Genomic DNA, 103,908 nt, shown 5'->3' with positions numbered 1-103,908 from the left:
TTAATTCGTTTTCCTCTAGTCCTGATTTGAAGCCTATTGGAGAAGGGGGGGGGGGTAAGCTTACAACAAAAACCGAACACATAATACCCTCCCTGAGCATGCCATCATTATACTACGACAGATAGTATAATTTTTGATGCTCAAACAATGAAACTAAATGTCCGAGTAACTAAATACAATATGCAAATTTTATAAATTAAGATTACATTTTTTTATATAAGGATATAATTTATACAGCCGATTTGTGTATATTATAATATTTTACAAATATTATGGGGAAATGTATATTAAAACTACATTCATTGCAACCCTATATAATAAGTATAAAACAGTCTTGAAAAATGCGCCCACAAAGCTAGCGACACCACTGATATAGAATATACATTAAAAGTTCTTTTTAACAATTCCATCAATCTTTTGATTTATATTGCTAAAGCATTCCCTTTATTTAGTTCTTTTGTCTCTAGACTTCTTAAATTAGTAGTGCATTATAAATGTCAAAAAAAGTAATGACTCATAATTCAAAATTTTTGGAGGGGCTTCCATAAACTACATATTTGGTTTTATAAATTTTTTATCGATATCTTGCTACTGTGTTTGAAATCATTTGTTCGGTTTTGTTTTTTCTATCTGGGATTTGTTTCTCTGATTTAATCTACATGCTATTGTCATTCACTGAAAGGGATACGAGTACGGTTAATACTTTCTCTTTTAAATATTAATTTTCTACCGATATTGAATGAACTGATATAGTTGCCAGCACCTGCCCTGAAGTTTGGGTATAACTTTATTCTAAACTAATTTTTCTTTTAAAATCAATTTTGCTGAAATATTTGCCATATGATGGTGTTCTGTTCAGTATGCTTGTAAGAACTACTTTAAGAAATTTATTAATTTTACTATATTTTTTTTGAAAGTAATTTTATTCTGTATACTATAATAGTTATTTTGGCTCTCGCCATTACGTTTAGCATATCAATTTCATTCATGTCTAGTCGATTTTATTATCGCCTGCTGCTGATATGAGCATTCAAACATTAAGTTTATCACCTTTGACATTTGTAATTTTAATATTTGTATATCCCATATTGAGAGACTTAATACAATATATCCTGGTATAACGTACTGCCTGGTGATTTTTTTCTCAATTTATATCAGTTTCCTTATATATCTTCCATTCCCGTTGCAAAAATATAGAATCCATTTTATCAACTGCGCATATCAACGCATCAAAATTTACCGCTGTTTTAATAAAATTAAAACGTTATATTACTGTATAGATATAGCCAGTCTATGATTGAATGTTTCGTTTATCCCATAAGATCTAATGATATTTTTAAGATAATTTTATGACCCCCGAATTTGTACATACAACTTGATATCAGCTCGCTTAAATTTTAGGGATTCCCCTCTGTTTTGCTTTTTTGAATTTGAGAAATATGCCATATAATTTAATGTTTTCTAATGTCAACCTTCGAATACTGGGGCTACCAAATACAATTAAGTAGGGATAAATGATGTGCTTAAGAATTAATAATATATAAGCAAGCATGTATAAATCAGAATAGCAATTTATCTCGAAAAGTTTGTACACATTTTTATATGATATCAGTATGGTGACTGGTAATGAAAATAAGAAAGTAATTGTACTTAATATGCTGGCGACCACTGCAAAATTATATAATTTCACCAGTTTATTTTCTTTTACTTGTTCACTATTCGATGAGTTAAATTTCAATCCGGTTTGAAGGGAATTCGATCTTATTTTAAATTTAATGGGCACCTTCTTTGAAGAATTCCGAGTAAATGGACAAAAAAACGGTATATTACACTTATCTTTTTTATACATCAGATACCATGTCTGCAAATTAAAGATCATTATGAATATGCAAGGTAAAGTAATGGCGATAATCAAAGTAAATCGGTAATACCCATTAAAAAAGGGTGTATAATTCTGGTTATCCCGAAAAATATACTTGTTTTTTAAAATGTCGTGCCTATTTTTAGAAAGATAAACTTTTTTATTTAGGAAAAACGGTAAAGACGTTATTAGAGATGTTAAAAATAATGACAAAATTATAAAGCGGTCATAATTTGATTTCTTATCTGAGAATTTGATCTTAAAATAAACTGGGTATTTAATGGCGATAAAACCTCTTATCGACATTACGCTCATGAAAGAGTGGGATAAAAATAATAGATTATATATGATAACTTGTCTGAATTTAGCTGTCAATATAGCTTCTAAAAGATTCATTTCATAAAAAAAGCAGTTGATGGGATATTTTATGATCCAATAAGCCCTGAAAGCTGCAATCATGCACAGGAATAAACTAATAACATGTATCCAGATTAGGTAATATCTGCTATGGGGGTAGTACAATACCTTTAAAGCTCTTCCAAAAGAATTTTTATTTCTAGGTAATAAACTGTAGATCAGCAGAACATTTCCAAAAATACCGAATGGTGTCAGCACACTTATGGTGATGGGAAAAAGATGGCGGAATGAGTGATTCAGAATTTTATAATTTAGGTTAAATCCTATCGAAAAATCGCTATCGTTAAATATGGGAAATATATTTTTCATCATAATTATTATGCAGAAATAATTAAATTGTATCGGGACTTAAGCATGCATATCAATATAATTAATTATTTATAAGAAAAGTTATCGGAATACAGGTTTTAATGAAATAAATATTATTTTGGGTTATTGAATTATAATAAAATTTGGATTAAATTGATATTTTTAAATTAACTAATTTCCTTTTTTTTAAATTAATATTATTTTTTTGTAAATTCGATTTCCTAATTTCTTAAAAATATGGGTCTACTATCACACTAAAATTTACAAAATCCTTGTTAATTAAATTTTCTTATCTTAAAAAATTGAAAATTATATTATATTCATCAAAAATTGGAATAGGCCTAGTTTCCTAGATCAGGTGCGTAATCAAGAACCTTCTTTGAGGAGTGGTGAGGGATAGTGAAACAATTTTTTTGAAGCAGTAAAAAAAATATTAACATATAATTCAAAATTATTATATTTAAAATAATGACAACTTCGAACACAAAAATTATAAAATAATACTAGAAAAAAATTTATAAAAGCGAATATATAATTATGTATAATATTGCTAAAAAAAATATTATATGCAAACTAAAGTATCATTTTAAACTTGTTTAAATATCATTTCAAACTTTTCTTAATGCTACTTTACGTGTTTAAAATGATACTTTACAAGGTATGCTATATATTAGTAGGGGAGACTGAGGTTAGGTAAACCCCGGGGCTTGGCAAACCACTTAATCTCATTTTAAAATTAAATACACCAGTAGGTTAAAATTTTATCCTAATATAGTTTTCACTAGTATACATCTATGGACAAAATATATTTTAAAATAATTAATTACTAAAAATTTTATTTAAAAAATAAAATTTTGATGAAATTTTCAAAAGATTTTTACATGACAGAATTTTAATTTTTATTAAAATATATGATTATTTATATGTAAATTAAATTTTATTACAAAATTTAAACATTCTTCTATAATTTGGGTAAGTTTTATGAGTATTTATCAAATCTAGATATTATTTTAATCATGATTTGTCAATTTAGAGCTAGCGGGGTTTGCTAAACCATACACGTCAATTATAGCAATTAATAATAAAAAAAATTTCAAAATCTTGAAAAGGCAATTTCATGACTGTTTATGATTGGTATTTAGGATTTATGCTAAGAAATCTTAATCTCTCCTTAAAATTCATATTTTTTTATGTCCAAAATGTTTATTAAATTAGCCAAAGTTAAGTTTCAATTTTTATATATAATTAGCTTCAATTCATAAGTATTATAATATTTTGAACAATAAAACAATAAAATTATTCTATACATATCATTATTAATATAAAAAAAATGCATTTCAATTTATAATGAAATGATGGTTTAGGAAGCCCCTTGAAGTGGTTTGCCTCACCCCGCTATTGGGGCTTGTTGAACAAAATTTCCACTTTTACAAAAAATAAAATTAAAAAAAAAATAATTATATTCTTTAAGGCACCTTCATAGAGTATAGTTTTAGGTATCCAATCATACATTATTTTTTATATTATCTATCAGAGACCTGTAGAGGTACCATTTGCACGGCCCGGCCCGGCCGGATATTTAAAAAAAAAAATTTTTACCACGGCCCGGCCCGGATTTAAAAATTTAAGGCCCGGCCCGGATATTTATTAAAAAAATTTTTTACTGCCCGGATTTAAAAATTTAAGGCCCGGCTCGGAATTTTTTAAAATTATATTCGACCTGGTATATACAAAAATTCACCTATGAGGTATTTTATCATATTTTTCAGCGAGTATTATCGCTTATTATTTAAAAAATGCATGTAAAAAGCTAATATTTTGAGAATATTATATTGAATTTATAAAAATTATAAAACTATTATTTATAAAAATGGATATTTTGAGCATTATACTATATTTTATATTGCATTTATAAAAATAAAACTAATATTCATAAAAATGGTAATAATATTTGTCATATACTATATTTTATATTACATTTTAAAAAAAATAAAACTAATATTTAATTTATAAAAATGGAAAATATTTTGAGAATATAATATATTGTATTTAATTTACTATTTAATTTATAAAATAAAAATAAATCGCTATTTAAAAAAATGCATGTATAATAAATAGTATTTTGAAAATATAATCTAATTGCACAATATTAATATAATTTATTTTATAATATAAATTTTTAACAAAAGAAGATAATTGTATTATATAATATTGTAAAAAAAAATAATGAAAAATGTTGGATTAAAAACTTTCATGACTCAAGGTAAATATAATAAATGCAATAAATATTTGACAGTTTGCAAAGTAAAAAACCAGCAAGATTGACGAAACCCTATACTCAAGAAAGATATTAAAAATTCACAAATTATCATGAAGAAAGAGAAGCATATCTACCTTTTCAGGTTGAAGATTACTTCTTCTTTCTTCAAGATTTCTCCCAGTAGTGGAAAAATTCCGCTCACAGCTTGCACTTAAAGTAGGAATTGCCAATTTTGCTAAAATTGAAAATTCGCTTTGATGAGCCGGCCACCATTCTAACAAATTATCCACCTTAAATGTTTTATCTATTATTTATGTAATTATAATATTCATCATCGGGTATTGACATATTACCAGAATTACCATCGCCCCATTTATCATAAAACGATTCAGTTTGTTTAACAACAGTCGTAAATTGACTGGTCGATGGTATTTCATTTACTTCCTGAGCCTCTTGTAATTTAATATAATCTTTTATATAGTTTTCCGTCATCTTGCGATCTGTCCCTGACTACATACGTAATTGCTTGAATTTGGGACAGAGAAAAAGAGAAATAAAATGATACTTGTGTTAAACAAATTTTTCAATTAAAAAATGCTTTATATGAAGTAAAATCAATTACAAACTTTAAGAAGTGATAATCCTTTATTTGATTGTTTTGGTAAAATATATTCTAAAAATTTAGATATGAATTATAAAAAAATATATTAATAATACTTGAATATTGGGGTTTATTTAAGATATTCCTTTATTTGATTGTTTTGGTAAAATATGTTGTAAAAATTTAGATATGAATTATAAAAAAATATATTAATACTTTGAATAAATTTGCAGGAAATTAATAATTAGATCGATCTGTGGGTTTTTAGGTAGTGTTAACCATCACCCAATATTATATTAATCATAACTATAATATAATATAATCTTATAACCATTAACTCATAATGTAAAAATTTTTATAAAAAATATTAAGGTCCGGCCCGGCCCGGGTTTAACAATCTTAAGCCCGGCCCGGATATATTTTAAAAAAATTTTTTAGGCCCGGCCCGGATATGTTTAAAAAAATTTTTTTAGGCCCGGCCCGGCCCGGGCCGGGTTTAGGGCCGGGCCTGCAGGTCTCTGTTTTCTATAAAACAACAAGAGCTATAACCAATTTTGTAAAAATTGGTTCGACTACCCCAGGTAATACTACTCCTCTACCAATGACGATATTACCTACTACCCTCTCTTACTCCCTATTCCTACCCCTTCTTACCAATTGGTGTATCTTAAAAATTTGGTAAGGGAAGGGGCTATAATCTTTGAATTAAAAATCCCAATTTTTATTTCTTCGTTTCCGTTGGGCTGTATTATTTTTTTGAAAAGATTTCATTCTCTCCGCAATGATTCCTTTTCCATATTTTGATATATGGCTCTGTAGTCAACTCGATATCAAAGGTCCATTAATATTTTATGAACATTTGACAATTTATTCGCTCGATTATCTACATGGTCAAATTCATAAGATGAAAGCCCTTTCACACTCGGCAGTACTGCATGATAAAGTATTTTCACAGCTAAGGAATTTTATAAACTTTTCATTAGGAATATTTTAATGATTTACAGTTTTGTACAGATTTGATGGAAAACATATCCAAAATTTTTAATTTATTTGCAAATTAAATTATTTAGCTTATAATAATTATTAAGAATATAAATGTTATTTTAAAATTTTTGCAAGTTAAATAATTTTATTTGCAAACAAATTAAAAAATATGGAAACATTTTCCATCAAATCTGCAAAACACTATAATCAGTCAATCAATAAAAAATGGTTCATTGGCAAAAAGACACCTAAGTACCAAAAAAATTACCCAATTTTAATTTCTTTCAAAGTAGATTGATTAATCATAACAACCGTCTACATGACAGAAAATTATTTGTAGGCAAACCCTCTCCAAAATCTACCCTTACTCCCCTAAATTCCCGCGACCTTTGGCGGCGATATTTGCTCATTCATTATGCTATAACAACCGCATAATATTCATTAAAAAAATCAAATCTTACAATGAGCCATCATTTATAATCTATAAACAAAATTATAATTAAGCTCTCCCAGGTTTCATGGATTTAGGCCAGAAATAATAAATAAACATTCGTTGGTGATAATCTACTAGTTGTTACTAACCATATTCTAAATATTAGGCACGAACGAGCGGGATTTAAAAGCTACCAAAATGTTATGTGTGAATGAATGAGAATTAAATATCTATTAATAAATTTAATTTTATCGGTTATTTTGATCAATCTACAAATAGTGTTTGTTTTTGTTTTACCATAATTTCCCTTTGGATGCATACTCTCTACCCATCTTCAAAAGAAATTGAAAGCAAATCACTCTTACCTCTCTCTCATATAGACGCTGCTAACAACTAACAGCCTACCTATTTAAAAATCTTAAATTCTTATTTAAATATTTAAAAGAGTTTGCTAAAATTGGACTATTTCTTGCCTATAGTGTTGTTATCGGCTCAATCCTAACAGTCGTAAAAATTCGCTAAGCCTTGAGGCATGAGTTTTTTTCTAAGATTAAGTTATCTTTTAAATAAAACCTCGATAGAGGCTAAGATGATAGTTTTCGCTTTTAAAAATTCGGTCTAGCCTTCTAGCCATTTATCTACACTATTTGCTGGTGGTGAACCAAGCAAAAAATTTCTAAGTTGTAAACTTTTTTAAAGATAATTTGATGTTTAAACTATTAGTGGGTCTATAATGCTTATTTTATAGAATATTTTATTGGGTCGTGAGCCCCACCGGCACGTAAAATAGGCGCCACTAAAATAATGTAAAAATTTTTAAAAACCTATCATCATTTTCAATTGTTATTTTAATTTTCTTCCCAATCAATACTGTTTTCATATGCCTTTATTTTAGCTTTATAATATTTTGAAAAAAAATATATTTTTACCTTTAATTTTCTAAAATCCATAAAAATTGTTAAAATGCGAAAATTATGTCCTGGGTACTTTTGCCCGGATCTTTATGTCCAGGGCACTTCTGACTAATTACCATTAAATAGTGAATTAGATTATGATATAATATATATGCTTTGTTTATTTCATCTAAGCTATATGTGGATGGCTAATGTGGGTTTTTTAAAAAAAAAATAGAGAAAAAAAAGTGATTAAATTAAATGAAACTTCATCTAAGATTTTGAATATGAAATTAACTATGACGCGGTTTTTTATAATCACTCTTCATTACCAATGTTAATAAAAATTTATGAATTTTAATTCATAAATGAGAAAGATAAACGATACATTTTTCATGATTTATTATAAATTTTTTACTGCAAATGCAATTGGTTGGCAACATATACCTTAATTTTCTATTTGTAAATTTAAATATGAAAGGAATATTAAATTATATAATTTAAGAGAAAGCTAAATAAATTTCACACAACTGAATTAATTATTCACCAATATTTTTTAATAAGTCAACTTGCTTCCATTTCCCCGCTTATACCAAATTTCTTTTCTCTTGCTACCAATCACCAACAATCTTACAATTCAACAAAGAAAAGATACTTTCTGTCGAGGGTATCCAACAAGGTGACCCTCTCGGATCCCTTCTCTTTAGTCTTGGAATCAATGACATGATAAAATCAATAAACTCTTCATGTACTCTATCGCTCCACGCTTGGTATATTGATGATGGAATCTTGAGTGGTCCCAGTAGTGAAATTGCCAAAGCAGTCACCATAATTAAAGAAATGGGCACAACCATTGGACTTTCGCTTAACCAGAGCAAATCTGAATTCTCACTTTTAAATTCTAATGCTCCCAACACTCACGATTTCAAATTCACATCAAGCGTTGAATTAACACATCTAGGATCGCCTGTTGGAGGACACGAGGCAATAAGCACCTTTCTTCATTCCACACTTGACATACTCCTTAAACTGGAGGATATCTTTACACTTCTTCCATCACACAAGTCCTTTTTTTTGCTAAAAAATTTCTTTTTTATACCAAGGATTCTTTACGCACTTCGGTCAACACCAATTTTTAAATATCCTATTCCTCTCCAAACTTACGAAAAAGGAATAAAGGACTTAACCGAAAAAATAGTAAATATCAGATTCAACGAAACCGCTTGGGCCCAAGCAACTCTTCCAACCAAATTTGGTGGTCTCGGCATCAGATCTCCACTTGACTTAGCAACAACTACTTTCATATCGAGTAGTCTCTTGACAAAGCCAATAACCACCGCCCATAATTCTAAAGAAGACCTTTCCTTAATCGTGGCTATGGATATTTGGAAAACAAGGATCAATGCTGATTCTCATCCCCCCACAACCCATAAACAGAAAGACTGGGATGCACCAGTGGTTGCTCGCTGCGTTGAAACTCTCTTATCTAGCATGCAATCTACCGACCGCACCCTATTCTCTTCCTTGCTCAATGGTACGGGACATGAGTTTCTTGAGGCCATCCCATCTACCAATCTTCAGCTTCAACTATCCAACAATGAATTTACCCATGCCATCGGCATTCGTCTAAATTGTTCCATCACTCACCCCCACATCTGCTCAGGGTGCAACTCGCCAGTTGACTCGAAGGGTAGACATAGTTTACATTGTCGCTCCTGCAATGGACGATTCATCAGACACAAGCAATGTAATACAATCATCCAACATGCTCTGAAATCCGCCCAAATTCCTTCCACGTTAGAACCACAGGGTCTTTTTAGATCTGACGGTAAACGTCCTGATGGGATCTCTCACATCCCATGGAGGAGAGGCCAACTTTTGGTATGGGACTATTCCTGTATTGACCCCTTGGCCCCATCCAACCACGCCATCAACATCCTTGACCAGAAGGAACAACTTAAAATTTCTAAATACACAGAAATAATAAACGATCATTGCTTCATCCCAATCATATCAACCACTCTTGGCATCTTCGGCAAACTCGCCTTAGCATTTTTCAAAAACTTAGGATCACAAATCAGCAAACTCTCAAAAGAACCTCGAGAGGGTTTTTTTCTTCGTCAACGATTATCCATAGCGATTCTCAAAGCTAATTATATCAGTTTCAATGGTAGCCTTCTAGCCAAAGAGCTATCATAGACAACGCTTACGTCCCTTTTTCATTTTTGTTTCCCTGCGTCACACCATCTCGGTTCTTTTTTTTAAATAGTATTATTATATATTTTTCAAACATTTTTAAATATTTTAAAATTTATTATAATGAAAATTTAAATATATTGATAATAAACTATATAATAAACATAAAAAAACCTAAATTCAACTCAATTATATTTTTTAAAATAATTTTAATTGCTTTTGATTCATTTTTATATAATGATAATTATATTTTTTTACAATAGAGTAATTTTTGTAGGCTGAAAGATAAATATTGGTCAAATTTTAAAAAAAGTTTTAAAAAAATATCAATGGGCATGACATGAATCTACATAATTAGCCATTTTCCCAATGTGAAATAGGTTCGATTAAATAGCCTACCGATATAGCCTTATAACATTTTGAATCACGTCATTGAGGGCTATGCAATATTTCCCTGGCAAAAATTATTTTGAGATTGTAATCATCTTCTTCCTCCTCCTCTTTATGGTTTATCCATATACCTGAGATATTCTAAGATAAATAAGAAATTGTCAATTGTAAAAATCAGATAATTCTTAAATTAAAATCTAAATAAGTTACTAAAAGAGACAAAAATTGTAAAAGCAAAGTTATTATCTCGGTAATCAGCAATAAGGTATAATTTAAAAAAAACATTACTAAGCCAAAGATTAATTAATTCATAACTATTTTTATATATTAAATGCATATGGATAAGATATTTATTTATACGTGTAGCAATAGTTATTAATATCTATTATGGGATTTATTATAGGTGGTAAAAATAAAGAAACAAAGGAAGTGTCAAAAAGGGCAGGAGAAGGTTGTAGCTAACAAGGAAATAAGAAAAGCAGTTATTATGTCAGGTTTATGGAGAGAGGGAGATGTTATGTGAGGGTAGAAGGACATAATGTCCGGGAATGTGAGAGGGATAGATATAGACTACATGCAAAAGAGAAAGCTTGGTCATAGATATTTATCAAATGGGAAGGGTGCGGGTTTGTAACAATTTATTTTGATAAAAAGAAAATAAACATAATATTGGATGTGGAGGCCATAATTTAATAGATGAGCTTAAAAAAAGCTAAGGAGGCATTACCTAGAAGGATCATCCCATGATAACATGCACAGCACATTAATAAATCTGGAATAAAAATGATAGAGAAATAGTGAAGAATAAGGGAAATTCTATCAGATTAACGTTAAGGGATTGTAAAACTAAGAACATAATAGGATGTTGGAGGCTATTGGATCTAGAGGGAGATAAGTGTAAAATATTCTTAAAAGATAATATAAATTAAGAAAGCACTTAAGTTACTTTATAAAGTGGAAATTCGGCCCAAAAAAAGAGTTGAAATAGAAGTAGATGAGACCTGCCTAAAATATGTTTGGGTTTAAAAATACGAGTTAGAGAGTAAAGAGGAAGAATAGAAGAATATATCGAGTGATGTCTGAATAGGGGATAGACAAGTTTTACTTCGCCTTCATGTTCACAAAAAGTTAGAGTTTTCTTTAACTTGAGAGGGATATTGATCCATTTTTATTCAAAGTAAATGACATAGATTCTCAAAAAATATTATAGAATTTAACCGTATTGACCTGCCAAATATTACTCAATTAAACAAATTGCCATTTAGAAGTCAATTGCCCAGTTATGATTATGAGATAATTTCCGTTCGGAGGTGATTAACAAAATTACAAATAAAGAAAGTCGGTTTCTTACATGAAACTTAGCGCAGATCCCTTCTTTGGTAAAATAAATCATTTTTCAGCTGATGAACTGATAAATTTGTTAAATATGCTAATATTTCCGGAGACTACATTTATTCTACAAGTTACCAACTGAATTCTTATCATATTTCGCGCTTTATCTTCGTCTTTATTAAATATTTAATGAATCTCTCCTGATCTGCATTCTCGTTATTGTGTCTAGTTGTTTTGTCGAGGACGATATACCCTCTTTATTAATTTTATGCCCTACTATCTATTCCTCAAAAAATTACATTTGACAAACTTTAATATAATTCTGTTGTCTTTTAATATTGTTATTGCAAATTGTTTTCATGCTCCTTTTATGATAATCCACTTACTATTATATCATTAAAATAAACTGCTGTTCCTAATAATAAACCTTGTAGGGATTTTCCTCCAGTGTTTTTCTCTCATGTAGATGCAATAAAAATATTTGATAGATGTTCTCGTATACTTATAACACATTAGAATTTTAATTAGCATCCTCTTCTACAGCACTCACACCTTTTTTTTAAATTCTCACAATTTTTTATTTAATATATCATTGCGTTATTCTGAGCTATTTTCATCTGGTTTGCTTTGACTTGGTATTATTATATTAAAAGATCAATTATCTCTTGATGTTTCATTCGCCCTGATATAATGTTGTTAATCGGTTAAGCTGAGTCGACTTTCTAAATTCTATTAAGGTTTTAATCTCAAAATTCACTTCAAATTGAGTTGCTCAATGAACTATATGAGTCGGCTTCAGGGTCGTCTCTATATTTTTTCAGTATTTTCTCCATGGAGTAATGATAATAGCCGATTGATTGAAAATAAATTTAAGCCTACTCTCAATACGACTTATCGAACCAACTTTGAAGCTTACTCATCAAGCAAACTCATGCTGCTCAATAAGCCGTTCAATATAAAGTTATGCTCTACGATCCTAACTAGGATTCAGAGTGGTAAAAACTAGTATCTTTAACAATACTGTTATTTATAGATGAGCTATGCCGATGATGACATTCATTGTACGCCTCTGCAACCAGTTTGTCAGTAGTGTTTATCGGTTTAATCTTTCCTCTGTTATATTATTACATATAGAAATTTATCAAATTTGATAAATATATGTCCAATCTAGTAATTAGTTAAAATTATTTCATAATATTCTATCTATATATAGTAAAACTATTAATATTATTAAAAAGATGACTAAAATTTATTATACAAGTCATGGGACTCTATAAAATTGAATTAATAGAAAACGGAGAACTAATTTTATTAAAATAAAATTAACGCGACACCAGTTGATTTCCATTTAAAGATGCTTCAAATAGCATTGTAATTTATAAATTGTCAGTTTTGGTAAGTAATATATTTTATTGGAAGTAAATTATAAAATAGTTCTTTATTAATAACTATAAATTTTCAAATGACAATCAAAATTTATTTAAAAAAGGTATATATAAAAAAATATATGCTATATCTATAAAATATTATAAAAAACCATAATAATGATAAATTAAATTGATTTTTGAGTTGATTATCAACAGTTAGTATGTTAAGGTTAGGGTTAGATGATAGTTCTATATCTATTATCATATAAGACTTTCATTGTCAATCATACTTTGCAAAAAATAATAAATTTTCAGATAAGTTTAAAAATTTCTTTTGAATTCAATTACCTGTCATCATAGTTATTAGTATAGTTAGGTAATTGTCAAAGCCTAGCTCAGCGTCTACATCACAGGATTTTCACTGGATGCAAACCCCACTTAAAAACTTATGTACATGTATACCCCCCTAAAAAAAATTTACCGTCTTCGGCGAAGATATTTTCCTAGTAATAATTACACCTTATTACTTATACTGGTACTCCTTTCATGAATTTTAAAAAGATTAACTTAAATTATTTTAGCTCCACTACTAACTATCAAAATATTGTGAATATAAATGAGTTATTTTTTAGATCATGAATTCAATTAAAAACCTCTTCAATTACAATGAATACTTTATTATAGTATATTGTTTGGCATGAATATGAGTTTGTTGAGAATGTCTAACCTATTTAATTTACATTTAAAAAGAAAGTTTTATTTGGAAAATAATATCTATGATTATTTACAATATATATATGGTCGATGATAAGCAATATCATTGTATTATAATAGTTCTATAATTTTTACCGCAATATAATTTGTCCTATTTCATCTAAAAATTTTATAGATAACCTCCAATAAATTTATCCTATCCCCTGAAAAATGCTAACCCCCCCCTTAGGTAAACGTTGGCCCTAGCCATTTTTTTGGCTAAGGCTAAGTCTTATCTAATTCTTTTTGGCTGACTAAGACTAAGTCTATATTTTTTTAAGACTAAGCATTAGTCGATATAGCTAAGTTAAGTCTGTGCCTATATTTTTGCTAAGGCTGAGCCAATGATACATCATTGAGCCATAGGCGTAGACAGAATTTTCCTTAAGGGGGAGGGGAATTAAAAAATTAGTGGGGGCCTCGCCCTCAGTCCCCATTTTGGGCGGGCCTTTGGCCGAGTTACCTATGTCTATATATAGTCATAAAATACTTTTACAAGATAGGAGGTTAATTTTAATAAAAAAATAAGCCTGGAACAAATATGAAATATAGTTTATATAAAATAAAATAAATTACTTGTATATACATTAATATAAAAGCATGGTAATAATTTATTCCAAATAAGTATAAGAAATTTATTTATAAAAAGTAGACATATAGTTGATATTCCTTATAACAACAAATTGCATTCAATTATTTAACGCCATCTATTTATTATAAAAAGATATTAATAATTAATCTTCATATTATTCATCCCAGTCCCACAATTTCTTTAAAAAATATTTTCTGATGTCCTTATCAATATTTTATAGTTTTTTGTAAAATATATAATTCGCTATATTGGTAAAAATTATTTGATTGTCATATGATAAAACAGATATACTGTAAATCTACGACATATAATATTCCACTGTTTGTATTATGCTTTGATTTTTTATTTAATTTATGGTTTAATTTTATCAATAGTTTTATAATTATATTTTACTTTTATTAAGATGAATAAATTAAAATCTCACTTTATAAAAAATTATATTTGATTTATTATATTATTTAGTAATTTTATGGTTAATAATTATAATACATTTCACTTTTGTCCTAAGACTTATTTTGGCTTATATTCCATTTCTTAAAAAGCATTTTGGTTCACTTATTTTTTATATAAAAGCTTTTTTCCAAAAATGTATAAATTATGATGAATTGTTTTATAAAAAAATATCAACTTTTACATTCTTTCTTTCAAATTATTGTTTAAGATATATGTATACATTTTTGGGGATCATGGAGTGGGGGGAGGACTAAGGGGGATATTTTTTATTAGCTTGAAATGATATTCACAAAAAGTTATGAATTTCTGAATGGGGGGGGGCAAATTACCCCTTGTTCCCCCCCCCTGGCTACACTTATGCATTGAGCTGAGCTTAAGCTAATTTTGATTAACTATGGTTAAGTTTAAACCGATTTTATTGCCTAACGTTCCATTACTGTAAATTTCATAATAATTTAAACCAGAATGCAATTATTATGGCCATTTTAAAACTTTCTTAGCCAAAATAAATCATCTCAGCCTTAGCCTCCGACAAAATAAATTGTCTGAGCCTCAGGATACGCAAAAATTAGGTTTAGTGAGACGAGTAACCAATGGGAGGGGAAACTCCTCACCCTCCCATCCTCCAAAAATTATACAATATATCATTATAAAGAAGAATTTGAAAAAATTTAGTATAAGATAATAACTTTTTTAAGGACTATAATTCAAATTTTTTTTGAAAAGGAGCATTTTAATTTTTAAAAAAGTAAAAACCCAAAATTATTTTTTTATGGGCAAAAAAATACACTTGATAGTGCTTCTCCCCCTTTAGCAAAATCCTGGATATGCCTATGGGACTAGCCTTATCTAAAAAAGATCGACTATTACCCAATTATAGATGTTCAAAGTTCAATATATGAAAAATTTTATCACCTTTAAGAATGCGGTAAATTGTTTTTTTAATTTTTTTTTATCAATTACAATTATTTTTAGTGAAATACATATTAAACATATAATTGTTTAAAGACTACTCTTATTTTATTATTCATAGTTATCGCTTGATATTAAATGGAAAAATATTTTATAATAATTAAATTCCAAATATGAATTGCCATCAAATTATATCGGGGTCTGCAAATGATGGAGATTTTACTTTTTGCAATGGCAATATTGATGGTTATCCGTTCTTAGTAATATAAAAATATATGCATATACCATGCATAATTTTGCGCAAGGAATTGAACTATTTGCCCCAAATATTTTTAACTCAATATTACTAAATATAGCTTTTTAGTTAGATAGTTCCCTTTTCAGACACAACTAACTTTTTTCGACATCATGGTGTCCTCATTAACATTGAAAAATGACATTAACTAAGGCTATATAAATCTTTTTTTAGAACTTCATACTAATTCGAATAATATAGTTGTCTGTAATGACCAAGTTTCTAATCCACTTATTTTGTTACTTTTTTTAACATATCTGCCCATTGTTTTAAATTTTTTTTTCCTGTCATACTTATTTATATAAAATATAAATTTTGCCTAGATTATTTGTTGAATATTTTGAAAATTATTTGATTTGTTGGTTTGCATACTTTTATATTTTTATTTTAGTACTTAAAATAATAAATTAATTTTTAATTATATATACCCACCTTATTCATTACACCCAAAAATATTTAATTCATTTGTACCTAAAATTTTAACCCACCCATTTTACTAATTGTTCCATGATTTTTAATATAAACTAAAGGTGAAATTTATAAATTTTGCTTAACTTTCTAAACAATCATAGTTATTAATATTTGTTAATTCTTTTTTTTAATGATTATCAATTATTTTTTAAAGAAGATTTTGAAATCCAAAATTAGATATTAAAGCAATTTGATTTTGTATAATAATGCCATATTATCTTCACTTTTATAGATTTATCTGTTTATAAAATTTGTTACAATAATATATCTTGTTAAATGATAATTATTTTGTTAGTGGGGTACAAAGGGTCTCATGCCTCCCTATTTTATATTTATACTTATTTCCTTTCTAATACTCATTTTAGATAGAATTACAGATCTTTTTTGCTAATTATTGTTAGAAAAAATCACCTCCTCCCCCAACTAACAATTTATAAAATACGCTATTATTTTTAATGTATAATAACCTATAGCAACAAGAAAAATGTATATTTACAGTTCTTTTATCTTAAATTCATGCTATATAGTTCCACTTGCTGCATTTCCTTTTAAAATAATTTTATCCTTACATTTTACCAAGTTTAATATTACACTAAAATTTCTAATTAAAACAAATTTGGAGGTTAAAATGATAGATAGCAAAAGATTAATTATCAATTCTATATTGATTATATAAAAATTAAGCTTTTTAAAAAAGTAAAAAATATCCCTAGGCTGTTATTGAATTTTTTTTTAATATGCCCATTTTTTATCAAATCATTTCAAGAAATTACAAAATTGAGCAATTTATTAATGCCACTTATTTGCCAATATGGAACTTAATATCCTCAGAAGTTTGTAGAATTTGATTGAGCATTAAAATATAGAGATCAAAAGTGGTAAAATTTGATGAAAAATAACTTCCCTCATTTTTTAAAATGGGCAAGTAGTGTTGTTAAAAGTCCCGATTTTGGTTGATTTCTAAAAACGGCTTGATTAAGATTATAAACAAAATAATATTGTGTAAGCTCGGAGATTTTGCTCATAGATTGCAGAAAGGTTTGAGCTTTTACTTGCCAAATCTTGAGTTTTATACAATATTATTTTGGATAAAATCATAATCTGGCCATTTTTAAAAATAGACCCAAATTGGGCTTTTTAACAACGCAACCAAATTTTTAAAAAAAAGTTTCACTAATAATTATAACAAAATATTTAGGTTATCCATCAATTTGATTATAAAATAAAACATCATTTATTAAATCGAAGAAAATCACAATAATTTTTTTAAATAAAAATATTATCAAATTAAGTTCCTATAGTTTACAAATTTTATCGTTTCCGTTTTTTATTTTATTTTAAATAAAGTATTTTAAATGTCAAGATGTAAATAGGTAAACTTTTTTTTTGCGTTAAAAAACACAATTTGTGTTTTTCACATTGAAAAAAAAATCCACCTTAATTCAAACAACGAGGTGTCACTTCTATTATAGACATCTATAACAAAGACCATAATTACAGGTGGCAATTAGGAGCCATCTTATTCTATGGTTGCACATCCAAAATTTTATTAAGCCTGAATGAGGCCCAAAATTTATATTTATCTGAAAGCTCAAACAAGGCATAGCTTAAATTTCTAATTAAAAAATATAAATTAAAAACTTTTTTATAAAGTTAGATAAACTAAAAATCACTTATTGATTTGTCCAAATCCCAAAGAAATTATTGAAAAGAAAATTTTTCTATTTCATTTTTTTTGTAATTTTAAGCGTAGCCAGGTCCAATTCAAAAATTATAGGGTCATACCTGGCATGTAGGGCTCTACCTCATCCTCCAACTGATTTTAATTTTATATAATCAATATTTGGAAAACGAAAAGTTTGTCAAAAAAACAGTTTTAAATTAAATACTTGAATTAATTATTATATTCATATTTGATTTGATATTATTATCATACGATACTTTTGTATTTAATAAAAATAAAACAAGAATTGAATTTTTTATTTATAATCATGGTCTAACCGGTTTTTTATAGGTCTGTGGTTCGATCCGGACTATGACTTTCACTACTCCAAAACCACATCTTACCTAGAGATCGACTCCAGCCCGAACCGGCAGTGAGTAAATTTTTTGCCCATCAGCCCAAGCCCCTATAATCTTATACAAATTGTCTTGCCAGACACCATAATTTTTTATAAAAGGAAATGGCACCTATCTGTAGGCTTTACAAAATTTTTCGGGAGATACAGAACTGCCCAAGTAATAATTTTCAAAAGTTGTTCAGTTCGACCACGCCTACTTCTATTTCGATTTTTTATACAAATTAGATATTTTTAAAAATTTTTGGAGCACCTCTAAGTTATTCTAATTTAGTGATATTTGGTATTATAGGGTTATGAACAATTTATTATACATCGGGATAAGGGCGAATTTTATAAATATATCATTTCGAACTAGGTGACCATTTTAGCTTATTTGTATTTTTTCGTTAATCAAAACTATACCATCCAAACAGTCCGAAATTTGTTTATTATAATAATTAGCAACACTGAGAAAGTGTTGTCGAAAATTTAGTCAGCCGAAATTTTATTGGGATAGGTTATTATTTTTAAAATATTTCCAACTAATTATTAATTAAGTGATGATGATTATGATTATCTGTTTAAAAAAATTTAATAATTTTCTTAAATTTCGTTATTTATACCTGAAAGCGTTATTTAACCTTAATTTTTTTCTTCTTTCTCTTTTTTGTTATCTCGATGCTTTTTTAAAATCTCATATATAATATAACTTCTGATCTACTTTATTATTAAATATAATATTATTATTTGAAATATATAATAAACGATATTTTTTTGATACATTAAAAATTTCATTATTTTATATAATGTCGTGTTTTTATGTATATTGTGAAAATTGAGAGATATAAAGAGAGAAATAATGTAATAATCGAAGACTACTTAACTTTTAAATTAAAAAAAAAGGAAAGATATATATTTTTTTAAAATTGATTAATATTATATTTTTTTAAAATATTTAATTCGCTAAATTTTTGTCATATTTTATAAATTTTTAAAATACATCTAATTATTAATATAAGTGAATAATAAATTGTTGTTTAAAAATTTATAATAATGTTTAATAAAAGGGAAAGATGAAAATCTGCGTTTTTTTATTCCATAATTCATACCTGAAAGCCTTATTTAACCTTATTTTTTCATTCTCATTTTTTGTGCTTTCTTCACTTTTTTATAAAAATGATGATATAATATAACTTTCCCGAATCTAACTTATCTTATAACAAATATCATTATTTAAAATTATTTTTTTTGACAGTAAATTTTTTATTATTAATGTAAATGTTATGTTTTTGATAATATATAAATTGTGGAAATTAATATATTTAAAGAAGAGAAAAACTATAATGAAGATTATATTTAATTTAAAAAGAAATAAAAGAAAAACTTGATAGGTTTCAAAATAATTAATGGATATTTAAAGTATATAAATATGTAGACCGTTATATTTGTCAAAGTACTTTATAAAGAATTTTATGAAAAATTTAAGTTAACTTAATTTTTTAAAAAAAATAAATTAAAATTCGAGTTTACAGGCTTACATAATATTATTTTGGTTAAAATCTTAATCAGGCCGTTTATAAACACTACTCAGAGGAGACGGAACGGACGGTAAAGAAGTTTGATTTTTAGCATTTCATAAATAAAATGGGCCCATTATTTAAAAAAAAATTAATACCATTTTATTACGTTTTATAATATTTTACCAGAATATAAATGAAACAAAATATATCATATCAATATCAAGGTTGAATTTTATACATAGGTTATTTGTAATATCATTTATAAAAACAATTATTTTAACTTTAAATATGATATTTGTAAATTGTAACTACAGACTAACAAATTTATTATATAATATAAAGATCAAATTTTTGGTTCGATCATATTATAATATACCAGAGTTTTATTAATTAAAGTCCTAAAGGGCTGGGCTCGTGGAAAACTTTTGGCAAACTATTCTATATTTTTCAAATTGATTGCATCAGTTTTTGTCAGAGTATAAAGATGAACACAAATGACCTCAATTATAAAAATGTTAACTTATTGGGTTTTTTAGAAACATAATACTTATATTGTATTTAAATTGATGTCAATTTACTATAAGTTGATATTTTTTATAAAATTTTTATTTTTATAATGTAAGTTTTCCATCTAATATGATTATGAAATATCATTATAATTTAATGAACAATTATTTAAGCTAAATTGGCAATTTCTTAAAATTATGAAGAAATTACCTTTACTTTACCATAATTTTTAATAATATATAAATTTATATAAGAATGCATAAATTCATACGTTATTAAAAGCTATTAGTGATTTTATAAAAAGGTTATTTTATTGTGGTTGGCAGTTAAGATATAAACCTTATTAAGGTTATATTATCATCTGCTTAATTAAGCATTAATTTAATCCTGTCATATTTTAAAGTTGTATATTTCTAAAATAGTTTCGAACCAAACGTCAGCTTAAAATTTGATATACACTTTATTCCATTAAATTATATTGTTCCTGGTTTTCTTAAAAACCCTTAGATTTTACAATCCTTAACTTTATTAATTAAGCCCCAATTTTATAAAGATATTTTAAAAGACACTAAAGATGAAATTGTCGTTAAGGTTAACAAACTTCGATTGCATCCCTTTTATTCGAAAATATTATATATTTTGTTAATTTTTATGCAATATTTATTTTCACACTTCGTCCCATTGTAATATAGTTGAATATTGATTTTTTTAAAAAAATCATGTTTTACAATATACATAATTATTTATAAATAAAAAAGTTTATTTTTCTTGTAAATGATTTTGAGAAGATTTTTTAACTAGACATCTTCTAGTGAAATTTTATTGAAATATTGTGGCTAGTGTTTGCAGTAGTTCAGTCCCATCCCACCCGGTTGGATCTTTTTTCTAAAATGGGACTTAACTGCTGGGGTTGGATGAGACTAGACCATGGGTCTGGTCCGTCCGGTCCCATTTAAAATATGTTTTTTTATTATACTATAAAAGTTTTATTTTGTATTAAATTTATTAAAAGGAAATGTGTTAAATTACCAATATTTTAATTATATCATCAAATAATTTTTTAATACCTAATTTATTGAATATAATATAAATCAATTAGCATATTTAATGAGTTTATAATATGTGATGATATTTGGTTATAAAATAAGATTGATTTGCAGGGTTTCCCATTCAAAAAAGGAAAAGTTTCAATCCAAAAAGGAATAGCTTCAATCATAAAAGGAAAAGGCCTGACCAAAAAAGGAAAAGGTCAATCAAATAAGAAAAAGGCCCAAAAAAGGAAAAGTCCCAAAGGTTTAGGAAAAAGTCTGATCAAAAAAGGGAGTGTCAAACAAAAAAGGAAAAGGTACAATTAAAAAAGGATAAGTGTCAATCAAAAAAAGAAATTTCCATTCAAAAAAGGAAAATCTTAATTTTTTTAAAAAAAAATTAAAAAAAAAATTTTCGTGTCAATTTTTTTAAAATTTTTGTTTATTTTTGTTATTCTCTCTTATTTTACTTTTAACTTTTTGCGATTTCATTACTTTATTTTTTATATCTTTTCTCAATTCATTTCTAACTTATTGCGATTTCTTTACTTTATTTTTCTTACTATATCTTTTCTCAATTTATTTTTCTTCTCATTTTTGATAATTCTTTTGTCTTTTTAAAAATAAGATAATTTTCCCTTATTTTTCTTTCTCAGCTCCATTATTTTAACAATTCTTTACTTTTTTTTCATCATACATACAATATTCTTTTTATGATTTTTTCTCCTTATATTGTAATCTTTTACATACATTTCTAACCTTTTCATTTGCTTTAAGTCATTTTTAATCTTTATTTTTTTGACCTTTTTTCAAATTTGTGAAAATTAAATATAACCCCTAAAAAGCAGGGATGCGAACCCGGCAAAATTTTAGCCCCGGATTCGGTTCGGGTTCGGTTTAAGTGAAAAAAATAAAAGGTGGGTTCGGTTCGGGTTCGGTTTATGGAAACATTTTTGAACCCGGGTTTGGTTCCAGGTTCAGCTCGGGCTTAAGAATTTTCGAATTGATATTAAAAAACTAGACATAAATTTGGTATAAAAATAAATTTTTTATTTTATTTATAGGCAAAATACATTTAAAAATACAAAACAGTCATAAACCTTGAAATAAAAGAGTTAAAGAGGATAAATTTTAAATAGCAATGATTTCATAGAATTAAAAAACAGATATATAAATTTAATTTCAATTATAATATACACTTCATTAATATATATTAAAAATTAATCTGAACAAAAAATAAATCAATACAATAATTTTTACTATGACTTGTTCATTCCTTTAATTAGTAATCTTTGAGACTAAGTTAAAAATTAAAAATAAATGGCGTGAATGTATTTAATTGCTTTAAATTTATTTAACACTCCAATAAGAATCTTTGAAAATAAATTTAAAAAAAAATTAAAAAATGGCGTAAATGAATTAAGTTTTTTAAAATTTATTATCACTTCACTTAAAAGGTATTATGATAATTTTTTAAAATCTCAATTAAATTATTAATATTTGTATTTACAATTATACAAATATCTTAATATATGATTTTAAACAATACACTGAACCCGCTTGAACCCGGGTTCATAAAAATTCCTGGGTTCGGTTCGGGTTGTAAAAATTTTATAAATAGGGTTCAGGTTCGGTTCGGGTTCAAATTTTTTTATCAAAAACCCGGGTTTACTCCTCCGGGTTCAGGTTCGGTTCAAATCCCTGCTATAAAGAATTATCAAAATTGAAAAGAAAAAAAATTAAGAAAAGATCAAAAAAATAAAATTAAAAATGACTTAAAAAGATTGAAACGGTTAGAAATGTATGTAAAAGATTACAATATAAGGAGAAAAAATCTTAAGAAGTATATTGTATGTATGATGAAAAAAAGTAAAGAATTGTTAAGAAAATGGATCTGAGAGATGCAAAAATAACGAAAAATTTTAAAATGATTTTTACATAGACAAAAGAATTATCAAAAATGAGAAGAAAAATCAATTGAGAAAAGATATAGTAAGAAAAATAAAGTAAAGAAATCGCAAAAAGTTAGAAATAAAATAAGAAGGAATAACAAAAATAAATAAAAATTGACAAGAAAAAATTAAAAATTACGATTTTCCTTTTTTGATTGTATTTTTTTCTTCTTTTCCTTTTTTGATCGAACTTTTCCTAAACCTGGGACTTTTCCTTTTTTGATTGACACTCCTTTTTTGTTTGGACCTTTTCCTTTTTTGATTGAACCTTTTCCTTTTATGTTTGAACCTTTTCCTTTTATGATTGAACCTTTTCCTTTTATGATTGACCATTTTCCTTTTTGGATCGGACCTTTTCCTTTTATGATTGAAACTTTTCCTTTTTTGATTGGGGCTTTTCCTTTTTTGAATTGAGAACCTGTATATATAAATATTTTAATAATCTTCTAAAAAAACAAATTAATTCCATTTTTTATCCATAATATCAAATTTCATTAGAGGTTGAACCATCCTTGGATTCATTTTATTCCATTTTTTTGATATTTTATCACTATCTTCAGAAAAGATTCTTTCACGTGCTACTGATGTTGCCTATTGTGGGAGATAGTCCATTACTATTTCTGGTCAGAATTGGGAATTGATATTGATTCCCTTACCACCAACTAATATGATGTATTTAATTGGATATTAAATATTGGTTAAACAGCTTTGGATCATTTATTTTTCTCAGATTCCTCTGATGTCCTAGTCACATCGATGCTATCCCTGGTTCTTCTCTCCTTCAAGGATATTTCTTTAGATAAATATATTGATTAATAAAATAAATAAATATTTATATATATTGTTGTTTCTTTATGCAAAAGAATAGAAAAGCAAACAATGAATGAGATATTATAAAATGTTAGGCATTAAATAAACATGTTTTGTGTTCATGTACATTAATTAAAAAGTAATTCATTGTAAACTTTTATCTTTTTTAATTGGTCTCACCGGACCACTGGACCGCTATAATAGTCTCAATTTTTCCCAAACTCATATCCAAAAATTTAATATATTGTATTCAATGAAAATAAACAATATTTCAGTATTTTTAGGCAATCATTTTGTTTGCAATACTGAAATTTATTATTAGAAAAATTTGCAATAATTTTTAAGTTAACTGTTTTAAGCGTAGGCCAAAGTCCATTTATAATTTTTTAAAAACCCAGGCCGGCTAGAAAATAGAATATTCAACCCATATCCGACCCAAAGACCGATCCAGGGTCTCTGGGCCATATCGCCAGGAGTTATGGCTATTAGAAAGGTTATTGCGAGGTAAATAGCAATGTTTATTAATTTTGCTTGAGTCTGTGTAGAAATTGGAGGAGAGATGTTAACATGAGAAAGCTCTCATGCAAAAAATACCACTCTCCCAACCTGTGAGCGTGGAGTCACCGAGCTTTATATGGCTGAGAAGTGAAAAGGGTGAGATAATTCAGGAACACAACTAAAACACGGAATTATGTCCGTTCTTGTATTGTTGCAGTGGCGTAGAGAAAGGGGGGTTAAGGTTAACCCCCCCCCCCATAATCTCCGAAAAAATAAATTTTTTTAAAAAATTTTTTTCTTATTGCAAATAATTTTATTTAAAAAATGGTTTCAATTTCTAAATAAAATTATATACGATATCAAAATGAAATATATTTTAAAAAAACAAAAAAGAATTTTTAATATTAAATGATAACATGGTTTAAAAATATGTATTAAATGTAAAATATTAAATAACAATAAAAATACATTGTAAATTTTTTCTCGCATAGTTAAATTAGATATTATATAAATTTGATAATAAAATTTATATTGTTAAACTAGTTAGATAGTTTTTAATTTTATAATTAATTTTTTATAATTTTTAAATAAAAGAAAAATCATTTAATTTGGGAAATATAATGAGTAAAGGTGATCGCTAATATGTTTGGGATTAAAAATTTTAAACCTAGAGTAGTTTCCAGATAATCCAATCGCTTAAATATTGATGCATCTACGATTGAGAATTTTTATAAAATTAATATTTCCCCTTATTTATACATTTTTATTTTAATTAAAGGAAATATTTATTAGTCACAATTTTATTTTAAACAGCTTTTATTTTCTTTTGCCGGTTGAGTCTAAATACACTTGAAACGCGAGAGGATATTAAGAAAATCTCAGAGTTTTATTCTGATGAATTATCAGAATCGTATGATAAATTACTTTGTTATGTCGAATTTTGATATAAAAATTTTGACAGAATAGAGTACTCTTTGAGACCAAAATATGCTTTACAGGCCCTTTCCATGTATAATTGCACTTTAGATTCCCTGCTTAATATCAAAACATTGCTTTTTATCTTAGCTATTTTACCGATTAGCACCTTCATTAATGAAGGTCTTTTTCAACTTTGAAAAGGTTAAAAACCTATTTAAGAAATAGCACCTATGAAAGCCGTTTAAATGGATTCGCAATATTAAATATTTATAAGAAGATTATTCTAGATAATTGATTCTAGATGAATTAGTCAAATCTCAGAGATAAGTAGACCTCTCTTTATAGATTCAAATTATAAAATTGCTATATTATTATAATATGATTTTAGTCATAAAATTTTTATATTCAAAACGTAATTGTAATGAATTTTTAGTTATAATATTTATATATTATACTATTTTTAATAAAAATATTGCATTTGCAAGTGATCTGCATCGGGCCTAATTTTTCAAGCCCGGCCCTGCCCTAAATTATTTTAACAAAGTTTTGCCGGCCCGAACCCGAAATTTTTTTAAAAAGTTTTGTCGGCCTGACACGAATTTATTTAAATATAGAAATTCATTTTTATAATTACTCAAAATAAAAGATATATGTTATATGGCGTCTAGTTTTTATAAATAAAATAAAATATTTTTATTTTACATAAAAAATTTAACATAAATTGATATATTGAGATATATTTAAAAAAATTTCCAAGGCCCGACCCAATTCGGCCTGAATTTTTTAAAAAAAATATTAGGCCCGACCGAGCCCGATCCCGATTTACCTACTTTTGCGGATCTCTAATAAGAATTATTTATGTTTTATTAATATACTCATTTGTATTATATATTATAATTGTTAAATTAGATTTTTTTGAATACCGCACAAGAATTAATCATATTTTTTTGTAATTCTATTTTTTTTAAATATAGTTATTTAGAATAAATTTTTAAATCTGTATAAAATTTATACATTTTGAAATTTATTTTATTGTATAAATAATAAATAAAATCTATAATGAAATTCTCTGCAAAATTTTATTATATGTAAAAATTTAATTAAAACAATTATTTGAAAGATATATTGAGTGATCATAAAAAATGGGAGGTTGGGGGGGGCGATTATATTCTTCTTTCTACACCGAATGGATTGAATTATTTTACAATTGATTAAACATTGATAAAATTTTCAGAATAATGCTTTCAGTCGCGTATTAATCAAAAATTTGGCCAAAATTTTGTAATATTTTTTTCACTTATGCTGGCTACTATAGTGGTTAGACACCAATAAAACACAAAATTGGCAAATTTTTAAAATGCGGTTTGGGGGTGAAGCCCCCCCCCCCCCTATGAATCAATCTTGGCTACGCCACTGTATTTTTGTGAGGCTATTAATGGTTTGAATGTGTGGATAATAACTCTATACTTAAACTTAAAAGTAAAGAACAAAATAAATTAGTAAAATTAAATTATTAATAAAAAAATTTATAACTTAATTACTTTGGAAACCAACATATGAAACCTCTTTTCGAGAGTTTCAAATTTCTTAAATCTATTTCCTAAAGATTGTAGAACGAATTAGTGTTGTTAAACGGCTCGATTTTTAAAAAATGACTAACCCAATATTTTAGCTCAAAAATATTATTCATGTCTACAGATTTTACTCATAGATAACAAAAAAGTTTGGACATCTATTAACGAAATCTCGAGGCTTACTTAAAATTTTTTGACTAAAATATTGTAGCCATTTTTAAAAATGTGGCCGATAATATACTATGATACTAAGTTAATTCCTTTTTTCATTAATCAATAGACGTCAGGGGTCTGCAAATGGTAAAAGTTTTAGGCCCGGTTGGTGGGAATTCAGCTAATGCCCGGCCCGGTCCAGTTTAAAATTTTTATTAAGGTTGCCTGCTCCTTAATTTTTAATTAAAAAGATTTTTATAGGAGTTTATTATACCAAATAAAATAATTTCTTGATTTACACAACATAAAATTATTTGTAAAAATTAAAATTTAGCGATTAATTGAACCTTGTATGCCAAAAGTAAAATTGGATGACCAAAACTAATAATTATTTAAAATGCGAGCAAAAAAAATTATATTTGATAATCGCCAACCCTATTAATAAAATTTAGCTGGGATAATAAATTTATATCTAAGCTTTAGGTTTATCTCGAACGTACGACGCATATTAAAAATAAATGAGATTGATATTAATAGGCCATGTTTAGGATTTTTTTTTGATATTTCAGTACAATCAGCCAGTCAACATCAAGTAAAAATTACTAAAACAAATTAAATATTTAAAATAAAAAAGAAATACTTCAATCATAATTATTTTATAAAAAAAATTTCCTCTAAATTGATTTATTTACACTAATTATAATAGTTGTAAGTAGCATTCGATGAATGTATACAGTCATCGCATTTATTACCAAATTTTTGATTTGAGGTAATTGACTTTAATTTGAAACTATTCATCTGAGAACTGGATACGAAATACTATTAACTCTAAAAATGGCTCTAAACTTTAATGATATAAAGCTAAAAAACTTATATATATCCTTAGGCTTAGATCAAAAAAATTATTTTTTATTTTTCGAAATAAAAACGAATATATAAACCAGGGATTCAAACCGAACCTCTAACCCTTTTGACTAAAAAGTGTCAGTAATTATTTTTCTATATTGCTATTTGACTGGTACCAGCTGCCCAAGTTCGCATATGGAAGTGTTCTCGGTCCTAAAATTTACTCTTCTTCCTTATAGATATAATTTGACAGAAGAAAAATCTTGAAAGTATTTTAATTATATACGGCTCAAATATTTTAGAGAATAATGATAAAATTTAAATAATTTCTAATACACTTATATGCGAAATGTTCCGAATAGGCTTTTAAAGGTTCAAATCGTACCGATACTATTATTCTTTACGAACCTAACCTGAACTATTATTTTTAACTGAACCGAACCAATATTCTTTACGGTTTGGATCCCTGATATAAACCAAAAAATAATACTGGAGCCAAAGCATATTTTAAAAAAGAAAATCTTTTTAGTAATGGTTCCAAATTTTTTTTACCCGACTTGGATCTCGACAAAATTTTAAATTATTTACTTTTCTTAATATTTTTCATGAATATTAAAGTCCTGCATCGAACCAGACCTATTTTTCCCATCCCCGATTTGAGAGAAAAATTTTATCTGACCAATTCGATCCAGAATTTTTTGGGCTCAATTTCATATGGCTCTATATTTTATTTTAAATATTCAAAAAACAAAATTAGCCAAATTTGTTTTTTTTACCAAACCCTATTTTTAAAAATAAATGCATTTTAAACATCCATACATATACTCATTACATTATTGAAGTTTTTCCATGAAAAATATATTTTATGTGACCCAAAATCCATAACCAATAATCGATAAAAGAACATCATTAAAAATAAATTCCATAACTTAGCAGAAAAAAATTAGCATTTTAGTTACAAAATGCCATTGTCAATTTGTAATTTGTAAGATATTATTTTCCATTTGACGAATTCTTTTCTTTTTTTCAATGTTCAGTTATATAAACAATAAATAATTCTCATAATTCGATAAATTATCTTTCACCATTGAATTAAATAATGATGATTTTATTTTTATCGCGCCAAGAAAATTAACTATAAAATATATTTTGATAAATAATTATAATATATATATATATATGTATATCTTAAATATATTCTTTATTAAATCGTTATCAAAATATCGATATATAGTATTTTTTTGGTCTTCATGCCAAATAGTCGTAAAAGAAAGATTTTATTTATAGTTTTTTATGAGTTAGGGAATGATATAACCAAGCATATGGGTTTCTATTTATTGATAACTATAAATTTAGAAGAAAAATTTTTTATTATGCAATTACAAATATTAAATACCGTAAATCCTTCATTCAGAGGTGACCCAATTACTATTACTGCATTTATATCATGTACCTGAATATAAGAATATTTATTAAAATTTGTTTTTGTTTAGCCAAGGCTATGAACCCTCGTTCTAAAAAATAAATCTCCCTGAACTGAGTTGATGCGGAGTATATAGCGAATTATCGTTTTTCGATTTGATTCGATTCGAATATGAATTAAAAATATATAGTATCTGTCTAATTTTCTTATTATTAGACAGAATTATTCAAAATTATACGTATAATTTAATATTATTCTATAATTCTTAAATATTTGTATATATTTAAAATTATTCATAAATATTTAACTTGTTCCTTGCATTACTTTTTTAAAATTTTATTTCCATATTGATAAATCACTCTTAAATTTCAGTTTTAAAGAATTTAATTTTCAAATCGTATCGTATCGAATATTCGACGAATCAAATAGAAAAAGGTTTTTATTATTCGCAAATACAAATAGAATAATACAATTTTTCTCTTCGACGAATCAAATACGAATTATACAAATATTCGAAAAAAGGGCTTATAAATAGTTGAAATTACAGAAACATCAGTTTTTTAAAATTTATTTCATTACATTTAGCATTCATCATAAAATTAGTTTATCATCATAACATAATTATAATTAGAATAATAAAATACGATTTAAAAAAAATAATATATTTGAATTTTAATATTTTATTTAAGCGAAAATAATCGTGATAAATACCAAAATATAATCATTGAGAGAATAAATTAAACATATATTCTTGAACAGTAAAATTTCGAGGGTTCGGGGTCTCAGCCCTGTACGATGTTTTAAAATACATGCATAATTAAAAACAGGGGTTCGAACCGAACCCAAACCCGGAGAAGAAAACCCGGGTTTTTGGGGAAAAATCTGAACCCGAACCGAACCTGAACTCCGTTTATAAAATTTTCAAAACTCCGAACCGAACCAGGAATTTTTATTTGAACCCTGGTTCAACCGGGTTCAGTGTATTGTTTAAATAAGATATTTGTATAATTGTAAATACAAATATTAATAATTTACTTGACATTTTATAATATTTTCAATTAAGTGAAGTGTTAATAAATTTTAAACAACTTAATTCATTTACTTTTTAAATTTTTGTAAATTTATTCTCAAAGATTCCTATTGGATTGTTAATAAATTTTAAACAATTAAATTCATTTACGCCATTTATTTCTAATTTTTAACTTATTCTCAAAGATTATTAATTAGAGGAAAATGAAAGTGAACAAGTAAAAGTAAAAATTATTATATTGGATATTGTTAATTTAAAGAAATACGTCTAAATAAAATTTTTTAAATCTATACATGACTATGCTTTGTATTTTTTAACTATATTATGCCTATAAAAAAAATAAAAAATTTATTTTTTATACCAAATTTATGTCTAGCTTTTTAATTATGATTTAAATATAGAATATTTTTTTTATCAATTCAAAAATTCTTAAACCTGAGCTGAACCCGGAACCAAACCCGGGTTCAAAAATATTTCCCTGAACCGAACCCGAACCGAACCTACCTATTTTTTTAACCTTAAACCAAACCCGAACCCGGGCAAAAATTTTGCCGGGTTCGCATCCCTGATTAAAAGTATAAAAGCTAATTCTTAACTTTACATATTAACCGTAGTTTTATTTTTAAATTACATTTATTTTCCGAAGACTTTTAGTCCTATATATTTTAAGCTTTTTTCGAAATTCATACTTAGGCTATAGGTTATAAAACTCTGATGTAAGCATATTTATTTATAGTGTATGAGATAACGTTGCATTAATTGTTGAATATCGTTTGTTTTTTAATTACCTTTTTATTTGTTTTTAAGTGATTTAATTGCATATAATTACTAACTCGGGTGCGTGTGTAATTTTTTTGGTGTGTGTGTGCGGGGGGGGGGGTATTTAAACGATTCTTTTAGTTTGCAATAGAGATGTAAAAAAAATTTTCGGGGTAAAAACAAATAAATTTTTTTTTAAAGTATTTAATAATACTTTACCTGGAAAATTTTTAAATTATTTTGTTTTCTAAATAAAAATTTCGCTAGGATCTTTGAAATTATTCAGATCAGATTGGACTAGGATTTTTGAAAATTCCCAGATTAGATTGGCAAAAAATTTTTTAAGATTTTTTTCTCGAATAGGGTCGGCGCTGAAAAAAACCCCAGCTCCTACTTAGTACTCTAGAAAATATAATCTATTAACATTTTTTAAACTTTTCATTTCATTATTTACTAACATTTAATTATAATGTATCAATGTTGTTAATTTTTTTATTTATCGCAATCATTTTTTAACTTGCTCATTTTATGTTACACCATTTTTTTTTGCTCTACCAAAGGTTTATGGATCGGGTAGTGAAATAATTGTACTGGATAAAACTTTCAATCAACTTCAAGTTATATCTCATGGCAGAACCGGGAACAAAAATCTCGTATGCTTAGACTGCTCTAAAGAAAACGGAAAAGTTTTATTTATTGTTTTTAAATATTGAAAAATATATAAATAAGTTTAGGAAAAACTATTGAAAAGATAATGCTAGGATATTTTTCGAATATTATGATATTTTTACATTCATGTTTGACCAATTAAAATACCTATTTTTTAGCCTATCCTAGTTCCAATAGCATCTGATTTATAAAACTAGATGTTTTCTGACTTGATTTTTATTATTTTTATCAAAAAATATTTAACGAGTATTACATCTGCAAAACTTTATTAATTAACAAATAATTTAATTTGCAATAAATTTCAAAGTCCTTTATGGAATCATAATATGGGATAAAGAAAAAAAATGATGTGTAAGACAAAATTGTTTAGTAAATTATTTTAGTAAAAGTAAGAAGTTCTAGAAATACTAAAATCAGGCTTGTGCCCACTCACAAATTCACCGATCCGATTTTCCGATATTACCACATACCGATCCGATACCGATTCTCTATTTTTTATTTTTATTTACCATCTATATCCAATTTCATAAATATTCAATATTTTCTATTTAAAAACGAACTAACTTTCATGAATTATTAAGTGTATTTTGTTTTTTATTCTTCAAAAATTAGTCATCTTTTTTTAAATATGGGCAATGCTTATGGCGGAATATATGTTAGTCGGCTCGATTTCGCTGATTTTTAAAGACTAAATCAAAATTTTAGCTAAATAATATCACTTAAACCTCGAAATTTCGCCAATAGATGCCCAGATCTTTCTCTCATCTGTGGGCAAAGTTTCTACACTTGGGTTATTTAATTTTGGCTAAAATCATAATTACAATTTTTTTTAAAATCGACTAAATCTAGCCGCCTAACCATACTAGCTAAATTTGGACTCGTTAGATATGTTAAAATCATTTTCATGTTGCAGATAATGTAACAAAAAATCAAATTTTAAGCTACTCTATTTATTGAAATAATTCGATTTTTTTTAAAACATTACATAAATTAAATTTTTATTCCTACAATTATTATTATGAAATAATGAATAAAATAAGAAATATTATATATATATATACAATCATAAAATAACCCAAAACAATAAATATCGAATCTGTTTTTTAAAAGTATCGGCCAGTCCGATATATTTTAAACGTTGAATATAGGCCCCGATCCAATATTTAATATCGGGCACAGCCCAAATTAAGTTAGAAAAGAAATTTTTTTTAAATAAAGCTTAAGCTTTTTTTTATTAATAGATTATAGCTTCCTATGGAACAGTATTATTAATCATAGATCCCGTTCATTTCAATACTCTTCTCCCTGATTCGCAAAAGGTTTGATAGTTATACATCCCATTATTAAATATATTCCTCCCCTAAATTTAATAAACCAATATTATACTTGTTTTTTCTATAGATTCGGCTTCTTCTTTTTTTAGCGAATATTTTGTGAAACCATTTATTTATTTCATGACACTCAGGGTTATCCATTCAAAAATTTATATAATAATAATCTTTCAAACTTTACCATGTTTCCAAAAATTTGTTACAATATTTTAAAATTGTATTTTATTTTTTAGACATTAGTCATAGTTCAAGTTGTCTGTTTAGATTTACCTAGTTTGCTTACATTAAATTATTTTGAGTTTTTTTACAATATTTTTAACCTGAAACTTATTAATTAATATAAACAGACGAGCACATGCATTCAGGGACTTCCACGCTCCTCACCTAACCCAAAATCGATTTACCCATACCCCTAACTCCTCCTAGCCCTTACCAAATGCGAATTAGCAAAAAAAAAAGAAATTTAAATCAAAACTATCCCCCTACTCCACTCAATTTTATCCAGATCATGATATCATCCAGATAACATTTCCCTTTCAATTTCAATAACGATCTTATTCTTGCATTGTTATTGTACACCCCCTTCCCACTATTGTGGTGAAAGTTTCTGAGTTGTATAAAAAAATCTTAACTTAGTTTAAAAAAATCTAAAGATGTTGATTAATTTTATAACAATATTACTCAGGAAACCAACTCACAAAACCAAGAAAATAATGAGCCCAACACAGATTCCAATGATCAAAAATTCATATACATCTGGCAAATTACCCAAGTCATAGAATCAGGGTTTTGGGTCAGTTCGTTGAGCCTGAGCCTTAGTAATTATTTTTTAGCAGGTGGATGCGGACTCTCCTTGTGGAGTTATACGAATTCTTCTCAGAGTATTCAGAATAATTCTAGCTCAGAGAAGGACACCAGCGGTAAATTTAAATATGTGATTATGATTATTTATTTTGGAAAAATAATAAATTATTTTTTTAAAGAAATTGGCAAATTGTAAATAAAAAAAATATTGAGATTATATAAACTTCCCAAACATAAATCCACATTTTAGTTTTTTTTTATAATCAATATAATTTTTTTTAATGAATTTAAAAATGAAATAATTTTAATAGCCATAAGTCGAATAATTAAACCACATTAAATATTAATTTTTATATGTAGTTGAAGGAATGAATGCGATTAATTCGAAATTTATATTGGGAGCTGACGCTTACGAATCTCACGATGAAGCAGAAGATAATATTAATAACATAAATAATAGTCATAATTATAATAATGAACTCAATGAAAGTGGATGTACGTGGGTTAAAATTTGGAAAACTTTGTGAGTGCTAATTAAATGCTTTGTTATTTGTAGTTTTAAATGGTAAAAAGAGGGGTGCGAGAGAAAATGAAAAGCAAATTTTTTACATTAAAGGCAAACATTTTTTTGTTTAACAACACGACAGATCACCGAATCCTATAAATCACGTCGAATTTTCGCCTGATGGCCAATATTTTGCTACCTCAAGCGCGGTATTTTTTTTCCTAATAAATTATATAAAAATAAAATGATTTTTGAAAATAAATGTATCATTTTGATGAACAAGAACTATTATTTGATTTATGAAAAATTAGTTGCAAATAAAAAATGTTCATACAAATACTATATTTTCTTTTGTTTGCGATAAAATGGTTTTTTTTTAGAAATACCTGATGTTAATATATACCAAATTCTATCATTTATAAAATATCTGTACGATTGGAAGGTGGGGGGTGAATAAGGGTACATCAATTTTTTCCTTATATTTTACAGAGATTTCATATGTCTTATCGAATAAATATTCGAATCTTCTAAGAAAATTTAAGTTGAAACAGCTTAGTTCACATCAATCATTAACTAATTCCACTATAATTATAAGAAGACTTGACAATATGACCCATTTTTGACGAACTTTTTGTATTTATAATCACTACTAATAAAATTTTCTACATATTGACCAGAATTACATAGTAATTGCCCCCCCCCCCTTCTCCCCTTATGAATGAAATACTCTAAAGCAAAAGACAAAATAAAAACAAATGAAAGATGACAAGGAGAGGTACCTCAATTTATAAAACAATTTGTGATATATTATGATTTTATAACATTTATTAATATTTCAATGAAACAGTGTGTTTTATATTTTCATTATATTACATCCTATATGAATTTTTTTTACCAAAAATAAATAAATTAAGAATAAATGATTCATTTAAATGCCACTACTTTATAATATCCAAGACTCATTTTTTCATAGCAACAAATTGTGTATAATTTTTTCCCTTTTTAATTAATATTAATTGAATGATGAAAATAAAACCAATAATTGTTTTTTAAAAATTGATTATATATTTATAGCTGTTCTTCAAATTATTATTTTTCTAATTCTAATTTTAAATTTTTTATTATTTAAAAAAATCCTAATTTTGGGCTACGCGCTTAAGTTGGATTGCTATTATAGTAGTTGATTCTGATATAATTTTATTTCATCTATATCGAAAGAAAAAAAAACAATGTATGATAATTGAAAAAAAAAGATAGAATTCCTTAAAATATTGATCGTTGCTGAAATATAAAACTTTAGATGCAAAATTATCTTTTAAATTTTTTTTCTTCGCTGTGAAATATTTTAAAAATTAAATAATGATATATTTAAAATGAAATTAATTTAAATTGTAAATTGCTAGCCATTTTTTTATATATTTCCGAATAAAACCCAATCTAAAAATAGTAACATAGAGAAACTTCGTTTTCGACTATGTCTCTATTTAGGGAGCGCGATATTTAATTTTTTCTTTCATAGATAGCTTTTAAACTTAATTATCGTTCTTTAAACATAACAAGTACCTCCCTTCCTAAAAAAACTTGAAATTATAATGGTTGTTATTGTGATAAAAGAAAATAAATTAACTTTTGGAAGCTTATTTAGGTTTAAAAATGCCATTAAAAAAATATAAAATAAGAAATGCAACAATTGACAAGGAATTAGTATAATAAATAATTTTAAATACCACTTATTTTTAAAAATAATAATATTTAATGATTAATTTTGTTTAGGAAGATCCCCTAATCAAGATATGGTTCGAAATGAAAACAAGTAATTAAAAAAATATACTTTGTTAAATATATACTATAAAATAAACATTCATAAAATGACCATTTATAGATAAATCTGGTCATTTCTCTGGAAAGCGAGTTATATAACATGATTACGATTCCGTTCCCCCTTTTATATTCTTATCACCACAAATTTACCAAACGATAAAATTTTTAACAAAGAAAATGATTGATTATTTGTAATCGTTTGATAAAAAAAACATTAAACTTGATTTATAATATTTGAAATTTAAAAATAGAGAAAAAAAAGAGATTCGAATCAAAATATAAGAGCTTTTCTAAAAAAAAGCTGTTAAATGGCTTGATTTGAGCCTATTTTTAAAAAAACGACTATCTCAATATTTTAGCCAAAAAAATATTGCCTAAGCCTTGAGATTTCATTAATAGATATCCAAACCGTTGTGCCATCTATGAACAAAATCTTCAGACTTACGTTATATTTTTCTGGATAAAATTAGTCATTTTTAAAATTAAGCTCAAATCGTGCCGTTTCAACACTATATCCAATATTGTGATATACTGTTTCCTTTCGTATTTTTAGTCAACTTAACCATACTTCAACTCATCGTTATTTTTAAGTCATTGAAATTCAAGGAAGGGGGGGGGGGCAAATATATAAATAGTCAGTATCCATTTTATAATTTAATTATTTTTATTCATCTAGGTAGAGGGGCTCGACTTGATTGGCTTAGGGGGGTCTAAGGAGCTTTGTCCGGACCATTCAAAAAAATTTATTATCATCTTTCTTTTTTTTCCCTAGTGAGTTTTTTTTGGAGATTTTTTTTAAATACATCTTAGCCTTAGAATCATAAAATTATAAACAATTTAAATTATTTTTTGTCTTGTTTTTGGTTTTCAAATTTTAAAAAATTTGGTTACTACTTCCACGAAATGAGACGGCTGATGTTGACTGTGACAAAAATATATTTCCACTAATATAATTACTTTGTTACTCACAACTTAATTTGATTGCCTTCTTTTACTTCTATCTTATATTAAATTCTTTTCAACAAAAATACACTTATAAATTGAAATATTGATCGAACCATGACTATCCATTATGAATTAACCATAGGGCACATCGGATCTTGGTTATTTATTTGTGAGTGATAATTCATTTGCCATAATGTTTTTGGATAAATACATTCGTTATCGTGCATTAGCGATAGTCATCGAGCCACACCACAACCACACGGTTGCTAGAATGCCTAACCAAATTATATTTTATAATTGATAATTTTTTTTAAAAATCTATGGTAAATATAATTTATTTAAACCCAACTATTGATGCAAAATTGCTCCATTTGAGTCAATTTTTAAAAAGGGGTAACTCAGTATTTTAGTCAGAAAATATTACGCAAGCCTGAAGAGGTTATATTGAGTTAGCCATATATAAATATAAGAATAATACAGGATATGTATATGGGCCATACAACAATGGTTTGTAGCACAACAGGTACTTCAGCAGGCTTCACAATAGCCGAAGGAGTTCATCAAGGGTCGGCTCTCAGCCCACTTCTCTTCATTACAGTAATAGATGTATTAGCACAGTCTATACCTCAAACAGTCCCGTGGAATATGATATTTGCAGATGATTTTGTGATACTTGCAGAATCTAAGGATGAAATGAAAGAAAGACTAGTGAGTTGGATAAATATCCTAGAAACGCACGGATTAAAAGTAAATAGAGAAAAGACGGAGTATATGGTGATAAGAGGAGATGAAACAGAGAGTATTGATATAAATGAATGGCAGATATCGGCAATTGAAAGCTGCAAATATTTGGGCTCCACTATACAAACAAACGGCACAATAGAAAAGAGTAAGATTAATCAAGGGTGGCTAAAGTGGAGATCTTTATCTGGAGTGCTATTTGATAAAAGAATCCCACACAAATTAAAGGGAAACATTTACAGTTCCATAATACAACCAACTATTCTATATAGTTCGGAAACATGGCCAACCAAAGAATCAGACGAGAGAAGTCTACAAACCATGGAGATGAGAATGCTGAGGATGATTGCTGGGGTAACAAGAAAGGATAAAGTGCGCAGTACAAGAATATTAAGTAGTTTAAAGGTAGTGCCCATTAAGACTAAGTTAATGGTAAACAGACTTAGGTGGTATGGGCACACAATGAGAAGGCCTATTAACTACATAGGAAATAAAGTTAAGAGTTTGGAAGTGATGGGAAAACGTAAAAGAGGAAGGCCAAAACTTCAATGGGGCCATAAAGTTAGAGCCAATATAAAGAAGTATAAATTAGATAAAAGAGATTGTATTAATAACATAAAGTGGAGAGAGATGTTGAAGGAGCTTACCACCAGAAAAGGTGAAAAAAAAAATGGCTCAATTGGAGCAATTTTGCATCGCTATTAATAATAATGGGCCTTTTTTCTAGTTTGCGTGGAATATCTCGATGTCTCTCAAGCCATGTGTATTGCAAAATATACATAATGCGATATTATACAGCTATACTATCTTTTAGCGATGATTGAACATCCCATGAACGACATCGCTATATTTCGCACTTACTATAAATGGGCCTTAGTTTTTTAATCTTCAATAACTGATTTCAAAAATATAATAGGTATTCAAAGTTTGAACAAACAGTGAACATAATTTAATTAATTTAGACAGTTTGAAGACCTACAAAAATAAATACTATATGTATAATTAATGGAATATCATAAAAATAAATTTAGATGAACGAAAAGCAAACCCATCCCAGGATGAAGTGTTAGAAACCGATCAAGGACACCAATCTAATAAATTGGACTTTTTTTACACGTATCTCTACCATCCCAAACCCGTCTTATCATTTCAATGGAGACAAACCAGTCACTACATGCCTAGGTAATAATTTTGTAAAATATTATTGATTTTAAAATAGTGTACCCTTTATAACATTTAAAAAAAGAGATTTAAAGCATAGCGTTCTTCCCATCTAGTGAAGGCTAGCTAGGACGCTCAAAAATCGAAAAAAAGTGGTCGTTTATTTGGCTTTTTAAACTCGATTTAAATGCAGTCGACTAATTTTTTTTGGAATTAATAAACGGTCTGAACCGGACCTGGCCTATTAAAAAATAAATTTAAATTATACTAATTAACACTCACGCGTTTACTTATTCATTTACTGTTCATATTTCCCCTTGAAAAAATTTGCAAAACAGCCAAAATTATTCAAAATAACAAAATTTTAGAAATTTCTAGCCGGCCCAAAAAATTTCCTAAAATCTCTAGACGGGCTTAAAACTGAAATTTTTTAAGAATCCTGCGCTGAGCCAGGTTTAAAAAAAATCTTTAATAATTTTGGGCTTGAAAATTAAATTTTTTAAAATTCGGGCTGAGTCATAAATTTTGGCCTCTTTAAGTCTCTGGAAATCAAGGATTACCACCCATTTTCTCTATTTTTTAAGTTATCTCGATAGTTTGCCTTTTTAAAATATATAATGTTACATACCTCTAAATAATATTAATTACAAAATAACTAGATATAAAAATAATCATTTTTTGAGTGGTTATTGTGGTGGTAGTCTCCCTATTGGCGAGTAGCTCAAATAAAGCTCAATTTTCTACCACGACTTTTTTAATGTTACATACCCCTAAATAATATTAATTACAAAATAACTAGATATAAAAATAATCATTTTTTGAGTGGTTATTGTGGTGGTAGTCTCCCTATTGGCGAGTAGCTCAAATAAAGCTCAATTTTCTACCACGACTTTTTTATAGATGGTTTGATGATAACGATGAATTATATGAGAAGCGAAAATTGTTATTTTGATTTATTAATGCGTTAAGGTTGTCAAAATATTTAATTACAAAATCCAAGTCCCAACCCAAGTTATGGTGTTGAACAAAACCAACTGGTAGCTTGTGAATCGGGTTCAGAGGGATTTTTCATGTGCCTAAACCCGAACCCGTTTTTGAACTCCTTGTGAACCCGAACCTAACACGTCTATTAATTATTTTTAATTTAAATTCTTTTTATATTAAAATTTATTTGTTAATAAATAATTTCTTAATTTAGATTTTTTAAAAAAATAAAGATATTTTAATATTCCCCTAAGCCTAACACCTAATTTCACAATTTTGATTTGGATACGAACCCGAAACTATCTAAAAATTTAGCGGATTGAAAATGCTAATCCAAACATCACGAATTCTCATAAATTTTATTTTTTATCATTAAAGGGGCACAGTACCCAACGTGCTTATCACATGCTGCACTGATAACATCGTCCGCATCTGGAGGGAAGAATGCACCATAAAATCCACTGGTGCGCTAATCACAAAAAATCCTTCCCTCCCACCTTTTAAAAATGACCAAAAGTACAAGACCTTTTCCAACTTTTCTCGCTATTCCATGCAGCAAGATACGCCTAATAATTTCGATATTAATAATCCTACCGCTAATGACGGGAGAAACACAACGCCAAATGATCTTGATCCTAATATTGCAAATGGAAATGAGGGTGGTGTGCAAGACCATCATCACCAAAATCAATACAAGTTCAGGTTACTCAAGCATCTGAGATATATCAGGTTTCATATGAATAATGTTAGATAAAGCTTAGAAACTGTTGCAATTATTTAATTGTTTTGTATTATATATGTAACGCCGTTTTTTAGTTTTAGTTTTATTTTAATTTCAATATAGCTCATAAATCGGGGTTTTTTAAAGAGTAGATTTATGATCAGATGAAAATAGGAAAAATCATATAAAATAAAATTATATTATTTTCTGTCATGCCCATGTTTTAATTTGATATTAAAAATAATCATAAATATATCGTATAATATTTGATAATTAATAATGAAATTCGTACGCATTTTTGAAATTTAAAGGGGCAAGTAATTCGAATTAGGTATTTGCTTCAGTTAACCAAAAAATGTTAGTAGCTTAAAATTATATAAGAGAAAAATAATGCTATTCATTGCCAAAATAATTTAAACCGATTTATATTCCCTATGATATACAAAATACAATTATAGGCTAATCTCTCTATAAGCAAATATTAAAAAAATATTCAGTTGATAACTTCCGGATATGACGATTTATTATAAAAATAATTCTGTAAATTAAACTTAAATTTTTTTATCAAATCATACTCGGCTATTCAGTTACTAGAGAAATTTGATAATTTCGAATAAATTTAATTTTTGTTAATTAATTGATTCGACGTTAACCTATTCACTTATCTTTGTTCGATGGTAATTGATAGTCTTACTAATATCCCCTGGTTTAGCTTAAAACATCTTTGGGATTTCTCTTATGTAGGCAGCTTTTCTCCAACCAAAAGTTTATATTTATATAATTTGAAAGGTTAAAAATTAGGAAATATGATCTTTTAAATTTTTAACATTCCTATATTAATCTCAACAAATGAGCTCATAAGTCCGATTTTCTGAAAAATATAACTAATGGATGGGAATCATGGTTCCTTTTTAAATTTTTTCAGCAATTCGAGCTAACTATTTGAGTTCCCAAGGAACTCTTTATCTTTTTAAAAAATATATTGTATATTTTTATTTTTTAAAATTTATATTATAACATTTTATAATATTTTCCTTTATCTGTGATGGATTTTAATTATTATAAAGGAGGGAAAAAAAGAAAAAGAATTAAATGATATATTTTTTAAAAAAGACAAAAGATTCATTCCATAGAACTGTGTCACTTGCCGAATGGGAATGTCCGTCTAAAGAAAAAAAGGCTTAAAGATGATCCTAACTTTAACAACTCTGCCAATAAAAGTATCAACAAAGGTAACACCTTTTCCCTTTCATCTTTCGGCCAATCATCTTTCTCAAATTTCCTAAACCTCACCCATTGGCCGTCCTTTTCGTCCAATCACCCTCACGAACAAACCGAAACGAAAAATCTCGGAAACGACAATACCGATAATAAGGGCGATAATTTCGACGGAGTGAAGTTTCAATTCAATCTGGTGGCAAAGTTGGATAATATCGATAAAGGTTTATTAAATATTATTTTTTTCTAAAAACTGCTAACTCGGCCAATTTTGTTGCTCGCTTTTAAAAGGTTTAGCTGATTTTCCTGTTAATTTGTCCAAGCATTACCGATTTGCAAGGATCGAAATTATATTGTGATCACATTTTTAATCTTTCAATGAGGGCAATTTTGAAATTTAAAAAATCGAATTTTGTTGGAAAGGTATTCCAGCATGTGTAGAAGACCCACACTATTTATTTCGGATATTTTTTTGCCGCGAACTATAAATTAATTATTATTATTTTATATTAATTTTTTTATAGATTTATTTTATAAATAAAAAAGAACAAAGGGTTTATTGCAAATATATCTGAAATACACCGTATGGGTACCCTGCACATGCTGGAATACATTTTCAATAACATTCGATTTTTTAATTAAAAATAACCTCTCAATAAATAATTTAAAATCAAGAGATACCGAATCACCACGAATCCTATATCCTAATACGAGATATATTATTAGTTTATTTTATTGGTAAACATTTCTAAACAACGCGTTCAACGTTCGTTCATGTTCATATTCAGAAAATATTAATAAATTTTTTTAAAAATATTTAATTTAATATAAAATATTTTTTAATGATTTTATTTAATAAACGCTTTCAATTTAAAAATAAGATACAATATAAACTATATCAAAATAAAATATATGGAAGAATTTTATATAAAAGACATTCAAAAATAAACTTAAAAAAGGAACATGCCATTCTAGAGAGGAGTGAATGTCGAAATCTTCTTGAAGATAGAATTCATTGTTGGATCACCTGTAATCTCTCTTTTTTTTGGCTATGGTTTTAAAAAATTGAGGGCCTCCTTCCCGAACATCCCTAAGGTAGTGACTATTAGTATAAAAACTGTTTGTGAAGCTAGCTTATTTTTTAAGGGTTTCTATCTTTTCTGTGGCAGAAAATGAGAGGTTACTTCGCTGCAAATTGAAAGTCCTACTGGTTCGAGCGTGGATGGATTAACTTTTTCAGGACAGGAAAATTTTGGTTAATAGATTTATGGCGGGGTTGATGTCTGCCGGAGAATTTATGGAGATAGTAAGCATTCGATTCGGTGGACTGCCACAATCAACCCAAAGAAGGGCACACTGCATTGTCAAGGCCAAGAGCTATGGATATGCATAGTTGGTCACCATTCCCGAGATTGGAACTGGGGATGGCTTCCAACCATTCATAGCCAGAGCTACATTTAATATAAATAAATGCCTTATATTTTTTTTTTCTAAATTAATATCATTTAAACACCGAGATCTTTCATTAAGAACATTTTTTCCTTCATAAGCAAGCGCTCTACAGGAAGCTATTGAAGGCAAATGTGTATCATATTCTATAAAGATTTTATTTTTTAATATTTACATAAGTAACAAGAATATTAACTTATTTTACATTTGAATAAAAAAATATTTTAAACGAATTAGAATTTGCGAAATATTTATCAAAAACAAAATTTCAATCTCATTCATATTATCACTGGAATTCCAGTCTTGATAGGGTTGATCAAGTTGGTTTTCTAAATGAGTTAATAAGTATGTCTTTTATAGCTTTCTGTGCCAGATTATTATAGGTTGGTTGAGTTAGACTTGATGGATCATTACTGCAAATACATTGCTGTTATCTCTCAATTTCATATAATTATTATATTGTCATTGGAATTTAACTCTTTATATGGTTGATCATGTTGGTTTTTCCAAATGAGTAATAAGCCAAAATCTTAACATAATTTTATTTGCCAGATTAATATAGGGTCAATTGAGTTTGAATCTAGTAGATGAATCATTGCTGCAATATTATCAAATTTTTCTTGTCTGCTACGTTATTAATTTAAATTCTTACCAGATCTGCGTCTTCAGCTTCATTAGTTATAGACAGTTTAAACCTAAAAATTAATTTTGTCTTTAATATTTAAATGTATATATAAATTGTGAATAAATTTTTTCTGTGAGAAAAATGTTGTCATGATTAAAATTTAAACTAAAAATGAGGGATAGTATAAATTTTTGTGGATACTAATGATAGATATTTTTTTTAAAATTTGATTTAATAAAATTATATTTTAATAATATATTTTATGTAAAAGTAAAAGATAATTTTTAATAGGGTCGAAGAATCGTTCATTAGCCAAAAGGATCTCTATCATGATCTTCATTTTAAGAAAAGGTCGTCGATCTTAGCAATTTACCTAAATTAGAATAGATAGATCGACGATTCTTTAGCAAATTGCTATGACATATCGGATTTTTTTTTTCATTATAAAAATGTAAGTATAAATTATAAAAAAAATTCCATAGTATATAGTATATATATAATATTATTAAAACAATATTTATGGGTTTATGGGAAATATTTTTAAATAATTTATCATACTCTGTTTTACATTTTCAAATTTGTTTTATTAGACTTTTCAGCCTTCTTAACGTTACATTGGCTCAATAACAAGGAATTCCATTTTACGCTAAGGAGTGAAAAGATTTTACTCATGTTGATGAAACATTCTAAAAGCGATCATAATATATCTCGTATTTTATCCTCATACGAAGGTATTAAATTTATACATATAAACAGGGGAAAAAATGAAGGAAAAAAGAAAGGTTAAGCATAAGAAAGAAAAGAATTAATAGTGAAATAATGAAAGTAAGATCTTATGGCTAATATAGTGTTATTTATTTTATTAATTTTTCGTATCACAGATAACATAAAGAATCTCTCTACTTCCTCTTCATTCGAATCGAAGGATACCCTAAGCCACACTATCAATAATCCACCAAATGGGCTCAAAAACGATTATCTGCATAACAATCCTACCTTGCACCACACTCAATCTTCCTCCCATGTGCCAGACATCCAATTGTCTCATTCTTCCCCCCATGTGCCAGACCTCCAATTTACTCATTCTTCCGATAAAACTTCCAGCACTGCTAACTCTCCAGCCGATAATGTAAATATGATATATTCATCGATCCTATATAGTGTATATATTTTTGACCTAATTGATGTCATTTTTATGTTAATTAGTGTCTTGTGACATTTAATTAAAAAGATATTAATTATTATAGGTTTTATATAAAAGTTTCAAAACATTTAAAGAATCAAAATAAGAAATATATTTTTAAAAAAACAAAATATTTAAAAATGTGTGAAAGACATATATTATAATTGAGTTTCCAACCCAAATAAGAATTCATATTTAAATTTAAAAATTTTGATTTTGATCTTTTGCCTGAGATATAAAAATTTCTTATCTTATTTTTGAACTTAAAGTTTTTGAAAATAAATTAGTTGTATATGTGAAAAAATTCCTAAAGTAGTTATATGACCTGTGTTATTAAAAACTATGATAGTCAATTTATATAAAATGGCTGAATGCCTTCTTATGGCGAAAACTAGGTTTAAGTGGTATTTGTTTGGAATCTTGAATCGAGATTTATAACAATGGAGTTATATAAATGATTTGTTAATTTTTCATTTTGTTTTTTTTCTCGATTCTGTTAAAGTGAGTGGATTAATATTAATATTTACTGGAAAGCATATAATAATCGAACATTCTTTCTTAAATATTATAGAAAATTTTCTAATTATTCTAAGCGTCTTTTTGACTATATTATTATGCGTGTGCATGTAAACTGTTCTAAATGGCTTTCTTTTTTTTAAATGCATAATAAATTATTTAACTAAAGAAAGGTTAATTTTTATTTTAAAAACTTTTTAAATCTCCCTATGCAATGACGCTTATAACAGGTAATTGATAAGGAAACAGATAGAACTGACGAAATATTTAGCATTTTAGAGAACCAGGTGATCAAAGAGATCGAAGCGTTGCTTAAAGACTGGCATCAGAATATCGATATTCTCTATTCAATTCATCCGTTCAATGGAGATTTGCTTTTATGGTAATTAGCGGAAATTCTAGTTTGAGAAGGGGGGGGGTGAAATAGTAGAATGAAAGAATCAGGTCAGGAATGCAAGGAAAAAAGGAATATAAAAGGAGGGAAATAAAAAATAAAACAAATATTAAAATATTCTTAGCTTAAAGGATCTCTGTCAACATTTCGGTATCATTGTATTATGAAGAGTGCATAAATTTGATAAACAGTTATTTTACAAGAAATAAAAGGAAAAGTTTAAGGAAAGGCAATAAATTATAGAAAAAGTATAGAATTATGGCAAAATAAAAAACAGACAAAAGGAATATATTTATCAATACTTTTTAATGTTCAAATTGATTTGGTTCAATATTTATTTTGATTTAAAAATATAACCAACATAAACCGAGTGTGATAAAATAAGAAAAATGGTGGTTATGAGTATCAAAAAAATCGTTAAGATCAATATAATTATTAAAAAATGGAAATAAAGCAAAGTTTTAAATAAAAAGTCAAGTTTTATCTAATTTTGAAATATTAAAATTTTCTTTTAGGAAAGTTGAATGGATAGACGAATATCTTCCGGGATACGTACAACACCCAAAATTATCCTTCATGTTCGATTTACCTAACACATTTGCTTTAAGTTTATACCAAACATATTTAAAAAAAGTTTACCACTAGGGTAGCAATTAATTTTTTTAATGAGTAAACTTCATTCTTCGCTTATAATATCATGAATTTGATAATCGATTCTGATTTATCCTGTTTCTACAATAAGTTTATTATAACTAGATAGAAAAAAATGTCCACTTTGTATAATTTTAGAGAAAAAACTCTAAAACCTTTCATCAATTCAGTATAATTTAAAAAATTCCAATATTTTAACGATATTCTTTTTAAATTCGTCACCTCAAAACATTATTTTTAATTTTGTTCAGGTTATGTGAATTTTAAAAAAATCGAGAATAGGCTCATATAAATTAGCAATTTTAGATTAGGATTAAATATTTGGAATTCTATATCTAGTTAGTCACTCATATTTTTCATATTTCTCGAAAGAGAAATTATGTAAAGTTCGTATTACTATTCTTTTTTCGATAAGCTATTTCTTATAAAAATATCTTGAGCTAAGGGATATTTTTAATAATACAATTGCAATTAGACATTTTAAAATTTTAATTAATGATTGTTTTTAAAAAATTTCTTTTTTGTTCCCAAAACCATTTCAAAAAAAATTCCAAAAGTTTGATAACTTTCGAAAATTTTGATGTTAAATTATGTTTTGGACATGTTTTTGTTTTTATATCTAAATTATTAATTTTTTTCATTAAAGTTTCGAAAGTTTGAGAATTTAATTTTTTGATGTTTTGGACAGAGCCTTATTTAAAATAAAATCTTTGCTTTCCTAACGCTAATTTTTTAACGTAAAATTGCACAATCATTTAAAATGATTTTCTTTTCATTCATTAAAAAATATAAGAATTTATATTTGGTTCCCTTATGTTTATTTTTTGAAAATTGTGTCCAAAACATCAAAATATTTTATTCGAAAACTTTCAACTTTATTTAAGAACACGAAATAAGTCCTTTTTAATAGAAAAATAAAAATATATTTGTGAAATTTTCAAAACTTATCAAACTGAAATTTTTAAACGTAGTATAAATATTTATTTTGCAAGTAAAAGTAACTAGTTTTATAAAAAATAACATACCTTTTTATTTTGGAATGTAAAGACGCAGTAACTAGTTACTTTTACTTTTCAAAAATAACGTTTAACAATACCATTTATTTTGCTCTTATTTTCTCTGGTGCGAAATCCTTAACACATTTATCCATAGTTTGAAAAAATCTTCACAAAGTTTTAAGCAAAGATTTTTTATTGAAAAAGTTTGTGATTTCATCTTGAAAAATTTTTTACAAGAATTATTTGTCATTAGGTAAAATTTGATCAGAAATTTTTCTTTGAAAAAAATCCTTTTTTCAAACTGCATTTATCACATAATTAAAAACAATAGGTAAACTAGATTTAGAGAAAGGTTTCAAACAGAGGCATTTATTATTCACTGACCATTCCTTACTACTTATGGACGTTCTTTCGCATCAATTCTCTAAAAAACTCGCTAACTCACCTTCCTTACCTCTTCCTAACATTCCTTTCAACGTCAACCACCAAGTTTCATCCATACATCATGACTATGGTGGCATCCATCTTGAAACGGAAAATTGGAGTCGGGACTATTTCGACACATTCCCATTATATTGTGTCACCAATAACAAGAGAGGAAATCTAAATTTATGGCTTGTAAGAATTTTTTTCCTTTATAGCATTTTCCTTTTTGCCCTAAAATAGTATCTCATTATATAACTTGAATTTACCACCCGAGGAAATGAGATCAATATTTAATTTTTTTAAATCAATTTTTTTTATTTCAGCAAAAAATTATAAAATTTAATTAATTACAAATCACTAGATATTTTACTTCAAATTTTTGAATATTTAAACTTATTTTAGCAGTTTTATAAATAAAAATTATTTAGTGACTGAGATGTTTAAAAGGTTAAATGAAAGGTTTCGATATTTAAAAAATATATATTTTATTTTAATAAATTAAGTTTTAAAGTTCAAAAGAACAACTCCGAAAATGATATGTATATATATTAATCGAAAATACATTAACAATGATAACATTTAATTAGCATATAATAATAAATAATCGATTGTATTAAATATTAATAGATTGAGTTTAATATAACAAATAATAATTTTTTATTAATTTATTCGATCATATATTTTTTTTACACTTACAAACAATATTCAAATATTTTAACTAGTATATTTATTTTTCATTAAAATAAACTTTCCAGCTTTTTATAGTTCAAACTTGTTTCCAAATTTGGATTGGATTAAGCCCAAAAGAGGAAAACATTCTTTCCTTAGAAGCTGAAGAAGCTGTCCCATCAAAGAATATTTAAAATGAGAATTATTTCTATATTATCACTAATAAAATTTCTATTTTACTCAAATATTTTATTGATATACTTTCACATCATCTTTAAGATGAATTACGTTAGCAAAGAGTACGAAATGCCTCGAATCCTAAACGTGGAACACATTTGCGAGGTATTGGGCCATACCCAAACCATCACCAACCTTTGTAGTCATCCGTCCCTTCCACTTATCCTCTCATCTTCCGACTGGTAACACGACAATTTTTTTTTCATTTAGCTCTTTGAAATTGAAAATTTTAGAAACATGTCAATATTTATTATTTGAAATATAGAATTTTTACTTAATTAATTATTCTTTGTTTTAAGATTAATTTATTATTCTGATATTTATCAATTACAGTTTAAAGGGGTATTTATTTTCTACCTCAATTCACCTAAATTGAGCCCACCAGTCAAGTTTTTAAATTAAAAATTAAGAAATTCAAAAAAATATTATTAAGTGATTAATTTTTCATTAGACATAATGAGTTGATTGGCCTCACAAAACTCTTATAAAATGCGACAGGTTTTAACTACATATTTACGTTCATTTTAAAATATAACGGTGGTACTCATTTTATATTTCACTTTCTGTTTGTCGATGACCCCTTAGTTCGATCTAAAATAAAATTCAATTTACCAGGGGAAAAAAGAAACCTGATACGAAATATTTTTTAGGCATAATACCTTAACAAACTATTGAAGAGCTGTGATTATATAACAATTTTTATATATTATTTGATTCGAATTAAGATATACAGAGTAGAGCTTGTCCGATTCGCAATTATTTTCATTGATCCGATATTGAAATTTTTTCCTAAAACTCGATCCTATTTTTTAATTATTTTATTTTTTGGATTTAATTAAAAAAATGTAACTAAAATTTTTCTTTCCTTTATTCTTAGAAAATAAGCATTCTAAAACATTTTTCTATTTTAATTCTATGTTTTTTTCTTAAATTCAGTAGGTCATAAAAATTAAGCGTCGGTGAAGAATTTGTTAAATTTTTATGTTGCTTTCCTCTTGTTTTAGGTCCTGGCATGTTTGTAATAGCTTTTATTTTATCTCCATTGGGATTTATACCATTTGCGTCGATGTCATATCCCAAAAAACGAATTTCATTTTTTAAAAATAAGCTTTTAGTGAAATTAGGTATTAAACCATATTTAGTAATTCTCTCGAAATTTTTTTTAATATTGTTTAAATATGCTTCATCATTATCTCCAGTAATTATTAAATCATCGATATAAAATATAACATCATTTTGTCCATAGTTTGTTGAAAAATAGTTGTTGCTCCAAAAGGAAGTCGCGAAAATCTGTAGTATCCTTTGTGTGTTGATATCCTGAATATATCTCTTACTCTTTATGCATAGGAACTTGAAGAAAGTCTTGAAATCAATCTTTGTAAATTTTTTGAATTAATGATTTAATTTCATGGTGTATTTGAATCTTACAAAGCAGGGTTTATAGTATTTTTGAAGTCGGCGCAGAGCCGAAGTGAGCCATCACTCTTAAAAATAGGAGTGAGAGGAATAGCCCAACGGAACAGGTTCGATAATTTTATCATCTATCCATTTTTTAGTTCTTTTATTATTAATTCATATCTAACCATTTGTTTGTCTTCCTACCTCTTTGCCTTTCTAAATGTTTCACAGTGTTTCACCTTCTGTATTTTCGTTTAAAGAAATGTTAATTTTTGCGATTATATCTTCTTTAAATTCTAACTCTTCAAAATCATCTCTTAAACTAAGAACTTCTCCTAATATGATGTTATTTTCTGCCTAATATATTTATTGATCGATGTTATTTGAATTTTTTCTAACACTCTACTATCATCAAGCGAACACTCGTTTTTTAAAATACATAAGCAGCTTACCCAATTAATATAATTCATTTTTCCCTTGCACAGCTACGTTAAATAATATTAAGTTCGAACTTGTAGACCTTCTTGGGTGTAATAACTTGAATTTTTCAATCAATATCTTTGGATTGATGAAGTCTGTGTGTGAGCATATAGATTTTAGCTTGATATATTCTTCATCTGGTAATCTTGTTAATGATCCAGCTTTTTCGATGTCTGATATCTGTCAGTCCTTAAATATATCTTCAAATCTACTTAAAAATAGATCACAATTACCTGAATATATCGGGACGATATTTTATTAATATTTATTTGCAATTTGTTTCATTTATTTAAATATTTTTATAATTCTGTTAACATTTTAAAGGGTTATGTAAAAAAATAAATAATAACTATATTCTCCTATATTTGCGAGGATTAACAATAAAAATTTTCCCATCGGCATTTCAACATTCTAAGCCTTGTCCAATAATATTGTCAAATGCATTCCTATTTCGATAATAGTCCGATATTTTATCAAAAGTAAGTAGCAGTATTCTGCCATCATAAATAATCTTTTGCTAATAATTTAGTTTTCCCAGCTCCTAAATGTACAATAAGAGATGCGAAACTAAAAAATAATAGGGAAATGTTAAAGAATCAAATTTTTTGTTTTATAAATATATTTTAATTTTTTTTATCTATCACTTATTCAAAAAATTATATATTTTTAGTTTCTTTCTAATTTTAAGTTTTCGTTTTAAGATATATAAAAACTGTTTTTTCTTTTTTTTTAAACTGTTAAAAAATGTTTTATTTTATATTCAAAACAACTATTATAAGTTTTTATATTTCATTTCACTTTAAGAAGTCATTCAAAATTAAAGCTTATTTATATATCATTTTACCTTCAAAAAACAATCTGAAGCAAAATATTTTATTTTTATTTTTATTATATTATTTTTATTATATAATTTTTATTTTGTATATAATAAACGTTTTTTTTGTACTAGATTATCATTTTTGATCATTGCGATATTTTACCAATAAACTTATTGTGTTCAGGAATATTTTTCATCGTAAATTTCAAAGTGCTTCTTCACCTAAACATCATTGTGCCTCAAGCTCGATAAACTTCATGGTGGCAGAATACCGCTACTTACATTTGATAAAATATCCGACTATTTACGAAATCAGGAATACATTTGACAACATTATTGGAGAGACAATACCAGAAATTTGGGATTCATTTTTATTACGATAATCTTGAAGATATGGATTATGCTATAGTCCGAGGCTTAGAATGTCAAAATGCTGGGAAAATTTTTATTGTTAATGCTCGCAAATATCGGAGAACATAGTTATTATTATTTTTTTTACACAACCCTTTAAAATGTTAACAGAATTATAAAAATATTTAAATAAAATGAAACAAATTGCAAATAATAATATTAATAAAATATCGTCCCGATATATTCAGGTAATGGTGATCTATTTTTAAGTTGATTTGAAGATATATGATCATTTTTGATCATTACGATTATATTTAATATATCAATAAACTTATTGTGTTCAAGAATATTCTTCCTTCTAAATTTCGGAGTGCTTCTTTGCCTTAAACATCATTATGCTTATTATCTAGCCCGATCAAACATCAGAATACATTTCAAATAATTAAAATCTCCATCTTACTACAAGCACTGAATACGCGAATTAAATTGAGATTAACCCATAATTATGTTCATGAATGGTTCATAAATTCTTTATTTGAAGCTAATTCTTATAAAAATAATAATTAAAATATACAAAAGAGTGTTCATTTTTTATATATAAAAATAGGTTTACCATGGAAATAGTATAGTTTATTTTTTGATCTTTTTATTATTTTAAAAATCGGATCTAGTTTTATTTTAGATTATATCTGGCCCGTTTTTTCGGAGATAATTAATATCGCCGCCGATTCCAAATCTATAACAGAACAGCCCTAATATAGAGGCCAAGCTGCTTAATTCTTATTTGTATATAAATTTATATAAAAAGGATCAGACATTCTAATACAGACTGCCTCAAAGTTTTTTCGGTTAAATGAAAGATTATTTTAAATACTATAACCTTGATATAAAAGCGAAATCATCGTCTGGAAGCTTAAACCTATCGGTCCTTTAGGTATATCCGGAGGACTGAGCGAATTCGCTTCGAAGAGGATTTCTTTCAACAATCAAACCAATAATCTCGATAAAGGAGGCCTAAAAGGGAATATTTATAACAATGAGACCACTTTTGACTATAAGAAGCGTAATGGTAATAAGAATCGTTGCTTTGCTTGGATACCCTCATTTTCATCTCCCTTTTCATCTTTTACCTCCACATGTAATGGAAAACAACAAATAATGGCCTCTAATAGGTATATATGTTTATTTTTATTTAATCTCATTTTTCTATTTGTTTTTAAACTTAAATAAGTTAAAAATTTGAATTTAACATTCGAATTTTTGGAAGGGCTTGAATTTTTTTTTACAAAATGTAGGTAATAAGATTTAGCGTTAGAACACTTTATCGAGAAAGCTTTCTTAAAAATTGTCACCTTGATATTAAAAACTATTAAACCCGATTTATTTAAACTATTATTTGATATTTATCTTGGAAAACAATAACACAAGCATAAAAATAGGATTTGTAGCCTTAAATCCTTTCGGCAATAGTATTCAAATGTTTCAACTCGCCTTTCCAACACTAACGAAAAATTCTTCTGGAGGTGCGAAGGAAGTAGATAAAAATTTTCAAGCTTTATATTATATTATATTATATTTATAATCCTATTTACCCGATGCATATAAATATATTCATACGAAAATTGTGTCCTTCTAATCACTCCTTATATTAAGATATTTGTACAGAAATTATGTCTTGCTAGTCACTCCTTACCTAATTATCTTCGAATCATCACACCTAGGTTTTCTCTATTACTACAATATTTATAATCTTCTGAAAATTGTAAGGGAAGATATATATAAGTAAAAGGAATATGCGTCACTAGTATAGGCCGATCCTAAATAATATTGTCATAATCTCGCCAAACCAATTTTTAAGCAAAATATGCCCAAATTTTGCTAGGATCTTTACCATTATAAATCTTTTCTTTTCTATCCTAAAAAAGACTTCATACATTCGTAGAAAATCATCTACAATCCATTCCGCAGTAATGACCAAAATGGCTCAAAGGTTTTCCCAATCTTCTCAAAATTACCTCTCCGACTCCATTAATTACGATAGCAAATGGTTAAACACTGCCAATATGATCTCAATTAGTGAGATAGATTTCGGGAGATATGTTAAAGTAAGTAGCTAATATAATCGAAATCTTATAATTTTATAATCATCATTCCCCTTTTATAAAATTTATTAAATATATCCTTTATTATAATAAATCTATCCTTCCTTTTAGTTTCCTATAATTTTATATCTTATTTATTTTTCCAGAACATGCAAGGGTACTCCGTCAAATTTCTACACGTCTTTGACGGAAAAATGTTATTTCAAACATCTTCCTTTGCTCTTCCTTCCTCTAAATGCAACAACATAATCTTCTATCTAGTTCTCATTCTAACTAACGATTTAAACTTACAACAAGAAGACTCCTACAATGAAAAGACTACTACAAGCGACAACAATCATTTTGTTAATGAGACAAGCGAACATCTCGAAAGAGACGAGGAAGTCGAAAACGATTCAGATAAAATAATCACCTGGTCTATTAATTTTCCTGTAAGCACGATGACATCTGTCAGTTCATCCGATGAAAATGGGAAAGGTAGTTTTTTTAGTGTTTTCTTATTCTTGATTTTAGGATATATCATGACTTGAATTATATTAGTGAACGAAGAAGCATCATTTTTTAAATTTACTATTATTCTTTTATAAAAGTATAGGTCATTTCATGTCAAGTCGACCAAAAAAACTTGATTTTCTGACCACCATCTCTAAAATGAACGAAACTTGATATGATTTAAAATTAAAAAAACCCAAATTTATACGTTTTCAAAGTCGAAAATCGTGTAAAGTGTGATTTTATTAAATCTTTTAAGAGAGAAATAATTATGATATTATACCCCTTAAAATTCTACATTGGAAAATATCAAAAAAAAATAAAAAACGGTGAAAATAAAAATAGCATTGTTTAGAAAGGATTTTTTAGAGAGGGGGGGGGGTTAATATTCTCTAGGAATATATGATACCTTTTTAATCAAAAAAATTGATAGCTTTTTTTCGTTTTTTAATATGGATGGCGCTAAGCTTGAAATAATTAGTAAAAAAAATTTGATATATATTATACGGGGATTTATTCTTGTTTAATTCAGCCAAATATTAATTAGCTGGACTACGTTGGAACCTGAGCCCTGCATTAACCCTATTTTTTCTGCTCCGATCCAAGATTTTAAAAATAATTTTGTTTGTCCAACCAATCTGATTTAAAATATTTAAAAAAAATTAAGGATTTAGTATCAGTTTATTTATTTTTATTCCTTTCTTTCTATGGTATTTTTAAATTGAATATGAAAATTAACTATTAATCAATGATTGAAAAGAGCATAATGTTTAAAAAAATATTTTATTTTATTAACAAAATTTTTATGATTTAGCGCTGCAAAAATTATAATATATTTAAAAATCTAATTTATTTTTTTCCAATGAAGTCCATGCAGTGATCCATTCTTTAGAAAAGGCCATAAGTCCATTTCAAAATATCTACAAAGGGTAAATTTATTTAGATTATTGGAACCTTTTTAATTTTAGGATCTCTATTTTTATTAAAATATCTGTTCCGAGACATATCAGTTGCGCAATATAAAAACATAATTTTTATAAATCTGTGTTACCATGAATTAGATTTTGGCGTAGCAGCTGTATTGCATTTTCCAGCTACATCCCATGGAAAAGGTCATGCGACGGCCTTGGAGGAATATTAAAAGGATACGTTCAATCGTTCAGCGCACCAGTTCTGGATTTTTAATTACAGTTGATTTATATCAGTTTGTAAAATGAAATAAAAATTTTACATTTATAGCCAATTAACAATACAATTTAGATGAGATTATACTACGATAAAGATTCAATTTCTCTCCCGTCATTCAAGGAAGTCGGGAAATGCGCTTTATATTTTTGAGTTTAAGTAAACTTAAATCAAAAATATATTCATATGCAGAGGACTTTAAAATTAACATGATCTCAAATGCCGATAATTTTCTTTTTTGTTGATATTAAAGGATTCGTATCATGTGTTTATGACGATTTTTGGTAGATAGTCACAGTACTAACAAATAATGAAATTATTGTGGAGATATGTATTTCTTTTTTACAGCCCCATGGACTATCACCATCTTTCTTTTAACCCACAATCGAGGAATATGGTTGCCCATTATTATATAATAGCAATAGTATATTCCATAACAGAGACAGGACATGTCTACAAATTATCGCTCAGAAATTTCTATTTAATCGCAAAATGGAATATGATAAAGACAGGAGGTTTATTTTATATATGAAATTTTAAAATATCTTTATTTTAAAATATAGCATCTTAGTTATAATCTCCGTATGGGCTGCTTGCTTACATATTGCCCCATGACATATTGGTTTTACTCAATGGATTTTTTAATTTTAATACAATACAATACATATTTTTATTTTTATATTATAAAAATCATTTTTAAATATAACGCCATCTATATTTTATTATATATTTATATAAATTTAAATAAAATTAAAAAACGAAAAAACCTATCGATTTTTTTGATTAAACAATTTAATGTAAAGTTAATACCTAGCGAATAAAAAATCCCTTTCAACTAAGTTAATTTTTTATTTTTACCAGAAATAAAAACATAGAATTTTTATGATATTTTCCTATGTATAATTTTTCAGTATTTTTTTAAAAATCTTAATAAAATCACCCATTACGCAATTTCGACTTTGAAAATATATATATAGCGCTCTAAAGTTTTGAATTTATTAAAATTTACAACATAAATAACTAACATGCCAAGTTTCATTCATTTTTGAGATGGTCCCTTTCTATATTGAAAATTTAAGTAATAAAATCTGAATTTAAAATTGGCCGAATCAAGCTGTTTAATAACACTAGCGCAGGCAGTTCTACACGCACCCCCTCCCCACCCCAATGTTGATATGCCTCCCTACTCCCTTCTAATTAAAATTAGCGCCACCCTACATTTATTTACCTCCCACCCCTACCACTCTCATTTTATTCTAATGATTATATCATTTTCAAAAATCAATAACTGCCCCCCCCCCACACTTCGTCGATTTTTATGATGACCTTCCGTCTTCCTTACCCCTCCCCTATGTTAGAAGTGCCTAGTGGAGTTAACAATATTTCTGTTTAAACCTTTTTACTGTTATTTGATAATTCATTAATTAAGATGAACCGTGAAATCAATATTCTTTATCCTGGCATGTTGGTAACTTAAATTTTATTATTCTTTAAAGTAAAAATTAGTTTCGCTAAAAAGAATTTAATAGAAGATTTCTATATTTTTGGCTTGATTGGCCATTTAGGTTTGATATCATAAGCCTGTCAAATACAAGTGAACCTAACATTTATTGTTTATCTCGTTTTAGCTTCTTCGCAACCTCAAATAAAATTGGTGAGCGTTCAAAACATATATACTGAAACGCAAATAGATCCCAAACTCGTTTTCAGCCTACCCAACTACATTAACATAGTGTCGGCCAGCCCTTACGTTAATTCTCTTGCCAGTAAAAATTTGACGAATCCTTCAGATTTTGCTGATTCTATGGAATCAAGCAAAAATAAAAAATCAAATGAAAGTAAAGAGAATGAAAAGAATGACAGAGCGTTTATGCTACCACCTTATCTCGTGTGTCTGGCTTGTTCGGATGCTACCATTAGATTTCTCAAATGTTTCAAAGGTAAAATATCAGATTAATGATTTTTGCATTCGCTCAACAGTTACATTATGGAAATATTTCAAATTTATTGGAGTTAGAGAATATTTAGCTTAAAAGTAACAGAGAACTATCGGGTTTAAAAGCAATTTTTTAACCCCACCCCCTCCCGCTGGGCCTAAAAACAAAAATATCACAATAAGAAGCGTTGTAATAATTTTATAACAAATAAGAATGCCGAACGCTCTATTTTCATAAATACTAAGACCCTTTGGGCTTAACATAGCTTATGAAAATATACCAGGCGGCATTACTAGTCCTCTATTTGATAAAACATTACTTATTATATTTATCAGAGACCTGCAGAGGTACCATTTTCACCACCCGACCCTGAGTTTAAAAAAAAGTAAGACCGGCCCGGTTTTTTTTTCAAAAAATATTTTGCCCGATCCAGCTTGAATTTTTTAAAAAATATATTATATTTATTTTTAATTTTTATAGTTAATAATGGCGATTTAAAATAGCCTGGCTATATTTTAAAAAATTTCCCATGCGGGGCTTAGGGCCGGGCCTCCAAGTCCCTTACATTTATAATCCGTTACGCAATTTTATTTTTTCCGAATTTCTTAATGTTTTCAAAACTAATATTATTTTTCATTTTTTTTTAATTGGAAGAACTACTTTCCTTCCTTTTTTTACAAAAATTTATAAATGCTACTGCTCGATCTTTCTGTAGAAAACCATATATTTCTTCAATATTTTTACTTTATTATATATTTGATTGTCAATAAACTTCCTTTATATTAAAGATAAAGATAGTTACCTATGGCGTGAATGGAGTATGCCCCACATGTATAGAATTATACCGGATACGAATAAAGAAAATATAAGAGGTCATGTAGCTGAAAGACGGGGAACCAGTGCTATTAAATTAGAACTGCCAGCTCTTCAAGTTTCTATTTCCTATAAAAAAACAATTTATCTACAAAAAAAGGAATAAAATTGAATAGAAGGAAACTGAAGAAAAAAGATAAAGAGATTTTTTAAATTATTATAAATAAAATTTTGTCGATAACTTATAAAAAAAATACGGAAAACCTTAAAATAGGTAACATGTTCATCCTTTCCCGGCGGAAGAATATGTGCCATAGTTCCGGAAGGGAACCAATTTTTGGGCATAGGAACGCACAGTTTCCTGAAGTTTAAAGCTCTCATTTTCGAATGCGAATCTTCCGGTGGCTCTGATTGGATTTTGGAAGATAAAATACCTCTTATACTGTACACTATCAATACCGAGACAAAGAACGATAACACACAGGATCAAGATAATGAAGAAAGCCAATTCGATCAGTTTTACGAAAAGTAATATTATCTATTATATAACCAATTTTACCCAATTTCGGTCATTTAATACCGTAGTTGTGTAAATATTTTTATTAATTCTAAATGTCATTTTTTAATATGAATCGATCGAATAATATTTTTACAATCCAATATATGTTGTATTCCATATTAAATCAACCAAAAAAGATTCTCAACCCAATCCCCTTCCATTTTTTTAAAAATTTGCATGTTGGTAGTATATACACTAACTAATAAAAATATAAAATTTTACTTTTCAAATCGCCTTACTTCATGAGATATAGCCATCTTTAGAAAGGCGAAAATTCCAAAATACACTATATTTAATTTTAAATATCTCAAAAAGTAATTAAGCTATAGACATGATTTAAATTTTATTAAATAGAATAGCTCTTTAATATGACATAAAATTTATTTTATTGAAAAAAAGTCTATTACCAAAAACCGGAAATAGAAAACCGGAAATGGCTATAAAATAAAAATGCTCTTTTTTTTCTTTTAATTTTTTTTATACAGATAGACATTATACTTCTTAATATTTGTACAAAATCCTAGATTGGGACGAGTACTGGGTCAATATTTATTACACTTTAAATATAAGTAGTATGGCTTAAATCCTATATTATACCAAATGTATAGTAATTTACGAAACAAATAAAAAGAAAATTCATTTGGGATCGGGCCGGATATATTTTTTTATAAATTTTTCTGGCCGTGTTAAAAAAATTAGGCCTTATGCAGATCACTAGTAGACATTAATCATTATAATGGTTGTAGAGGTTTACAAATTTTTTTTGTTTTTATTAAGGGTAACAACTCTCTCAGAAAAATAAAATATTATTGCAAAATCAAATCTTTCTTTCAAGAATAGAATTAATTTTATTTGATATAAATGAAAGGAACAAGTATTGTGTTTGAGACAATCTGATATAATCACGTAACTTAAATGATTGATGATATCGCCTTTGCGGTAATAAATCATAAATGGATGAAGTGTTGCCTGATTATTAGTCCAATGGAAACCTTGAGTGTGATCTTGAACTACAAAAGCGTAGTTCTCTGCAAAATCATATATTATTAGATATTACATATCCTTCAAATTCGATTTTAATGACTTAAAAAATGATTGTTTCGAAGAAATAAATGTATGATGAATTTAAATATTTAATTTTTCAATCAAATACTCCACAAATTCGTTGGCGGACTTTGTTAAAGTTTCGAGTGTAGTACGGTCAGCCGCCAACCAATGTTTAAATGTTATATAATATATGACATTATTATCAAACAATAAGTGTAGTCTTTCTTTAAGTTCCAAAGTGCCAGGACACATTGGGCATTTCCTTAAGTAACAGCAAGGCTGGGCTGGATTGCATAGACTTTCTGCAATGTAGTGTTTATAATCTTTTAAGGGAGGAAATGGAAAGTTTGCAGTTAACTTATCTAATTTACCACCAATTATAATTAAGTTAAAATTTTTATGAAATGTGCAGATGCACATTGTATGCGTTCCAGACCCGCCTGCTAAAATACAGTTTTTTAGTCTCATGATAGCAAGCTTGCTAAAACCTATCTTTATATTACTGTTTATTTCTTTAAAATTGGTAAATAATTTTTTTATATTACATGAAACTAATCTCTTTTGCACTTGGTTCTTTTTTCCATTAACTTTCATTGATATAAAATTATTCATACCTGGCATAAGTCTGCTGTTTTCATCAGAATTATAAAATTCTATTACTTTATTTGCACCGTCATTCGGAATTATTCTACTTGGTTTTATGCGTTATATTTAAAATAATACAATACAATTTGGTAAATGTTGATTTGAGTTTTTTAGCATTTTATAAATGCAAAATAATCAGATTTTTTAGGATTTTAGTTTTAATGCTTTTACTCACATATATTGCCCACTTTTTTTAAAAAAGAATTACTCTATATTTGGTATAATATAGGATTTAAGCCATGCTACTTATATTTAGATGTGTAATAACTTTTGGCCCAGTACTCGTCCCAATCTAGGATTTTGTACAAATATTAAGAAGTATAATGTCTATCTGTAAAAAAATTTAAAAGAAAAAAAGAGCAATTTTTATTTTATAGCCATTTCCGGTTTTCTATTTCCGGTTTTTGGTAAAATTTTTTTTAAATAAAATAAATTTTATGTCATATTAAAGAGCTATTCTAGAGCTATTTAATTAAATTTAAATCATGTTTTTAGTTTAATTACTTTTTGAGATATTTAAAATTAAATATATTGTATTTTGGAATTTCCGCATTTCTAAAGATGGCTATATCTCACGAAGTAAGCTATGTTGAGAATTCAAATTTTATATTTTTACTAGTTAGTGTATATACTACCATCATACAAATTTAAAAAAAATCAAAGGGGGTCGGGTTGAATCTTCAGTTGATTTGATATGGAATACAACATATCCAAAATGGATAAAAGAATATAATTTTTCTGTAAAGACTCTTCTCTAGTAGGAAATATTATAAGCCATTGCATATGTATTTATATACAAGTAAGACACAAATACAATGCAAATTATTTTGATTTGAGTTCTTGATTGTTATTTACTTTCTACTTTGGGTAGCTGTCTTATTATAAAATTGTCAATAAAAACAATTTTTTTGATTTCAACAACTTAGTCGGAGTAGAAACGATTTTCCTTTAAATATTTTATAGCGTTTTATTTTACTTATCTGAGCACAATTTTTTTTATCAAATTAAACAGACTCTATTTCTTCAAGTTTATTAACAAACGGTAATTTAAAGTTTATCCTAAAAATATTGTTTAAATGAAGTCCGTCTAGTCATGTGAGGGTAGAATGGGTTCCAACGGAGGATGGCTCTCATCTGCTTTTCATCTCAACTTCCTTACCTACCTATCGACCCTTGAATTCCGATTTAAGCATTAAGCAATCTACCCAACAACTTTCGAGGGAAAAACTTTCGGTATACGCCTATTTTTCGCAAGACAATAACGCCACATCTAGTTCTATCAGTTCGGGTGCTTTTACGAAAAGCCTTGAGAACCCCTCATTACTGGCAGATCGCAAATGGAGGCTAGTTTTTCAAGGTTTGAAATTAATTTAAAATACATTGCTAAAAATATATCAAATTAATACACTACTACAGAATGGTTAGAGTAATATTACATTAATCTAATATTCTAATAATAATCTAGTTATTTTAAAAATACCATGTCTTTTTAAGGTATCACCGAACCTGGAATTCAATATGGGAGTAGTGACGCGCATAATTACAAGATGATTCCTACCATAGATGATAATAGCAGTAGTTATGTAATACCACGATTATGTTCCGCTTGGGTCAGGGAGGGTGCTTTTGTAGTATCACGCGATCACGCCTTGCTCGTATTTTCTCATTGGGCTAATACCACAGGCAGTACCATGGCAGATTTCAATGAATTCAATCCCGCCTCCAAATTATCTAATGCAAAAGATGCTGAAAGATCGAAAAGCTTGAGTTTTCAGGCAATTCAGCATCAGGGAATAAAAGCACGATCTTCAGAACCCTCTTTAGATACTTTGGCGAGTCCGTCTATTGATAAAAAGACCGTATCAAAACGTAAAAAATCTTCCCTCTTGAATTTGGCTTCCCACAGGAATTCTTCGGCTGCTTCTGGGCTTTCAAAATTGGGCAGTAGATCTAATCTACCCATTTTGAATGTAAAAATTAAAGATGTTCAAAGTGAGAATCGATCGAATAATTCTGACAAAGATACGATCAATCTAAAAAACAGTTTCAAAATTCCTGGTCCTTTTACCCCACCTTCTCTTAATAATACCACCATATTAGCCAATCCTTTGAAAATTATGCAACATCATTACCATAAAAATAACCCTGAAACGTTCAAAATTTTGGAAGAAGATTTTACCTTTAGCAAATTACAAAATCAAAATAATGGATTAGAATCCCTTTTCGGAGGTAACGTACTGCCCCAATACCACCCTAAGCAATTAACAGAATTGTTGGGCTGCGGTCAAATAGAAACAGTGGTTCTCGTTTTGGGATATCTGACCAGATTCCTGGGGTTATCTGATAGGGCCTCAGCCCTTGCAGCCTCTAGAAGCAAGATGGAACACGTGTCCTTGCAAGGTTTAAACATTGGATTGGTTGAGAAAAATATATCAAAAATATGGTTATCTATTAATACTGCGAAAATTTTAGCGCGAAATGTATTATCGCGAATGTCGATTACCGCGAAATAATTTTATAGCGAATGCATTATCACGAATGCATTATAGCGAATATAATACGGCAAAAATATTATAGCGAATACATTAGAGCGAATGAATTATCGTGCGCTAAGGCATTATCGCTAAAATATTAAAGCGAATTTAATATAGCGAGTGCATTAACGCGAATTCATGTTAGCGAATACATTACAAATGCATTGACGCAAATGCATAATCGTGAATGCATTACCGCGATTGTATTATCTGAATTACATTAGTTGCAAAATTGGGAATTAAGTTTATGAAAATTACAATTTTATATTTATCGGTCTTTAGACAGACTTTGTTGAACCTGGAAATTAAGTTAAAGTTGGGCTTGGGTCTAAAAATATTTTATTTTTTTTAAAATAGGGCTAGGTTTTTTATTGTTTTGACTCAAAATATATAAAAAAGATTCTAAGCAACAAATGAGGTTTCTCTAGGATTAGGGTAAAGGAATTTAATTTTTATATTAATTGATTGTTGCGTTTAGTTATATTTTCTAATTAAATTTGGGACAGGACACACCCAGGCCTAAAATTTAAAATAATAGCTAGGCTAAAATAATTAAAGATTTTAGATGGAACTTTGGCTGAAATAAATTAAATTTGCAAGGTCCTATGAAAAGTCTTATTTTAAACATTGAACCAAACAGATAATTAGTCCACGGAAATCATTTATATTATTCTTTGACAAAATGCTTTAATTAGTGAGGGATTTAGTATTGACTTAATAAGCATTTTTTGATAATAAATTTGCATAAAGTTCTCTTATTGTTTAATCAAAAAGACAAGTCCAAGGCTTATAACAACAAACATGAAACAATATTCAGCATCATAGTTAGATTGTAAATTGAATGGCTACATATCTCAGAACTTAATTCATGTAATCTCAGATGATGAAATGCTATTATTGTGACTCAGGAATTGGGAGAAATAATATAAAAATGATTTACTTAATTGATTCTTGTTAGGTTCTTGATTCCTGACGAGTCTTTTTTTTAGTTATGTGATTAAATACAAAATTGTATAAAAATGGATATAGAAACATATCAAATAAAAGTTTAACTAAAATTGAATGAATTGAACATGCTTCCTATATTATTAAAATAACAGCTACTTTTAATAAAATTATAGTATATTTCCATTTCAGTTCAGTTGCTATATTTTATTAATCTGGCCAATGTCATAAATTCTATTAGAGTGGCGATAACAATGATTGTGCATTACTATCATCATCTTGTTCTGAAGATGAGAAAATTTCATGGAATAAAATATTTACTTTATGAGTGCAATCTTTGTTCTCGCAAAACAATGTTGTTTACTTCAAGGAGTAGATGTACAACCCTAAAATATCGAAAGGCGGAAAATATCTCTTTTTTACATTTTTATGCTTTCATATTTTTCTAAATGTGCATTCTTCCAGACTAAAAGAGGTTTTATAGAATGATTTAAAACAAAAGTTTTAAAAGCAAGCATAGGCGGATATTAAAAATAATTAAACAAGCTGAAACGAACTTATCATTTAGATTCCACTTTTTATAGTCGAAAGCAAGACCGTATAAAAAAATATATTTATAAACATACGATAATTTTGTAAACTAAGTATTTTATCAAGAGAAGAGGCATGAAAAGAAAAATTGCAATAAAGTAATTCCTGAATTCTCTAGGAAAAAGTTTAATATTCATCCAGTTCAACAAGCTTTTAAGAAGGTTCCATATACCGAAAAATTATCAAGTAATAGGCTACAACCTTTTGAATTTTATAGACTAAATTAATAAATTATTCCCCTTAATCTAGCAAGAAATTATCGAATTGACGTTTATTGTTAGGTATTATACAAGAAAAAAAAGGATAGATTAATTACATTAATTATATTTATTATTTTAATAATTTTATGGATCTCAGAGTATGCTTTGTGTTTTGCATTATAATTTATAATTACGAAAAAAATTTGAAAAAAGAGCAACATAATGGGAACACGTATAGCCAATTTCTAAATAAATAAGAATAAATGAGAGTCTTATTTTTTGTGAAATATTAGTATTTCAAATTTTCTGAAAAACGACTTAATGTAATTATTAAAAAAAATTGAGGAAAAAATATAGAAACGTAATTAGACTGGTTCTCTGGTTTTTTGAAAAAGGTCTAAACTTGCTAAATTAGTTACAATATAATTAGAGTCTCAAGAGTTTCCTCAGGAAATAGAGATCCGGTGGAAAAATTTATCGGCCAGAAAAAAACAAAATTATGATTTTCGATATATTTAAAAAATAGAAACATATTAATAATGAAATCCTTATTAGAAAGTAAGTGGATAAGTAGCAAAGAATTTTAATACTTTATATTAATTATATCAACCATTTGTCAAATATAAATCACTATTGTATACGTGATAATGCATTCGCGATATTGCATTTGCGATAATTCATTCGCTGTAATGCCTTTGTGATAATACATTCGCTGTAATGATTCGCGATAATGTTTTAGCGGTAATCAACATTCGCGGTAATGCATTTCACGGAAAAAGTTTCACGGAAAAAGTTTCACGGTATTGATATGATACGCGAAAATATAGATAATATAGAGAGAGGGGAAAGGAATGTTCATTCATTTATTGTTTCAATTTTTTTATTCGTTTAATTCAAAGGTACCAGAAACAGGGCTGCTTCTATGGCATTGTCTCGTAACGATTTTTCTAATTCTGAAATATCCTCATCCAAAATGGCAGGGCTCGTGAAACATGATATATTTTATCGTCTACCGGACATTTCCGGTGATATAGGTAATTTGGGAAAAATATGCCAATTTGAAAACATCCATTATAATATAATAATTAATTAAACAATAAAAAATAAGGTTATTTCGAGGTAGAATCGATTCCCCCTCTTCCCATGTTCGTATTCCTAACACTCGACTCCACTAAATTGTCTGGGACTTCCAGTTCATCTATGGCTTACATTCAAGAAATCAGACGACAATTGAGCGGCTCACCAGATACAGATGAGGAATCGAACGTTTTTTTTCTTATATAATATCAGATAAAGATATATATAATTTATTTGTCCCATTTATTAAAAATAAGATATGTATACAATTTCTCTAGGAGCGTAAATTATATAGATTATATTTGCATTGCGTGTTATTCAATTTAAGACATTTTTGGCTAAAACACCTTGCTAATATTTTGATCATGGACGCATTTTAATAATTAAAATGAATGCTAAATTTAAATGAAGTTGCAAAATAAGATTCAATTATCATTTTTTAAAACCTAGATTCTTATATTTTATATTACCTTATAAAACTTATGGCCTAAAAATATTAACCAATTCTTTTATTTAACTCTACATCCAATTTTGATCAAAAAGGTACAAATTTCTACTTCTACAAAGCCAAGGGAAAGGAGTGGTAGCATGTTATCCATTCGATCTAGGAGTAGGAGCAGAAGCAAAAGTATCACTCTCATGAACAAAAGAGTCGGGGTCGATAAAGTTGAGCCCGATGGAGGTGCAAAAATTGCTAGTAGATCTAGTCTCGGATCAGGTTAAACTTAAAATAATTAACTAAATCAATTATATTTGCAATTTTTTTAAAAAGGCGAGGACGATTTGCCCAAGCCAACTAAAACAGAATTAGACGACTCATCGCCCATTTCGTCCAAGGAAACAGACGATAACAGGTTGGGATGGAATTTATAACATTTTTTGGTTAATTCTAAATGATTATTTTATTTTAGAGAGAAAAATGTAATATTTATTTTTTTTTATTTTAAAGGGTTTCTTAAATTAAATTTGTATCATTTTAAAGTGAAATTTTACATATTATACCAACCTTTAAATCAACAACCAATATCACCAACCTTTTTTAATATTATCGAATAAATATTTATCATTTAAAAAAAAACATCTAAAATTTCAAATAAAAACAACAGCGATCATCGAATATCATTCGGTCGGAAAGAAGTTAATATCCTAACACGTTATTTGACTCGTATTTCGCTTCCAGAAATTAGCGCACTTGAACAAGCGCAGTTGCTCGCTTTGGCTGATACGGTAAATATAAAAGGGAAGAAATAGCAAAAAAATGGAAAGATAGAAAGAAAAAAATCATCTCCTTTAGTGAAGGTCATAGGTCGGATCGGGTTAGAGCCGATTTTAAAGACCGAATCAAACCACGGACTCGATTATAGAGACTGAAGGCCGGACCGATTATTTTTGGTTTTAAATGCCTATAAAAAGTCATTATCACGATTAAAAAGTATTAATATCACTAGTGCCAGAAAATATATAATATTTGAATAGAATTGTTTTAATTTATAAAATAATTAGTAATTATGAACTTCTGCAAATTTTCAAATTAACCAATAATTTAAATATTTAACCGATAAATCGTACGTAGTATTATTCATATTCAATTCGAATTTTTCAAATCAATTAATTTGTTATTTGAGCGTAAATTTCGAATCGAATATCTATAGATTAAGAGGGATCTGAATAGGAGAGAGCAGACCCTTCCTCAGCTTTCAAAGTCATTACACCACTGTTTTGTCCAAGTTTTTATAATTATTAATTAAAAAAATCTCTATAGGTAGCTTGGGTTATCCAAAAGGAATCCAACGAAATCCCTAAAACAATAAAAAATGCGGATAATGATAAATCACTCATGAACGATGATTCCTTCTTGACCAGTAATTATGAAGTGGAAGATCGTAAAAACCACACTCCAGTTGATGGAGGAAATATGGAAGAGGACATCGTGAAGAATCAAGAACAGGATGATAAATTAGATGGGCCTGGTTTAAGATATTGCATAGCCATGAGGCAATTCAATTACTTGAACCTCAATTCAGCCGCTAAAAAATTGTCCACTTCCCGAAACAGAACTGACATTTATAAAAACAAGATATCGACTCCGTTAATGAAATCTTCTGCATTTGCTTGGGCTCTCCACTCCGGCACTCAAGCAGCTTGTTTGAGGCTCATTCCGGCTTTTCAAGTTTGTTCTTAGATACAATGATTATATATATATAAATATTTAAGAAACACATTTTTTTTAAAAATCTTTAAAATGATATAAAAATTTTATTATTATTATAAACCTTTTAATTAAATAAATACTATTACTTCATTTACAACAATGTTAACTAGGTAAATATTATTTCAAATTTGAAAAGTATACTATTTATAAATGTATCATCATTTTTAAAGAATTATATATTATACTAATTTAACCTAGTGTTCTTTATAAATAAATAATTAATTAAGTAACCAATTATCTCCTTTAACTTAACTAGTTTCCTTTTAACAAAGTAAAAACTGTCACAAAAGTAGCACATTGATTAACTTTAATAGACATTAATAAAAGTAAAAAGGGATCTGATTTAATCGCATGTTAAAATAATGAGAATCCAAATTGCTTAAGTTTGTAAATAAAAATGTGCTAAATTTTATCCGCTAAAAAAGAATTTATTATATATTTTTACTCTTCCCTAAAATCTTATATTTTAAAAGTTTATAAAACTTAGTAAAAAATATAAAAAAATGAAAATCCTAGCAAAATACTAATAATAATGACTTATATATTATAAAAATTTACCAAAAAGAATTATTTTAGAATCTAAACTACTACCTTAGCGTACCAAACTACTTTTAAAAAAGTTATGACATGCATTATTCAATAAAATTTTATTTTATAAACAGAAAGGGAATTTTACTTGGGAGGAATTCAGAAAATATGGGTGCGGTTGGTGGTTGAGCGACAGGTCTACTCTCGTTAATTTAATAGAAAACATTGCTAAACATTCGTTTCAAATCAACAAGGATCCATTGGACGCCTGTCTTTACTTCATTTTACTCGGGAAAAAGACGGTTATTCAGGGACTTTTTAAGTGAGTGTAAATGAGATGCAAAATGGAGAAGATAGGGAAGAGATTTTGAAAAAAATTATATAATAGGAAAAGATTGGTGGAACAAAATAAGAAAGAGTAGATTTATTTATAGTTAAAGTTCCAATAAAACCATTTAAGTTGTACAAGGAATTTTGTTAATGTAAAAATCCGAAAAATAATTATATACAATAAAAATCAGTCGAACCAAACCCGGAGCTGTGAACCGGTTTCTATGGGATTTTTTTATACTGAACCCGAACCTATCTTCAAGTGAACCCGAATCAAACACGTTTTTGAAAATGGGTTTTAATATCATTTTTTATGTCTTTCCTTCTAACAATCATCTCGACAAATAAGATCTTCGCAAAACAGCAAAATGTACGAATTCTTTAGGCAAGACTTTACACAGCTCAAATGGAGACGAGCCGCTGATAAAAATGCATTCGCGTTATTAGGCAAACACAAATACCATTTGGCCGTGGCGTTTTTCTTGTTGGGCCATTCGCTTAACGATGCTATACAAGTTTGTTTTTTTTTTATAGAAAACGAATTGTTTATAAATATTATTGCTCTAAATTATAGAAGTTTCTATCTAATATATTTAAAATTTTGCCTATTGAAATAATAGGATGTTTAAGTTTAAAATTATTAAATTATATGACTGATGTTAATAAATGTAACAACCTGATTATTATTTAATATTCACATAAAAATTTGAGATATTAAAAATATCGTATGAAAATACCATATAGCATTGAACTTAATTTTGGTAGGTTTGTTTGAAATACCTGAAAGATATTCAACTGGCGTTGATTATATGCAAACTATATATAGAAGAATCTCAAAAAGACCCTAATATAGATCGTAAGTCATATATCTAATTTTCCCATAAATATACTGATCTTAAAAATATTGTAAGAATAAAGGACAAGAAGCTCCGAGTCATTTTTCAGATAGATATAGTAGTATTATGTTAATATTATATACTAAGAATTAATTCATTGTCTTTTTGTCCTTCAAGTAAATTCAATAAAATTTAGTTTACTTTATTATAGTTATTATTTGACTATTTCGTGATTCGCATTTTTCATATAACCCGTAAACATATCTATTTATGCATCAGAAACCTCGGAACCTTATTCACCTCGAGCTTCCCTTATACCTACATCAGATACCACCGATAACTTTGAGAATATTGCTAAAAAGCCTGGCTCTCTTATAGGTTTTGGTAGGAAAGTTGGAACCAGCTCTTCAAATGACGATAATAATCCCTTGATTGCAAATTTCGATATTGATGCTAAAAATGAAAATTCTCAAAATAAAAAGGCGCAACACATATACAAACCGAAGCCCGGTTCTCTCATTGGTTTTGGTAGAAAACCTAGGTCCGCTAATGTCGAAGATAATTTTGACGGCAATAACATTTTAAATTTTTCCAGCAAAAATCTTAATCCTAATATGAAAAATGAACAAAATATAATATTAAATTCCAATACCGAAAGGAATAAAAATTCTGATCAGATAAAAATCGACGTTAAACCCGATAATCAATACAGTGCCAATGCTTGTGAATTGAGATTCGTACAATTCTTCTTAGCTTCCGACCCTCTTTAGTAAGTATAAGTTATTCCGTTACCTTTTTTGTTACAAAAACTATAAATAAAAATATGTTTTTTATCTAAAATTGTCACAATGAACTGTATTATGATCTAGAGGTCCTATTAAAAATAAGATAAGATTATGATTTTTTGAACGTGACCATTATTTATTTATATTGTGCCTAAATTTTAATTTAACGATATACCTAAATGCACCCTTCGCCTTCCTATGCTTATTTTAAATTAGGGTTAGAGTCCACTAGGGCTACCCATCAGCGTGGGTCAGGCCGGTGGTAAATGTTGAGATTGTCACATGATGTTTATTCATATTAAAGTTATAATTTAAATAATAAGATTAAATTAAGATAAATTAAAAATTGATATTGTTATTTTATACCCTTTAAGTATTATATTATAAAAATAATGGATATAATTTTATGTTAATATAGATTTTGTGATATAGAACGTTTAATAAAGACGAGAATTATGTTTAAATTATTTTGATGTTAATTTTTCTTCTTTTGTTAAATAAAAAAGCTTGATAATCGAATTTTTGTTTTCATAACTAAATGCATATAGTATATTAAAATTAAAGTAAAAATTTGCAGCCATATAAAAGCAATATCATCAATAAAATATAGGCCCAGCTCGTGGCCCGAAAATTAATATTATTATTTTTTAGCCTAATTGAATATCACAATTATAAAATGAATAAACATTTCCATATAATATTTTGTAATAAATATAATTAAATAGATAAATCATGAAATTATTAAAAAGATTGGGCCATGGGGAGCTCGAATAGAAGTTTTTTTTTATTTTGCAGGTTTCGGATTATTAATTATTAAAAAATATTTTCAAATCCAGTTCTCAATTATACCCGGACTCTACATCGCATCTCAAACTTAACGACCAACAGGATTTACAAAAGACCATCTTAGATCTACCTCCTCATTCGTTCGAACTATGCGAAGCCCGGCAAGGTGACCCTTTTATCTTGAGCATATGCTTGTGGATATCTGGTCAATATCTGGCATCGCTCAAGATCTTTCTCGACACCCTAGCGCCTCCCAAGTACAATAAACGTTTCACCCTTAATAAATCTGATTCGAGGGAACGGAGAAACAGTGCCGAAGCCATTAAAGCTTACAATCAAAGGTTGATGGAAGTAGATCGAGAGGGAGAGAAAGAATCAAATGGTGAGAAACAGGAAAAACACCATGATGATTTGGAAACAAATGACGGGGAACAAGAAAGACGCCATGATGATTTGCCCTCTGCTAAAGATGAAAAAGTTGCTAAAAAGTACTTCTCTTTGACATTTATAACAAACATTTTTTTAAATAATTGAGTTACGAATATAATTATAAAAATCACAAAAATATAAATTTCCTAAACTATTACTGCCAATTTCACAATAATTCAATTACTAAATGTTTACCTTTTAGCGATATTTGACTTAACTATACCATAATCCTATAAAAATAATCGGCAGAATTATCATTTGCACGGCCCACTCGGATTTTAAAGAAGAATTTAGCCTGGCGATTTTTTAAAATTATATTTTTAATTTTTATAAATAATAATGGCGTTTTAAAATATTCGGCCTGACCCGGGTATTTTTTTAAAAAGGATTTTAAGCCCGGCCCCGGTATATTTAACAGAATTAAAATACGGCCTGTATGGCTGGGTTTAGGGCCTAGCCTGCAGTTCTGATTATTGTAAAGACTTTTATTATTTATATTTTTCTCCATTATTATCGTTTTTTATTGTTGGTAAAGTTATCAATATCTGTAAACTCATTTTATTGAGCCTAATTTTTTTAAAATTATCTTAAATGGCAGTCAAAATTTTTGTCATATTACTGAAATTATGTCTCAAAGTTTTTTTCCGTTACTTTTAACACGTCTTATCTCTCATTCATTCACGTACTTAAATAATCATGTCATTTTTATTATTTTATTAGGAAAGGAACCGTTAAATTCGCTCTATCACCGGAACACAGTGACCAGGAAACCGAGCAAGTAGTCAATAATATTGATATTAACGATGTTAATAACGACAAAGATTCTAAATCTCATAGCTACCCGAAAGATTTGTTTGCTACCTTTCCTCGTGATTCCATTCCTCCATTATTATCTGCTAAACTTACCGCTAATGGCACAAATAAAAACATTTTCTCTCGCCGACGCATGAGTTCTATAACAGAAACTCGCGAACCACCGTCTTCTTTTTTCTTGAGCATGGACCGAATGTTCGATATAACCAGCATTTTCAACTTTTACCAATACCTAAGGAAACGGATTTATTCAAATAAAGGTAGATGTCGTAAATGAGAAGAGGAAAATTTAGATTACACAAATATTTTATTGACAATTTTCAAAAGCTGGGTCACTATATAGACATATTTTATATTTAATTATTCCACCATAAGACTATTTAATCTAGGGAGCCATAGTTATTAGGATATTTTAATCCATATTAACTTAATTTCTTAATATTTATATACATAGTTACAAATATCGGTTATTATCTTCAAAAGGGTACTTAGGATCCTTAAAATAGAAAAGATTTCCACCTCCCTAAATAGAAAAGCGAGTTAAACCACTATAAACCCTAAAATAATTTTATAGTAATATATCTTATTTAAAGTCTTAATTTACCCTGAAAACACCACTCGAAAATGTTTATTCAATTTGAAATTATAAAAAAATTGAAATATAATCATTATAGGTCGGCGCGATCCATTCGGGCCGTGTTAAAAAATTTTCCAGCCCAATAAATTGCAGTATATTTTTACTGACCGGGCCAGTTTTTAAAATTTTTAAAAGCTGATAATTAGGCAAAATTTGTTACGGGCAAGGTGGGACAACTTGTACGAAATATATTTTAAGGGCTCAAGCGGAAAATATCGATCGATTACTATTTTAAATCGCACGCCCATGGAATAATTTTTACATATATATTTTATTTTAGAATCAGATAAGATAGAAAACATATTTTTTATAAAGGTTCTCATACCATAAATCCTCAAGAAAGGCATCTTTATTTCGCTTGCGCTTATACTTATATTAAGATTGGCTGCCCTATTTTGGCTCTGGAGATTCTGAACCGTCTCTCGTTCAAAAATATATGCGAACTAAATGAAGCTAATTCAAGTTTAAATCTTTTTATATTGTAGACACGTTTTCGATAGTCCGAAATTTTTTTCCCCTTTTAAGTTGGTTATTATTATATAAGGTAGTTCGTTTTTTGTAGACTTTTATCACCAATTGGGAAACTTTAAGTTCGGAATTAAAATATTATGATATTTATGTATAATTGGATTATTCATAAGAAGTGATAACTAAATAAAGGCACTCCTATTGAAGGTTTTACTTTTAATATCATCTATATTTTTTTAAAGCATTTCCTGACAACATTATTTCACAAATGAGAGTTCTCTTTAGTAATCATCAACCAAGTACAGTAAATTTTTAAAGCTTGCATTAAATATGAAATAAGAGCGTTTTTACGCTCTTATGCTAAGTAGGCCTATTGAAAAATTATTTGTTATTGGTATTCCATTCAAAAATTTCAAATCGAATATGAATTATAAAATGAGGCGAAGAGTAAATTAACATTATTCTTTCGAATTATTACAAATGTTCATAAAATATATAACATTCAAACTTGATAATCTAAATTTCTCTTAAAATACCTTAAAAATAAGATAATAATACTGCATTGCCCGCAAATGATAATTCCATGAGCTCGGATGATGTCATGATGTACCAACTGAAATGGACGGCATGCCTCAAAATCATGGGACACGAGATGCTAGCTACTTTTGGTAACACCACATTTTTTGAAGCAGACGATATTGATTATTCCACAAGTGATTCGAGTGGGGAAGATGACCAATCATCAACTTCCGAAACCAGTGGTGCAGACGATTTTTCTAAAATAGCTAATAGGAGAGATATACCTGCCAATAAAAGTAAATATATAAAATCGGAGTTTTGGTATTTTCACCGTTGCCATCAAAATATTAAAATAATCGTTTATGCCTGTTATTTCTTCTTAAACATGATTAGCTTTTGGGTTTAATGATTAAGATAGTCGGTTCTAGGATGTCGCTAATGGGGCACTGCCCTTGTTGGAGGCTGCGATTTTTTAAAATAATTATTCTTATACCGTAGGATATGAATATAATTTTATGATTAATATTCATGTTTGATAAGAAGGCATACACCTTTGAAAGTTTGGTTGATAATTTATTTAATTGATCAGAATTTCTCGTTATATCCATTCTAATTCCCACTAACTTGACAAAAACAAGGAAATTGTATATATATATATATATATAATATGTATCATATTTTAAGATTATGTAAATGTTTTATAATATTTGTATTGAATTATTAGAAATTATCACAACTTTTCTGATTTTCATTTTATCCCAATATTTATTTTTACCAATGGGTCCCTAGACTTCCTAGGCTATCATTTTTTTAAGGTTTTAGGTTTAAAAAAATCCCAAATTTATGGTTATGGATCTTCTTTTAGTTACAATCAACTCAAATCGCTATTAGTTTTCTCGGATTTCAATGAGAACCTTATTTTCTTTTTTAAATTGTTTACCTAATTTTTTTATTTTTAATGTCATTTTAATTTTTTATTTAATGTATCATGGGGGTGAAAGGTAATAGGGGCTCAAGCCCTGCAAATTAATATTGTTAATTCTGATATAAAAATATACTTTAGCTATTTCTAAAATATTTTGTGTACTTTCTTCGTAATTCATTCCTAGAAATTAATTTTGTCGGTAGATTTAATTGAAACTCGGCCTCATAAAATTATTTTTGACTTACAATTTAACTTTGTTTATAAATAAATGATTTTTAAAATTAAAAAAATAAGTATTAATTAAATTTCCTTATGATTTCCTCTTGCCCTTTTCCCCAGCAGATTATTTAGATTTCGAGTAGGCCTTTATATTTCCCAACACTATCAAGTAGAAAAACGAACATTCGATTTGTTTTTCTAAATATGAAAAATGATGCTAATTGAAATCTTGGAATTTTTTTTAAAATATATTTTTAATATTTCAGTCACTATCAACAAATTAAATTTGAATTAAAGATTTAATTCATTCATCATCCATCTTTTTTTAATATTTAATCATTATTTAGAAAGTGTATACGATTAGTTTATTATTATTTTTTTGAAATATTTATTTTTGTAATTTTATATTTTTCCTAATATGATATGATTTCCTTATCTGTATATTTTGTTTCCGTTAGCATGAAATAAATAAAGAGACATAAAATATTAAAAGATATATTTGTATAAATACAAAACATTTCAAAATCAAAATAACAAATATAATTTTATAACATAAACCATATAAAAAATGGTTAAATATAAAATTTTTACTGTTAAAAGATGATAGTTAAATTAAGACCTAACCTATACGATATTTTCGGTAGTAATGTTGTTAAACAGATCGATTTTTAAAACGGCTAACTCTAAATTTTAGCCAAGAAATATTACGCAAGCCTGGAGATTTTGCTCATAGATGGAAGAAAGATTGATCTATTCGCGAAATCTCGAGGCTTGCATAATATTAATTTGTTTAAAATATTAGTTAGATCGAGCCGTTTAACAATATTATTCAATAAATTAAATATTTATCCTTTATAAATTGATTTATTAGAATTCGAAATATACAACACAACTTCTATACAGATTACTTTTTTTACTCTTACAAAAGGTGCGCAAAGATTATGGAAAAAAATAGAAAAAAAACGTGAAAATTCGTGCCGGGTATGGCTGAGATTTTGCATATGGCTCGAAAAAGAAATAGACGCTCTCACTAAATATTGCCATATTTATAATCAAAGTATTATATATTGTATATATATATTAGCCTCAATGTGTTTTTCCCGGCAATGTGTTATTTTTACAACTTTAAATCATTAAATTTTAAAATCTACCAGAAATATATTTCATCATGCTTGGAATACCTAATTGTAGACAATTTTGATGTTGACCTTTGAGTCATTTATAATTTTTATAAAAAATATATGGAAAATTTAATATAAATTATATTAAGTTTAAAAAATTATCTGAGTAAGTATTCCAAACATGTCGGCATACATTTCCAAAAAATCAGATTTTGAAATTTAAAAAAAAGCGCTCAAAAAATGATTTAAATTTGAAAAAATAACACACTGCCGGGAAAAACACAGTAACGCCAAAATATATATAATTATTTAAATAATGGATGTGGCTGAAAGCACAAATGTTGAAATGCTAATTAATATTTTAAAATTTAGGAAATCTTAATTTTTCACGTTATATATCAATTTTTGAATTATATTCACTAATTAGTTCATTCATTCTTAGCGTTTAGAAATTATAAAAATGAATATTTTTTTAAAAACTATCATTTTTACATGTTATTATTAAACTATTATAAGAGAATCTTGAATCCGGTTTATATAATTTAGATCTTATTCCTATTGCAAATTATAAGAAGGAATATATATCATGGATGTGAACCCTTCGACAAAAAAAAGGGTCCGGGTTCGGGTCCAGTAATAAATTTAAAAAGGACCCGGGTCCGGGTTCAGGGAACATAAAAATAATGTCTCAAAATAAGACTTTTTTTTCCATTCATTTTTTATTATACTTCAATATTACACATTCATAATTCAAAATGAAATAATTTATATTTTAAATATTTTATTCAATCGCAGAATCATGATATCTTCTAAACTATCATCCTTCATATTTCCACGTAAATTTGACAATATATATTTCAACGATGAAAATCCACGTTCTACACTTACTCAAAATAGATTGTCATTTTTATAATACATAAATTATTGAACTTGTGTCGCCGGTACACACATGAAGATTCTAGATAAGGTATATTCTGGATATATTGAAGAATTTTCCTCCCAGAATTTTAAAATATTTGTATCTCTATTTATTCTCTTAACTTCTGAGAGCTTTTCTATTAAAGATACAATAGATATTTTATGCTCCTTTCTATCTGATGATAATTTAATTATTTTTTTCTCTATCTAATAGTAAAATTTCCAGATCATCAATATTGTTATCATTATCATTGTTATCGCTACAACCAGTAGATATTGTCGTAGCCTCCAATATATTGTAAATAATAGAGTTTTGGGTATACCATAAATCCTCAAGATGGATAATAGCCATTTGCTTTTGCTCAATACTTAATAAAACTTGATATCGAGGGTCAAAATATATTGAAGACACTATTTTGTAAATATTGTTGCTATCTAATTTTCGTATTTTCTAATACTTCATATGAAAAAGAACTTCTAAATCTTTCTAACTCTAATCGAAAATCTTATCCATATGCCATTAAAATCCGATAAACATAACAATGTAGTTATTTTTAAAGGAACCAATATACTAGTAAGGTCTTTTATTTAATTCCAATCATCTTCCGACAAAATGACTTAACATACTCCTATAATAAAATCATTACAAAAATCTTTCAAACTTATTAATAGCACTAGCATTATACAAATAGAGGATCAACTTGTTGTGCAATCTAATATTGCCATTTGCCTTTTCATAGATTTTAATAATCTTACAATTGTGGGAGTTCTTAAATATTTTACAACATCCCTTGCTTTATCAATTATAGTTTTAAAGTGATTATTTTTTAGGGAATCATTAATAGCCAATTGTAGCGTATGGGCTGTACATCTGATACAGTATATTTTTGTGAAGAAATCTTTTATTATTTCCTGTAAATCAATTTCACTGATGTCCTCATAATTTTCATCATCATCATCTATATCATTCATTTCTTCCAGTTTACTAGATTAGCACCATTATCCGTAGTAATTGTATAAACGTTTCTTATAGGAATATGAAATTTATTTAATGTTTCTAATATCATTATTTTTATATTTTCAGAAGTTGAACTCTCTTTAATCTCCTTCATAGCTTAATTTCTTAATATTATATTATTTCCTTTTATATACTGTATATTTATTCCTAGAATATTTCTACCTAATCTTTGGGCGGAATCAATTTTTAATGAAATTAATTTGTTTTTTGTTTCTTTTATTATTTTTGCTTGTATTTTTTTCGATTCATTATAAAATATTATTATTTACACTAGAAAATAATTTATGGTATCAATATCAATATCTAAATAAAATGAAATGAAGTCCAGGAAAAACGAAAGAAAAACGCGAAGATAAAATAAATGATTCCGCGAAAAAAATTAATAAAATTATAAAAATTTTATATTATTTTTTAATAAATATTTTTACATTATTAAAAAAATAATAATTATATGTTAAAATTTTTTACCCTGAACCCTTGGACCCTCCACTTTTTAAAAGGGTTCGGGTTACGCCAAAATACTAGGGTTCAGGAGGGTTCCGGGTCCGGGTTCACATCCCTGATATATATTGTTTTCATTTAGAGCCTAAATATTGTAACATTGGCCAAAGTGCCATATAAAAGTTTTTTTGAATATAATAAAGGCCTTAAAATTATCTAATAGTCTGATTAAATAGCACTCGTTTTAAATTTAATTATTTATAGTTAATTATAAATTATTCACGTATATACAAATTATGTCTTTCAAACTCATCAACAATATATTATTTTTTATAACCATTAAGAGAAAATATTTTTCTAAACTAAAAATAATGTTTACCTAGAATCGAAAGACATGCTCCTAAAAACCTCTTTCGATTTGGGTAGAGATGGATGGCTCATGGAAAATGAGAACATTTTGCGCACCTTGCATTCATTTATCTGCTTACGCAAACCCGTGGGTATCTTGGCGTACGTTAAGATGCAGCTATCGGCCTTACTCAGCAAGATAGATCGTGATATTCGGTCTAAGCAGACAAGAATGCCAGATCGTAATCAGCTTCACGCTTCGTCGGTCGAAAGTTTTTAAAATTTTTCTATTTATCTTTCTTATTTGATCTAAGATCATTATGTCCAACTATAATTGGCTGCTCACATTATCGAGTGACCATTTTGAAATTTGATTAAGTGTTTCTTTTACAATATATTTATTTTTCTATTTTATTTATTTATTTCTTTCTAATATCTTGTTATCCTTCTCTCTTTATGATAACTACCACTTATTTATTTCCTTAAATTAATTGAGAGTGAGATATGCTAAACAGGGCTGGGTTCTATACCAAAAAAATACCAACTTAATTAAAATCTTTTTTTGGGTTTGGAAAATCTGGAGAATTATAGTTATGTAATGATAAAATTGCTATTAATCATCGAACATACTGATAATTTTTTATACTCTTTTCTTTTAAAAGATGTGCCAATTTTGAACGAAATTCCATATCTGATTGATCTTTTTAAACAATGGAATGAGAATGACTCTTATAATTCTACCTCTTCCCAACCGGACGTCGACTCAGAACAATTGAATGAAAATATAAAACAGGATCGCTCATGGTATAATTTTCCGTACTTTTAATTTTGAAAAAAAACGGAAAAATGCATCTACTTTGTTGTTTATTATACATCCGTTTATATTAAGTAGATTCCCAAAATTATCTACAGCATGATAGTTATATATATCGTTTTACAATTTTTACTTTTTCATCTGTTTTACTTGTAATGATAATTTTTCAAATACCTTGCAATCATATTTAATTTATAATGTCGCATTTTAATTAATGTATTTTTTTTTAAATTAACCATTGTCCATAAACAATACACCTTATTTTTAATCTTCCGAATTCGATAACAGTAATTTAATTATTATAAGAATGCTTATCTTTTAAAATATTTGTATAATAAATATCTCATTTATTTAAATTTAAATTACAACAATATTTTATAACCAGTTTGCTTCCCGACGAAACTCCTTTCACATTGATTAGGGACTCTTGCAAAGATATAATGATTTCTGTTCTTGACTCTGGGTTCGGCACCGGATCCTGTTTACCCCCTGGGCCCCAGAATTTAGGAAATACCTACAATTTTGGTTCAGACGGTAAATCTAATTATTTGTATAAAGAGATGTTTAAGGATGTATCATTTATTATATATATAAAGAATAATCGAGAAACCATTTTATAAAAAACGAAATGACGAAAAAGGAAAAGAATAAGTATACTAATTAGTATTTGCAACGGTTTTTTTCTAAAATGAGACTGGGCAGATGTACCGTTAAGTCAGGTGAGACCAGACCGTGGGGCCGTCGGTCCAATTCTGTCCGGTCCCATCTAAAATAATTTTTTTTAAGATATCAAAGCTTTATACTACATTAAATTTATTAAAAATATATGTTAGATTACCAATATTAATCATATCATCAAATAATTTTTATAATATTATACAATACAATTGCCTAATATTTCAAAATAATATTAAACCAATATGGTTTTTTTAACAAATAAATTTGCATATATAATTAGTTTTTGATATATATAATGAGATATTTGGTTATAAAATAAAATTAATTTATATAAATATTCTAATTATCTTCTAAAAAATCAAAAATAATTCCATTTTTTATCCATGTTTTAAGTGTCATTAGAGATTAAACCATTTTTGGATCAGTTCTATTTCATTTTTTTGATTATTTATTACTGGCTTTAGAAAAGATTCATTCACATGCTATTGATATAGCTTCCTGTTGGAGATAGTCTATTTTGACCAGAATTGAAAATCGATATTGATTTTCTTCCCACCCATCCAATATATGTGAATTATTTGGGTATAAAAATCGGATAAATATCTTTGGATTTCATTAGACATATGTTTAAATAAGAGATGAACCATTTAAAAATACTAAATAAAAGATTATTTAATCAATCAATGGTAGGATAAGAGAATTTAGATAAATCCCCTGTAGTTTCATAAAGGACTTTAATAACGAAATTAGTTCCTCTATTATATTTTTATCGTCATTTGTTAGGACAATGTTACCAAAGCTATTAAATTCAGAATTCTAACAATAATAAAAAATATAGAATCCTATTAAATAAAAAGAGATAGATTTCTTTACTGTAAGGACCTTCACCGACATTGATTTCCAGCGGGTAGTAGGTATTTTATCCAATCCCTCTTTAAGTAGTGATATTTATTTTTGAAATAATAATCGACTTTGAGAGATGTTTATTGTAACCATTCTTACTTTCACAATAACTTCCTCAATATTCTTTAAAATATTCTAGCAAGTAATGTTAAACACATGTGCCATACATCCATATGCTGCAAATGAACTTGGACTCATGTAAGTTCTCATTAGTCTCTGAGTTTTAAGCATCATCAGTTGTTTAACTTATAAATATTTCTTCAAATTGTATTCAACAATTGATTCAGAGTGACATTTATAGATGTTTTCTTATTTGTGTGGATAGGGTATATATGTGTACATTAATCAAAAAAGAATTCTTAGTAAACATTTATCTTCTTTTATCGGTCTTCTGTCGGACCGTACCGTCCCATGAGATCCGATAGTCAGAAGAGACCCAGACCACTGCAAACACTAGCTAATGAATTTTGAAAATGGTAAAATACTATTATATTATTCTGGGTACGGAACTGGATATTGACCCCCCTCCGCATTCCCCGCCTCGCAAAATTTACACGTAAATTAATATAATCTTTTTAAGGGAAAGTAAAAAATGTTGTGCATTTTAGATGCATCTTTTTGTGATTACAACTTTCCGAAATCCTTCCTCTTATGGACGAAAAACCTTTTATATTTGCGAAATTAAAAACATAAACTTGCCCAAATGACATAACATACTTACCATATATAAAAATGAAGATTATTTGAAATCGTCCGCCGCCAACTGGAATCGTCTTCTCGCAACTCAGGACGCCAGCCATTCTCTTTCCTTGTGTTTATTTCAATATCTAACACCCTTAAACCCAGTGCCACAGACTTTCTCCGCTAATTTAATGAGCTTAGGGAACCAAACTGATATTCCTCCTCTTGCAGATAAATCAATCGATGGTAACCTTAACAAAAAAACAAACACTCATTTCAACTTTGATAAGCGTTCAGTCGAAGATATAAAAGCCGATATCATAGATAGTGGTAAAATAATATTTAAACATCATTATTGTAAAATGTATAAGCTCTATTTGGGTTAAAAAAATTTACACTTATATAAAGCGGTAACATGACAAAAAAATTTACGTGAATGATAATATAAAGAATATCTTTTTGAATCACTCATATATTTACGTTAAGTTTTTATATTTTAATAAATAGTTTATAAAAGAAATAAAGGTTATCAAACTTAAAAAATAAAGCAAAATCTATTTTACTATAAAAATTTTAAAAAAATATGCAACAATAGTAAATTTTATTTAATTAATATTTAAATATTAGTTTTTAAACAATAATCTATATCAATGATCTTAGGCCGCAGATTTACCTGTAGAATAATTTAAATTATTTTTTTATACCCTCCAGGGCGAAAAATAATACCAACCTCCAATTTGAAAATTATAACATTTTTTTAATATATCGTATAGTAAGTCAGTTTAAAGTTATAATATAAGATTACCTATCACGGTTAAAATCGTATTCAATAATTCAATCAATTTTAATATTATTTTTTTAGTCCGAAGTTCTATCAAATCTCCGAATATGCCACCGATTAGTGAAGGCAAAGTCTCGAAAACACTTGATTTTGCAAAAGATTCTAAAAACACTTTAAATACTTCCTTCCCTCCTTCCATCATGATTGTTTCATCAACCAGTCTAGATAGGATATGCAATTCCGAGTTCGACGTTATACTCAATTTTTGGTGGAAATATTTATATGCCACTAAAAAAGGTCGACCCGATAAAACTGCCAAGTTAATTAATTATTACATAAACACGATTTGAAAAAATAATAGTATATCGAACTTTGTAATCAGCACCGTTCGAATCAGCTTTTTGAGATTAGTATGCTTTTTTCCGGCCCACCACTTAAAATTATTGGGCTGGGAAGATATTTAATCGAAATGACCCTAATCTTTTTTATAGAAAAACATTTATTTAATGTGCTTGTCAATAATATTTTTTTTGACATGATTTCTAAATATACCACTCAACTTGTTATGCCACAATCTGAAAACCTTCAGGATTCGGGAGACCAAATTTATTTCCTCAAATTAGACAAGCATATTCATTAAATTTTACATATTCACATATCGAAATTTTGGTAACATGAATATTTTATCTATTTTTATACTTTAAATCATGATTATTTAATTCTAACGTGTCCTTACGCCAACAGCCATATTGGTTTATTTAAGATCATTGAAACGGAAAATGGAGACGAAGAAAAGATTTTGGACGATATCGTAGTAATGCCTTCTACTGATGAGCATATTGACACAACTAATTGGCCTTGTAATAATAATCTTTATAGTCCTTATATTTTTAGTGTAATTATCTCAATTTGGTCATCTCTATAAATCAAATCAATTTAAAAATTTACATTATATTGATGTTGCCCATTTCTCAAATAATTATCCTATAAACGATGTTTTTTTAGGTAGACATTCATTCATCAATAGATTGCATTTTTTTACTTCCATTAAAACAAAGTCTTGCAAAAGTCCAATTTTTCTGAGTTTTTTTTAATCTCATTTTAGGACCAATTTTGGATTGGGTTTTCAGATTTCTGCTTTTAAGTTAACAGTTTTTAATAAAATTACCTGATATCCATACATTTATTTTCTGGTTGTAAAATCGGGAAAAATTTTTACCTTTAAAAAAATCAATATCATTTTCATTTTTTATTCGCCGCTTCAAAGCATATAAAAAGAAAATTTTTTTCAACTCTTGTTCAAAATAAATAACTTCAGAAAGAAACCCGGCATTATATTTTTAAAAAAACTTTAATTAGGTCTATCTAACCCAATTTCTAATTCCACACCCGATTCCGCACTTAACACCCCAAGCCCAAATCTAATCAACAGAAATAAAGCTCCCCTTCCTTCGTCGTATCACCATAATATCAATACTCAAAATATTCTCGAGGGAAACCAACTCATGATGCATTGTTCATGGAAAGATTTGAGACTTCTCTTAGCTGAATGTCTCCTAGCTATTCATGCTTCCTGCTTCTTAACGGCCCTCACTACCTTCGATGCCTGCTTGTTATACAGAATAACCTGCCTTAAGTTGGATAGAAGTCTGTGGAAAAAGACATTCGGCTATTGTGTTGATGCCTATCTATTGACGAAGTCTTCAGCCACAAATGAAGGAGGTAATTATGTTATTTGTTTGCTTTTCTAAGAAAAATATAAAGCGGGGGAATAGGGATTTCAATATTTTTCGCTGAAGGAAGGAAAAGATTTTTTTGCCGCGAACATTTTTGTTTACATCATATTTTTCAGAAATTATACAAATTTATATAAATATATTTATATGTTCGTCTTATAATAAACAGAAAAATTGAGAGGTGCACAACAAACGAATTCACCAATCCCTCCACCTAGACCAACCAACAACCCAATAAAAGCAAAAATTTTTGTACCCCCTACCAAGCATATATTTGCCCGTATATTTCAAAAGGTAATCTTTTAAAGAGATATATAGCATATGAATTGAATAAATATATTTCTTCGACGGAATAAATGAATGTAATTAAATAACTTTAAAATTTTCTTTTAATTTAACTTATAAAAGCCATCAAAGGAGGATAGTCTGCCTTTAGATGTTTTAAACTACGAATCAGATGATTCTTTAGACGAAGACGAGAACGAGACTAATGTACCAGATGATAATACTTCGGCAAACGATAGTAAATATATTTATACAAACGGAATCGATTTCAAAATTTTGTGATATTTTTTTAATACCCTTCAATACTCGGGTGGAAAAAGTGTTAACCTCAGATGGGATGTGTATGACAAATACAGATTTGAAACTATTATGTTGAAATTTTATCAAATATATATTTATTTTAATTTATTATTTCTTAGATATAAAATGTTAAGGGTAATTATAATTTATGTCAAAATTTTCTAAAATAAAAGACTCGATTTTATTAAACTCTGAATATTAAGCACAAAAAAAAATTAGTCTATAATAAAACCTTGACTTACATAAATTTGAAGTTTCTTTTTCAAAATAAAATAGAAATTAAAAAAAATTCGTATATTAGTTAACTAAGGTTAAAAAAAACTTCACCCATATATTTCACAAATCTTTATATTTAAAAACTACTCAATCAAAATAAACAAAGTTATACATTATTTAGATAAATATAATGAAACGACTGAAGATTTTAAATCATAATAATTTACCGTTACACTATTTTTATAAAATCAGAGACCTACATGCTCAGATATACAGGCCGTATTTTAAATTATATCAATTAATCACTTGTTTACATGTTGGAAAATCATATATTTAGAATGTTAAATATTCATTTACTACTACTCATTTATTTCAATTTATCTTTGAAACAATTTTGCAAATTATTTAAAATAACGAAATTTTAAAAAATTCTAAGCCAGGCCATTAAACGATCAAAAATGATCAATCTGGGTCTGGCCTAAAATTTGGACCTCTGCAGGTCTCTGTTATAAATAAATTAATAATTTAAGTTTAAGAAGTATACCAAAAAATAAAACCTTTTTTTAAAAAAATTCTTTGTTATAAATCCTTTTTTTTCCTTTAATAATAAAATATAAATTTATTAAATACCTTTCATCCATAAAAAAAAATATACTATTTTATACTCTATTAAAATATACCTTTTTTTAATCTCTTTAATCACTATTCTGTTTTTTTTGGTCAGACATTAACAAATAAACGTCTTTTTTAAAAATTTAATCATTGTTCTGACTCCTGACTATTATAATCTACCTTCATAGTTACCACTGGTTGTTTTATTTCTATCATTGCCCCTGTAACATTTATTTTACCTGGGAATGTTTGCTGCCAAATACTTCATTAATTTTTTATGTTCATGTCATTTCATATACTTAATTCTATCATGTAAGAGGATGACTTATAAACTACTAATTGGCAATATAAGTACTAACCAAAAGAATTTAATATAATATTGTAATATGATACCTTTATTTAAAAAAAGCTCAACACATCGATCCAGACAGTTTTGCCTGGACCCTTATTCGCCTCTCTTGTGTTCGATGCGCTTTGATAGAAGTCGGGACATTTTTGGTCGATGTTCTGGGTTTCGCATTTTTTTAAAAAATATTATTCCTTTTATCATTTATTATAATAACTGAATGTTTTAACTCAAGCATTTCTTTTTTTTATCAATATTTTTGGAGTGTTAAAAAAAGAGTAACTTTTTATTTAAAATTCTATCATTCAAATTATTTAAATTTTTATATCATATATATAGTTTTCTTATTTTTCGCGAGTGATAGACTTCATATATTGAAAGTATTTTTTAAATGAAAAAGTAGGCTAAGATCATACCAGAGCGTTTCATTTGAAACTATAAATATATATAAATTTTACAGGGTAATTTTAAGTATATCATAGAGACACCTAGACCTGTTACTTTAAAATATGGAAATTATTACGAATTAATACAGCAGGAAAAAAAATTAATCTACAAACGCTTCAAAATATTCAAATTTTGAGGGGAAAATATGCCACGCTCAATTTTTGGCTTTCCATCTTTTAGCATTTTGCGCTCTAACGCTCCTTTTAGCTTTTGTTTTTCAAAAAATAGCTAAATCGTCTTTATAGAATTTTATAATTCGTTTACAAAAAAATAATAATAAATATGTGATGATAATATTTTTTTAAACCTTTCATAACCATCTTTATACAATGTATTTGATATTCGTTGGATGAAAAAAATCTAAAACAGGTTTAAATGCCGGACCGGAATCGCTTCCTTCCCACACTAATCCACGTATTCACGCTTACCTTTGCTTATTGGAGAGGTGGGAAAAGGGGCTTGCCAAAAGACTATACGAAGTTTACGGTAATCTGGATACTTTGCAACTCATAGGGTACGTAGAAGGTGACAATGAGGTAATGGCGTGCGCGGATCAGCAAAAACAAGGACAAGAGGGAATGCGAAGTAAATCGTAAACATTTGTAGATTTAAAATCTTCTTAAATTTGTAGCTTCTTAAATAAATTAATATTATTTTTGAAATTGATTATTTCGCGCTCCCTTTTTCAACATTGAACTAATATATAAAAATCGAATATAATTTTAGGTAATAAAATTATTTTTATTATTTAATAAACCTAAAATATACTTGGAAAACAAACTCTTAATTATTGATAGGTTAATTAGACTCCCATCACTTAACAAGCCAGCTACAATAATGATATTAGAATAAGATTGAAACTGAAATTATTAATAGTTAACGCAAGAGAAATCTTTTTGTTGCTAATATTTAAAAAAATATTTATTATAGCTATATTAAAGAAATACATAATTTAACAACCACCTTTTTCGAGCTCTACTGACCTAATAATCATAAATTTTATCCTGCCATAGCCTTCTCTGAAATCTTTGCTGTATTTCCTTTTTTCCTTATAATACACATTTAATGGAAATTAGTTTATTTAGGTAGCCCTTGAAATATTAAAATATATAAATTTTAGTTGGAAGTCTTAGAAATTTATAATCCTTTCGATGGAGGAACCATGCAGTTATTAAAAGCATATCAATTATATGAAAAATATCTTATGATACCATTTTTTAGATCGTATATGTATTTTATAGAGAAAAATATAGTATTTTTGAATATCGGTTGTATTTTTTTTGTTATATATTTTTTTCAAAGGGATGAAAATTTGAGCAGTAAATAAATATTGAATGCATCATGATTTTCCAACATGATTTAAATTTATTTTTTTTAAATTGGCCCAGCCCAGGTTTTATACAAAAAAATATTTAGGCATAGCCAGGTTTAGGTCCGGACTTAAGATCTCTGATGTTATCTCTTCGCTCCATCTTAAATCTAACTTGATTCGTATTATATTTAATTTAATCAATATTCTTTTACAACTTAATTGATGTGTTTTTTGCTTAGAGTTTACATTTTTACATCGTTAAAGAAAGGTTACGTGGAGATTTCGCAAAAATTAGAAAGGAGACTGAATAAAAATCCTGCATTTAAAAGTAATAAAATAAATAAACGAAGGTTAGCGTTTATCGCATAAAAATTAAATATAAGCAATCTTAAAAATAAATTCTTTCTAAGTTATATTTTTTATTAACCTTTAAATTTATTTTTACTTTTCCAGAAAAAAACTTATCAGACAAGTCTCATAAAACAAAGATAAACCCGTTAAAACACAAAATGACCGCCACTTCTTCTTCTGACGAATTGGAACCAGAAACTCAAACTGCTTCTAAAAGTGTTGGAAAAATAATGGGTCTATCGGCCATCACTAAATACAAAATTCTGCTTGAACCAGATCACACGCCGTTTAGGTTTCAAAATGTCATTTAGTTCATAATTTACATTATTTCTCACTACATAAGGTGTATCTAAAATAAAAAATTCGATTTGCAAATTTTGGAAATTTTATCGAAATAGAAGAAATAAGCTTCTTTTTTTATTATAAAAATATGTCCAAAATATAATTGTAAAAATTTTAAAAATTTATTAACATACAATTTCATTAAAATTTTTTGAATTTAAAAAAAAGAAGATTTTGGACATACCTTAATATATTATTAACTTTAAAAAAATTAAATCATTTGGATCCTGTTTCATGATAAACCTAAGGGTTAGGACAAGCTAAGATTATCTTAGTGAGATTATTCATCCAGCTTGAATTATAATTTGTAAATTAGATCAAATTCAAGATCCATTATGCCTATCAAGAGACTTTGGTTGAGGTTAGTGAGAGACGAAAGAACGCACGATTTATTCGTGAAATTTATTTTCGCTGACAAGAATAGGAACCTACTACCATCAGTTGATATCACTCAGGTTATCATTTTTATCTAATTTATTAATTCTTAATCAGCTGTTTCTGAAAATCTCAGAATATTTTTTATTCCAAGCTAAATATAAGGTAAGAAATGTGTAGATTTAACTTACCTTTCATCTATGACTTTGTGTAGCTTATTTATTCCTAAATTATGTTAGTTTTTTCGTTATTTTAAATTTTTTTTCTTTTATATTATTTTTTAATTATAGCCTTTAATTTTTTTCTATCAATTATCTATCATATCAGTTTGTTCAAAAAGAATTATTCGAATCAATTAATTCAGAATAATTATTAATGTTCATAAACTTTAATCATTTGTATTGATAACCTATCAGTCTGACAATCTACATGATTAACAAAGGTACATCAACTACTTTTGAAAGGTTTTTCTCAATTATAACTAATTGGCCGTCAAAAAATCGCATGTCTTACGAAGAACTTACCTTAAAAATTGGCTTGGCGTTATAAATTAAATTAATATGCATTTTAATTTCTTTTCTTCGTGATTATAACAGGGATGTAAACCCAAACTTGGAGCCTGAACCCTAGTATTTTGGCTATACTTGGACCCTTTTTTAAAGTGGAGCGTTCTAGGTGTCAAAAAAATATTTAAAATCTTTTTTTAAAAAATTTTTTCCTTTAAATTCATGAAAAATAAATTCAAATTTTTTTTTTTATCTCTTCCCATTTTTCAAAATTTTCTGTTTTGTACTTTCATTTTATTGATAATATCTTGTTTTAATTTATATCTATTTTAGAAACTGAAATATTGAAAGTTTTATAGCAGGCTCGTAACCAAGCATCCCCCCTCTTCTCCCATCTCAAATTTGCTTGCTCTCGTAAATATCATTTTTAGGTTAATATAAATTTTTTGCCTACACACCCCTCACCCCAAAAAATGTAAACAATCTATTACAAATTTGAAAGATAAATTAATAAAAGTTAATAACTTTTTAAATACAAAATTTTTAGGAAAAAGCATTTTTCTAAAAAAAAGTGAAAACCCAAGATTATTTTTATGAAAATCTAATATAGCCAAAGCCTAAAATACGTTAACCTAAAGATCTCCACTAAAATTTATGAGGAGAAGCCCACCTAATAATATCCCCTCTCCTATCAAAATCCCTGATGCGTTTATGTTTTGTAGTGTAGGTAATAATATTAAGAGCTATTTAAATTATACATGACTTATTTATATGGAGTGTAATAAAATAAATTGTGTAATTTTAAGTGAATATTTCTTTATGATCTTCAAACCCAAACCCTTTTTTTAAATTTTATTCCTGAACCCGGATCTGGACCCGGAAATAAAAAAATTCTGTCAAAATATATTTTTTATAATATTTATAAAAATTGAATACATTAGTAAATTTTATTATTCTGATATAAATAGTAAATTGACGAATTGAATAATACCCTACCATATTATAATTAAGACTATTTTTTTGAAAAATTAAATTTGGATTTAAAAATAATTTTATATACTATAGATGGATGGAACGAAAATTACTGATCGCAAGAAACTTGAACAAGATTTGGAAATAACAGGAAACGGTTTTGACACTAAATATATGGCTAAAGGTACATAGAAATTATTTTCATTTGTAGAATAATAAACTTGATATTTCACGTTTGTTGATTATAAAATAGGTTTCTATTGGTTTTAAAGATATTTATACTAATTTTATTTTTTAATGTTCTTAAATTCATTTACGAAATACCTTATTCACCTTTAAATTTTTAAAAGCTTGAATAATAGATCTAAATTTTTCTATCCTAACAAAAGCTTATATAAGAAATAACTTGTTCCACATTCTTTGAAAAAAATATCTCTAGTCCTCTTATTATTATTTTTACTAATCATACTACATTTTTCAAATGAAGGTAATATTCTAACACATAGACATTCCACTAAAAACTCGACAAGGACCCTCCTTTCCGAATCTCATTCTCATCAATCCTCAAAAGTATCAGAATCCAAAGTGATATTCACTGTTATGCAAAAAGAAAAGGAGGCTATTCATTGTTTCACTCTAAAATCGAAGCTTTCTTTCGACTTCCATGCGGACACTGAGGGAGCCAAACCATCTCCCTTCGAGAATTACCTTGAAAAGGGTCAAAATCTAGATTCTCATATTGGAGATGACATGGAACAATTTTTCGAAACTACCCAGGAATACTATTTTTACCCAAGAAAAGATATCCTAGCCATAGGAACGGACAAAGAGACGCAAGAGATGGATATCCATCAAGCTCTTAATAGGCCCGAATGGATTGCCGACGATTTGGAGCTCGATATTATGAGTTCTAAACGGTAAGGAAAGGGAGGGGCAAAAATTGAGTTGGGCGCCTTATTATATTGTGCGCTATGCTTATTAAAGATCTACAATATTGTTAGGCTCGGGGTCCCCCATGGCCCGGTAGCAAATATTTTTTAAATTTAAGGCCTAGAAATGAAATTTTAATCTTATAATGTTAATACATTAAATTTAAATATTCATCAAACCTAGATAATTTAATATATGTTGTTTGTCTATTTATTATGTTCATTACGAAATATTATATAAAAATGAATAGTAAATATTACTTACAGATTTTTAAATTCATTTTATAATTGTGATAAATAATCAATCATGGAAGGATAGGAAGGCAATGAATGTAACATTGATAATTTTAAGACCTTGGGCGGGCTTATATTTTGTTGATGATGTCATGGGCTGGGCTGACTGGCTAGCACTGCAGGACTTTAGTTTTAACCGAATAATTGGAGAGAGTTAGTGGGAATTAAAAGATAATGAGAGAAGAAAGGAAAGACTCAACCGCACTTTTTATATTAGAAGTTTTGCAAAGGCTTTTTTAAATATGGATTATATTGCTTTAAAATGCATATTTTATATCAGATAAGACATTTTCAAATTTATTTAAAAATTAAATTTACGAAATATAATTTTTCAACCATGAGCTGGGGAAGGAAACTTATCATAACAGCTTAAAAAACAAAAATGTAGGAAAGTATTCCAATATATTTGCGAACAATGTACCTCTTCATGGGCCAATCATCAACTAACCCTTCTTAGATATTAACCTTCCATTAAAAGACATTTACTCGATTTCATCATATATATATTATCTAGTACATAACATTTTAACCTGTTCTGCCTACGAAATACTATTTTATCAAAATAAGTTTCAATTATTTCATTGCACATTATAATATAAATCTTTACCATCATTTTGTACATATTTATTTTTCATATAAAACTATAAACATTTTAAAAGGAAACTGAGCCGATCTGAAGTAGATTATCTTATAGTCCCCAACGAAATTAAATTGGGTTTATCCGGTAAAACTCCAAACAAGAACCACCTATTTTCCCATCCCTCGCAAAGGCATCAATTTCACATGCCCAAAATTCATTCGGTAAAATATAATAATTCATAATTAAAATGCAGAGATTGTTTTAAGTGAGAGGGTTGAATCATATGGGGTATACTAAAGGTAAAGAATATTTTTATCTAAAAAGCTACATAGTTTTTTTGGGGGGCATTTTATAAGTATATATTTTTTTAAAAAGGGAATTTAACAAATTTTTTTAATACATCATATTATCAAAATTATATTACTATTATTACGCCTAAGACCCAGATGTACAAATCTCCATTTCCAACTTGTGATAATTTTGGCTATATAGACCATTTAAATCGCATTTTCTTCGATTCGAAGTGCTTTCCATATAACAATTTAGCCTACAAAAGAATCATGAGATCCAGATATCTGACAAATATTGTTTTATTTTTTCCGTTTTCTTCTTTATGTTCATGTCCTTTTATATATCGTTTACTTATATATATATTGCATCATATACTATTACTAACCTAGATTAACTATTCATACATTGTAAGTATATTTCAGCTGTAAACGTCATTTTGTGGGCTGCACTTCTCTAAGTGACATTTCATCAACTGTGGATTATAGTGTTCCACAGTGGCGTAGCTAAGAATTTTCCTTAGAGGGGGTCCATACATATAAAATCCTGGGGACTTCGCCCTCAGACCCCCTTTAACGGGCCTTCGGCCGTGTTTATCTTAAAAATCATAACCACATCTTCGACAATATATATAAATATTTTTAAATGCATGAATAATGTTATTATAATTTAGTAGATAATGTTATTATAATTTAGTAGATTATTCTCAATGACTTTATAATAATACTACCCAGAATAAATTCAATAGTAATATAATATCCTTTCATAAACATCAAAACCAGAAAAATATAAATATTAATGGTATTTATTTGATATAAAGTCACTTTTAAGTCAACGTATAATCTAAAAAAAAAATTTGCTCTGGGAGGGGTCCAAACCCGAAAACCACCCCCGTAGCTACGCCACGATAGCGTTTTTGAAAATTTGCATCTTCTATTTTCAACAAATAAAGACGTGGACATTTTTTTACCTGATTTGATAATGCTCTCAGAAAACTTATTTTTATGCCTTTTGAAAAAAATGGACATGGAATACTCAATTTATTTGATCTTCAACAAATAAGCGAAAATTTTCTATACCTAAAAATTGTATTATAAAGGTAGCTTTTTCGCATTTTAGAAATTACATTACTATATATTTTGCAACTCATATGGTTTTAAGGATTCGGAAAATTATAATACATAATTATCTTGCAACGTAAGATATTGAACAATATAATAATATTAATAAAGAAAATTCTAGATGATTTTTTCATTTTTATTATTGATATAGAAGGAGATAGATTACTGAAGAACTGATTTAACGCAAAATGTTGATAAGAAATAGGGTTTATCTTTTAATACTAATTATTGTGTTTTTTAAAATAAATTTCTAAAACTTAAATGTCACTTAGTCATCCTAGAAACCAAAAGATAACGCCTTCAGCTGACTCCTGTGTATGCACACTTTTAAATGCATTTAAATGTACTAATCGTCTGTTTAGACGAGTATATTAATTAATGTCAATGATATGTAAACAATAAAATCTCACTAACTCTCTCAGGAACTAATTTTCTGTTCACTATAAATAATATTTTTTATGCCAAGATCGTGCTAACTTTGAAATTTGGTTCAGAGCGTAATAGGGTTAACTTTGGTAAGATTTAGCTGTTATCCATATTTTAATTAGAGAATATCATTTTTTGATAAAAAAATAAATAATAAATATACCCCCCTTTTCGTCTAACCCAATTTATTATCTATCAGGAGTTTTTTCGAGGTATTTAGAAGTGTCATTTAATTTCTGAAATGTTTTATTGTCCCCAATTACTTTTCTTTTGAAGGAGGATTATTTCCTTAAATTTATGTCCATATCTCGATGCATGCCCTTTTTTTTGAATGGCAACATAACTAATAACAAAATTTTTATAGCTCGCAGTTAAAATTTATTAGTATAGTCCAGTAATTCCTTAATTTTGAAACAAATAGCTTCTTTTATTTTTGTTATTAAAACAATATCAATTTTAGTCCAGGGGGATCACATTCAATCTAATAATAAATTCTTACAAATTGAGCTTTTTTTTCTTAAACGACATATTTGAGTAAATTTTTAAATATGAAAGAAGAATAATTACTCATTTTATTAATATAAAGAAAGACACAAATTACCCCTTAATTCATTTTTATAAAATTATAATTAAATTTATATCATATTTTGAAACTTTCAATAAATATAATTCAACTTTAACTTTGAAAATATAATATTTGGAAAAATATATATATAATTAAATCGATTTTATTACCAGCTTTACATTAGGATATTCTAATTTTGATTCCAGCATTTTATTTAATGATATTATCTAAATTATTGTAAGAAGCTACATTATCACTCACGAGCTCTTATTCTTCTTCATCTTCGTTTATAGTGACTCTTCTTCATACCATTTTTCCTTTCTATTCGCCTTTCTCCATTTTACGAGTGTCAAACCTAACTTTTACATGTCATTATTTAGCTCTTTCCTCTTGGTCTTGTTCCCTCCACTTCCAACCAACGGCAATTCAACAGATCAAGATATAAAGAATTATAAGTGGGACGCGATTTTGTTTTAATCGATTGAATTGCATAAATCATATTATAAATTCGTTAACTGGATAGAGGGGATTCTTTTACGAACTAGGCATTTAAAATTTTCTAAAAAAAGGAACATACACTTTGTACTAAAGTTCTTCTCATGGCATACTATATATAGGCATGACTCGATGTTGCATTAAAAAATAATTCATGTCAATCATCGTGTATTGCTATTGTCGCATGTTTAATAATCATCTCATTTTTATAAAAATTTTTTAACTTGTTCATGCCGTTCTACCTTTATTAGATATTGAAACGAAATGAAACCGGCGTAAGAAAAATGACCTCCCATCCACTCCATAACTTCTGTAAGTAAAATTAAATATACATTATTATCTAATTCAATTTATTTTGAAGGTATCTGAAAATTGAATTATGACAAAATTTTGAAATAGATTATTTGTATATTCAAAATTATTTTAACCAAAAAAATATATTTAAAAATGGCGATTTTATTAAATAATTTTATAAATACATGTCATTTATAAAATATAAAATTCGCAAAATGATTAAAATATAAATGACTTGAAAGAATCTACAATTTATTTTATTATTTGCAAGACTTAACTGGTGGATTAGATGGAATCGTTAAGGTATGGAAATGGGGAGAACCTGATTGTCTTGCTAAATTGAACGATCAACCTACATCCACTGGTAGTTCGAATACCAGTAATCGAGTTGTGGGGCTTAGGTATAGTCCTCAAGGGAATAAGGTATTTCTTACCAACTAATTTATATAAAAAAATAAATTATATAAACTAATTATCGTCCCTTTTAGATCTTTTTTTAAACTCTTATTCATTAACATAAATTGTCTAATTTTATTTTTAGAATTTAGGGGAAAAGCTGGGGAAGACATTTGCCCCTTCTGGTAAAATTTTCGAAGACAAATTTCTATGTATTTTATTTATAAATGATGTCTTAAATTTTGACTCCCCCTAATTCTAGATATATATATATTTTGTATAATTTATATAATATTATATGTGCATCACTTTTTATAGCTTGGCGCTATGCATATGGACGGTAGGGTAGTCCTATACAATTCTAGCCTCGAATCCTATTTGCATTCCGAATTTTCACATTGGGTTTATTTTAAAATAAAATTTTAATGGTATATTTTAGAAAAAGAACAATTTATACGTATAAATGTTTTTAACAGAAACTAGGTTCTAGTAATTTATGAACTTGGGCCGGACCAGGGTTAAAAATATATTGCGACCCAAGCCAGGTCGAATTCTTTTTAAATAAATTTATGTTGTATTAATTAACAGTTGAATTTTTTAAATAAAAATCCGGGCTAGAAAAAGAAAAAATCTAGACCAGATCTTAAAATTGGACCTCTCCAGGGTGAGAATTAATATTAATAATGACAACTATGTCCAATTTATATATTAATTATACTACTGAATATTTTTATACAAACCCGTTATACAGATTTTTTTTTATTAACTTTCATTGTTAATAAAGAATTACCAATGTCATAACAAATCAGGAGTTGATTTTACCTTCCTAGGATCTTGTACTCTTATAGCAACCGCCGGATCTTCCTCTCCAGATAACAAAAACTTGTGTGTATATGATACCCTGATGCCGGAACGATCATCTTGCGTTCAATGTAATAAAACATAATTTTTTAACCTATAGTAATAGCACTTCTATATGCCCGAGACGGCATGAAAAATTTAGAAAATTTTTTGGATTAAAAATCTGATCAGCCATTAAATTAGAATAAGTATTTACAGATCCTCTATTATTTACAGATCCTTTATACTTTAATACAGAAAATGCCCTTAAATATTATAAGATTTTTAATTTTTTAATAATATTTCTGATTTTGAAACTGAAGAATTATAAAATTAATCGTGCATTACCTGAATTTCTAATCGGCACACGGAAAAATAAATATTTTAATAAATCATAAAGGTAGGGCGTAAAAATAAGATTGCCATACATGGCAAAATGTTTACTTTAAACGTTAAAATCAAGAAAAAAAAATATCCTTAAATATTCTTAAAATTTTATATTTTTAAAGCTCTCTCGATACCAGATGATCCTTTAAGTTCCTCTCATTCTCAACAAACTACAAATTCGGCCTTTCTAACGGGTCTTGAATGGTCATCGTTGCGCGGATGGATACTAGCTGTCACCACTAGGAAAGGTTACGTGATCCTCGTTGATACCCGGTCACCTCGCAATATTGTTACATCGTTTCATGCTCATGAATCGCCTATAAAGTTATTCATTATTTATTTTGATTATCAATGCAGGAAAAAAGCATCTCCGCATAACAGGAAAATACTTTTAATTTAAATTTTATATACATTTATAATTACGTATCTCTAGTCCAGAAACATATTTCCTTTTTAAGAGATAACCAGAATTAGAGAATTATAACACAAATCCTTAAACACAAGTTTTTTAACTCGAGACCTTTAAATTATTTTGTACCATTTAGTCCAAACGTGGACTAAGATAAGAACTTCTAACATTAAAAAATTTTTGACCTCTATTACGTTTTTTTAATATCATTTATAATATAGTCTAATGGTAGGTCTTTAAAATGAAATATTGTTCAATGATGACCTTGACGGTCTAACTAATTTGTCATACTTGCAGAGGTACCAATTGCATAGGCAAGCAGGTCTCTGATATATATGATATGCCACAATCAATACAATACATGTATTGACTGATTTAAATCTTAATTAATTTCTGTAATGCCATAAATTTAAGATGTTCAAAAGTTCATGATCAAATTATCTTAAATTTATAGGATATATATTCTATATATGCTGGAATAATTTTTAAAATATTTTTAAAAAAATACTTTAAACATATGTGTACTCTTTACCAACTTTAAATCTTTTTAGATTTTTATAATCTAATTTTCCGGAAATTTAGTCTGGAATAATACATATCCTAAAAATTTCAGACAATTTTGTAAGATATTATTTCACTGGTTCATATTCAACTTCATATGCATAATAATTTATATCATGGTATTTTTAAAAATAAATATATATTTATCATATTGTCAAGATGTTTAAGTATAGATCCTCGAGAAGAATATATGGTTACGGGTTCTGTCGAGGGAAATATTAAAGTTTGTCTATATTATTTTGATTCTTGTTTAAATAATTTTATAAACACAATTATATGGTTAAAAAATGATGGCTTTATTTTTTCCTTCATATTTCCAATTCGATTATTAGTTGGTTTAATTTTATGCTTGAAAGTTGTTAGGATTATCTGGTCACGTTCAAATTTTATATTCATGCACTTTTTAGGTCTGGTCCATGGCAACTATCCTCAATTCCTGTCCAGCCATATCATCCTTATCTCTCCCGTCTTCTCAAAATGGACACCATCATACACCATCCTCCATTCTCCCTCTTTACACGTTTAACAATGAACACATTCGATCTGGCGCCGCTATATTTAAAATAGCGGCCTCAGCTAGTAGCAAATCTTCATCTGTATTGAATCAAGGGGGAGTTGCACAGATATACATGGATTCGAGAAATAGAATATATTCTTGCGGATCGGACGGTTCTTTGAAAGTTAGGAAACTTCCAGAAAACGATATATACGATTTTGACGAAATATTTTATTAATGTCACTTATTTCTAATCATTCCTCAAAAATATTTAGAGAAGTTCAGATCTTAAATCACGGAACCAATATCCTCATAATATTTTTTTAAATATAATCCAGCCTTAAATATGCACCTACCTTGAAAATTAGTTAATATTATAATTTTTTTATCTCTCAGAGATACCTTTTATTTGCCCGATTTTTCTTTATTAATATGAATACAATATTTTACCTTTTCTTTCTTTTTTTTCATTTATGGCCTAATATACACCCAACAAATTTAAACATTGTATCAAATACGTATTGTAATAATAGAAGATAAAAAAATTTATATCAGTTACTTTTTCAAATCCTGTCAATTTGAAAGAATTCGAAAACTGGGATGAATTCGTTTTTTATTTAAATTAATATAAATATTTTAATTGAATCAATTTTTGGATCACTAATTGCAGACCATTTATATACCGAAGCATTAAAGGAAAAAATATTACATTAGATGCAATCAATTATTTTATGTCTCTAATTGTATTAATATAATTAATTATTTTTAAAATAATATTTAAATGACTGAAATACTCCACATTTTATTAACATTTTTGATGGCCAATAATTTTTGTAATAGTTCTTGGCTACCGGATATTACTTTATCTTTAGAAAAATTATGTTTAGTTGGTCCAAACATTTATTGCGCCCTCTATATTAATACATTTTTTTCAACATCATATTATTATTTATTTTCCCATGTCCATTTATATTTATGACCATTTAAATAATCTTTAAAAAAAGAAAATTTATAATATAAATTGATGATGTTTATCACAATAATGCAAACTTATTTATAGGTATTATCTATTGTCTAGCCCCCTCCCCTTCCTCCATATATGAATTTACCTCATTTAAATTTTGGAAAAAATATGCTTAACATTTTTTCAATGTCTTTTATATTACATAAAAAAATGTTTATTTTTTTTATTTTAATGTGTGATTTTTATTTATAGCAGGGGATACATCTCTTACACCATTATTTTTTACTTTTATAAAGTATGTAACATTAGCAAAATTAATAATGAGTAACTACCACTAATATCTATATTTATTATAATAAAAATAACTAATAAATAAATTATTATGAGGAATACTAGGTTTAAAGGAATGGCGAAGGATTTGTAATTGAGTAATGGAATTTTCGCCTAATTCAGCCTAATCTACTGCTAGATTTTGAAGGAAAACCCCGAGGCTAAAGTAATAGTTTACGGCTAAAAACAGCCAGCTTAAAATTTGCTTAAACGACTAATTTATCCAACTAATGATAACAAACTATTGCACCAAATTAATATAAAGAATGCATTTTAATATTGTTATATAAGAGATTTTTACATGATTCTATAAGTACTAATTTCATAATAATTTATTGGCAAATTTCCCAGGACTCTTCGATTAGCCATTTACAGTGATCCCTACAACGGGGGGGGGGGGGGGATTGAAGCAACTACTTCTAAAAATTTGAGTGGGGGTACCTTTTAAAATTTATCTTTTATTGTTTTACTCGATGTTTAGCAAATTAGGTTGTTATCCGAGATTTCTTGTCATAAAATTATTTTTCCAATTTCAAAATATGCCTAAAAATATTAACCAAAAAAAAATACAATTGCTTAATTAATAATTGCACATGCCGTAATATAAGAAATGGATAAATGAACAGACCACATTAGAAAAAGACATAACGGGCCTAATTTTAACGATATAAAGAAAAGCTTTGAAATAGTAGCTTTTATGAATATTTCTCAAAATTGGACGAATAGCTAAGTATTTAGTTGTTTATACTTATCTTATAATAAGATGGCTAAAACGGGGGGGGGGGGGTGTTTAATTATTACACGTGACCTAGAATAAAGAATCTAAATATTTGTTAGATTCTGGGAATTTTTAATTTATTTAATTAAAATATTTTTATTAAAACGTTATTTAGCTTCTTCTGATGATGATAATTTTGAGACTTCAGGTTGGAAAAACTACTCGTTTATTTACCTTATCGTCTACTTTTAAATTTTTCTGCTTTCCCTATAATTTAACAATTTTATATGAATATTTATTAACCATTCTTACTACCTCATGTACTGCCGAAAGGGTCATGAGTAAAATTAAAATAAGACTTCATAGTACCATGAAAGATCTATTTCTTAATAATTTAACCATTTTATCAATGGAAAAATATTTATTTAAGCAATTAAATATTGATAAAATTATAAATTCTTTCGCTTTCTATTCCTCTAATTTGTCTAAATTATTAATTTAAAATAATATTTTTAAAGTATATATAATTTTACATTAAGATATAATACATATTTTTCAGGGGAGTCTGCTTCCATATCTTAGAAAGTGTAGGGGTCACTGGCCATTTACCTCTTAATATTTTATTTCTCAGAGTTGCGTGGTCTTGAGTATCTTCCGATTTATTATATATCTTAGATTTGTCGAGAAGTGTTTACCGTGTTATTAGTACCTTTACCCTCCATTCATTCACTCTCCTATGACATTGCAACTCCCTAGATACGTTCAAATTTATTTTAAAAAACATGTCTAGTTTGTCAATTTCCTTCTTCCTAATATGTTTTATCTAATAAAAACACAACATTATAATAATCATGTATTTTGTTCTGAATCTTAGGAATTATGATATGAACATTTTATCTGGATTGGACTATATTTCCTGAGGTTATCTAAATATTTTTTTTTGTTTCTTTTTTTTAAAAAAAAATTTAATATTATTATATTCAATTAAATACATAACATAATTATAAATTATATCGGACTTATTTCTATATGATAATTATATTTCATTTATTATAATTCACCTTAAGCAAGCGCAATTCATTATAATTATATCCAGTTGTTTAAAAAATAGCATTGCATACTCATCCATATATCCGAACTATAAAGAAACAATCATGTATTATTTCAACAAATGTCAAGAACAGACACCATGTATGATATCGAATGGAGTGAGTTAGTACGACATGCCCCTTCAAATGATTATCACTAATACCCGCCTTTGATAGAACTTTAAAATATCATGAAATACTAAAAAGATATTTTTAAATGGAAATTATAAAAGCTCTTCAAAGATTTTTAGAAAATGAATTGGCGGAAACATATTTAGAAAGTGTACATGCTGTTAATATGCAATTGCAATCAGAATAATCTTTGTTAATACAGATTCGCAAAATTATGTTATAGCTTTGTTAATCTATAATTTTACTGCTCTATTGTTAAAAATTTTATTTTCAATTGTTTAAATGTTGCCCTAATTAATGGTTTTTTAAATGAAGCAGATAATTTTCTAAAACAATTCAAGAGTATTGACAATCAAAATTTGATTTTAATAATTCTATTTATAAATAGTGCTGTAGAGTAACGTCAAAAAAGTGACATCGTTACTAACGGCGTTACCTTTTTTGAAAATAAGGAACGTCATTCGTTACCTTCTTCTAGTGGTAATGAATAACGGTACACGTTTTTTTTATTTTGAGTAACTGTAACACAAAGCATTACTCGTTAATTCACATTTTTTTTAAAAAAATATGGAAAAAACATATTTTGTATATAAAATTACTTTTATTTATTTCTAAATTTTATAAATAATTTAAAGCGAGTTTTTGATTTACATCAACCACCAAATTCCTTAATTTTTATTTTAAATTTTCGATGTTAAATCTTCATCAAGATTGTTAATCTTTAATATGGATCTTTAGGGTTTCAGACGAGAGAAATTAGTTTACCTAAAGCCGAAAAATCATTAAA

At 27.3% G+C, this 103,908-nt stretch overlaps 1 protein-coding gene across 4 annotated transcripts; it reads left to right on the top strand.

Moving 5' to 3' along the window:
- The first annotated feature begins 15,788 nt into the window (after positions 1-15,788).
- LOC135926640 (uncharacterized) lies at positions 15,789-100,597 on the top strand. Of its 4 annotated transcripts, XM_065462567.1 has the most exons (65): positions 15,790-16,013; positions 32,158-32,283; positions 33,508-33,585; positions 34,283-34,517; positions 34,762-34,924; positions 35,049-35,115; positions 36,680-36,719; positions 39,445-39,595; positions 40,937-41,287; positions 42,393-42,721; positions 45,162-45,302; positions 45,453-45,700; positions 46,501-46,652; positions 47,180-47,271; positions 48,645-48,931; positions 49,688-49,827; positions 53,585-53,863; positions 54,120-54,225; positions 54,617-54,796; positions 54,940-55,270; positions 58,099-58,410; positions 59,196-59,338; positions 59,495-59,748; positions 62,554-62,828; positions 62,966-63,871; positions 66,641-66,775; positions 66,850-67,007; positions 67,362-67,536; positions 67,591-67,672; positions 67,925-68,045; positions 68,581-68,988; positions 69,693-69,880; positions 70,238-70,403; positions 70,654-70,744; positions 71,004-71,493; positions 72,346-72,552; positions 72,592-72,783; positions 73,445-73,797; positions 74,490-74,636; positions 75,191-75,457; positions 77,234-77,362; positions 80,187-80,423; positions 80,814-80,955; positions 81,351-81,499; positions 83,285-83,557; positions 84,090-84,327; positions 84,753-84,868; positions 85,368-85,730; positions 85,914-86,038; positions 86,153-86,267; positions 87,567-87,668; positions 88,320-88,535; positions 89,716-89,905; positions 90,272-90,410; positions 91,902-91,992; positions 92,296-92,725; positions 93,691-93,832; positions 94,052-94,198; positions 96,758-96,818; positions 97,072-97,223; positions 97,515-97,598; positions 97,981-98,128; positions 98,546-98,747; positions 99,553-99,616; positions 99,801-100,597. In XM_065462567.1, exons 1-65 carry the CDS (start codon positions 15,927-15,929, stop codon positions 100,125-100,127), a joined length of 13,035 nt encoding a protein of 4,344 aa, XP_065318639.1. In that variant the 5' UTR covers positions 15,790-15,926; the 3' UTR covers positions 100,128-100,597. The 4 variants fall into 4 exon arrangements, with proteins under 4 accessions (XP_065318641.1, XP_065318639.1, XP_065318638.1 ...); XM_065462566.1 differs by having other exon boundaries at positions 15,791-16,013; positions 72,346-72,783; XM_065462568.1 differs by lacking the exon at positions 94,052-94,198 and having other exon boundaries at positions 15,791-16,013; positions 72,346-72,783.
- Positions 100,598-103,908: the final 3,311 nt, after the last annotated feature.

Source organism: Gordionus sp. m RMFG-2023, chromosome 3, assembly GCF_954871325.1.
Source record: "Gordionus sp. m RMFG-2023 chromosome 3, tfGorSpeb1-WG-v2, whole genome shotgun sequence".
In the NCBI taxonomy this organism is placed as follows: Eukaryota; Metazoa; Nematomorpha; class Gordioida; order Chordodea; family Parachordodidae; genus Gordionus; species Gordionus sp. m RMFG-2023.
Note: the sequence above shows the minus strand (reverse complement) of the source record. Positions and strands in the feature narration are given on the sequence as shown.

Coding starts and splice junctions, on each gene's coding strand:
- LOC135926640 (XM_065462566.1), top strand. CDS start 15,927: ATGAATTGCCATCAAATTATATCGGGGTCTGCAAATGATGGAGATTTT. Junction 32,284..33,507: donor GCTCTAAAGAAAACGGAAAA/GTTTTATTTATT, acceptor TTTTATTAATAG/ATTATAGCTTCCTATGGAAC. Junction 54,797..54,939: donor ATTTCGGGAGATATGTTAAA/GTAAGTAGCTAA, acceptor TTATTTTTCCAG/AACATGCAAGGGTACTCCGT.